General features: G+C 34.5%; 3 protein-coding genes across 8 annotated transcripts in view; 2 read left to right on the top strand and 1 right to left on the bottom strand.

The window, feature by feature from the left end:
• Positions 1-17537: 17537 nt before the first annotated feature.
• On the top strand, positions 17538-87807 carry LOC143231761 (3-hydroxy-3-methylglutaryl-coenzyme A reductase-like). 5 transcript variants are annotated; one of them, XR_013017166.1, is made up of 23 exons: positions 17538-17679; positions 51082-51268; positions 54017-54131; positions 58336-58423; positions 58673-58757; positions 60203-60308; positions 61323-61429; positions 63335-63454; positions 64651-64799; positions 64949-65142; positions 66746-66987; positions 67844-68038; positions 68909-69067; positions 69909-69994; positions 70762-70833; positions 71789-71894; positions 77470-77576; positions 78334-78397; positions 79609-79749; positions 80608-80766; positions 82750-82904; positions 83316-83444; positions 85684-87807. XR_013017166.1 is itself a non-coding variant. In XM_076466401.1 (22 exons), exons 2-22 carry the CDS (start codon positions 51104-51106, stop codon positions 83350-83352), a joined length of 2652 nt encoding a protein of 883 aa, XP_076322516.1. In that variant the 5' UTR covers positions 17538-17679; positions 51082-51103; the 3' UTR covers positions 83353-87807. The 5 variants fall into 5 exon arrangements, 2 of the variants coding, with proteins under 2 accessions (XP_076322516.1, XP_076322515.1); XR_013017165.1 differs by lacking the exon at positions 17538-17679 and adding an exon at positions 45875-46033; XR_013017164.1 differs by lacking the exon at positions 17538-17679 and adding an exon at positions 45875-46033 and having other exon boundaries at positions 83316-86877; positions 86911-87807.
• Positions 87808-106588: 18781 nt separating this feature from the next.
• LOC143231760 (uncharacterized) lies at positions 106589-111901 on the bottom strand. 2 transcript variants are annotated; one of them, XM_076466398.1, is made up of 4 exons: positions 111675-111901; positions 110507-110647; positions 109053-109145; positions 106589-108846 (listed from the first exon to the last, which is right to left on the bottom strand). In XM_076466398.1, the coding sequence occupies exons 1-4, from the start codon at positions 111730-111732 to the stop codon at positions 108596-108598; spliced, it is 543 nt and encodes a 180-aa protein (XP_076322513.1). In that variant the 5' UTR covers positions 111733-111901; the 3' UTR covers positions 106589-108595. The 2 variants fall into 2 exon arrangements, with proteins under 2 accessions (XP_076322513.1, XP_076322514.1); XM_076466399.1 differs by having other exon boundaries at positions 111826-111892.
• Positions 111902-116586: 4685 nt separating this feature from the next.
• LOC143231759 (uncharacterized) overlaps positions 116587-137097 on the top strand; it is a 20738-nt gene continuing 227 nt past the window's right edge. Inside the window, exons 1-3 of the mRNA XM_076466397.1 lie at positions 116587-116879; positions 128944-129036; positions 129610-137097. The exon at positions 129610-137097 is cut by the window's right edge and continues 227 nt beyond it. Of these exons, the coding sequence (XP_076322512.1) occupies positions 116768-116879; positions 128944-129036; positions 129610-134765 (5361 nt within the window). The 5' untranslated portion in view covers positions 116587-116767 and the 3' untranslated portion in view covers positions 134766-137097. The remainder of the gene's footprint in view (positions 116880-128943; positions 129037-129609) is intronic.

Below are 137097 nucleotides of genomic sequence, written 5' to 3'. Positions count from 1 at the left end.
TTTATAACGTTCTTTTCGGGCCTTAGTTTGAAAGAAAAGATATCTCAAAAAGTCTTACTCTGATCCCCTGTAGTTTCCTGGGCTTAAATGTACTCAAATCCCTTCTTATCTGTGCGCCTTGGGCTTATATTTGACGGTTATACATTAGAGACAACTTTCTCTTCATTATAGCCTCCGTAACCGTTTTTGTCGTCGACGTTTTATTAATAGGTTTGATTCGCAGTAGATGACTTCTGGTGTTTGAGCCCTCTTGACTTACTTCCTATGCAGCTTGTGCTTCATATATATTAACTCTGTGTGTGTGTGAGTGAGTGTTTGTTTTTCAATTTCGCGCAAAGCTACAGGAGGGCTTTCCGCGTTAGACGTCCGTAATTTAGGAGGGAAAGACTAGAGGGAAGGCAATTAGTCATCACCACTCACCGCCAACTCTTGGGCTACTCTTTTTACCAAAGAATAGTGGGATTGACAATCACATTGTAACGCCCCAACGGCTGAAAGGGCAAGCATGTTTGGTGGGACGGGGACTCAACTTGCGAATGAAGCGCCCCTAACCACCAGGCCATGCCGGTGTAACGATGAATGAATGTACAAGTTTGTTGTTTTTAATTTCCAAACTCTCTGCATTCCTATATCTTAGTGGTGAGTCCAAGGTTCGATTTACTGTGGTGGTGATGAACAGAGTGGAGATAACCTTTGTGTGGCTTTGCACAAAAACAAACATTTCTAGTTCTCGTTAACTGACGACTTCTACTTTCTGTAATATTTGGTTTTTATTCATAGCCTAAAGGCCTAGTTTTTATGTCAACGTTGTGAACGTGCGTACTAGTTTCTGTGCCTAACATTCATCGGTCTTTATCTGTCAACCCGCACTCTTGCTGTTCAAATGAAACTGAACTGTAAGTATCCACTGCCGTCGATTTGGAGAACTGTAGTATATACAAGAACTAAAAATCGGGGTAAAAATTATTCGAAAATATTAGAAACAGAAACCTCAGACTTTTTCTGAATTATGGGATCAAGACCTTATAACCAAAGCTTTATAGCAGTGGTTTAGAAAGGCTTTAAAATAAATTATTAAGAATAAAGGCTTCAGAACCAAGGTCATATTGTCAAAGCTTCAAAATCAGTGGTTTAGAACCAAGGCTTTAACCATTAAGTTCTTCACAGCCATTTGGGTAATTAACGTTTTATATTGACCGCAGCGATTAACCCTGGTAGGTGCAAAGAGGCTAATTCTGTATGTATGCATTTACTGTGACTTACACAATCTTAATAAACAGATGCAACTTTAATAATAACCCAGATTACTCATTGCAGTAATATTACGGTAGTGGCTGAGCTTATAGCTTAAAAAAAAACTTATTGTGATGAAAATAAGGTTTAATGATTTCAAACTGTTTCGCTGCAGCTGAATGAGCGAATCAAAGATTATATTAGGCCCTTACGTCATCTTTTATCCATCGAAGCTTCTCATTGGCTCAGCGGTAACTCTGAAGGCTTATAACGCTAAAATCCTTGTTTCTATACCAGTGGTGAGCGCAGCACAGACAGTCAATTTCTTCACCGAAATTCTGAGTTTGCTGAGGAAAAAAAATTAACAGAGAAACAGATAATAAGTTAATCCTTTGAATAATAATGGATAATTAATTGTACCTAAATTGTTATTGGTTATTAGTAGTTTTTATAAAACCTTGAGACTGAGTTCAAATGTAAAAGTTAATTAGTAATGTTCTATTTTTCTCAAGTGTCAATCCCACGCTGGTACAATGATAAGTCTACGGATTTACACCACTAAAATCAGGGGTTCGATTCCCTCGGTAGACTCAGCAGACAGGCCAATGTGGCTTTGCTATAAAAATCACACACTTAAGTACCATGACAGGTTTTCATTATTCGCCACATTAAATACAGTAACGAATAAAAGATGTTATTTAACAACGCTTGATTAGCTAAATGAAAATGTTACCGTTTCTAACCGAAACGTGATACCCAAATCAAGATTTATCGTGTTAAGTACAAAGTACAATATTCACCGAACTTAATTTCTCAATTTATGAAGAACATTGGGAGTTGCGTTCCGAACCCAAGTTACGTCAGGTGTTAAGTCTTAACTTTCTTATTAACCGAACCCAAGTTACGTCAGTCTTAACTTTCTTATTAACATTTTCACTGATTGTTGAGTATCTGAAACTTCCGAAATGCGCAGCGGTTCAATATTCTACAAGTTTTATTAAATTAAGAGCTTAACATGACGTTTGAAACGTGTAGCGCCTAGAGACAGAAAATTAAATTCGAATTGTCTTCAGTAACGATGTGGAATGGAAATCTAGTGGAAAATGACACTTTAAAATCGAGAAACCACGATAAGACCACTCAATATTTGGAAGCTAATGCTATTTCAATTAAAATAGCTACAACATAACATTGTGAATGTGAACTAAAGCGATGCTCGTATAAAGTAAATATACTACTGTAATGTCTGTAATGTAATGTATTGTAACGGTACAATTATCTTTAACAAGAGGTTCCCTTTGTATAAAGTTAATCCAAGCATAAGGAAAGCGAATTTATGTGGAATACTGTCTTGTTTTATCTTTTAAATAGACGTCGAAAATTAACTGAACATAATGTGGAATTAATTATTGTCTTTCACTTGGGTTTTGTGACTCTCACTCAATTAAAGGCACTCGTGGTTTTCAGTTTAAAAAATTGTTTCTTAAGAATCGTAATCCCTACTTACTTCTGTTGTTCGACAAATCAAATGAAAATGTTTCTTATTTTGAAAATAGTGAATATAAATATATATAATATGCTAGTGAAAGGTATCAAGGGTATTGTTGTTGCTCAGCGCAAGTATAAATGATGGATCTTGTCAACCGAAGGGAATAGAACCATGAATTTTAGCATTGTAAGTCTGTGACCCGTCACATATTCTTCCAGTTTAAGTCTTTGTAACAAAGTTGCTTCAGATGAGAACAAATATCTAATATAATGTTATTTAACATGCTCAATGAATATACCTTTATTAATACTAATGTTAATTAATATATATGTCGGTATTAGCATGTACAGTTATGTGTTTAATATGTATATGGTGAAACGTGTTTAAACAGCCCTTGTGTTTATTATTCAATCATGTAACGTTTTGTGTTTAATATGTGTATGGTAAAACGTGATCTCTGTTATTAGAACAAGTTAAATAAAAACAACGCCTAGTAATATTACAGAAATGCATTAATTAAGAAACAACCGTCAGAGGCGAAGACAAGCAAAGTTTAATTAAATGTGATTATATGAGAGTGTTATATAAACTACTAATACGTCTTTATAAAATTACCAATAAAATCATTAAAATGGAGAATACTGCAATCTTTATAAAGATATAGGAAGTTTAAGGTAATGAATCAATACTATTCTTTCTAAATACTTTAATATCTAATAAACTTATGACAGAAACTGACATCTGTGGGATTGTATTTTAAACATTGTATCGTTAATAATGTTAGTTAATTTGGTTTACAGGGTTATAACTTGTAACCAGAGTAAGTCGAATAAAAATGAAATTTTAAAGCTAATATGGACACTCGTGAAATACCGAATAGAAAGTTCATGTTGAAACTCGTGAAATATTAGAGAGAAAGATAATATGAACACTCGTGAAATATTAGATAGAAAGATCATATTGACACTCGTGAAATACTGGATAGAAAGTTTATGTTGAAACTCGTGATATACCGAGAAGGAAGATCATCCCTTAAATTCCATATTTTCGCGGCCTAATAAACCTGTTGTAATAATTCTACAATAAACCTCAATATTTTAAAGTTAAAATAGTTTCTTTTCTGGGTACAGTTTATCTAGAAATTCAAATTAATTCTGTTATAATTACATTTATTTTCGTTTTTGTCCTGAGTATAAACGATCAGATGATTGTCCACGAATAATATATATGATCTGCGATTAGAGGGTTGTCCACGAATAATATATATGATCTGTGATCAGAGGGTTGTCAACCCACGACAAAGAAAACCCTGGAAATACGACCAATGTTGTTCAACACAGAAAGTAATGTTCCTTTTAAAGTTGAATGAATCGTTATATCTGGTAGATCTGAAGATGGATACCCCAACGGTTTATAATAAGTGTAACATGGATATCAACTCCAACCTTGGCCCTAATGAAGATTAAACTTCATTAATATTGGTTACTGATTCCACAAGATAAAAAAAAACATATTTTCTCTTGTGTGAAGAATATTCCTGTATATCATTTATGCCGCTAAATAGTTTAGTTACGCAGTGTAAGACGATTTGCAGGCGCTTAGATACTTCAGTGCTTGGTTCGTTTGGTTTAAATTTCGCACACGTTTAATCAAAGGCTACCTGTACTAGCTGTCCCTAATTTTGCAAATAGTGGGGTTGATCGTAACATTATAGCGCTCCTACGGCTGAAAATGAGGCAATGTTCAGTAACGGGGAATCAAACTTGCGACTACTAGATTGCGAGGCGCGATCCCTAACCAACAGTCCCTTGTTTGAATTCATTACGTTTTACCTTCATGGGGGCCACCTTAAGGTTTAAGGAATAACTAAAACCTAACCGTTCATGTATATCAACATCAAGAAATAGAGATATTTATAATCATGCATATTTTTGAAGATTGCATTCTATAAGTTTGTCATATAGAGTTAAAGTTAAATAATCCTCTAAATATTTCAGAATAAGTTCAAATTTGCTTCAAATTCAACGTTAGGTAGCAGCACAAACAGCTTGACGTCACAGAACCCTGACAGAAATGTTCTTTTCAATTTCCAACAGATTCGTTTCCTGTTCAGACTAATTTCCAACAGACTGGTTTCCTGTTCAAATCAGTTTCCCGCTCAAATTAAATTTCGACAGACTAGTTTCCCGTTCAGACTAATTTCAAAACCAATTTCCTGTTCGGATTCATTTCCACCAACAGACTAGTTTACTGTTCAGACTAATTTCCTGTTCAACTCGGTTTCTTGCTCAGAATAATTTTCGACAGAGTAGTTTCCTGTTCAGATTAATTTCAAAGACTAATTTACTGTTCAGAATAATTTCCATAAGACTAGTTTACTGCTCAGACTATTTTCCAACAAACTAGTTTACTGTTCAGACTAATTTCCAACCGACTAGTTTACTGTTCAGACTAATTTCCAACAGACTATTTTTCTGTTGATTCTTCTTAATGTTCATTCACTGAGATCATTACTGACCTCAGATTGTCTACTGAGAAACTGTATCCTCCAATGAATATAACGCACACATACAGTGGCACAGCAATATGTCTTCAAACTTAAAACGTGACGTCTTCCCTAACTTCTATTTTCTATAATAAATCCTAGATAAAAGGTACAACTGTTTAGTTTAGAGACGTTATTCACATCCTTACTATTTCTTTAGACATTTTACAATATTTATAAACTTACATCGTACGAAACAAACAATTCGTTTTCTTCTCTGTAACAACCTCAGTTCCAACTAGTTCTGGGTCGGCTGCTATTTTTGTAACCCAAGACTGTTTTTACACCTGGGTAGCCGGTCCACACGACAGTAAAGTAGAACGGACATGTTTGGCGAAGGGATTCGAAACCGAACACTCTAACCAAATTATAAGAATAGCTTGATAATAGTAGATATTTGGACAATTACTCGCTCCCCACTTGTTCAGCGACAAGTCTGCAAACTTATGATGCTAAAATTCTGGCTTCGATTCCTGTCATGGGCAGAGTCCATAAAGTCCGGTGTGTAACTTTGTACTTAAAAACAAAGAAAGCAAAAGCAAGACAATAATGGCTTTTTCATATATATATAAACCAAACCTTTTACACTTTTCACTCATTTTCACAATAATGTTACAGTTCTTGTTTAGTTTGTTTATAGTCAACCGCTCGGTTTTTGACATAGTAATTGTTAAAGTTACTTCAAATCATATCAATATAATTTGTACATTTATCGATAATGTCTTCAGTACTAAAACATACTCTAAGAGGAACGGGTTTTAGAAAAATCAAAAGACAGGATAACAATGAAATTATAATTAGTTTTCATTGTTATTGTTAGATATCTCTGCATTGTTATTGTGGTTAAATATATCTACATTGTTATTGTGGTTATATATCCCTGCATTGTTATTGTGGTTAGATATATCTACATTGTTACTGTCGTTATATATCTCTACATTGTTATTGTGGTTAGATATATCTCCAATGTTACTGTTGTTAGATGTCTCTACATTGTTATTCCGGTTAAATATAGCTACATTGTTATTGTGGTTATATATCCCTGCATTGTTATTGTGGTTAGATATATCTACATTGTTACTGTCGTTATATATCCCTACATTGTTATTGTGGTTAGATATATCTACATTGTTACTGTCGTTATATATCTCTGCATTGTTATTGCGGTTAGATATATATACATTGTTACTGTCGTTAGATATCTCTACATTGTTATTGTGGTTAGATATATCTCCAGTGTTACTGTTGTTAGATGTCTCTACATTGTTATTCCGGTTAGATATATCTGCATTGTTACTGTCGTTATATATCTCTACATTGTTATTGCGGTTAGATATATATACATTGTTACTGTCGTTAGATATCTCTACATTGTTATTGTGGTTAGATATATCTCCAATGTTACTGTTGTTAGATGTTTCTACATTGTTATTCCGGTTAGATATATCTGCATTGTTACTGTCGTTATATATCTCTACATTGTTATTGTGGTTAGATATATCTCCAATGTTACTGTTGTTAGATGTCTCTACATTGTTATTCCGGTTAGATATATCTGCATTGTTACTGTCGTTATATATCTCTACATTGTTATTGTGGGTAGATATATCTACATTGTTATTGTCGTTAGATATTTTTACATTGTTATTGTGGTTAGATATATCTACATTGTTATTGTCGTTAGATATCCCTACATTGTTATTGTGGTTAGATATATCTACATTGTTACTGTCGTTATATATCTCTGCATTGTTATTGCGGTTAGATATATATACATTGTTACTGTCGTTAGATATCCCTACATTGTTATTGTGGTTAGATATATCTACATTGTTACTGTCGTTAGATATCGCTACATTGTTATTGTGGTTAGATATATCTACATTGTTACTGTCGTTATATATCTCTGCATTGTTATTGCGGTTAGATATATATACATTGTTACTGTCGTTAGATATCCCTACATTGTTATTGTGGTTAGATATATCTACATTGTTATTGTGGTTAGATGTATCTACATTGTTATTGTGGTTAGATATCTCTACATTGTTATTGTGGTTAGATATATATACATTCTTATTGTCGTTAGATATCTCTGCATTGTTATTGTGGTTAGATATATCTCCAATGTTACTGTTGTTAGATGTCTCTACATTGTTATTCCGGTTAGATATATCTGCATTGTTACTGTCGTTATATATCTTTACATTGTTATTGTGGTTAGATGTATCTACATTCTTATTGTCGTTAGATATCTTTACATTGTTATTGTGGTTAGATATATCTCCAATGTTACTGTTGTTAGATGTCTCTACATTGTTATTGTGGTTAGATATATCTGCATTGCTACTGTCATTAGATATCTCTACATAGAAGTCTCCCGGTGCTATAGCGGTAGGTCTAAGGATTTACAACACTATGATGAGAGGTTCGATTCCCCTCTATGGACCCAACAGATAGCCCGATATGGCTTTGGTAAAAGAAAAACGTACTATACGCAGGAATTTTTTTTTTTTCGAAATTTTAACTTGTCGTAGCAATGATGGAAAGTTGTCTTCTTTGTAAGTTAACTCGAAAGAGCAAAATTAGGGCCTTTAGAGAGAAATAAAATGTTGCGCTTGCAAAGTTTCAGGTTCTATAGGATTTTAATCCTGTAGTTCAAACTATGATTATCAGAACCGTTTCTCAGTTTCACGTAATAATTTTTAAAGTCGTCTTCCAGTTTTCTCTTAGTATTTTCATATTATTTTAATTTAATTCGAAACAGTAATACATGTCCATTACTAACATTATATTTGTGACACCTCTCCAAGTTATCTTAATTAGATTTAATTAGGGTTAGGCGTTTAGAGTTTCAGTCACTGATTTGTTTGGTGTGTCTGAAGAGCTCTGGATTGAGCAAAAGGCGCTGTCGATGTTGGACGTATAATGTGGTTGGAATACTATTATTATTATACATTCTTCTAAGTCTTGAAAATTCCTAAGGAACTATTAAGAATGCAGTGTTTAAAACTGTAATAGGCCTAACAAAATGTCTTATAATAAGTATAACAGAAGTTATTTATAAAAACAGAAATTAGTGATATCAAATATACAGGTATATGCAGAGAACATTAATTTATCTGTGAAAAAATATACGTCCATCAATAAAGGTCACAGTTTTTGTTATAACCAGCTATTAAAACATCTGTTTTCATAGTTTTAGTTCACTGCTAGTGTTTTGTTATCCGTCATAAACTCTAAGTTTTTTCTTTCTTTGCATCTTACGGAAATATTTTGATACGTAATGTTATTTTTAACGTGTTTCTAGCGTATGTTTAAAATTGCTCAAAATGTAACGTGCGGTTGGAATGATTGTTTAGTTTCCTGTAACACTTCGTACATTGGTAGTTAGTTGTTCTTCTTTCGAGACTGGAATATTAAATTCTGAAATGTTTTAAAAACCGAAATATAACATTTTAGGGTTTTTACATATAAATTATTCTACGAGCTATAATATTCAATCCGTCCCGATATATAAAAGGTCGAATAGTTTATCATAGTAAAAGCGTTTATAAACAAAATAGTATTTTTTAGAGTTTCTTATATTGTAAATATGTTTGTTTGGGAAACTTCAGAAGTGAGGCATTCGTTATTTGAACGTTCGTTGTAGAGTTCCTGTTAATCTATCACGTTATTTTCTCGAACCTCTTTCTTAAAAGTTTGTCTGCTTTGGAGAAAAACCACATCGAGATATCTGCTGTATCAACTGCGGGTAATCTAACACCGGATTTTAGACTGTCGCTTCGTAGACTTCCCAATGTTCCATTGGGATACCTTACTAGAGAGAGGAAAACCTTCGAAAATATCTTTACAAAAAATAAAAGGAAAAAAAACAACAGAAAACGGTCGAACCCAATCTTGAGGTTTGAAAATTGTCTCGGTTTATTGCACAATTTAGAATAATCAATAGTTGGTCTAATAGGTTTTATTGGAGCCCAGCCATGCGTGTTTGTCAGTTTATTAAAATTATTTTTCGGGACACTGCTTGACTCTGGCTATTGAAAGACCTTTAAGATCAGCAATTTTCTTGCCAAAGTTTCACCGAATTTAATAAATATAGTGTGTAGCCCCCATCACCCCCCCCCCAAGCACCTTATGAAAACTCAGCCCAACACTCGACTCTTTTCATCATGTGAACTACAAAGTCAATAGAGCATATTGTGACGTAGCGTCTTACGTCTGTACACCAAAAGAACAAAATAAAACAAAACACTCAAAACTCATTTGTATAAACGACACTTTTTCATTTATTTTTGGCATTTGTGACTTTCCCAGAATTCCGCAGCACGCCTTCGGAAAAGCTATAATTAAGATAACATTAACAGTCACTCGTTAATCGTTGTAATTACTCCGTAAGAAATTAATTTTTAGACCTGTGCTGTGGGTCAGAACTAAAACTAAAATTTTGGGGGACTATCCCCCCAATCTGACGAGCAAAGGTAAACTTGAATGTCATAACGATTTGAACTTCAAATTAAAATTGATTTGTGTCTGAAATCCAGTTAATACCCCGCCAGTGGCACAGCGGTATGTCTCTAGCTTATAAGGCTAAAAACTCGGTTTCGATATCCGTGGAAGGCAGAGTTCAGATAGCCCTTTGTATAAAAGGCAACACTTAACACCTGTCTTTAACATGTAGCACGAATAGCTCTGACACATAAACACATTTTGCTTGGGTTTTACAATCCACTACATTTATTAATATGTGTGAGGCATTCTACGACGAAACCATCTCATTAAAAAAATATCCTTGGAATAATTTTACACTTTATATCTTTTATAAGTAAACCACTGTCAAAACTTAAACCTTTTATTACATATATATTATTTATGTTTATACGTGACTGATTGTTCATACATTTGTCTTATATTGATTCAGTTCCTGATTGAAACACCAGGGCACTGTATGTGTGTATGTTCAGTTCAGCTGAAATAATATTATAGACTTCCTACACAAAAAGTGGAATAAAAGAAAGACGAAGACCTTAAAAAAATCATAATAATCATAGGGCGGCCAACATACCTAAAATACTTATCGCATTTTTAAACTTTCAGAATGTGTTACGTTTTATTGTTTTAAAACAACTTATAAATGGCCAGGTGGGGGTAAGGCGTTCGAATCCCGGTTGCACCAAGCATGCTCGCCCTTTAAGCCGTGGGGGCGTTATAATGTTACAGTAAATCCCACTATTCTTTGGTAAAAGAGTAACCCTAGAGTTGGGGGTGGGTAGTAATGACTATCTACCTTCCCTCTAGTCTTACACTGCTAAATTAGGGACAGATAGCCCTTGAGTAGCTTTGCGCAAAATTCAGAAACAAACAAACAACTTATAAACTGAAGTGACAAAGAATGGTTTCAAACTGAACACGGGTTTGAACGTACATGAATCGTCTTTAATATATAATGGCGATTTGCTCTAAAAGTAGATATGTAGTGTGTTAACGCATGGGAATTAGTCCTAAGACAGTTGTGAAAGTTATGTGTAGGTCTTCACTTACATTTATTCTTTTGACTGTTTCAGAATTTTTTCCAGCAAATACACTTAAAGATCATAAAGTGTCCTTAATTCTGAACTGATAGGCTAGAAGGAGGACAGCTAGTGAACAACACTCCGCCACTTCTTGGGCTACTCTTGTCCGACAGAATAGTGTAAGCTCACTGTCGCTTATGGCCCCAAGGTGTGAAAGGGAGTTTTCTCCGCGTACTCCAGCCCCACACCCACACAACTAAATTCTTTTGGACCCAAAGGCCCCATTTCCATCCCGAAAGGACTTTCGTCTCTCGGTGGTTTATTTTTCTAAAATAATAATGTTAACACAACTTGGAAAAAAAAAATTAATTTAAAATTTAAAAGGCCCCATTTCCATCCCGAAAGGACTTTCGTCTCTCGGTGGTTTATTTTTCTAAAATAATAATGTTAACACAACTTGGAAAAAAAATTAATTTTTAAATGTTAAAAGTAACATACACTGAATCTGGTTACTTTGGTCATAGTCTGTGTCTCTCCACATCGCTGAACTAGATCTACGACTGGAATTAAACCACGAAGATCTGTTTGTTTATTTCAAGATAAGCAAAGCTACGTCATCTGTGCTCTACCTCCCACGGCTATCTAAACCCGGTTTCTAGTAGACATAACTCTGTGCCACTGTGGGCACCAACTATGAGGACCAAGAAATCCTTCAGTGGCAAGATGCTCGTTCCTTTTGAACTTTCTCACAGCTTTCTGTAAATATAACTGTTCCTGAACACCCCTGTTGGTGAGAGTAGGCAATTATCACGTTGATGTCTCCTCCTTCAAACAAAGTTCTTGCCACGTTTACTTGTTTCTTTGTTTGTTTTTGCTTTTCAGACTCCTGAAGAATAATGGGCTATCCTGTGTTCTGCCTACCACTGGTATCGAAACCTGGTTTCTAGCGTTATAAATCTGAAGACATACTGCTGTAACACTGAAAGATCACTCCTGATAGCCCCCCGCTCGTACAGTGGTAAGTCTACGAAGTTGCAATGCTAAAATCAGGGGTTCGATTCCCCTCGGTGGGCTCAGCAGATAGCCCGACGTGGCTTTGCTATAAGAAAAGCACAAACACATACACACTCCTGATAATGACGTAAAACTATGAAGCGTGTCAAGCTTTCAGTAAGCCTTAAGAGTACAAAGAGGAATGGTACGTATCTGAGTCCTCAAGTTCAAAATAAAATGCCTGTAATACTCATGTTCTTCATGCTTTGGTCAACAGGGTTAATGCTGCAAAGTGTTTCTTAATATTAGCTGATGAAACAACAGATATTTCAGGCATTGAACAGTTTTCGCTGTGTGTTAGATATTTGCATGCCAATGACAACTCTGTTGCAATGAGAGAAAATTTTTTTGCAATTTATACCTGTTTATGATGTGACAGGCAGAAACTTGGCTGGTGTTATCATAACCAATCTGACAAAATATGATATTGACATGGCTTACCTGCGAGGACAAAGGTACGACGGTGCTGCCTCTATGAGTGGGAAATTCAATGGTGTCCAGAGACACATAACTGATAAATTTCCACTTGCACCCTATGTACACTGCAGTGCCTATTCCCTAAACTTGGCAATTTCTGATGCTTGTAAAGAAGTTTCTGTGCAAAATTGCATGGGAGTAATTTCTAGCATTGAAAACTTTCTCAATACACTTTTGGCTCTTTCGGTGGAGAATAAAGCACCTGAATCGAAAAAAAGTTTGGAAGGTCTCTGCCACACCCGGTGGGTTGAAATGCATAACTCAATCATTGTCTTTCTAGAATTAATCCATTCAGTTGCAGATGCCCTTAAGACCATATCAGGTTGGCAAGACAGAGATCCTGCCACGCAAGCCAATCAACTGTTGTGTTCTATAACACAGCCAGAATTCATCATCACTCTACTTACCATTGCTAAATTGTTTTCCTTTAGTTTACCTCTGTGCAACTTACTACAGCAACAGAACATTGATTTAGGTGCTGCGATGCATCACGCAGAAATAGTGAAAGATTTAATCTGTTTACTCAAAAATAATACTGTGAATGAATTTAACAACACTTTCTGTGAGGCTCAAACTCTGTAGTGAGCATCAAATTGACATCATAATGCCAAGGCAGGCTAAAAGACAGATGCACCGTGCTAACCCACAAACCACTAGCCATGAGGAGTACTTTCGTATTGTTGTAATTGTACCATTTGTTGATCACTTTCTTTCACAAATATGTGACCGTCTGTCCAGTCACAAAACTCTCCTTACAAACTTCATGTGTCTACTACCATCGGGTTCTACCACAGAACGGTCAGAACCTACAGCACAACAATGTGACCAAATTAAAGAGTTGGTCAATATATACAAGGCTGACATTGACAGCACTTCACTAGCTGCAGTATGTGAACTTAGGGTTTGGTACAAATCACTTGCAAACAACAGACCAAAAATGTCATATACAATGTGAAATGTAGAAATGTTCCCAGTCATTTCTAGACTATTGAAAGTATTCGTCACGCTGCCTGTGTCAAAGAGCTCAGTAGAACGTTCGTTTTCAACTCTCAGAAGACTCAAAACGTGTTTGAGAAATACCACCACTAAAGATCGATTGAATGGCCTGGCCTCATTATACATTCACCGTGATATTAAAGTTGAATCAAACTGTGTTGTAGATGTCCTGGCAAGAACGAATAGGCGTTTGAGCCTTTAATAGATATTCGATTATATTTCTCTAGTTCTGACAAAACTTGCTATATTAAAAATGTTCAATCAGAAATTTGCATTTGACCATTTGTTGTGTGTGAAATTATCTGCCATGCAATCACGGTTCTTTATGAAACTTCACAGGTGGCAGCTGAACTCGTCTAAAATTTTGGGTCCATGGGGGTACCCTTCCCTTGGCTACGCCCCTGGTGTAACTACTTTTAACTACAGGTTCCCATAATTGATTTGTTAAAAAGTATTTTGTGTACTTGGTTTGTTTTGAATTTCACGCAGGGCTGCACGAGGGCTATCTGTGCTAACTGCCCCTAATTTTAGAATGTAAGACGAGAGAGAATGCAGCTAGTCCTCACCACCAACTCCTGGGCTACTCGTTTACCAACGAATACTGAGATTGACCGTAACAATATAACGCCCCCACGGCTGAAAAGGCGAGCATCTTTGGTGTGATGGAGATTCGAACCTGCGATTCTCAGATTATGAGGCGAGTGCCTTAACCACTTGGCTATGCCGGACCTTATTTGAATTTCGCACAAAGCTACACGAGGGCTATCTGGGCAAACCGTCCCTAATTTTGCAATATAAGACTAGAGAAAAGACAGCTAGTCATCACCACCAACCGCCAACTCTTAGGCTAGTCTTTTACCAACGAATAATGGGATTAACCGTCACATATAACACCCCCACGGTTGAAAGTGCGAGAATGTTTGGTGTGACGGGGATTCGAACCCGCGACCCTCGGATTACGAGTCGAGTGCCTTTACCACCTGGCCATGCTTGGCCTATTTTGTGTATGTGTATTGGGTTTTGCTCGACATGAAATATACTTCAGAAAATAATAAAGTATTTTTCCTTTATAAGTTTATATAATATGTACTCAGGTAATACAGAAAAAAATAATAAGATGAACGTTTATTCTCTACAAGTAACTCTTATTTAGTATTTCATAACTTCAAATTTCTATGACTTGGAATAAAAATATTGTATTACATGCTGAAGCTCAGATTTGAGATTATGTAAAATGTTGAAAACAAATATTTTTATTTCTGCAAACGTTAAACTGATCGCACATTGTTGGTCTTTCAATAAACATTTTTTTATCTGCTTTATATAAACATATATCAACATTCTTTTCTAGCTAATCCGAAATAAATTTCCTCCGTAAAATGTAAGTACACTACAGCAGAAGAACCTTCAATTTTAACGTTAAGCAGTCCTTAGTGTGATTACTCACTTATGTATTACAAAGAAACTTTTTTAATTTTTTTTACTATGGCAGATTTGTAAAGAAATATACTGGTATTTTTTATGTAACAAGAAATTGTTGGGGTTTTAGTATCGCCATCTATCGATCAACTTGTACAAACTTTTTTTTTTTTTTTTTGAAGTGAATTCATCGTACATGTGAGCTTTTGATTTACAGGAACAGGACATTGTAATTCTTTCTCGAAAAAAGAAAGAAAGAAAAGCCTAAAGGGGTATGTTTGAAATATGACAATCACATGATTAATTAAATACTTAGGTGTAATTAGAGAATTATTTTTTTACGAATGCAACTATCCGTTTGACATATCGAAATAACAGTATTACTATAGAATTTAGATAGCTAAAGAAAATGTCAGAGTTGAAACACCAAGATACGAAACTAAAACTAATAGATATATTTTTGTCTGAAACACCTAACACTTGCCTCTGTTGTAGTTAGTAATTCCTGAATATCGTCACGTTGATTGTTTCTTCATCAGTCTCTGATGATGGTTTGTTTGTTTGTTATTAAACACAAACTACACAAAGGGTTATCTGTGTTCGGCGGTTTCAAGCGATGCAAGTCCGCAGATTTCCCGCTGTGCCATTGGAGACCTCTGGTGAGGGAAAATAAGTGAACCGAAGCAAAGAAACGAATCAGTCCTCAAACAGCTCTCTTTTTTTCTCTCACTAATACTTGGAATATGAAACACTTTATAATTTTTCAGATAATATGGTGATAACTATGCCATTACTCTGCAAAAGCTTTAAAATGTCAACGATTCAGTTAAAAAAAAAAGTATAAATTATACACTGGAAAATGAAAATAAAACATCATATATTTTGATGACAAACAGAGTCATACAAACTTGGACAACTTTGTGTGACAATGTAAAAGATTCGCCATGCCCATTATTTTCAAATTCACTGAACTATAGATAGTTAATCGAAATTCAATCTCGCTTGGTGAAGCCCAATTTTTGTGTGTCATGGTATATCTCTCACCGCAGTTTCTCTACGAATTTTAATTATTCTATAATATTGTTTCCTCTAACCTTGGCCTCTGGTTCATCACAGCTAGTCGGGGAGGGAGCCATTTACTTAATCAAGAGCACTATTATTGGTTCATCTAAATCCATGCACTAAAGCATCGTGAAGCGTCTAAACAACAACATCGCTAGAAACCGCGTTTCTAAAACTGTGGTGGGCAGAGTACAGATAGCCCATTGTGTAGCTTTGTGCTTACTTCCAAGCAACAATAAAAAGAACTGTATGTTTATGTTTTAGCTCTTTTTTAGATTTTGGATTCAGAAACTCTGACTACTTCTAAAGTTATAACTAAAATGAAAAAAAAGAAACTAAAGTAACCTATATACATACAGTTTGGTAACAAAAATCCAAAATAACACTTAAAATTAAATATATATATATGTGTGAATAGCATTTCATATTTGCCTGTTAGTTTATTTAATTAGATTCTAGGTTTGTGATTACCTAGAAGACATGTGACATAAACAGATAGGATATTTTTACATATTTAATAACCTGAACTGTTTTAGATGGTGTACTAGAAAAGAAGCCAGACATGTGGAAGTTAACCATATTAGCTTCACTGCTGTCCTGGTAATCAGTAGTATAACACTTTCTGTATTATATAGGAGCCCCCCAGTGGCTCAGCGGCATGTCTGCGGACTTACAACACTAAGAATTGGGTTTCGATACCCGTGGTGGGCAGAGCACAAATAGCCCTTTGTGTAGCTTTGTTCTTAATTCAAAACAACAACATTGTATCGGAAAGTTTGTTTGTTTCAGAATCTTAGGGCAAAGCTCAACAAAATCTTTTTATGTGTACCCATTTCTTATTATTAAATGATATTGCAGAGCTTACACCATCTACTTTTGGAGTACTCTTTTCATAGCAAATTGTAGAATTTTAAAACCGTCCTTATAGTTCATCCACTGCTCTAAAATACAGAGTGTATTTTAACCTAACGTATCAAAAACCATGAGTTCCTGAACTCACAGTCTGAACACACAAAATATAAGCCACGCCCGACCCAAATTAGAAGGGAGTGCTTCAGATATACTGACGAAGAGAAAAAATTAAAAGAAAAATATATTTGTAATATGCAGTAACTAACGGAGAAGAATTGTTTGTACTTGAATATATTTGTAATATGCAGTAACTAACGGAGAAGAATTGTTTGTACTTGAGCACAAATCCACACAAGGAACAACTTGTGCTCTGACCATCAAAGATATCGAAACGGAGAAATATGAAATAAAGTAAAGCATAAGATACAGGATAAAGGTTGAAATTATTACAGAAATTAGATAAAACTAAGAATTTAATTAATTACAAGATACGTAAAAATAATGTGTACGAGTATTTTAAAAATTCATAAACAATCTCACGAACTAAAATGTATGTGTGTTTTTCGTATAGCAAAGCCACAAAGGACTATCTGCTCGGCCCACCGAGAAGAATCGAACCCCTGATTTTAGCGTTGTAAATCCGGAGACACCGCTGTACTAGCGTGGTGCACGAACTAAACAGCTTACTACTTTGTAACCTTTTAGATATAAATAAGATAGGATAATAAGATAAGAATTTAACTCAACATTTCTATAGGCCAAGGTATGGATTTAATTCATCAAAATGGGCTTATCAATTTCTTTTTATAATGTTTTGAATTTTTCAAAAGCGTTTTGCTTATATTAATAAATTTTGAAAATTAAATATATTTATTTCATTATTACCTACTAGAGGACGCTGTAAATACTAAATTAAGTAGTAGTTTGTTCATGTAGGTTTAGTGTTAGTGTTTTCAGTTTTGTGAGGTATGTACCGGCTTTTAATCGATGGATATATATAAAAGGTCATCATGTTAGTTACCTCACTGCAAACAAATAAGGTAGGTCATTCATTATGATAATTTTTAATTTTGAGTTTGTTATTACACAACTAACCTTAATTAGAATGTCCTGTGTTGCGTATCACATTCCTCAAAGTATTTATCTTTGCTCGAATTTAGTCTGAGTTTTAAAAATTAAATTAGTAGCAGGTCACAGTTGGACTATGTGTAAAAGTTTAATGTTTAGTCGGGAAGAAATACAGGAAGTCAATTCGAATTCCGTAATCATCTGTGGTATGTAGTATAAATTGTAAGTACTATAGTCGAATTTAGTATAAAGTTATAATAATAATAAAGCTACAAGTACGACATCTGTAAAAGACTTGTTTCTATTGTTAGTTCCACTGAGTGACAAAAGTAATACAAACTAGTAGGTTACAGAATCATACCACTTAACCAGTTACCGAATCAATAGAGCATTTTACACTTTACAAACAAATTTAGGTATTACATCATCGTTAGCAAAACTTAAGTATGAAATATTTATTTTGATACTTTTTATTTTTTTCTGCAATATGTTTCTTTCCCCGTTCTTCTATTTGTTTTTTGTAGCAATAGGTGAACGTTGATTTTTCACCCTGTCACCTCACAAATTACAGTACAAAATCATTGGCAGTTTTTTAAGGTTTCATACTTCAGACTTGTGTAATTATGAAACAGGTGACTTCTGTGTGATCTACACTGATGTGATTCACATCTTGTTTGAAGTAATAAAATTCTGTAGAAAATGGAAACTTCTTCCTGGTATAAAAAGCATGTCTGTCTGAAGGTGCATTATGTCCTGGGAAAATATTTGATTTCACTCTGTAAATCACACACAAAAAAAACCAAAGAAGGTTTATCACGGGTATCATAGTAATAGCTGTAGTCTTACATTGCATACCTATATTATATTACATGACAGTTAACTGTAGAACCAAAATTTATCTGTTGCATTTGTATTACTCTCAAATAGTGTATTTTATATTAAAAAACAGTGAAGTAAGAAGAGCACGATGATGTTCTTGAATATTGGACAGTCCTCACAACTATTTACCAAGGAGTTTCCAACATACTGTAAAGAATATATACATGTATTTAAAACAAGTCTATCCAAAATTTGAGCTATGACTTCCTTTTATATGTTTTCATCATCTGTGGTCCAGAACTCTGCCAGACCACTCAGATGTTTCATCTTAACTGGCATTCAGAAAGTCAATAATGTTCTCAGAGTTTTTTCCTTCTCCACAACTATCAGTCTAAGCTAGTATACCTCTATATTTATTTGCCTTTTAATAAAAGAATTCAGTTTATTAGGTCATTAAGAAAACAATTTCATGAGCTTAATAAAGAAATAACATTACAGGGCAAAAGACCATTTGGCCCATTAATGTAAGTCAACAAAGAAACTATGAAACAACCAAAATGTAAATACATTCAAACTTCCAGCACACATGACATACTATTCCATAAGTTAATATATCTAACAATAGCCAGCTTTCTTAATGTAAATACATTCAAACTTCCAGCACACATGACATACTATTCCATAAGTTAATATATCTAACAATAGCCAGCTTTCTTAATGTAAATACATTCAAACTTCCAGCACACATGACATACTATCCCATAAGTTAATATATCTAACAATAGCCAGCTTTCTTAATGTAAATACATTCAAACTTCCAGCACACATGACATACTATTCCATAAGTTAATATATCTAACAATAGCCAGCTTTTTTAATGTAAATACATTCAAACTTCCAGCACACATGACATACTATTCCATAAGTTAATATATCTAACAATAGCCAGCTTTCTTAATGTAAATACATTCAAACTTCCAGCACACACGACATACTATCCCATAAGTTAATATATCTAACAATAGCCAGCTTTCTTAATGTAAATACATTCAAACTTCCAGCACACACGACATACTATCCCATAAGTTAATATATCTAACAATAGCCAGCTTTCTTAATGTAAATACATTCAAACTTCCAGCACACATGACATACTATTCCATAAGTTAATATATCTAACAATAGCCAGCTTTCTTAATGTAAATACATTCAAACTTCCAGCACACATGACATACTATTCCATAAGTTAATATATCTAACAATAGCCAGCTTTCTTAATGTAAATACATTCAAACTTCCAGCACACATGACATACTATTCCATAAGTTAATATATCTAACAATAGCCAGCTTTCTTAATGTAAATACATTCAAACTTCCAGCACACATGACATACTATTCCATAAGTTAATATATCTAACAATAGCCAGCTTTCTTCTGGGTTTCCATGACCTTATCTTTCTCCTTCGTACATCCATGGAACAGTCTGTTCAAAACTCTAATGATTTTAAGCAGTTCAAACATATTCATTCCAGTTTGTTTCCGACTGCTATTATGGATGAGAAGAACAATACAACTTGTAGTAAAGTGTTGGAATGCTCACTTCTTCTCCATAGAGAAGGATCGTGGGAAACTTATCTTCTTTTGTAAACTTTATTGTACACTGCAGCTGTGTAGCTTACTTTAATTATAACTTCAACTTGGATATCTTCTGAGGACATACACAGAGCATTAATTTTATTTGTCTACTAACAGTTATGCATGTGGAATTTCAGTTTACATTTCTGTTCATTTCATAGGTTGTGAAACAGATGCTAAAGGTATATTCATGCTGGTGATTTGTTAATGCTTTTGTTATTATTACGTACACTTAACAATACATGTAGATAGATGTCTTCCAATTCTAGTGGACACATGGCTATGAAATGTAGCTATTTTAATACTCAGCCATAAGCATACGAAAGTGATTTGATCCTCGGAGGGCATATTAATAAGATAAATACCATTTTGGTCCAGATCAAGCATGGCTCAGCAGTTAACATGCTAGATGGTGTAACTGAAGTCTTCATCACATTACAAAAAATATTATGTTCTGCAGTTCTGGGTGTCTGGTAAGAGTGACACTTTAGTTAGAATTAGCCCAAGAGCTAATGATTACCACTGACTGGATGACTAGTGCATATTGCCCTTTTGTAGTTTTGTGTGCAATTATACAAACAAACAAATCATTTTGGTCATTGATGGGATGTTTCTTTCAGTGCAACAGTATCCAAACTCTAAGTGTACAACAGTGAGTTGAATCACTTCAGATGTCATTCCAATAGCAGAAGTATCATTTTGGTCATTTATTGGAAGGTATTATTGAGCACTCGTCAGTTTATTGTAGGTAATAATGTTGAGTGTAACTGTGTTTAAATGTGATTATTTAAAACTCCAGTAGAGTGAATGCACCACCAAGTACATAAAAAATAAATGTATATAATTATTAATGTTGTGCAGAGTGTAGTATATTATGTTCTTGATCAATTCAATAGTAAATGAATCCAGTTACCTTAACATCTTCAAGGTTTCTGTAGACATTAGTTTTGTGTTGAGATGATTGAGTATCAGAGGTAGTTAATAAATTCCTTACGTTTAGTTTGTGTTATGCCTTAACCAATAGATGTGACAGATCAACTGTATTATCATTGACTTGATGTGGCGAAGGTTTACCATACTACACTGTATCAGTTCGAATTTGCATCAAGTATTTTTAGATCAGAAAACAAAACAGCATTACAAATTACAGATTATAATTTTAGGGGATCTTAATAGGTATAATCCCCTCTGCAGTGGTTCTGGTATTGATGTAAGGGGTTGTGCTATAGAGCATATGCTTCTGAATCACAACCTGTCTCTCCTCAATACTGACTCTTACACTTATTTTCATGCACTCGATCAGTCATTTATTGCTATAGATCTTTCTATCTGCTTCCCTTTGCTTTTGACTTGCTTTTCTTGAGAGGTTGACATCAATCCATGGGGTAGTGGTCATATTCCTATCATATTAAGAGAGAGTGGCCATGGTCAGTGCCACCTGACCAGTGTGCCCCAGTGGAAGTTGGACCAGGCCAACTGGCCCTCTTTCACCGCTCTCTTGGAACTTGATCCTGCCATCTTATGTCAATCATAGGTAGATGACTGTGTAGCAGCTGTAACTAACTGTATTGTCCAAGCAGCTGCTCAGTACATCCCAAAAACCTTAACATCTTTCCCACAGCATCCTCCACATTTGGAGGAATTCTGCTTGTTCTGTAACATGAAAAGCTCAGAAACATGCTTGTGATAAATTTTGTAGATATCCCATGCTAACAAACTGCATTGCATTTAGCAAGCCCGTGCACAGGCTTAGTGAATGTCAAAGCCAGAAAGAATCTTGGATTAAATTTATCTTCAGCATTTCTTCAACCACCAGTTCAAAAGTCATATGGGGCAAGATCCAGAAGGTGAGTGGATGGTATACTTCTTCCTCTATCTATCTTAATATTCAATGACCATGAAGTTGCTGATGCTCAGAACATTGCTAATACTTTTGGTGAATGTTTCTCTAATGTATCTAGCTCTTCAAACTCATCCTCTTCCATCTTAGCTATTAAAACACGAGTTGAGCATCTGCTTCTTTCCTTTTTGACTAATCATCCCTATGACTACAATCACCCTCTTACACTGGTGGAACTCAAACTTCCTCTTTATCGGTCTGGCAATACATCAGTTGGACCTAACGATATACGTTATGAGATGCTACACCACCTTTCTTCTTCTCTCTTACTATTCTCCTGGCTGTCTTTAACTGGATATGGCAGGAGAATGTCTTTCCTGATGCTTGGTGCCAAGTTATTGTACTCCCTATTCTTAAACTCGGGAAGGATCCAAAGATTCCTTTAAATTATCATCCCATTGTTTTGACGAGTTGTCTCTGTAAGACCTTAGAGAGGATGATTAATGCTCATCTTGTTTGGTTCCTTGAAACAAACAACCTTCTCTCACCCACTCAGTGTGGGTTCTGAAGACAAAGCTCTACGATAGACCACTTAATTTGCCTTGAAACATCAGTCAGAGAAGCCTTTTTTGAAGTGACAACATCTTGTTTCTACTTTATTTCCATTTAGAGAAAGCTTATGATACAATATGGAAATATGGCATCTTGTGAGACCTTCACTCATACAGATTGCATGGTAATTTGCCACTTTTTATTAAGCATTTTTTAATGAACTGCTGATTCCAAGTCTGTGTGGATTTAACACTTTCCAGTTTTTTTCCCACAGGAACTTGAAGTTCCTCGGGGCTGTGCTTTGAATGTCACACTTTTCATTATAAATATTAATGCCATCAGTGAACAGCTGCCCCCTACAGTTGCAAACGGTCTTTTCATTGATGACTTTCACATCTCATGTCAGTCATCAAATGTGAGGTTTATTGAGCAGCAGCTACAAACTGCAATCAACCATATACCTAAGTGGACCACAGCAAATGGTTTTCAACTTTCTCTCTCCAAAACTGTTTTTGTACATTTCTGCTGCCAACAGGGTATTCATCCAGATCCAGAACTTCGTATTGATGATGTTGTACTTCATGGCACTGTAAATTAAACTTTATTTCCCATATCAAGCAACTTTGTGTCAAATGCATAAGAACATCCTCCGTGTCCTCTCTTCCACCTCTTGGGGAGCAGATTGATACTTCATGCTTAAAATTTATTGTGCCCTTATCCAATCCAAACTTCACTATGGGTCTATTGTTTATGATTCTGCCAGAACCTCAGCATTGAAAATGCTGGATCCTATCCACCATCAGGGGCTTCAGCTTTGCACTGGGGCCTTTCGTACTTCTCTAGTCCAAAGTCCCTCTGTATATTCACCATTTGCAACTGTCTCACATGTATGGTTATTATCGTGCTATCGTTACAACCAAGAACGACAATGCCATTTTAAACATATTTTTAAGGTAGGTTCGCCCTTGACATTAGCCAATATCATAGGGTGATACTGGCCACCTCACTCATGTTTTTACATTTTTAAGAGCCATTGGTCTTTTTAACTTAATTTAAAGTTTTTATTGGACTATACACTGTTTTAGCATGATTTGTTTTACACATTGTAATTTTATTTTGACCTGAACCCAGGACTAGAAAGGCCAACTTCAGATGACTGACCACAAGTTTGAACTTAATGATTCAGTCTTCCTGGCAGGTCTTAATTTTACATATTTCTACCTTCATTTCCATATACCATATAGTGTACTACATCTTGTTTGGCACGGGTAGCCTAGTGGCTTTGTGCCAATAAACATGTAATACTTACCTACATTGTCCCATGTGTAGAATTAAAATTCATAGTCAAGATCAGTTATGGGTCTTCTGGTATGAACAAAAATTACCACGTCTTTGAGTATGATCTAAAATTACCATCAGCATGTAACTGTGGGAAGGTAGCTACCATATCTTATTCCTTGTAAAACACTACATATCAGAAGATGCACTCTGATGCTGTTTGTAACAATTTTCCTACAGAGTTTACTGTGCCCTTACCAAACATGGATTTCTTTTGGGAAAATAATAAAAAACACTAGATGTATTTCTGTGGTGTCTATAAAAGTGTTCTGTTTCAAGAGTAAATAAAACCAAAACTAAGAGTAACAATATTTTTATTTCTTGCTTTTAAACTTTGTGTGTCATGCTGTATTGCAGCCTACAAAGTGCATGATTATTCTCATGGTTCATAACACAAGCATGTTTTACTAATGTCACGGCAGTACGTATTGTAACATAAGCATCTTTTATGTGACATCATTTTAGCATCCGATGACTGGCAGACGACACACTGCTGTATAGGATTTAAAACATTTGACTCTCCCAAGTGGCCTTTGAATCCCTACAGGGAAAATAAACTTGATTTTGGTGTTACCCCACAAACTTTTAAAAAGAGTCGACACCTATCAGACAAACAAAATATCACTGTGTGTGGCAAGATGTAAATAGTGTTGTTATCTGTGTACACAGTATTGTTGTAATAAGTGTCTGTTAACAATGTATGTCTGTGTTATAAAAATGTACACAGTATTGTTGTAATAAAAAATGTACACAGTATTGTTGTAATAAGTGTCTGTTAACAAACTGTGTTATAAAAATGTATGTCTGTGTTATAAAAATGTACACAGTATTGTTGTAATAAGTGTCTGTTAACAATGTATGTCTGTGTTATAAAATGTACACAGTATTGTTGTAATAAGTGTCTGTTAACAATGTATGTCTGTGTGTCTGTTAACGATGTATGTCTGTGTTATAAAAATGTACACAGTATTGTTGTAATAAGTGTCTGTTAACAATGTATGTCTGTGTTATAAAAATGTACACAGTCTTGTTGTAATAAGTGTCTGTTAACAATGTATGTCTGTGTTATAAAAATGTACACAGTATTGTTGTAATAAGTGTCTGTTAACGATGTATGTCTGTGTTATAAAAATGTACACAGTATTGTTGTAATAAGTGTCTGTTAACAATGTATGTCTGTGTTATAAAAATGTACACAGTATTGTTGTAATAAGTGTCTGTTAACAATGTATGTCTGTGTTATAAAATGTACACAGTCTTGTTGTAATAAGTGTCATGTATGTCTGTGTTATAAAATGTACACAGTATTGTTGTAATAAGTGTCTGTTAACAATGTATGTCTGTGTTATAAAATGTACACAGTCTTGTTGTAATAAGTGTCTGTTAACAATGTATGTCTGTGTTATAAAATGTGTCTTGTTGTAATAAGTGTCTGTTATAAAATGTACACAGTATTGTTGTAATAAGTGTCTGTTAACGATGTATGTCTGTGTTATAAAAATGTACACAGTATTGTTGTAATAAGTGTCTGTTAAGTAAATAAAGCTTTCACTGTTGCTTAACCCTCAACAATGTACCAGATTTCTAGTATCCCATATACCACTTCACACATGTGTTTGTGTGGTATCCAGGTGTTACACACTACTCTTGCTTCCAGTAGTTTTGATAATCTGAAATAATATTTGTCATCAGAAATGAACTATTCTGATACATTATGCAGAGATGCTAACCATTACGATTTGAGCGTAATCATTACGATTGTGGTGTATACATTACGACTATACGCTCATACAGACAAATATTATGACTTGTTGCAACTCCCAAATTATTATATATTATATAGGCCTATACAATAAAGTGATAAATTGTTCCCTCAGGGCTTGAAAGGGGTGAAAAGAAAATTTCTAGTGAGTTACAAATAAATTTTGATAATAAATAAAATACATAGTCCAAAAGGCTACTTGCAATATTCATGTTTGTGCTTGAAATAATAAAAAATATTTGTATCTCCGACGTCTACCAGTAGTTTGAGTGTGGTGCTTCTCCATACTGGGTATGTGAGGGAATCCATAGGTACATCATCAGTGTTTGTCAGCCAATCAGCACTCGTGTAGGTGGGTATTTCTCATTCACCAGATTGTCTTGTTTCTGGCAAATCTAAAAGGATTAAAACTGTGAAAGGGCATTCTCTAAAATCATTACACTTAGTCATTTGAAATAGTTGGCATCTCTGCATTATGTAAAGTAAAAGGTGTTATAAATTGTATTTGAAAACATCTATTTATTAAAGGCTTGCATGACCTCTGGTTACACTGCACAACAATTTTTTTGAAAAGTTTTTGCTGATTGTGACAGGTACCTGGTGGGTATGTACAAACATAGTTTTGGTTTTGCTTCATCACGTAGGAACTCTGAGAAATAGACTGTTTACTGGCAATAACATATTTAATTGCGTTTATATTTCTAATACACTATTAAGTTCAACATAATTAAAAATGTTTTGCTCCTGATTTTCATTTGTATTCAATGTCCAGTGCATCACGTTGCAGTGTCCTACAGTAGTCAGCAAGCATTGACGGATTCCAGTTGCCCTGATGTTGTTTTTCCATTGTAGCAAAACTGAAGATTTCTATGAAACAGTACATGATGGGCAAATTTGGATGTAATTTTCGTGATCAGCAGCCAAAAATTTATAAGGAACATCTAACAGTGTTCAAGAAGCAAAAACTTTGTTGTGCAGTGTTATTGGCTAATTCATAGTTGCTGTACTTAGATGTTTTCAGATGTTGAAACCATATGCACGAGCTTAAATTTATATATATATATATGCAAAGTATAAGCACACGTTTAACATTCAGTTTTGCTGTTAACTGTTCTATTCAAATAATTTGTTTGAAACAAATTTATGTAAGAAGTTTTGAAAGTGATTTTGAAAAATACACTGAGAATTATTATTATTACACTTATACCAAAACAATAACAGCTGAAAACAAGTTACACTGAGCCAGTAACTTTAATTTTTTGTATTTAATATGTAGGAATGAAACAGATAGTTATAGATGGATTTTTTCATACACAGAATTACCACTAATTTTATAGTTCCCCTCAGTATGGATTCCTGTACATGGTGAGGGGACCTCTCAGAGAATGTTTTGTTCTTTGTTTACCTCCTCTGGGATCTAAATATCCATCCACGCTTTCCCTGCCTGGTGACCCGTGAAGGGGAGGAGAGGCTCCTGGTGGTTGAGGGGTCCAACCCTAACATGCCACTTTGGCCTTGAATTCCTGTAAATGGGCAGTTTTGGGGTGGTCCCCCTAGGGTCAGTCGACTGGTTCACTTAGGCTAGGGTCAACCAAGTACCAGTGTTGGATGGTCTCAACAGGTGTTGTGGACATTGTATCTGATGCTGGTGTTTGGGTATAGTGCTCAAGAAACCCTGACATTACTGCAGTGTTCTTGTTTGGCAATGTAGTGCATCCCCTCGTAGGGCTCCATGGTGGGTGGGGTCAGTGGGCACCAAAATATTCTTTCTTTATTATGGATCCCCCAAATAAAATGGTGAAAAACAGTTCTAGGTAGACGACCATGTCTTGAAGATACTGAGCAGCAAACTTCTATGTTTGTAACACCTGTACCCAAGGAGTTTCTGCAGTGAGGCATATCTCCACTCTCAAAGATGGAATGATGATGTAGACCAGTGTCCTAATTTTGACATTTACATCACCACATCCACCTGCCACCATCAAGGCAGGTGATCTTAATTGCAAGGTATGGCCATATATTCCAAACCCCTTCAAATATTTCCAATGTCAGCGGTTTAATCACTCGAAGATATCATGTCGTGTGGCAAGGACCATGATGCCTATGAGTATGAAACAGACCCTCATTGCATTGATTGCAACTGCTTTCATCCATCCTACTTTCATTCTTGTCCTAAATTGTTGAAAGAAAAAGAGGTGCAGTATTTGAAGATGATTCAAAACATTACTTACCCTGAGGCTCAAAAGTTACTGTCCACCACTTTATCTCGGACATATACTGCTGCACTTCGTTCCACTACTATAGTGGGAGTGCAGACAGATCTCTCTGTGCCTCGAAAAGAATCGTTCTCAAAACAAATGAAAATTCTTTTGACCTCCATTGTTAAAAAGGTTGATGAATCAACATCAACACCTATCTCTGTCCCTAACATTCATTCCAGCAAGCCCCAAGATCCACTTCCCATGGTTCTGGGTACAAACATTTACTCAAGTAGATCTTCTTATCTTGCCCAAAGATGCAAAACTGTCATTTGTTCACGTCCTCAGTCACTGGAATCCTCTTCCAATGATAGAGACCTGCCCAATCAACCCAGAGCATGATCCATGAAGGTTGACAGACCTCCCTTGAATAATGAAAATAAAGAAAAAGAGACATGGTTAAAAATAAAAGGACTCTCCACCCAATTTGCCTACACATAAATAAAAGTGGCCACTTTTATACAATGGAACTGTCGAGGTTTACTTTCTAATCTAGATTACATCAAAGCACTGATTGCTTTCTACCATCCTGTATGTCTTTCTTTACAGGAAACATTCCTGAAACCTGCCTATACAGTCACCTTTCGGCAGTTTTCTTTCTACAGAAATGAGAGGTTGTGTGATGGACGAGTGCATGGAGGGGTGGCACTGCTGGTTGAAGTCATCCGTGTTTTCTTGGGTTGTACCATGACTGTTTGTTCTCTCTACCTGTCTCATGAAGAGACATATGATCAATCAGACCTTGATGCTCTCATTGAACAGTTGCTGTCTCCCTTTTTAATCCTGGGGGACGTTAATGGACATAATCCCCTCTGGGAAGATAGTGATATTAAAGGGATGGGATCACTCTGTAGAGTGTATGCTCCCAAATCACAATCTTTCTCTTTTCAGTACTATTTCTTATACTTATTTTCATGCACCTAGTCAGTCCTTTACTGCTGTTGCTCAGTTTGCTTCCCTTCACTATTCTCCCACTTTTCATGGAGGGTTGACAATAACCCACGAGGCAGTGATCATTTTCTTATAATTTTGAGATAGACTGGCTGTGTTCGATGCCACCCAACCCACGTGCCCAGATGGGAGCTGGATCAAACCAGCTGGTCCTCTTTCACTGCTCTCGTAGAAATTGATCCTGCCGTCAATAGACGACTGTGTGGCAGCAGTGACTGACTGTATTATACAGGCAGCTGCTCAATGTTTTCCTGAAACATCGACATGTTTTCCACGTTATCTTCATCCATGGTAGAATCCTTCCTGGCATGGAAGGCTCAAAAGCAGGCCAGGGATACTTTTCGTAGACATCCCACACTCTCAAACCTCCTTGCTTTAAAGTAGGCTCATGCACATGCTTGGCAGGTAAGACATCAAAGCCAGAAGGAATCTTAGTTTAAGTTCACAATTAGCATCTCTTCTACCATCAGTTCCAAAGTCATTTGGGACAAGATTCAAAAGGTCAGTGGACAATATAATTCTGTCCACCTCTTGATCTTGCTCTCTGACAGCGAGGAAGTAGTTGATACCTAGAGCAATGCCGGTACTCTAGGTGAAAGCTTTTGCCAGGTATCTAGAACTTCTGTTTCATCCTCCACCTTCTTAGCTCCACCATGAACCACCTGATTCCACTTGAAAGATCAATCAATTGATTATTATACAACATGGAAGTATGGCATTTTGCAAGATCTCCACTTGTATGGGTTACATGGTCATTTGCTCATTTTTATTAAACATTTTTAATGGATAGGTGATTCCAAGTTTGTGTGGGTTTGACACTTTCCCATTTTGAGTGTTACACATTTCAGTATAAAAATTAATGTCATCACTAAACAACTCCTTCTTCCTGTTGCAAATGGGCTCTGTGTCTACGACTTTCACATCTCGTCAGTCCTTGAACACGAGGTATGTTGAAAGGCAGCTACAAACTTCCATCAATTATATACTGAAGTGGACCACAGCAAATGGTTTTAACTTCTCTCTCTCTAAATCTGTTTGCATGTACTTTTGCCACCAACAGAGTATTAATCCCAATCCTGAGCTCCATGTCGGTGAAGTTGTGTTACCTGTGGTCCATGAGAGGAAGTTCTTGGGGCTTATCTTTGACTGTAAGCTGACCTTTATGCCATACATCAAGCAGCTACAAGTCAAATATACAAGAGCACTGAACAAGCTCCATGACCTCTCATCCACCACTTTAAGGAGCAGATTGATGTTTTATGCTAAAGATGTATTGTGCTCCTATTTGATCAAACCTAGATGATGGGTCACTGGTCTATGGCTCTGCCAGGACCTCAGACTTGAAGATGCTGGACCCCATTATCATGAGGGGCTTTGGCTCTGCACTGGGGCTTTCTGTGCTTCCCTGGTCTGGAGGTTGTACACAGAGTCTCGTGAACCCCCCTTATTTGCAACTGTCTTTATTGTATGCTTCAAAACTTCAATCCTCACCACAGCATCCTACCTGGGGTTATGTTTTCCTTCCTTGGTAGGCCATGCTTTTTCAGAACAGTCTGTCATTGTTCCTTTTGGCCTTCAAATCCAGGCACAGTTGGATGAATTTGGTCTGTCCTTGGATAACATTGCTGTATCTACTTGTCAGCCCATCCCACTGTTGATTTTTACAGACCCCAAATGTGACCTATCTTTAAGTTATCTGAGAAAGACAGACACCCCTGATTGGAAATACTGTCTGTTATTTGCTGAACATCTTTCGAACCATCCTTCCATTCTTATTTATACAGATGGTTCAAAATCAGGTGACTGTGTGGACTCTACCATTGTTTGTTGTGGTTCGGTGGTTGCGCACAGAATCCTTTCCATAGTTCCTGTGTTCACTGCTGAACTACACACCATTTCTTTTGCCCTGAATCACATAGAAGCTGAACAGTACTCAAACTGCACTATTTATACTGACTCGTGTAGTTCTCTACTGGCCCTGGAATAGCTTCACATTAGTTCTTGCACTGCTCTCGTCAATATTAAAAACTGACTGGCCCATTTCTCTTTAACGACTACTTCTACCCAGTTCTTCTGGATACCAGGCCACGTTGGTATTTGAGGGAACAAGCTCACCAACGCCACAGCTAAATCTGTTTACGCTGGTGCTATCACTGCTGTGCCTTTTCCATACATGGACTATGGACCTCTATTCAAGGCTCGGCTCTGTGTCTGTTGACAGTCAACTTGGAGTGAGCAACATGAAAACAAGCTTTTCCAAATAAAACCCTCTATTGGACTTTGGCCGTCTTGCTTCTGAAAGGATCGGAAAGAGGAAGTTGTCCTAACTAGACTATGCATTGGTCACAGTTTTATAACTCATCGTTTTCTTTTATCTGGGACTGATGCACAAATGTGTTCTCTGTGTAACACTTAGGTTACAATAAGCCACATTTCACTGTCTTGCAATGGTTACAACTCTCAATTAAGGCACCATTTTAAACATGTTTTGTCCCAAGGTTTATCCATAACATTGGACAGTGACACTGTTCACCTTACAAATGTTTTTAGTTTTTTAAAGGCCATTGACTTAATGTCTATATCTTATGTCTATAAGATATATAGTGATATTTTTAAATGCTGTTAGGGTAAAAGGATTAACATTTTGAAGAATGGAATCTTGAATTATCAGTAGAAGCAAACACAAACATGGACAGCATATGTACAGGATATCTTCTGTGTCATAACCAAACAATAAACAAGTTACTGAAACTGATAAAATTTAAAGTTTACAGTCAAATCAACAGCTGTTGTCATGAAAAATATTTAAAAAACAAATGTCTGAATGAAATGGAAGTATAGCAACCTCATGCTTGTGAAAATTGAGTGTCATATTGAAAACTGACATCCACGTACATTGTAAGGAATTTGTGGAAAATATCTTCACAATGTAAGACATAAGATTAACATTGCTGTTCTTTCACATTATTCTGTTTCATAATTAATAAAATCTCTAGATTTCCTTGTAATATTCTTCATATTTATAAGAATAGCCCAGTGTTTGTGGACAGTTAATAAAGGTTTCCCTTCTATAAATATCCAAAATAAATGTCACACTTTCTAAAGATAATTTGTTCACTCTGGATCATTTCAAATGTTTTAATTCCATGATGCTCTTCGTGGTGTTCAGGTGTCGTACAAATATGTTCCATGTGTATGCAGCATGTGCATGAGATTTATGATACGGTAAATACGGAGAGAAAGAAAAACCTGAATAGCAATCAGAAAGCTTTACGAAACTGGTCTCTAAACATTATTAATAACACTTATTGAGCATTGGAATATTAAAAGGTTTGAGGACACTTCTTCATAAGATGTGACTACAAAATCAGAATACACAGACACCCTACTGTTAACTCAGACTAACATCCTTTTCTGTCATCCTGTACAAATTGTTTATTTAAACAATGATTCATGTAGCACATTGCTCAGTGGTGAGCCCAGTACATAGCTTTGTATTTATGAACAAACAATGCTATTGTTAAAATTCAAGGTACATAAGCTCATTAACAAGTTGTACAAATCTGTGTACCATGATGAACTTCAATGAAACCAATACTTCAGGAGACCACTTGTACATTAAGCAGAAAGCTACTTAATGTGCTATATACACTGCTGGCCAAAATCTTAAGGCCAGTGAACATAAAGCAAATATATGCATTTTGCATTGTTAGACTCAACCACTTATTTGAGTAGAGTTTCAAAAATTTAAAATAAGAAAAGGGAAAATAAAAATAAACTTTTTTGGCATTTAATAGGGAAAATGAGAACACTAATTAGCCTAAATTCTAGCTGGTCAAAAGTTTAAGACCATACTGAAATGAAGCATTAATCAGTAAACACGTAACGAAATTTAGTCATTTGTGTTCAAGCATTAACGTTGTCAACATCTCCAACTGACATCTCCTGTGTGACATTGGGTGAAAACATGGCAAAGGCTAAAAAGTTGACAGAGTTTGAACGTGGCAGAATTGTCGAGCTGCAAAAGCAAGGTCTCTCTCAATGTGCCATCGCTGGTGAGATTGGGCGTAGTAAAACTGTTGTTGCAAATTTCTTAAAAGACCCTGAGGGATACAGAACGAGAATTTCAAGTGGTCAGCTTATCAAAATGTCACCGGCGTTGAGCAGGAGGATTCGACGGATTGTCCAGCAAGACACCAGCCGATCGTCAAACCCGATTAAGGCCCTTGTGACGCAGAATGCAGCTCAAGAACATTAAGACGGCATCTACGAGAGAAAGGCTTTAAAAACTGTAAACGTCTTCAAAGGCCACGCCTCCTTCCACACAACGAAACAGCTTGGTTAAACTTTGTTGAGAAGCACCAACCATGGGATATAGAAAAGTGGAAGAAGGTTTTGTTCTCTGATGAGAAAAAATTTAACCTGGATGGTCCAGATGGCTTCCAATGTTACTGGCTCGATAAGGATATCCCATCGGAGACATTTTCTACACGACACAGTGGAGGAAGTTCCATCATGATTTGGGGTGCTTTCTCCTTCCATGGAACAATAGAGCTTCAGGTTATACAGGGGCGTCAAACAGTGGCTGGCTACATTGGCATGTTGAAGAGAACATCCTTGTTGACTGAAGGCCCTTGCTAATGTGGAAATGACTGTATCTATCAGCAGGACAATAATGCAATCCACAATGCTCGCAGGACAAAGGGCTTTTTCGTGGCGATTAACGTGATTCTTTTGGACCATCCAGCGTGTTCGTCTGAACTGAACCCCATTGAAAATGTTTGGGGTGGATGGCAAGGGAAGTCTATAGAAATGGATGTTCATTCCAAACAGTGCATGATCTTCGTGAAGCCATCTTCACCACTTGGAATAACATTTCAGCTAGCCTTCTTCAAACGCTTTTATCGACCCTGCCAAAGTGAATGTTCGAAGTTATTTGCAATGACAGCTATGCAACTCACTACTGAGACCTTTTGTTGGGCATTTTCTACCCTGTTTAGGACTTCTTTTTGGTATGGTCTTAAACTTTTGACCAGCTAGTATTTAGGCTAATTTTATAGTGTTCACATTTTCTCTATTAAATACTAATTTGTTTTTCCCCATTTCTTATTTTCATCTTTCGAAGCTCTACTCAAATAAGTCTAGCAACACAAAATACATATTTTTTCTTATGTTCATTGGCCTTAAGATTTTGGCCAGCAATGTATCTGTGCTGTGCTAACTGCAGCTACTAGCCTTCAGATTTACCAATGAGCCACTTGGAGGCAACTGAACACCAACAGGGTCAAGGAAGTATAATACTTTATAACATGACTGCAGTGGTATTTACACTTGGTGTAGAACAGGTAATTGGCACTAGTTTATTACATATTACATACTGTTTATGCTGTCAATTAACTAAATGCAAAGCATTTTTTTTTTTAATCTACCTTAATAAAACTTATTTTCTGGTGTAAATGTGTTGGTATTCTATTGCCATTGGTATAAAATGACAGCTAGTTACTGAAAGACTTGTAGTAGATTATATAGTACTTTGGTGACAAGAAACCCACTTGAAGTAAAAATGTATCTCAGGATGGCTAGTATGGGTAGTAACACTTTTAATAATAAAGCAGAAAACAACATTTCAACCTTCTTAGGTTATCTTTAGATCAACAAAGAGTTTGCAACTGACCGTTACCAGGGCACATGTCTTTATTACTTTTGTTTTCTAGTGTATGTGTTAGATACAACTTGTATTTAAAATATTGCTGACTTTGTATTACAAATATTCTGGTATTTTCATGTACTGTTCTGATGTTTTTCTATTGTTTCATTTTTATTTTCTGTCTTCATAAACATTAGTTTATAGCTTTACTATTGGTAAATTCCAGTTACTAGTTTGACATAGTCTAAACAGTAACAAGTAGTAAATTTGTCATAAATGTCGCACGTCTTGAAACGTACACTATCAGAGCTGCTTAATAGATAAAAGATGTGTTAAAGAGACTTAGGGAGAATACAGGCATGTTTGTATTGATATTATGCTTTTCAAAGCAAATTAACTCTACAACAGTAGAACTAGCCAATAGTGTTTCTGGGTTCCCTATGTAAGATTGTTTAATATACATAGTTTTATTACTGTTTTACTTTATTTTTTATTATAGACATTGGTTTACACTGTAAGCTCTATATATATATTAAGGACTAATCTAAATCTCCTAAGCTGACCAAATCGTTTGAAGTATTATTGGGATTAAGACCTAAAATATTATTAACAGTGAGGATATACAGCTGATGAAGCAGTGCATTCTAATCTTGATATGTGGAAGCACAATAAAAGTGTCTAATTAGCTATGCTGATTACCAGGTCTTCTGATGGAATAAAAATATTATCTACAAACTTACAGCACAAAATTCCAAGGTTCAATTTACTATAATGAACAGAGTAGATAACCCAATGCGTCTTTGCTGTAAAAAGCAAACAAACTGATTATAGAGCTGATTTGTACTTTTACTTTATGTAAGTAGCTTATTCTTATCGGAAGTTAAAATGAATTAATGGCTAAGTCCACTATTCATTCAAACAAGAATTACCAGTAATACTGTCAACTGACAGTGGACTGCAACTTTTCAAATAATATGATGACAAAATAAAATGCTTTGTAGAATTATATCTATAGATGTAGGGGGTAAGTTAGCAAATCAAATAGAAGGATGGCTGGATGCAAAGAAGCAGAGTTGTCACAAATGGATTTCAGTTAAACTGGATTAATATTGCACGTGGAGTACCTCGGACTCAGTCTTAAAACCTTTGTTGTTGGTTTTTTTTATTATTATTTACATTAGTGATAGATGAAAGAATGGTCAATAAATTACCTAAATTGGCAAATATTAACCTTAAACAGCAGCCATCATCACTGATGCTGCTACTACAACATTTTTGCTGTTTAAGGATTAAGGTCTTGGGTGTTGCTAGCTGTGAAGAGGACACTGCTAATTTACAAAAGGATTTAGATCATTTAGTGGGTTGACTGAATAAATGGCAGATGGATAGGTTTTAATTATAATAAATGTAAGATAATGTATGTGGGTTATCATAATTTAAATTACAAGTATAATTTGGATGGGAATAACCTGAACAGCAGTGTGAAGGAAAGTAATTTTAGTGTAATAGTCGATTAGTCTTTGAAACTGTCCAAACAGTGTACTGTTGTTAATGGTAGCACAAACAGGATTTTAGATTCTATATACAGAAGAGTATTGAATACAAGTCTAAAGAGGTTATAATTTATTTGTACAGGTCACTGATTAGACCACATTTGGAATATTGTGATCAGTCTTTGGACTCTTTAGGAAGGACATTAAATGAAAAGGGTTCAGAGAAAGGTTACTAAAATTAGTTTGCTGATTAGGGTGTTTAAGATTGTAAAGGGGATCAACTTTTTCATATTGAACAGTGAAAATAATAATAATAGGGTACACAAGAAAATTTTGGTAGGATAGGAGTGATCCTCAGCTTAGACAGTTTCATATTTGTAACAGGGTGGTTGACCTTTGGAATGGGTTGCCTTTGAATATTGTAGAGGCAGTAAATTTAAGTGAGTTCAAGAAAAAGTTTGATAAATGCATAAATGATAAGGCCGGTTTTTTTAATTATCTTAACTTATTTTAGAGGATGGAACATCCAAGATGGACGAGTATGTCCCTTGTTGTTCTAAACGTTTGTTTTAAGCTAAAACACTAAAAGTAGATTTTATGTTAATATTCGTTAATTTTTTGTTGTTTTTGCTTGTTTGTTTTTCATTATAAAGTTGTGTGATTAATAAACAGAATGTACATGTAGGCCACATTGTTCGTTTTAAAATAAAATTAGTCATTCTGCTTTAAGATTATTTATAATAATGGGGTTTTTTCCTTTGATAACCCTAACATTAGCCCTAACTGGACAATAATAACACAGTATAGAAGCAATGTCTCACCCAAATATTTTTATATTGTCTTTTTATTTATTTTTTATTACTTTTTGAAGACATCTTGAAGGTTTGTTTGCCTCAAGTGAGAATCTAATTACGTTAGTTTGGTAATTATAGCTTGTATTTTTCAAGAAGAGAAATTATACATTGTTGAAAAACAATCAGCACTTTTTCATACAGTTGACATCTCATTATAAAGAAATGGTTCTATTCCTATAAAACAAATCTCAAGCACATTTTTTCAGATTAATACAAGAGTCTAAAATATTTCAAGAAATTAGAAAACACAAAAGACGTATTCATATTGGAAAAAAAACAATTTCGTCTGAATACAATACAAAAAATGTGATATTCAATTAATGTAGAGAAAAACTTAGAGCAATTGCCCATAATTGAAACACTGTTCAAAACACTTCTTGAATATTTATAAAAATTAGAGAAATTTTGGTGGTTGACTTCATTTGATTACAACACTCAAGTCTTGTGGTTATAGTGTTTCACAAAGTATGCCTGTTGTGCTATATCATAGTAACGCTAAATTTTTTTACAAAGTACCACATTTTGCAAAATATATAGCAGTGTACATCAAAAATTTGTTTTAAAGCCAGAGTCAGTAAAGCTAATAACATGGCTGTTTGAAAGTGACAGCGTACCGTCTTAAAATAATACTAGTTACAACAAATAAAGCAAGAATTATATTTTAAATGCTATTTTAGTTTATATGACGTGAAGGATGGTTTACAGCCGCTGTGGGAAATGTAGTGTATTCTTTTTTTTTTTTAACTTCGTCACACTGACACCAATAGTAATATGAAGAAACATTTCATCTTTGCCCATTGTAAACGTTCCTTTCAAGCAAATAGATTTAATTTTATCTTTTGTTAGAAGTTTACCGAACAGTGAAAGGAGTTCCCTGGAAGTTATAGATCCGCAGAGAATACGATTACATGTGAATTCTAAGAATGTAGTTTATTTTGCAACAGGACGGCCTCACGTGGCCAGATGGGTAAGGCATTCGACTCGTGACCTAAGGGTCGCGGGTTCGAATCCCCATCACACCAAACATGCTCGCTCTTTCAGCCGTGGGGGCGTTATAATCCCACTATTCGTTAGTAAAAGAGGAGCCCAAAAGTTGGCGGTGGTTGGTGATGACTAGCTGCCTTCCCTCTAGTCTTACACTGCTAAATTAGGGACGGCTAGCGTAAATAGACCTCCAATAGCTTTGCGCGAAATTCAAAACAAACCAGCTTATCCAACAGCCCTGAAAAGCATATGTGATGAAGAGAGACCTAAACACCTCTCCCCGTTAAATCTTATTACATCAGATTATTAAGATAAAATTATTTAAAAATAATAGCAGTAATAATTAAATAGAACTAAAATAAAACAGACCACCTACGTTCTAGATTTATTTAAAAATCATAATAAAATAAAATATATGAAAGAACAACATAAATGGACATTGTCCTGAAAAGGACCAGACTAAAGTTATGATATTACTTCAGCCATTCAGTATTTACTCGAAATGTATTAATCAGGCCACTCCAACTAAGTTATGGAAGAAGGAAGAGGTCTAGTGTACCTTACCCTCCCGGGTATTGAAAATTAACACACCCAATTATCCACAAAGAAGAACCGAAGTAAATGACTTTATTACTGTGTGACACAGTAACGTTTTTATCGTAGCTTATAGCGGCTGTTATGATTGGTCGTTAACTTCTGCTAATGTTTAATAAACAAAACACAGTCTACCGTTAATATAGAAACCTAAGTAGCATCAGCAACATAGTATTCTGGTTTTTGAATAAATTTGGTATTAACTGGAATGTCATATTTTGTTACTAGTTTTTGCCAAATGTTGGTTATTTTTCTGCTGATGTCGGGAATATATGGTATACAGCAGTATATGGTTTCGTAATTTTTTGATTCGTGAGATATATTTACTTTTGTTTGTTGATTTTGCTTTTTGTCTAGGTGTGTGCGTATAATGTTTTCTACGGTTTGTGGAGGAAACTTATTGATGTTGAAGTATTGTTTTATTTTGTCTAATTCATCGTTAGTTTTATCTGGTGAGCATAGTTTTATGGCTGTGTTTATTTGGTTTCTTAGTATATATAGTTTTTGTTTTGTTTCATGTGCTGAGTCCCAAGGAATGTATAGTCCAGTGTGGGTCATTTTTCGGTGGATTTTTGAAAACATAGTATTCTATTTCATACAGTGGTGAAATAACTCGATCAACCTCGAACGTTTCAATTAAAACTTCTCCAAGCTTTGACACTGGAAGGAAATGTTCGTGTCTGTCACCGAACGCGTAACTCATTTTTATTTTATACATAAATATATATTCCATAAATGTATACGTTACTTGAAATGTTGTTTTTAACTTACAGAAGTTACTAGACTTGTCGTACAATTGTGTTTAAACCACATTTACACTGTATGAAAGAACGGTTTTGTTGTTTTTTACGGTGAAGTGTACCCTTCTGTAATACAACAGCGCAGATTAAGTTGTTCAATCAACAACCAGACGTTTTTAAAGAGTTTGAATATTTTTAAAGATTGGCCTTCGTGTCTACAAATGTTCCGGTAGTTCTCGCAGATCAAGTTGATCATGACGTGTTCTTCTGTTGCACAAAATTGCGTCAACCCTAAATTAAAAAGTCTTTGCTTCTTGCGTTTAAATTGATATATTTTTTATGTGTAATTAACTCCAATGTAAGAACTTTTTCTTCTGTTGACTATTATTAGCAGCTGGCCAGATACGAGACTCAAGGCCCTGCATGACCAAGTGATTAAGGCACTCCACTCGTGATCTGAGGGTCGCGAGTTCGAATCCTATCAAACCAAACATGCTCACCCTTTCAGCCGTAGGGGCATTATAAGTTACGGTCAAGTCCACTATTCATTCGTAAAAAAAAAAAAAAAGTAGCCTAAGAGTTGGTTATGGACTAGGTGCCTTCTCTTCTTTCACTGCTAAATTAGGGACAGCTAGCGCAGATAACCCTCGTGTAGCTTGGAGCGAAATTAAAAAAAAAAACAAATAAAAGACTCGAACAAGTATAACTTGTAGCTTCCCTGGACCAATGCATTTTCACTCTTCGCAATCACTACGTAATGAGACGCTTGTAAATTATAGTTATTTAAGAATTCGGTTTTCCAAGTAATTAAGATATATTTTTATTTAATAATCAAATAATCCATGTTTGAGTTGAGGTAATGCTGAGTTTATTGTACTGATCATGCTACCATTTACCAAGTTTTAATGGCAATGTTGTCTTTTAAAGGAAAATATCTTAAGGACCAGCTTTCAGTAATATGTTAATTGTCTACCTCCATAACAATGACCTTTATAGACAGATAGCTTCATTGATTGCGTTTATAAGCCGCACTCTCCAATCCTGAGAACTGAGCTCACCAAAACAAAAACAACAAAAACTCTGTTCTGTGCAGTTTGGATGATGTGTTATCCATATGAAACAAAATGTATATATTCTTTTGTTTAAAGGGCCCGAAAGTTTCGGTAAATATTCGTCATTCACATCCTTATATAAAGCTATTGTATCGTTAAAATTTACGACGAAACTCGCAAAGAAAACCAAATGTTTTTGGTTTTTTTAAGTTTCTGGATTTTGTGTTTTTATCAGCAGTTCTGTTTATGAGATACTTTGTTGTGATATATGAAGAAACTTAACTTAGGTTTGCTATAGCAGAAATAAGGAAGATTGACAACTGATAGATGTTTTGTTGACGAAATATTTACGTAGTGTTTATCAATAGAAAGTTACTTGCAAGTAAATCGTAACTGGAATTAAAGGATGAATCGTAAGATTTCGTGATCCGTGATGACGAGAAAACTCACTTGTAGAGAAGTATGTGTGTGAAAACGGCTGGTATGGGTAGAGAAAACACGAGTAGAGGAGCGAACAACGTTTCGACCTTCTTCGGTCATCGTCAGGTTTACAAAGAAAAAGGGTTACTTACCGATAGCTGACCACATGTGTAATTAAATGTCAGAATGTAGAGGGCGTGCTTAGATGTTGGATTATATTTATTAATATAGGTATAAAGATGTTTCTTTGTATTGGTTTATTTTAGGCTTGAGTTGTTGTATAAGTAAGGCTTCTTTAATTTTGCGTTTATGTTTTGTTTCTTTATTTAGTATTTGGGTGTTTTTATGGTTTTGTTTGTTTGTGAATTAAGCACAAAGCTACACAGTGGGTTATCTGTGCTCTGCTCACCACGGGTATCGAAATCAGGATTTTAGCGTTGTAAGTCCGCAGGCGTACCGCTGAGCCATTGGGGGGCTTTTGGTTATGTTGTGTTTATTTGATTTGCAGTGTTCGAAAACGTGTGAAGGTGACTTTTTGTGTTCTTTGAATCTGGTTTCCATTTTTCTACTTGTTTCTCCAATATAGAAGTCGTGGCAGTTATCACATTGTATTTTATAAATAATGTTGGTGTGGTGTTTGTCTGTAGTTTTTACATAGTATAGACCTTAGTTTTATGCCTGGTTTTGAATAAATTTGGTATTAACTAGAATGTCATATTTTGTTACTAGTTTTTGCCAAATGTCTGTTATTGTTCTGCTGATATCGGGAATATATGGTGTGCAGCCGTATAATGTTTCGTGATTTTTTTTAAAATCGTTGGTTATATTTACTTTTGTCAGTTGATTTTACTTTTTGTCTAGGTGTGTGCGTATAATGTTTTCTGCGGTTTGTGGAGGAAACTTATTGATGTTGATGAAGTATTGTTTTATTTTGTCTAATTTGTCATTAATTTTATCTGGTGAACATAGTTTTATGGCTGTGTTTATTTGGTTTCTTAATATGTTGAGTTTTTGTTTTGTTTCATGTGCTGAGTCCCAAGGAATGTATAGTCCAGTATGGGTGATTTTTCGGTGAATTTCTGTTTTGAACTGTGCATCGCTTTTTGTAATTTTGAGGTTAAGAAATAATATTTGATTGCTTTTTTCCTGTTCACATGTGAAGTTAATGTTGGGATGTATAGAGTTAATGTGATTGAAAAAATTAAGTGTGTGTTCTGTAGATGTGAATCCCGCAACCGTGTCATCTACATATCTGTACCAGTATAGTGGTGGATGTAATGCTGTGTTAATTGCTTGTGTTTCAACTTGTGTCATAAAAATATTGGCGAGAACTGGTGATACTGGGTTGCCCATGCTTAGGCCATTTGTTTGTATATAGTTGTGGTTGTTGAACATGAAGTTTGTCTTCATCGTGGTGAATTCTATGAGGGTTGCTAATTAGTTGCTGGGAGTGTCTATTGATGGGTTAGGGTCTCGGATATAGAGTTCTAAGGCTATTTTGAAGGCTTCAGCGGTTGGGACTTCTGTAAAGAAGGATATAACATCGAAACTGGCCATTAAGGCTTTATGATTAAGTTGATTTAGATTAGACTTGAAATTAAAAGAGTCTTTGATGAATGAGCTGGTTAATGTTACATATTTGGAGAATGCCCATGGTATGTATTTACCAAGATTGTAATTAAACGATTCATATGTGGACATTATTGGTCGTAATGGACAATCTGGTTTATGAGGTTTGGGGATCCTGTATATTTGTGGTGTGCGTGAGTCGGTCTTACGTAGGTAGGAATAAAGTGTTTTTCAATTTTGTGGCTGCTTTTTCATAGAAAACACTCAAATACTAAATAAAGAAACAAAACATAAATGCAAAATTAAAGAAGCCTTACTTACACAACAACTTAAACCCAAAATAAACCAATACAAAGGAACACCTTTATACCTATATTAATAAATATATCCAACATCTAAGCACGCCCTCTGCATTCCTACACTCAATTACACAACCCCGTTCAAACATGTGGTCAGCTATCGGTCAATTACCGTTTTCTTTCTTTGTGAACGTGACGATGGCCGAAGGTCGAAACGTTGTTCACTCCTCTACATGGAGCTTTCTCTATCCATACCAGCTGTTTTACATATTAGGTTGAGGAATAATTCGTGAGCGTTTTTAAATAATGTCATTCCAGCATTACATACAAGACTATACAATACTTCAATGCATGAACACATTACACCCAAAACATTTATTATGATACTTTATTTCATGTAATACCTAGGTATATAGTATGCATTGTTTTAAACGAAATTGCAAGAAATTAAATGCGAAAAGCAGATGGTGTCGAAAATGCTCAATTTTGTCCACTTGATAGTCCATTTAATGAGCTGAAAATGAAAGCAAAAACTAAAGACATATGAAAATCAAACACACCATCTATTAGAGCAAAAAAATTATCTACCAAATGACATGAAATATTTTCCGAAAGCGTTTCATTTATGAATATATTTTTTTAACTTGAAAAAAACGCTCACGAATTATTCCTCAACCCAATATATGATCCTAAGATTTGTCACTGATAATTAAAAAAATTTTGATTTCTGTATCTTGGAGTTGGAGCGTAAAACAGAAACAAAGCAGTTTGTGGCATACATGAAAGAATACTAGTTGTGAACACCAATACAGCCAAACTTTCCAGTACAACTACACTGAAACCTGAAGGCGAGTTGGCCAGTGTATTTGCATATAGAATAGCACGAATAGCCGTTTTATTCTCCAGATACTTGCTGTATACGATGGCTGAATGGAAAGTAGACTGGAAGCCTTATCGTGGTGGAAACTATGACCTAAAGACGTCGTTTGTAGACAGAGATCCTTCTTTATTATGTGGTATACTGCTGCCTGGAGCACATGAATGACTTGTCGCTGACCTTTGTGTTCATGGATTCTTACCTCGCATAAGATGCTGCACTTTGCTTCTCATTGGTTGGGTACATTTTATATCAGGTCTCTGATATTTGTGTGGTTACTATTCGACATACAATTTTCCGATGGGGTAGCGGCAAGTCTTGTCGCTAAAATTCAGGGTTCGATTCTATGCAATAGACACAGGTAGCTCAATGTGGCATTGGTCTAAATCCAACACACAAAACCCTGTCAAATGTAAGAAATTTCATTATTTATATTATCAGCCTGGGTCCTTTTTTTTGGGGGGGGGTATAGATGTAGGTAGGTAAGGGTGATTTCTACATGTCAGTCTGTTGGATCAGCACTGAAATTCTGTCTTCATACACAAAACAAAGGTCATATGATGCCTTTCTGTGATCACCTGTCATTAGATGACGCCCAACGAACTGTTGCTCGTCTGCGAACCACTAGGCTAAAACAATATAATGAGATTCATCGAAAACAACATGGATATTTCAATGGAACATGTCAGTGTGAACTGTAGTGACAAAACATTTCAGTGGTCTCGGTTCGTTGGTTGTTTTGGAGTTTTATGGCGCAAAGCAACTAGGCTATCAGCGCCCAGTGAACTCGGAGACTGCAGTTGCTATGACAGATGGTGATTAAAGTATCATCTACCCATTTAACTTACGTTTTTCATTTCAACTTAGGTTGTTCAATACTAAACCAAAGAAATATGAAATTTTAGATTATGTAAAAATCTTGTCGTTTTTATGATCTAACCTTGATCATAGCGATTAGGTTAATAAGAATTACGTCATAGCCTTTGATACAGCCGCATTGGATCGTTTTCTAATGTCGCTACATTGTTGTTTTAATCCAATCACCGATGAAAGTACATCCGTTTCAACAGTGAATAAAACAAATTTTAAATGTGGGTCAGCAGTAAGCGTACAGTAAGTTCGATTCTCTGCGTTGAACACTGTAGATAAAATGTTTATACTGTTGTATGCGTTATTTTGTTCTCGGTTGGGTTAACTTGTGACGTTCGTAGACCCTTGACAAAAGCTTAAGCCTAAACGTCCGAAACAGTAAACGTTTACTGTACTGGTTGTCGTATTCACGTGATAGCCCGTTATGTAGCTTTATGGATGGAATTTTCCACAATTTTAAGCACGCTCCTTACATTTGAAGGCTTTAAGTATGTTTTAATTAGTATAAATTAGTATAATTTCTTCTTTTAAAATCTTTTACACTAATTAGTTAAAAAGATGAGCGCGGCGTGGCCAGGTGGTTAAGGCACTCGACTCGTAATCCAAGGGTCGCAGGTTCGAATCCCCGTCACACCAAACATGCTCGCTCTTTCAGCCGTGGGGGCGTTATTATGTGACGGTCAATCCCCCTATTAGTTGGTAAAAGAGGTAGCCCAAGAGATGGCGGTGGGTGATGATGACTAGTTATCTTCCCTCTAGTCTCACACTACTAAATTAGGGACGGTTAGCGCGGACAGCCCTCGTGTAGCTTTAAAAAAAAAAAAAGAAGTAAGTTCTAGTAACCCTTTTTTGACTGATCGAGATATTTGTAACAAATGATCATGTGTGTATAGTTTTATTGTAACAAATGATCATGTGTGTATAGTTTTTTTTTCCAAATTGGTTAACATGAAAGTAAGGTATAAGTTGTAATACAGATAATAGTGTATTAGAAGTGGTGTAGGAAGTAAAGAAGATGAACCCCCTCACACCTCAATCTGTCCCAGTAAAAATTCATCAAAATTGGGAAAGTTACTCAGAAAAAGTTGGAGAATGCGTAAAATTTAATCCGGAACGGAAGAGCTTGGAGTGCTAATCTCGGGGCCCTGGATATAATGGGGCACATTCCCTCGCTTTGCTACATCAAATAAACCTCACCCCACCTTCAATATATCCTTTACACCTTTAATTAGTTTATCATCAATACTTCCATTGCAGAAACCTCGGTTATTGCGATTTAAACGGCGTGTTTAACTCAACTGTATTAAAAGTTGAACAAGAACATTAAATGCATGTTCCACGCGACAGTTTCGCTACCGATCGTCGATGTGATGTCGTTTTTTTCGACCATTCATCAGGTTGTATTATGCGTTAATCAATCAACCTTTGTGAGTTTCCTCTTATGCACTGTCTCAATTATTTGACACCCGTTTATCAGAGAGAATACGAGGAAATAATCGTGAATGGTGAACTCAAGGTGACGTAATTTCAAAGGCTTTTGATTGGTTAACATGTAAGCCAGTGGAAGACGACGCTTAGCGGTGTTTGTTTGTTTTTTTCTCTCGCTCATACCCTTTGGCAAAGTCGTGTCGTTTATTCAACGAAGTTATTTCAGCGCGACAGGGTGGTATTGGTGTTCCTTTCCCAATAAATTACAACGGGTACATGAAACTTATCCTCGGCCCATGTAACAATGAGCGACGAAAACACACGTAGAAAAACAAATTTGTGGTAAGTGCATTATAACCACACAACTTCAGTTTTTCTTACCGACTGTAGCAGGCGTGAGCTTAACTGTATTAAGACCAACCAGTTTTAGTTTTGCATGTTACTAGATGTTGTTGGTACCTACAACAAGACAACGCGACTGCTTGATTTTAACTGTGAGAAAACAAATCTTACGTTTAATCTTCTAAGAACTTGTAACTTTTTTTTAAGATTTTGGTTTGTATTTAAAATTGTGGGAGTGTTGGCATGGTTTAGTTCTTATCGAACGTATTTGAAATAAATACGAGTTCGACTTAGTCGTTTAATACTTTACTATATAGAGTAAGGTGTTTGCACTGTATAGTATATGTGTTTATCTCGTGTTTTACCCACAGTTTTCTAAAACAATAGTCATTGTAAAAATGTTTTATATTCTATGTCATAATATATGTGATGTTTAATTTATTGTCAAAACATTCTTGACGACCATATATTATTCTCTCTCCCAGACCCCCATAGTGCTAAAATCTGGGGATTTCATTGCCAGCGATTGACATAACGTAGATAGCTCATTGTGTGGTTTAGCTCTAATACTAACTATACAAGTTAACAATCTGCGTTCCCCAAAAGGTCAGCTGCAAGTTCCAGATTTTTATTACTTGGGTCATTGGCTCTATTCCCGTGGTTGACACAGTGCACATAACCTATTATGTAGCTTTGCACTAAACCACCAGACAAAATCCTCAGTAACCGCGGCAGGTGAAAATCTTTTAGGCAGAATCAGAGTGAATTAACTAAGATTTTTTGTTTAGTAGCTATATTTTTGTGCGTCAGAACAAGTGTGGGTCACTATTCGATTTTATTACTCAAGATCTCCACTAACCTTCACTGAAATGGAAATTTTTTTTATACAGGATTAGAAATAAAGTAACCTATGAAACCTTGGGCGTGGTCAAATAATTGAAATGGTTTGTTCTTTCTGAGTCCAAAATTAATTTGATCTCAAAGCGGTTAAGAGTTGGCCGAATTACGAGTCAATAGTTTGTACTTGGAAAAACTGAAACTTAGAATCGTTCTGTGAGCCGAGTTGCCGCAGCTAAAATCTACAGCTGGCTCTAACGTGCTTTTATTTGTTTCTGTAAACGTGTTGTTCCTGCTCTTCGTTCTATTTTCAGAAGAATATCATTTGTGAAGTTGAATATTTTGCATGTGTGTATATATATGCATACATTTATACTAGCAAAACTGTTTGAAACAAGTATCTAGTCTTTCTGTGATTAATATACGGGATTTACCGTTAACGTTTCACGTGTTTGAGATGCAATATTGATTCCACTTCGCATTTTAAATATAGGAACGTGTTATCTCTTATTTCCGCGTTATTTTGTTAATTTGGGTAAATCTGCTTTGCACTTTTCCAGTTACTTAGGTGTTTGCTTTTCGGGTCCTTGCTTCTCACTTCTTCCTGCTCGAACTGTATTCACAAAGTATGTTAGATTGAATTTATGTAAATAATTATAGTTATATAAATACGTAGCTTGAATGATGAAACGTGGTAAGTTGTTTGTGAAGTAAAATAGCACTGGGCCTAGTTTTCACACGCTACTGTGATCATTAAGCCTAACACGATACGTTTATTCCCCCTCCAAAAACAAACTTATTTTTAAAATAATTATAAATGATATTCCAGTTTTTGTTCATCTCAGAGATATTACTGATAAATTACCACAAAGCATTATCTATATAATTAGGATAGTAAACTGTGCGCGTGTTTGGGAAACTTCTGAAACTTAAACTATATGAAAATTAAATTAGGGGTAAGAAAGTGTGGATAACTGCATCATATGGATAACAAATGAGTGGACATAAATTATTAAGCGTTCCAAAGGGAAAGGTGTTTGGGAAATGGATCCGTCATCCTTCGGAGCCCCATCTGAGACATCGGTGTTTATATGTTAAAAGTTGTCCTCGGGATTTACAACGCTAAAATCAGTAGTTCGATTCCCCTCAGTGGACTCGACAGATAGCCCGATGCGGCTTTGCAGTCAGAAAACAAACAATGTTAAAAGTTTGTGTGTGAATTTGTTGATACACTTAGTGTCTGTACAGTCACCATGTTCAACTTTAATATTCACCCGCAATACCTACCCGGGTTTTGAAAGCACCTCCAGATCTGGTGTCTCTTATTAAATAAATGGATAGGCTTGTCACATGCTGAGGAAAATATTTTAATCTCGCAGTCATTGAGGTGCCCTGCATGGCTATCAGTTTCGTTCAGAACTTATAGGAATGTAATCTAACACCTAAGTACTCTCGGCATGTCATGTAATTGTTTTAATTACTTTAAATACACGTCACTGCCCTTACATTTTATAAACATTGCACATTCAAATATCAAAACCAATAAAGATTTCTACAAGGATCACCATATTTTCCCCTGGTGCTAATTGTTGTTGGGTTTGTTTGTTTTTATTACCGTCTGTTGAAGAGTAGTATCAAAATGTATGAAGACAATGAACTAACAGAGTAAAGCATTATCCGTGGTGCGCAGAGACTGGTGCGCAGCTATGTGTTGTACTGTTAAATATATATATATGACATATGTAAATTAATATTAAATAATGTGTGGTGCAGAACGAACCGTTTCCACCACCCTGGTGGTTAGGACACTGGATCCGGAATTTGCGGATCGTATGTTCGAATCCCGTAACCGAACGTGCTCGCTCTTTCAGCCATGATGCATTATAAGATCGTCATCTTACTAACCAGTCTCACTATTGGTTAGTAAAGGGTACCTCAAGAGTTGGCGATGGGTAATGTTGACTTGTCTACTTTTCCTTCTAGTCTGTTATTTCAAAATTAGTGGAAATAGCCATCCGAATGTTGCTGGAGTTCTCAAGAAACGGTTGCCACACAACGATACAATTTATTTAAACAAACACACAATTGTGAATTAAGAATCACGCGTCATTTGTGTTTTTGGAAAACAAAAAATACTTGGGTGTTTGTATCGCTACAACAATCACTCGTTTTATAGTTAACGAAAGTTTTGCGGGAGTGCAATTTGTGAAGTAAAATATTTGTGATAATTTGCGCCACCCTTTTAATAGTACGTACTACGATGTCCACAGGACGGTTTAATAAAAATCGTATCCTCCACGTTAAGACTACTGACCTTAAAGCGTTGTTAAGCATAAGAATTATCACTGCCCTTCAATTTGACCTTGAAAGGTTTTTGGAACAAACGCGTTCAAACTTTTTTTATTTTAACCCTGAAGCTAATGTCCTCCGGAATCGGGAAGTGTTACACATTACGTGATATTATCATTGTAAAACGGAAATACGATTTTTTGGATATTTTTAAACCGTATTCTTATATGTGCTAGTTAATATGTAGGTTTACACCATGAAAACTACGGGTATAAAATATTTTAGTTACGCTGTGCGACAATGCGAACTTTACTTAGAAACCGTGCATTTCATGGTCAAATATGTAATGCTCCTAGAAAGCACGGGCATCACACGAATTATCTCATGTTGTGGATGAAATAATTTATTAACAACGCAATATTAAGAGTGGGCAATGAACAATTTCTGTTGTTATTGTTCGTATTTGTACGTTGTTTATTCGATATTGTCTGGAACTATCACGAGGCCTTATTAGCAAACGAAGTAACTAATTTTAAGCCACTTGACGGAATGCATGTCTTTTTGGTTCCACGTATTACGTGTTACTTCAGTTCGTTGGCATCGTTCGTTCACCTCGACCTGTATTTACCCGAGGTAGGCCAGGTTTAGTACACCTGCTTTAAGCTGGGTTTTACATACTTCCGGTCTCGAAGCGGATCTTTTTTTTTATTATTATTAGGGTTAACCAATCTAAATCAACACAGTTCACACACCAACGTTTAGAAAATAGAGCAAATAGTTTAAGAAATATAATACACAAGTTATAATAACAGTTTGTATCTCTTTATTCCACACGGTATAAGTTTTTACCGAATTAGGGCTACATGGTTTAAAAGGCAGGTACATAAAACTTTGTTCTTACAGTTCCGAGATTTGTAATTACATGCAAGTAAAAATAAGAAATTGCTTTACTGATATATTTCAACATCAGTGAAAAGAAAGTGTGTAATAATCAAAAGTACTGTAATTTTTAACCTTCAGGGAACATAAACATTGAAAGTTCTCTTGAATGCAAGTTACGTTCACTGTCCATTCAGAAACATAGAAAATCTGCTGACGAATTCATACTTTAAATAAATATAAAGATAGAGGGAGAGTTTGATTAGTTCACCCAAGACATGGGTGTTTTTTGTAGGTGATTTAAGGTACTGACACCAACGTTTTTCCAGTCAACTTATTGGTTTTACACGACACTCTGAAGACCCATAAGTCATCCCTATAATGAATCAGGCTTGTTTCTATAGTCAACAAAAACTGTTAGAACATTCAGTACACAAGTTTGTGTTTGAAGTGTAAGATCTTGGAAATTCTCATATCAGATCATAATGGATCCTTTCATATAAACTGTGGTAGTAAGTGACCTTTAGTTTCTTCTTGGTAAATACTTTAGTAGTAAGGATTAAATGTCTAACAGGTTCTCTGTTATGCCATTCTGAAAAGGTTTCATAAAATTTTATATCCAGTGGCTTTTCTAAAATATTTCACATTTCAAGGTTTATTTAAACAGATATTACATGAGGAATGATCAACAGATCTAGTGTAAGGTTCTTGGAATGAGATAGAATATTGCATGGTTTAAAATTCACGATATTAGCCCCACTTAGAGGTTTCATCTTGAGACTCAAGTGTAAAATTATTCTACATTTATATGGTGAGTTTAAGGGTTGTTTTGTTTTTATCACGTGCTTCAAGAATAATTTCAACTTCTATGTTTGGTTTGTGAACAAATTGATTATTGGTTTAGTCCTTGACCAAAAATGTACTGATCCTGTTCACCATCTTCCATGACATTTTATTTAATAGTATCAAATAATGTAAACATTCTTCAAAATATTTGCTTGCAATGTTAGGCTTTACAATAGATTCTTCTGTGTTTTTTTCAGTTCTCAGCCTCAACCCCCGACTATGCTATCACAGGCTTTCTATAACCATGGACACTTCTGTGCCTCCCATCCGTGGGAGGTGATAGTCACCTTTCTCACCCTTACAGCATGTATGCTTTCTATGGGTCCTAAACTTGTTGACCCCAGCAGTACTTGTGGTTGGAACTACCAGTGTCACCACAATGAGGTAAGGAATGAATTTATAATACCAGTTGTTTATGCAACCTTACAGTTTCTTTTGAACAGATAAAAGGCACCATCTGTATGTTATTTATCTATGTTTTTAGATACAGTTTGTATTGTCTGACACGTTATGTACTTAAAAGTGTAGGATTTTTATGAGACTGCTCACTAAGTTACAGTGACTGAGCTAAAGCCATTTTTATACTTATCTCTGAGTTAATATGAAGAGTAATGCTGTAAGATTCATGGTTTCAAGGTCTGTTAGGTTGTAATTAACATGTGGAAATATTACATATGGATGATGAAATGGAATTGCTTCTAATGTCTGTAACACAAGATTAGTTGTGATCTAAATCTTATCCACAGGATTAATTTGGTCAAACTAGTAATATACAACTTATCCAATTATATTTTTATTACTGTATGAGAATGACTGTAATATTTTTGTTTTAATAAAGATATATTTATAGACACATTTAAATATAACCAATAATTAGTTTTTACATTTATAGACACGTTTAAATATAACCAATAATTAGTTTTTACATTTATAGACACGTTTAAATATAACCAATAATTAGTTTTACATTTATAGACACGTTTAAATATAACCAATAATTAGTTTTTACATTTATAGACACGTTTAAATATAACCAATAATTAGTTTTTACATTTATAGACACGTTTAAATATAACCAATAATTAGTTTTTACATTTATAGACACGTTTAAATATAACCAATAATTAGTTTTTCAGTTCTATGTTGTTTTTCATGTAAACAGAATGTAATAATATCAGAAGCATACATCAAAAATAGACCAGAGGTAATTATTGTCGGTAATAACAGGAGAATAAAAGATTAGTTTAATATTAAGATTATTGTTTATTTAACTTTTTTATTGGTTGTTTCACATTTTTCTACACTTAACTTTATGTACACAAGTGGTGGTTGAAATGTACACATGATGAAGTCTTACCGAATGCCATCCAACGTGGTATTATGTATCAGATTGGTGATAGCATTGTCTCTGTAGTGATGACTCGGATTGTTCATTGAAATGGTATTTTAAATTTCTCCTCAATAGGCTATCAGAATTATCCAAAAGTAAATAATTATGTAATGACTAAGTCACAAGTTCTGGGAATGTTTGTAAATATCAAAGAAATTTGAATTTCTTGTTCTGTTTCATTAAATAACTAAAATAATAGTGTCATCTAGTTTAACTGAGGTAACATAGTTTCAAATGGAATAACCATTTTTATAAGTATAAATAATAACTAGAAGTAATTTTAAAAAAAATTATGTAGTGTGAAGGGTGTTATCATAGCCCCTTGAAGTTAAGCTTTCCTACAGAATTTAAAAAACTTATGTATGGGGGTAAAACAAGAATTATTAGCTACTAATAAACAACTCGAACATTATTGTTAGAACTTGTTATAAATACAACTTTCCTGTGTCTATTGAAACACTGCATTAAAAACAATTATAAAGAGAAACAAGGTAAAATAGCTTAATACAGACAAGTGGTAAAATAGCTTAATACAGACAAGTGGTTTTTAAAACAAGAAGTAAATGTAGGTATGGGAAAGATCAGTCCTTCAAAAACAATACAGACAAGGTGGTAAAATAGCTTAATACAGACAAGGTGGTAAAATAGCTTAATACAGACAAGTGGTAAAATAGCTTAATACAGACAAGGTGGTAAAATAGCTTAATACAGACAAGGTGGTAAAATAGCTTAATACAGACAAGGTGGTAAAATAGCTTAATACAGACAAGGTGGTAAAATAAAAGATAGCTTAATACAGAAATAATTTAAGTTTAAAATAAAATTAGATTTAATTTTAATGATAAATTTTGCGTGCTTGGTTCTAGACTAAGTGATCCATCTTTGCATCATCACTTCAGGTTTGTGTGAACATTTGCTACACTTGAGGTTTGAGAGCCACCTTGTATCCCATCATTAAAATTGTTTTTGACAGACAGTAACTATTCTACCAGGATAAACATATTTTGGTTTGTATTACCCCTTCTCTTTTGAAATAACAAAATGAATTGAGTTTGATTGACACCCACACTAATTTTCACGTAGGTTAGACTCGCAGTAAATTTATCCTGTTAATATGCTACTAGTTAGACTCAATCACAGTTGATTTATCCTGTTAATATCCTACTACTTGTGCTTATGCTGTTATGTATGGATGATGCAAATTCCATTTGTTATTTTTTGAATTAATATTAGGCATCCGTACGTTTACATCCTTTTAAAAAAGTTTATTTGATCTTAGTTATCAACTGTTCATTTTATCCTACGTACATTCCTGATTGTGGCAATAGCTTGTGTTAAAGGGTAGTAAATACTGAATACACTATACAAGGATATTGATAAAATTGTAGACATACATTCTTAAGGATCTTCAGGTTCAGTTTGTAAATGGTATGATGGAAAAGTGTTTTTATCACTTACATCATCGTGTACTCTGACTTGTCTGAATCAGGCTTGTGTCATTAATTCACAGACGTATCTTCAGTGTAAGTAACTAGTAACATATCTGATTTATTGTGTACAACAGACTTTACATTTTGCTAAAAGCTTGGGACATTTCATACAGATATGCATAGTAAAGATAGGATTAAAGTCAAAATTCCTTCTTCAGTTCAGTTAATTGAGAGCAGAATGTAATTTTTTCGTCACCTTTAAATCGACACACACATCTTCTGTTGATGGAAATTGTTTTATTCATATTTCAGGGAGGAAACAAAGGAATGGATATTGTTGTCATGACAATAACCCGCTGTACAGCTGTACTGTATGTTTACCATCAGTTTCATAAACTGTATAAATTAGGCTCAAGATATCTCTTAGGTAATCTTATTTTTTGTATATAAAAACTGTTTTGAATTATAGATTTCCTAAGTTTTATTTTTAAAACGAGTTATTAATTTTTGTACATAAAAACTGTTTAGAATTATATATTTTCTAACAGTTTTATCTTTTAAAATGTAGGAGTCATTATTTTTTGTACATAAAAACTTTTGAATTATAGATTTTCTGAGTTTTGTCTTTAAAATGTCAGTTCTTTATTTTTTTGTACATAACTGTTTTAAATTAGGTTTTCTAACAGTTTTTGTCTGTAAAATATATTATTATATTTTGAGTATTTTTTATATTGTATGTTAGATAAATTTATTTTTCATTCCAATAATAAAAAGGTAAAATATATATACACACTGTAGAGATGGTTGATATGAATATTGAAAACCATGTCAACCATCTGTACTCTGTATGTATTTACTTCAAATGTGTTTCTCATTATTATGAAAGGAGATAATATTTAACATGTGTTTCAAACTCTTATTAGCAAAAAAGTATCCTATATTTAGTTTTACACAGAAGCTGCTTTAGAAAACTGTATTATAATAAAATTTATAATTAGTGCTGTAAGACTGTTTTACACTTACGCTATGTTTGAGCCAAAATACTGTTTGTTTCATATGTAGGTCTCTAACATGTGAAGTAATTTGGGTATTTTCATATACAACTTGGAAAATAAAAGTTCATTTTCTGTACTCATAGGTAACATTAAAGAGTAAATTGTATTTTTAACTACTTGTAAGTTTCTATATATATTTGTAATATCTGTTTCTCAGTAAAACCGTCTAAAATAGCAAGCAGTAACTGTCTTGTGAAATTTTAGAGAAAAACATTCTACTTACAAGTTTCTTCTAATAAAATATAACTTTCGTTGCTTTGTTATGCTATTCACTTAAAGATATAAATTACTTGTTGGTAGTGATACAGGGTTTCAAGGTGAGCTGATAAAAATATCTTAGGTTCATGTTATTCCTGGTTGTAACTACTTTTAGCACACACACATAAAGTTCAAAGTTTCCTTAGAGCACAGTCAGTGTGACTGGCACTGAGCACAAATATCACAAAAGAATATTATTTGTAGGTTCTAACATATGCTTTCAAGTAATGTTATTATCCTGGAGTATGAATTATATTTAAACCGTATCTAACTATAGTGCACTGCAGCCACGGATACTATGGATGATAAAAAAGAAACCTTTAATACATGGTGATATGTATAAGAAATATAGATAATTCATGTTAGTGTCTTTACATTGGGAATCTCCTTCAAATGTAATATGTAAGCAAAACAAACTGTGTATATTATAAAATATAAAACTATTACCTGTCCTTAGTGTAAACTGGTGTTTCATGAAAATATTTGATCTTAAGAAAGCATTATAATACATTTTCTGGATGATATTTGAACTAAACAAATGTTAATAATGGAAAACTTCAGTTAAAATAAATTCCATTCCATGTGATATAAGAGAAAGTAAAGTATTATATCTTAAAGTAATTTACCAGTTTGTTTTGTATAACTTTAAATACCATTTTTTTCTTATCCTGAAGGTTGGACCTGCAGAAACACTTGTATCTCAATCCTTGTTGTTGACACACATTTAAATAACTTTTTTTTCATTATAGTTTTAATATTGTTCAGTGTTTTGTTTTTATCATCCTGAAGGTTGGGTCTACAAAGCTATTCTAAGATCATGATTCTGTATCTTTACATACTCTCTTTCAGAAGACTGTTGAACACAAGTAACAGTTTCCAGGTAGTTATAACCCATAGGCACTAAAATATTTTATTAAGATACTTGATTTTATAAGTTACACTACACAACAAAGTTTTTGCTTCTTGAACACTGTTGGGTGTTCCTTATAGATTTTTGGCTGCTGATCACAAAAATCGCATCCAAATTTGACCATCACATACCGTTTCATTGACATATTCAGTTTTGTCATGTTTTTTCTTATGTTTGTGTCCAAAAATTTTTGTTTCTGTAAGAGACCTATGAATATTGTTTTGTGCAGTCTGGGCATGTCCAGGCATGAAATCAGGCCAGGTTGGAAGCTGTTCTGTGGAAGTATGCAGTCCAGGCATGCCTGGGCAGGCCGGAGCCAGCTTGACACTGTCTCAGCAGGCTATAAAAGTGGCTTGCATACACAGATGCTGCTCATTGGAATAATATAGACTTTATAGTGTGTGCGTATTGTTTCAGAATATAGCATTGTCTCAGTAACACTCTAACAAGTAAGTAAGATGTTATAGATAATTTACAGGACGATTGGTGTCGGTCAATATGTCTCGTCATTGTCATAACAGCCGCGATACATTTGTGGCGAGTATACGCTTGTTCATCAGAGACGCTTTATGACTGCTCTTGTGAAGAAAGCATATCATCTGTACTTCAGCTGTAAAATTGATGATCAAGACCAGGAATGGGCACCTCACATTTGTTGTGCGACATGTGCTGTCTGTCTGAGAGCTTGGCTCAGAGGCACTCGAAAGACGATGCTGTTTGCTATCCCGATGATGTGGTGAACAGAAAGACCATGTGATGGACTGTTACTTCTGTTTGACTAATGTGTCTGGTTTCTCTGCTTAAAACAAGAAGTCGATTGAATACCCTATTCTGCCTTCAGCAATGAAACTTGTGCCACATGATGACAGTCTTCCAATTCCGAAACCACCAGATGAATAGACCTTAGACAAACCAGATAAAGAAACTGCAATGCAGGAAACTGACATTGATCCAGATTTTGAACTGTGCTCCTTGGGCAATCCACATCTCATAGCACAATCAGAATTAAGCAATCTGGTCTGAGATTTGGGTCTGTCAAAACCAAAATCCAAATTACTTGGTTTGAGACTGCAGGAATGGTGTTTGCTGTCACCAGCTGTGAAAATTTGTGTTTTTCAAAGCTGCCAAGATGATATAACCAAATTCTTTGCACAAGTTGACAGTCTCTGTTTCTGTTTTGACATTGAAGGATTGTTCTCTGCTTTGGGTTGTGACCATGACCCACAGGAGTGGCGTCTCTTTATTGATTCATCAGTGTTAAGCCTCAGAGCTGTTCTGTTACAATACCTGTTGGCTATGCACCACACACAAAAGAGACCTATGAGAACATGGAAATGTTGTTGAAGCACATCCAGTACAGCAAGTACAACTGGAATATCTGTGGAGATCTGAAAGTCATTGCTCTGTTACTGGGACTGCAGCTCGACTATACAAAGTACTCTTGTACAGTCGTGCCAGAGAGTCACATTATTCTAAACAGAGCTGGCCACGCCATAAAATGTTTGTTCCAGGACAGAAATATGTGACACGTGAACCACTTGTTAGCCCGGCAAAGAATTTTTTGCCTCCTCTTCACATAAAATTGGGACATATGAAGAATTTTGTGAAAGCAATGAACAAAGAAGGCGAAGGTTTTTGTTATTTAAGACAGATGTTCCCAAGAATAACTGAGGCCAAGATCAAAGAGGGCATTTTTTTGGCCCTCAGATCAGACATGTTATGAGTGACAAGAGGTTCGAAGATCTGTTAATTGGGCCGGAAAAGATTGCCTGGAAAGCCTTCAAAGACTTTGTTGACAATTTTTTTGGCAATTACAGAGCTCCACAAAAATCACATCCAAATTTGCCCATCACGTACCATTTCATTGAAATCTTCAGTTTTGCTACAATGGAAAAACGATATCAGGGCAACTGGAATCCGTCAATGCTTGCTGACTACTGTTGGACGCTGTGACGTGATGCACTGAACATTGAATACAAACGAAAATCAGGAGCAAAACACTTTTAATTATGTTGAACTTAATAGTGTATTAGAAACATAAACGCAATTAAATACGTTACTGCCAGTAAACAGTTAACTGTCTATTTCTCAGAGTTCCTACGTGATGAAGCAAAACCAAAACTATATTTGTGCATACCCACCAGGTACCTGTCACAATCAGCAAAAACTTTTCAGGAAGCAAAACTCTTTAAAAAAAAATGTTGTGCAGTGTTATCATCTGAAGTGATTGTGTTTATGTATGAAGCAAGTTGGTAAAATATAGAAACAACACTCAAACTTGAAGCATCTTAGTAGCTTTAAAAAACAAACTTAGATATGATATAAACATTTCTCTATACATACATTTCATGTTATCATAACATCAGGGTTAATGTTTGTCTAGTTGATAACGTAATTTTTCTTTTTAGGTGTGGCTGCTCTTTTTACCATCTTTTCTAGTTTTGTCTTCAGTACCAGTGTGGTTAATTTTCTAGAAGGGAACTTTTCTGAACTGAAGTAGGTAACTCTAAAAAACATTTCTGTATGTTTCTTATATTTAAAAGGGCCTTAAAAATTTATATATGTTTAATGAGGTATTAGATTAACTTGGAAACAAAGTATAGAGAAGATAGATGAAGCAGATTTCAGTTTCTTAGTTATATTGAAACTTTTTGTTTGATATTAATTGTATTTTCTAAAGAATATATATAACAATGTGTACAGTTTTTATCATCAAATGTAAATTTGAAAATTTCTTTCTTTCAGTGAGGCACTGCCTTTCTTTCTTATCCTGATAGACCTTTCAAAAACTGGACTGTTAGCACAGTTTGCTCTCAGTTCTTCTACACAGGTTAGTGATGTATGGATAAAAATTCATTATTAATTTATAATGATGTGATAGGAATGTTGAATAAGTCTTACAGCAAATTACACAATCTTTACTGTTCTGTTGAAATGTAAAACTTAAAATACATAAGAAATCACATAAACTAATTTTTTAAATAATTCTCTAAATTTGTGTGTTCAGATTTTATATAAAGGAAGATCATAATAACATTTCAAATCTTTCTCCTGTGTCCACAAGTTGCTGCACAAAAGAAATTTTGTTTCTTAAAAGAACTTGGTAGTTTGATAAGGTGAAGGCAGACAAAATTTTACCATAAATGCTATTTATTTATACAGTATGAGAATTGGACGTTTGCAGTTTAAATGTCAAAAGGTCAATAAAGCATTGGAAATCAGTCAGCCTGGCATATGTCATCACATAAAATGTATTTATGTATGGCATATGTCATCACATAAAATGTATTTATGTATGGCATATGTCATCACATAAAATGTATTTATGTATGGCATATGTCATCACATAAATTGTATTTATGTATGGCATATGTCATCACATAAATTGTATTTATGTAAATAGATTACTCAACTGGTGAACTGTGGTATTTGTTCAGAAGCCTTTTTGGCAAGCAATGACTGCTGGGAGAGAGAACAGATCTCAAAAACAATTTTTATTATACTTTAAAATCTGGAATAGACAGTAAAATGAACATGAAGCAAAACAACACTGCAGTTTATTTTATCACAAACATTTCTCTTGGTTTCTAATCCTTCACCAGTGTTAGTTGTATCACTGTGTTTTTGGTTAAAACAGTTACTAATGAAGAGTATTTAACCATTTTAATTGACTTTTTAAGTAATTTGTTTACATGTTTAAAATATCTTGCCGTGTTCTGGATATAAAGATAATTTTACAACTGTTCAAATTTATTTGTTTGGTTTAAGTTTACAATACAGAAAGTACTCATGTATGTATTTCCTTCATTATTTAAGAAGACCAGAAATGACAACAAAACTTCTTTCTTACAGCACTGTAAATAGTTTCCAGCTCTTGTGATCTGTGGCTGAAGATTTTTTGCCTCACTAAACTTTAAAGGAGTCATTGAGTATTTCTATTGATAGGTTCATGAAACAGATAATGTCCAAATTGGTAACAAGCCGATGTTACATCTCATTTTTTCTAAATAATTTCGTGAGACCTACAGATGTTTTTTTGTGCATACCTCTGGTTTGGTTTATTGTGAAGTGCTCGCATCAGTTTGAACTTAGTTTTATTACCTACTTATTACCTATATCATGTTACAGTTTACAGCTGTGCTTGCATGCCACAGATACATAAATTGTATCTTCAAAGTATGCAGTATTAAAGGTAATATTGGAGTGAAATGTTTGCTGTTTAACCATAAACTTTTTAGTGAATTGTTTATTAAGCTAATGATTTATGTATTTCAGGAAGATGTGAGAGAAAACATTGCTAGAGGTATGAGGATACTTGGACCTAAAATTACCCTGGACACCATAGTTGAAACATTAGTTATTGGAGTTGGTACACTTTCTGGTGGGTGGTGTACTTTTTGGTGTTTTAAAGTATCAGTGTACTTAGTTATTCAGAGTTTTTATATCAATGCATAGAATAACATTTAATATTATAAAATTAACTGGTCTGGTCAACTTTTTAAATTCATTGCAATTGTAATTTGTTAAGAAAAAAATTAATTTTGTATAAATACAATTTAGTAACAAGCTTGTATGCATTTCACTATTAGTTGTGACAACTAATCAGTTAACTTTTACTATATGAGAAATGTGGTGCTTTCTTAAGTCAAAATACAATTCTAATTAAATTTTGTGGGCTACAGAAAAATATTTAATAGTGAAAATTTATGAACTGCATTATTTTTTTTTGACAAGTTTTTATTTTTTGAATAATTTAAAGTAGGCCAGAAAAAAGAGAAACAAACAGGTATTATGGTCTATCTTGATGTAAACTGTGTTTCAAACATTTCTGTAAATGTTTTTTTGTGTGACCAAGGTGTTAATTTGAAATGTTTTATGTTAAAAAAATTGTACATGTAGATGTATCCTACTGAATTTGAACCTATGACATTTCATGTGCACTTGTGAAATGTCAAACAGTTCTTCTAGTTTAGAAAATAATTTAGTCAAAATCAAATCACTGAAAGAATGTAACCATGACTAATAGTCAACATTTTAATACATTGTTATACTGTGCCTTGTTTTGATAAGTTGATAACTTATGGCATTAAAAACTTATGAATTACACAGCACAGATAACCTGTTATGAAGCTGTGTGCATTACAACAAAATAATGTACAAGGAAAAATTCACAAATTTTAAATATAATAAATACTATAACCAGATGTTTTCCGAGTAGTTTCTTTTGTTCATTAAATGTGTCTTTCTCTTTCATTTAAACAATTAATTCCATGGATCAAAAAATTTTTTAACTCTTCAGATAGCCCTAAAGCAAACAAATACAGTTTCTTAAAGATATATTTTGTGCTGGAATAAAAACAAATCTTATTTGGTCATGTCTTTCTTTTCCTTTCAGGCGTAAAGAGACTGGAAGAAATGTGTTGTTTTGCTTGCTTGTCAGCTGTTGTGAACTACATTGTCTTCATGACGTTCTTTCCAGCTTGTTTGTCTTTGGTTCTGGAGGTAGGTGCACTAACTTAGCAGGTATGCTGTCGTAATGTATAGTTTACTTCAATTTCTTGTTAAAATTTTAATGTTGGATGAATGGCTTACCTCCTCTGTGCATGTCACAACATTTTAACAGGGCTACTTTAAAATAGCCCAGCATGACCAGGTGGTTAAGGCACTCAGATCATTATCTTAGGGTTGTGGGTTCGAATCCCCATCACACCAAAGATACTCCCCCTTTCAGCCGTGAGGGTGTTATAATGTGATGGTCAATCCCACTGTTCATTAGTAAAAGAGTAGCCCAAGAGTTGGCTGTTGGTAATAATCACTACATCTTTCCTTTTAATCTTACACTGTTAAATTAGGGATGGTTAGCACAGGTAGCCCTTGTATAGGTTTGCACAAAATTCAAAAACAAACAATACTTTTAATAAGATGTACTATTATGTATGTTAGTGCAATTAGCATTAAAATGATTATAACTTGCAAGGCTATGTTCAGAACCACTTCACATAAATTGACTTATTTATAACTAAAGGAAAAGAGTGTATATTAAATTAAATACCACATGACACAAAAGTTAATTTATTGGTATCTCTTTAATATTTACTTTTAAGTTGAGAAATGTAATTGATTATACTAAAACTTGAATTATAATCTACAATTTGATTCCAGACTTATTCTCATAAATTCATAAAATAGTAGTTCAGTAAAATTTTGAATGCAAGTCAACAAATGTGATGACACAACCTTTGACCCATTGCAAAAGGGTTAAAGTATTTCATTCCATTTTGCACAAACTCATACAGCGTGTGTTGTATTCTTAACATGATTTTACACAGATCACCACTGAAATCACAGCTTCTGCTAAAAACTTTCATTAACAGACTTAATATTTTTATTTCTTGAGATCCTCGAAGTTCAATCTAGAAATTTTTGTGGGTCAACTTTGTGTGAATACTAGTATTGTTACTGAGCTAATTTTGTATACTTTCTTAATATAAAATAGCTGATACCTTAATACAACTACTAACATCTGTATTTTATTTTTATGTAAATTAAGAGAGTTGTTTTGTTTGTTTTTTTTAATTTTGCACAAAACTACATGAGTGCTAGGTGCACCAGCAATGTAAAGATAGAAGGAAGGAACCTAGTCATCACCACCAACTCTTGGACTCTTTTACCAATGAATAGTGGGATTGACCATGACATTACAATATCTCCACGGCTGAAATGGTGAACGTTTGTGACAGATATGCAAACCCACGATCCTCAGATTATGAGTCGAGCACTTTAACCACTTGGCCATTGTAGGTCATGAGAGAGTTGTTACAAACAAATTAATTTTACAATAATTTAATATTTTCACCAGTTCAAAAAATCCCCACATGTACCTAACTTGTTGTCTGACCATTGTTTGAACTGTTACCAAAACACAAAGAAAATTAATAACCCGTATCATTGTATACAAGTACTCGTGAACTAAATTTTAAAGTATTAAAAATTAGTTACAGATTTAATGAATATTACTGCACTCTAAATTTGTTTATTTACAATAAACATATTTCATTCAAATAAAATATTGATTTTAATTAAGATGGTCAGAGTTCAATAAATATTACTTTATATCTGGATGTGCTACACTGGACATTTGCTTAGAACTTTACTGTCAACTCTGTCAAGTGGTAAGTCAGCAGTAAGCTTGTGGTTGTACAACCCTAAATTCTGGGTTGTTCAATTTCCCCACGGCCTTATATTACTTCAATCTAAAACTCCACTCAGAATAAATTTTATCTAATAAAAATATGCACTTTGCTGTAACTTAAACATTTTATTTGTGAGCATGTTCTTGAAGTATATCCATATTTTATATACATAATAATGTTGAGTAAGTTGGTTACACTGTACTGATTATTCAAGCTTTCACGAGAACAAGAGGAAGGAAGACCTGTATGGCAACTGGGTCATCTAACTAAAGTGTTACAACAGGAAGAGGAACAGAAACCAAATCCAGTATTACAGAGAGTGAAAGTTATCATGGTCAGTTTGTAAACACTTTACTGTTGTAGGTGTTGCACAGACTGAAAGTATCACAGATTGTAGAAACTTTGTTGTAGGTGTTGCACAGACTGAAAGTATCACATATTGTAGAAACTTTGTTATAGGTGTTGCACAGACTAAAAGTATCACAGATTGTAGAAACTTTGTTGTAGGTGTTGCACAGACTAAAAGTATCACAGATTGTAGAAACTTTGTTGTAGGTGTTACAGAGACTAAAAGTATCACAGATTGTAGAAACTTTGTTGTAGGTGTTACACAGACTACAAGTATCACAGATTGCAGAAACTTTGTTGTAGGTGTTGCACAGACTAAAAGTATCACAGATTGTAGAAACTTTGTTGTAGGTGTTACAGAGACTAAAAGTATCACAGATTGTAGAAACTTTGTTGTAGGTGTTACACAGACTACAAGTATCACAGATTGCAGAAACTTTGTTGTAGGTGTTGCACAGATTGCAGAAACTTTGTTGTAAAAAAGTATCACAGATTGTAGAAACTCTGTTGTAGGTGTTACACAGACTAAAAGTATTGCAGATTGTAGAAACTTTGTTGTAGGTGTTACAGAGACTAAAAGTATTGCAGATTGTAGAAACTTTGTTGTAGGTGTTACAGAGACTAAAAGTATCACAGATTGTAGAAACTTTGTTGTAGGTGTTACAGAGACTAAAAGTATCACAGATTGTAGAAACTTTGTTGTAGGTGTTACAGAGACTGAAAGTATCACAGATTGTAGAAACTTTGTTGTAGGTGTTTCTGAGAGTAATAGTTATCAGTTAGATTATAAGAACTTTGTTTTATTTTTCAGTAAAGATGATATACAGTCAGTTTATTTCTGAGATTGTTGGTCATTTTGTCAGTTTTAATAAAATTAAGACTGGTAATTGAAACAGCACTTTACTTAAATTAGTTTTATATGTACACGTATTTCATACATTCATATAACAAAGTTTTTAAAATTAAAATTGGCTTATTTATTCCTGGTAAAAGTCTCAGAAGAAAAATGTATACACATATAAAGCATGTAAAAACTTCATAGGTGTACACAACACTGTAACTCCATCTGTTGATATAAAACATGTATTTTTAATATTTTTGAAGCATTACCTTATGTGTACGTTCCTAACCAATGTTAAAGGATGAAATTCTGGTAATTAACTAAACTTTTATCTTCTTCAGTCAGCTGGGCTAGTACTTGTCCATGTTCAAAGCCGCTGGCCAGTTGTTGAAAATGAATCTGTGTTTGATCACCATGAGGGCAGAACTGTTGGAACAGAAAGGATATATTCTTCTGACAGTAACTCTGAGTTTGATCCATTTCTGCAAAGGTAGTTTTTTACATCAAATCTGTGATTTGATTAAGTGATGTCAGTGTTGTAGATTTTTCGATGAAGTTTATCTCTCGTTACTTGCTGAAGTGTCTTCAACGACACTTTAGTGGAAACAGTTATCAGCAGTTTTTGTTTTGTGTTTCTAGATGGCTTGCTGTTAGTCCGGAGCAGCTGGTGATGCTGGTGTTGGCTTTTGCTTTGATAGTTAAATACATATTTTTTGAAAATCGAGAAGAGTTACGAGAACAGCTGGCAGCAGTGGCAGCATCATCAAGATTTAACGACAGTTTTAACGGCAATGCTGGTCACTGTGTTACAGATTGCAGTATGACCAAAGAAGGTAAACCTGATAATGTGTTAACTTCAGAATACACAAGAATATTTTGGTGTGAAATTCATGCACAATTTTTATAACATAAACTTTCATAACGGTACTAAATTAGATGACATGCAGTCATTACCATCTGTTTGTCTTTTGTCTAAAAGTGGCTGAGTGATTTACAATCATACACATACTGTTAAATCTATGGAAATATTGATTCCTGCAATGAAAGATGAATAGGATTTTGTGTGTGTGTGTTAGATGTTCAAAGTGACAGGAGTTCTGGACTGTAACAATAACCATGATACATAGTTATTTTTTCACTAAAGTCATAAAAGTAAAACTAACTTTTAAAGTGGAAGACGTAGTTTTTGCTACCCCAAGATGATGTGTAGTTTCACCCTTATCATATCAGCAGTAAAACTAACTTTTAAAGTGGAAGACGTAGTTTTTACTACCCCAAGATGATGTGTAGTTTCACCCTTATCATATCAGCAGTAAAACTTACCATTTGATTGCATTGTTTCTGTGTGATCTAAAGTTTCAGTTTTGAAATTCGTAAAAATTCAGTGTTAGGGTTATTAATGATATACAAGCTCTATATATGTAAATAAAAACCTCAGAACCCTGCTGAATATGTACTCTGAGACTGTTTTTAAAGTTCTTAATATATTATAGCTACAGTTATCATGCTAATATCCCACATACTTTCAAATTCTATACCCATGCTAGTTGTATAACCCTACATCAAAAACTGTAATGTGTTTTAACTCTTTTGAATACTATAATCACATTTATACCACTTGACATTTATGTATCTATTTGGTGCAACAAGTGAATTTATCTCATGGTGTCACAGAAAATTTTTCATACTGTGAAAATCAGGATACACGCATGTTTTTGAATTTCCTGCCTTAGTACCATGTGTGTGTACATGATCAAGCAAAAGTAAGATTAGATGATTTTGATACTGGAGAACTACTAAAAGAAAAAGTCAAATTCTAAATTTCGTTTTATAGTGGATAATTAACACTTTGAAAACTCACCAGAAGTGTAATTACACACAGAGTTAATGAATGACCACAGACTATTTTAGTGAGTCATTTTGGAGCTTCAGGGAAGACTTCACATAAAGACACTAAACAACAAAGAAGTAACTTGTTTGTTAGCAAGTGATTTTGTTATTTCATAAAAAACATTTTGATTTCTCAGTATTAAATGTGTTTTTGTATAACTGTCTTGAAAGTGAGCTTTCAAAATAACTTTTTTTTTATAATTACACGAGTGATGATGAAATCAAGCATGGTGCTTAGATCTTTCATTAGATGTTATACAAAATCTGGTCAGTGTATTTTGTTCTATTAAATATTCCCAGGTTCTGAAGTCACAGGAGTGCCTAGTTCTCTAGAGCATTTCTTAATACAGAAATGCACTGTTGTCATTAATGTACTTTTCATTCAACATATAAAACAGATCTATTTAATTTGAAATGTTCTGTCACAGTATTGTGTTACTAACAAGTAGCACTGCCAGACATTCTAAACAAATGTATCTTTCTTGATAAACAGTTTGATCAAATAATCATTCTTTAATGGCTGTCTTCTGTGGTCTGTTTTGTAAGGTTTCCAATCAAACGTCTTTCATTCCTCTTCTGTTGTTCCTGTCTCGTCACTGGCTGATCTGAAGAAGAGAATAAGTTTTGTAGTAGGAGAAGATGAAAATTGGGAGATGGGAAAAAAAGAATACACGGAGAAGGAGATACAAACAGAAGAATCATTGTTTTCAGGAGAAAGCAACATATCTTCTCTTCAAAATCAAGAACCACGTACCTTAGAAGAATGCACTCAACTTCTAAACTCAGAGGTAGTGGCTACAGTAACTTGATGTTATAATATTTAATATTTCTACAACTAATGAATGACAGGGTGAAAGTGATGTATGTATTTAAAGAAAAATTGAGAAACATGTAGCTAAATCTTTATCAAAGCTGGTGAAGACCTAGAAGTTATGACCTGTAAAAAAATATATAGACTTGACTTATCTTTTGTTACTTATCTGCAAGTTTAACTTTTCCATAAATAGTATTAAAAAAAACAAAAACATGCAACCCTAAAGCTCAGACCAGGGTAATATAAGAATATTTCAAAGCAACACACAAACAAAATTAGTAATATTTCCATTGGGAACCACAGATAATAAGATAACTCTTTGGTACTTTTGAAAATCACTAAATGTTCAGCCTGCAAGTGTAGCTGTTGTATAGTAACTGGAAGTACTGATCTAAGATATTTCTGATTTCAGCAGTTATTTCTATGCATTATAACTGCTTGCTGTTTCAGCAGTAGGCTGCTTTTAACAAGTTAGCTGCTTCCTTTAGGCTACTTGTAACAAGTTGTTTATCTAAATCATAACAGTGATAGGAATATCTCCTAAAGAAAATGAATTGTTTTTCAGATTTGGCCTTAGGACTATATAAATTCATATTTTGATAATATATCATGGTCAAGTATTTTTCTTTGATAGAAACATGTTCATATATGAACTTTAGCTGAGATCTTGTGTTATCTCAGACAGAATAATTGATGGGGGAACCATGAAGAACAGAGAAAACTATAAAGGTAGTCAATAAGGTCTTTGAGAAGCAGTGTTATAAATTATTTCATCGTGTTAGGAATGGATCATACATGTTAGTAATTTTACTGTTTTTATTTTATTCCAGGAAGGAGTTGGCCAGTTAACTGATGAAGAAGTGCTTATGCTAGTGGAAAACAAAGTGATAGCCACGTACAAGTTAGAAAGTGTTTTAAACAACCCAGAACGGGGTGTCCACATACGACGAAAATTTATTGCCAAATCGTCAAATTATTATGAGGCACTTGAAGGATTACCATACACCAACTACGACTACCATCTGGTACGGCAAGCTACCTTACACCAACTGTGACTGCCGTCTTGTACGACGGGCTACCTTATACCAACTGTGACTGCCGTCTTGTACGACGGGCTACCTTACACCAACTGTGACTTCCCTTTTGTACGACGGGCTACCTTACACCAACTGTGGCTGCCGTCTTATACGACAGGCTGCCTTACACCAACTGTGGCTGCCGTCTTATAGGACAGGCTGCCTTACACCAACTGTGGCTGCCGTCTTGTACGACGGGCTGCCTTACACCAACTGTGGCTGCCGTCTTGTACGACGGGCTGCCTTACACCAACTGTGGCTGCCGTCTTGTACGACGGGCTGCTTTACACCAACTGTGGCTGCCCTCTTGTACGACGGGCTGCCTTACACCAACTGTGACTGCCCTCTTGTACGACGGGCTGCCTTACACCAACTGTGACTGCCGTCTTGTACGACGAGCTACCTTACACCAACTGTGACTGCCGTCTTGTACAACGGGCTGCCTTACACCGACTGTGACTGCCTTCTTGTACGACGGGCTACTTATAAGTCAAGTGAAATATGGAAACTTTTAAAGGAGTTGTGTAGTTTATTTCTGCTGTACTTGGTTCTATATCCCTAGGTAAATTATGTCACTCCGTTAAACATTTTAAATAGTTTAAAGGAGTGACATATACTTATATTCCCTTATAAATAAATTTCTTACTATTAGATTTAATCCTGTTATAAGAATATAAATAAAAAATATTTGAGAACATACCTTGGGGCAGTTTGATTTCTTTATATTAACTCTATTCTTTGAACTGAATATGATTGTGTGAGTAGTGTGATAACTGCAGTGTCCTAATATGAAATTCCTTTGTCTTTTTTGGGAGGCAGGTTATGGGTGCATGCTGTGAGAATGTGATTGGCTATGTTCCGATACCAGTTGGCGTAGCAGGACCATTACTTCTAGACAACAAAACCTACTACGTTCCTATGGCTACAACAGAGGGTTGCTTGGTAGCAAGTACAAACAGAGGATGCAGAGCTCTTAGCGTAAATTACATTTTATTCTATATTGATATTACTAGGTTGGATGCTCTATGATGTGAACTAACCTAATAGATTTTTTTTTCTTGTTGTTTTTAGATTATTTTAGCAAATAATGAGCATAGAAACTGAATTGGTAAATTTTGTTTTTAGGGGATACAAGTATTTTACAAATGTTTTTATACAAATTAATATAACTTGTCTATAATAAAAACAAATGATTTAAATGCAATTAAAGTCAAGCTATTTGAATCCTAGCTTGGTTTTTGAAATGAGTACAGAATTAAGATATTAAATTTGGGTATTTAGATTTATTTTCATCAATAATTTTTACATCCCTTTCACTTATATCAGAAAGTTAAATATTAATGTGTTACGAATAATTAAAAGCTCCCTAGTGGTGAGAAAAAAGCTCTTGTAGAAAAGAAATACGTTTAGGATGTTGGAAATTGTAAAAAAATACCTGTTGTAGGTTACAAGTTTTACATTACTATACAAGTAGGCCTGAAGTAGAAAAATCAAGTAAGATTCTAAACATTAATTTTCTTATCATTTCCACATTATTTTAGAAATTCTACCCTGAATGTCTTGCATTTTGGTGGATAAATAAATTGTTATATTTTAATGTTTACAAATGTTTAAATTTGTAGGATTGTATTTTTATCCATGATAATATATTGCTCTTCTGAAATATGAAATATTTGTAAGTTGTTTTTTTTCAATAAATAAACTTTTATTTTGAAGCCTTTGAAAGATGAGAAATCCAGATTTTCATAATCAAATTTTTATAGGGATTAACAAGGCTTGAACAACATTTAATGTACACAACTGTGTTGTTTAACTTCAGTTGTCAGGTGGAGTGCATAGCAGTATTGTAGCAAGTGGAATGACCCGTGGTCCTGTCGTTCGTTTGCCATCTGCCCAAGAGGCTGGGTGAGTGTTGGACTGTTGCAATGTATTTTACCTTTTTCTTTTTATCTTTTCAATGCATAAAGGGGGTTTATCCAGAACGTTTGGATAAAGCTGTTATTATCAAATTAAGGTTGAGTTGGTTTTTTGTTGTTGTTGTTTTGTACATATGTGTTTTTTAAAGATTGCAGATTTTCCTCAAGAGCATGTACAAAATTTCATTCTCATCGTATAGGAACTCTCGAGTTGTGGAATATAAAATGTTCTGCAAGAAAACAACTATTTCATATTGTTTTTCACAGGTTCTGCTGAATAAATCTTATCGTGTTAGAAGTTCTTGCAATGACGTTGTAATGTTTCGAAAAAAGAAAAAATACTGTCCAAATATAATTTATTTACACTGATGCTAATCCAAGGAGCTTTAGAAATAGACTTAATTCAGGATGTGTTTAATAGATATTTATTACATGTTAATACATATTTGGTTTATTAGCACACTGAGTAGCCATAAGTGTACAGTTTTTGTACTTACAAGTGTATATATTAATATTTATAAATCATTAGACAGATGAAAGATAGTTGGTCTTATGAGAGTTTCAGTCTGAGCATAAACTTTCTGTTACAGAAAGTTATGGTACTAACTTCTAATAAGTATTGTAGAGTTAGCTAGATTTGTGTTCAGATGTGTAGAATGTTTAATAATTGAAGTTAGATACGTTTTATTATTTGTTTGAAATAATACCTGAAGGTTATAAAGCAGGTTTAATCGTAGCTGTATGTTTTGTCATCAGTGAAGTTGTGAGGTGGTTAAAGAAAGAAGAAAACTATCATATTCTGAAAACTGCTTTTGACTCTACTAGCCGGTAAGTTTATTATAAATACATATTACATGAAATAACCGTTCAGTACAGTACAGTTTAAAATTACAACAGCATTCTTGTACTTAGTTTTATATTTAACATTCTGAAATTTTGTGGCAAGATTTCTGCCAAGTTTAGTTAGCTTCAAGTTTTCTTCAAATCAACTTATTCATACTTTTAAGCAAAAATAAGTTTCTTGGAGAAGAAACTGTTAGTTATTCATTTTAATTTCAGGGTGGTGTTTTGTTTTTATATTGTCTTTTTCAAGCAATATTAAATTTAAAACAATTAGAATAACCTCTACCACACTAGCAGGAAAGAATTATTTTTAAAATACAGTATTAGTAGTTTGTGTGTAATTTAAAATCATAAAATATCTGAAAAGACTTAAGTAAAATATAAAATTAATAAATAATCAACGGGATATGTTAAATGAAGACGGAAGTATGACATTTTTATCTTTTTTGGCTGACTTTTAGTTAAACATTCTGGTCTAGTGTTAAAATTATTTTATAAGGATTAAAACTTATAAATTTTACTTAAAATATTTTAAGAACATTTGTATTTGTTACTTTTAAACTTCATCTTTCTTTCACACAGTTCAACAGATTTTGGATAACGATGCTATCAAAGTTCTAGTGTCATTCTAATTGATTAAACTTGAAGTTGTTTTTTGTATTATTATTTTTTTAAATAATTAGATAATTATAAATGCTCTGCATGGATGTTTATATCAAGAAATATTATGATTTCAATGATATTTTTATTGTTGTGCATGTTTTATTGACAGAAACACCGGAAGTATTTGTGTTTAATTTTAACTGTGTTATCACGATGTGAAGTCACAATTCTGTCTTAAAATCCATAACTAAACAGTTTTTGACATAACAGTTAGTTGTGAATCTCTCTTTAGTATAAATCGTTAAACACTACAGTTATAGATTGACTTGATTTTCAGATTTGCTAGGCTACAGAGGATTAGCACAAGGATTGCTGGTCGTTATCTGTTTATCAGATTTAAAGCAGCCACTGGTGATGCCATGGGGATGAATATGGTCTCCAAAGTGAGTACAAAACAACAACTAATGTGATTAAACATTCAGTCTTGGAGTGTAAAAGTACAATTTAGGTAATGTATTGAAAGTAATCATGCTAATAACTTAATAGAAATAAATTTACCATTATTCTGTAAATCTGCATTTTGAAGGACAGATGTGAGTAGCATTTTTATTACTAACAAAATAATTGTGGAGACCCTTGCAAAGCAATTATAGATCAAATAAACTTTTTTTCATCAGTAACAGTAATTAAGTTGTAATTGGAAAAACTTGCATAGATACACAATTTAAAGAACTGGTTTGTTAATAAAAAACAAAATGCCATTTTAAAAACCTAACTCTTTTGAAAAATTTAAATATAAGAATGAAAGAACAACTGCCTGTTGTGAAAATCCAGCATTAGAAACTTAAGTGTGTTAATAACTCCTGAAAAATCCAGAACTGTAGGCTGTACTTTATAAGAATTTCCATTCACTAATAAGTTTATATTTTGTTGTCTGCAGAAGATCTGTCTTTGTATATTTTGTTGTCTGCAGAAGATCTGTCTTTGTATATTTTGTTGTCTGCAGAAGATCTGTCTTTGTATATTTTGTTGTCTGCAGAAGATCTGTCTTTGTATATTTTGTTGTCTGCAGAAGATCTGTCTTTGTATATTGTGATGTCTGCAGAAGATCTGTCTTTGTATATTTTGTCTGCAGAAGATCTGTCTTTGTATATTGTGATGTCTGCAGAAGATCTGTCTTTGTATATTTTGTTGTCTGCAGAAGATCTGTATTTGTATATTGTGATGTCTGCAGAAGATCTGTCTTTGTATATTTTGATGTCTGCAGAAGATCTGTCTCTGTATATTTTGTTGTCTGCAGAAGATGTCTTTGTATATTTTGTTGTCTGCAGAAGATCTGTCTTTGTATATTTTGTTGTCTGCAGAAGATCTGTCTTTGTATATTGTGATGTCTGCAGAAGATCTGTCTTTGTATATTGTGATGTCTGCAGAAGATCTGTCTTTGTATATTGTGATGTCTGCAGAAGATCTGTCTTTGTATATTGTGATGTCTGCAGAAGATCTGTCTTTGTATATTGTGATGTCTGCAGAAGATCTGTCTTTGTATATTGTGATGTCTGCAGAAGATCTGTCTTTGTATATTGTGATGTCTGCAGAAGATCTGTCTTTGTATATTGTGTTGTCTGCAGAAGATCTGTCTTTGTATATTTTGATGTCTGCAGAAGATCTGTCTTTGTATATTGTGATGTCTGCAGAAGATCTGTCTTTGTATATTGTGATGTCTGCAGAAGATCTGTCTTTGTATATTTTGATGTCTGCAGAAGATCTGTCTTTGTATATTGTGATGTCTGCAGAAGATCTGTCTTTGTATATTTTGATGTCTGCAGAAGATCTGTCTTTGTATATTGTGATGTCTGCAGAAGATCTGTCTTTGTATATTGTGATGTCTGCAGAAGATCTGTCTTTGTATATTTTGATGTCTGCAGAAGATCTGTCTTTGTATATTTTGATGTCTGCAGAAGATCTGTCTTTGTATATTTTGATGTCTGCAGAAGATCTGTCTTTGTATATTGTGATGTCTGCAGAAGATCTGTCTTTGTATATTGTGATGTCTGCAGAAGATCTGTCTTTGTATATTGTGATGTCTGCAGAAGATCTGTCTTTGTATATTGTGATGTCTGCAGAAGATCTGTCTTTGTATATTGTGATGTCTGCAGAAGATCTGTCTTTGTATATTGTGATGTCTGCAGAAGATCTGTCTTTGTATATTGTGATGTCTGCAGAAGATCTGTCTTTGTATATTGTGATGTCTGCAGAAGATCTGTCTTTGTATATTGTGATGTCTGCAGAAGATCTGTCTTTGTATATTGTGATGTCTGCAGAAGATCTGTCTTTGTATATTGTGATGTCTGCAGAAGATCTGTCTTTGTATATTTTGATGTCTGCAGAAGATCTGTCTTTGTATATTGTGATGTCTGCAGAAGATCTGTCTTTGTATATTTTGATGTCTGCAGAAGATCTGTCTTTGTATATTGTGATGTCTGCAGAAGATCTGTCTTTGTATATTGTGATGTCTGCAGAAGATCTGTCTTTGTATATTGTGATGTCTGCAGAAGATCTGTCTTTGTATATTTTGATGTCTGCAGAAGATCTGTCTTTGTATATTGTGATGTCTGCAGAAGATCTGTCTTTGTATATTGTGATGTCTGCAGAAGATCTGTCTTTGTATATTGTGATGTCTGCAGAAGATCTGTCTTTGTATATTGTGATGTCTGCAGAAGATCTGTCTTTGTATATTGTGATGTCTGCAGAAGATCTGTCTTTGTATATTGTGATGTCTGCAGAAGATCTGTCTTTGTATATTGTGATGTCTGCAGAAGATCTGTCTTTGTATATTGTGATGTCTGCAGAAGATCTGTCTTTGTATATTGTGATGTCTGCAGAAGATCTGTCTTTGTATATTGTGATGTCTGCAGAAGATCTGTCTTTGTATATTGTGATGTCTGCAGAAGATCTGTCTTTGTATATTGTGATGTCTGCAGAAGATCTGTCTTTGTATATTGTGATGTCTGCAGAAGATCTGTCTTTGTATATTGTGATGTCTGCAGAAGATCTGTCTTTGTATATTGTGATGTCTGCAGAAGATCTGTCTTTGTATATTGTGATGTCTGCAGAAGATCTGTCTTTGTATATTGTGATGTCTGCAGAAGATCTGTCTTTGTATATTGTGATGTCTGCAGAAGATCTGTCTTTGTATATTGTGATGTCTGCAGAAGATCTGTCTTTGTATATTTTGTTGTCTGCAGAAGATCTGTCTTTGTATATTGTGATGTCTGCAGAAGATCTGTCTTTGTATATTGTGATGTCTGCAGAAGATCTGTCTTTGTATATTGTGATGTCTGCAGAAGATCTGTCTTTGTATATTGTGATGTCTGCAGAAGATCTGTCTTTGTATATTGTGATGTCTGCAGAAGATCTGTCTTTGTATATTGTGATGTCTGCAGAAGATCTGTCTTTGTATATTGTGATGTCTGCAGAAGATCTGTCTTTGTATATTGTGATGTCTGCAGAAGATCTGTCTTTGTATATTGTGATGTCTGCAGAAGATCTGTCTTTGTATATTTTGATGTCTGCAGAAGATCTGTCTTTGTATATTTTGTTGTCTGCAGAAGATCTGTCTTTGTATATTTTGATGTCTGCAGAAGATCTGTCTTTGTATATTGTGATGTCTGCAGAAGATCTGTCTTTGTATATTGTGATGTCTGCAGAAGATCTGTCTTTGTATATTGTGATGTCTGCAGAAGATCTGTCTTTGTATGATGTCTTGTGTATATGTCTGCAGAAGATCTGTCTTTGTATATTGTGATGTCTGCAGAAGATCTGTCTTTGTATATTGTGATGTCTGCAGAAGATCTGTCTTTGTATATTGTGATGTCTGCAGAAGATCTGTCTTTGATGTCTGCAGAAGATCTGTCTTTGTATATTTGATGTCTGCAGAAGATCTGTCTTTGTATATTTTGATGTCTGCAGAAGATCTGTCTTTGTATATTTTGATGTCTGCAGAAGATCTGTCTTTGTATATTGTGATGTCTGCAGAAGATCTGTCTTTGTATATTGTGATGTCTGCAGAAGATCTGTCTTTGTATATTGTGATGTCTGCAGAAGATCTGTCTTTGTATATTGTGATGTCTGCAGAAGATCTGTCTTTGTATATTGTGATGTCTGCAGAAGATCTGTCTTTGTATATTTTGATGTCTGCAGAAGATCTGTCTTTGTATATTTTGATGTCTGCAGAAGATCTGTCTTTGTATATTTTGATGTCTTGTCTTTGTATATGATGTCTGCAGAAGATCTGTCTTTGTATATTGTGATGTCTGCAGAAGATCTGTCTTTGTATATTGTGATGTCTGCAGAAGATCTGTCTTTGTATATTGTGATGTCTGCAGAAGATCTGTCTTTGTATATTGTGATGATCTGCAGAATTGTGATGTCTGCAGAAGATCTGTCTTTGTATATTGTGATGTCTGCAGAAGATCTGTCTTTGTATATTGTGATGTCTGCAGAAGATCTGTCTTTGTATATTGTGATGTCTGCAGAAGATCTGTCTTTGTATATTGTGATGTCTGCAGAAGATCTGTCTTTGTATATTGTGATGTCTGCAGAAGATCTGTCTTTGTATATTGTGATGTCTGCAGAAGATCTGTCTTTGTATATTGTGATGTCTGCAGAAGATCTGTCTTTGTATATTGTGATGTCTGCAGAAGATCTGTCTTTGTATATTGTGATGTCTGCAGAAGATCTGTCTTTGTATATTGTGATGTCTGCAGAAGATCTGTCTTTGTATATTGTGATGTCTGCAGAAGATCTGTCTTTGTATATTGTGATGTCTGCAGAAGATCTGTCTTTGTATATTGTGATGTCTGCAGAAGATCTGTCTTTGTATATTGTGATGTCTGCAGAAGATCTGTCTTTGTATATTGTGATGTCTGCAGAAGATCTGTCTTTGTATATTGTGATGTCTGCAGAAGATCTGTCTTTGTATATTGTGATGTCTGCAGAAGATCTGTCTTTGTATATTGTGATGTCTGCAGAAGATCTGTCTTTGTATATTGTGATGTCTGCAGAAGATCTGTCTTTGTATATTGTGATGTCTGCAGAAGATCTGTCTTTGTATATTGTGATGTCTGCAGAAGATCTGTCTTTGTATATTGTGATGTCTGCAGAAGATCTGTCTTTGTATATTGTGATGTCTGCAGAAGATCTGTCTTTGTATATTGTGATGTCTGCAGAAGATCTGTCTTTGTATATTGTGATGTCTGCAGAAGATCTGTCTTTGTATATTGTGATGTCTGCAGAAGATCTGTCTTTGTGATGTCTGCAGAAGATCAGAAGATCTGTCTTTGTATATGATGTCTGATGTCTGCAGAAGATCTGTCTTTGTATATTGTGATGTCTGCAGAAGATCTGTCTTTGTATATTGTGATGTCTGCAGAAGATCTGTCTTTGTATATTGTGATGTCTGCAGAAGATCTGTCTTTGTATATTGTGATGTCTGCAGAAGATCTGTCTTTGTATATTGTGATGTCTGCAGAAGATCTGTCTTTGTATATTGTGATGTCTGCAGAAGATCTGTCTTTGTATATTGTGATGTCTGCAGAAGATCTGTCTTTGTATATTGTGATGTCTGCAGAAGATCTGTCTTTGTATATTGTGATGTCTGCAGAAGATCTGTCTTTGTATATTGTGATGTCTGCAGAAGATCTGTCTTTGTATATTGTGATGTCTGCAGAAGATCTGTCTTTGTATATTGTGATGTCTGCAGAAGATCTGTCTTTGTATATTGTGATGTCTGCAGAAGATCTGTCTTTGTATATTGTGATGTCTGCAGAAGATCTGTCTTTGTATATTGTGATGTCTGCAGAAGATTTGTCTTTGTATATTGTGATGTCTGCAGAAGATCTGTCTTTGTATATTGTGATGTCTGCAGAAGATCTGTCTTTGTATATTGTGATGTCTGCAGAAGATCTGTCTTTGTATATTGTGATGTCTACAGAAGATCTGTCTTTGTATCTTCTACAGGGTACAGAAGTTTCTCTTTATAAACTTCAGAAGATTTTTCCGAACATTGAGGTTATTAGTCTTAGTGGCAACTATTGTACTGACAAGAAGCCTTCAGCTGTTAATTGGTAAGGCTTGTACTAACAGAGTAAAAATGACTGAGAGAATATAATATCTGTAGTTCTAAGATAAATTTCTGACTGAGCACACTGTACAAAAGTGTAGTTTTTTGTTGTTTTCTTTCACCATTTATGTTGTGAGAAAAGCTAAAACTAATGGAATGTATTTTGGGTTGTGTGTTTGTAAAATGTGTGTTGTAATAAAAATACTATGAATTTATGAATTACTTGATTAAAATAAATCATCTTCATTTGTATAACATGAAAACAAATAGTAGAAGATACTTTGAATAAAATAGTTTTATTGTGCATTTTGGATAAATGAAAACTGCTCATAACGTTTGTATGCTCGGAGAACTATATAATACATTGTGGAATTTCCAATTAAGATTACTTGTGTGACTAAAACTAACTTTTTCTTACAACCTAGAGAGATTTTTGAGTTTTAATATTTTCCGTTGCTACATATTTACATAACTAGGATTTCTTTTCTGGGTTTGAATAATTTAGTTACAATTATATATATGCAAAAACGGCTCGTTTGGGTTGAGAAAATATTTTACATAGAAGAGCGAACAACGTTTTGACCTTCTTCGGTCATCGTCAGGTTCACAAAGAAAGAAAGAGGTAACTGACCAGAAGCTGACCACGTGTTTGGAAGGGGTTGTGTAACTGAGTGTCGGAATGTAGAGGCCGTTTTTGCATATATATTTCTCTACAAGTGGGTTTTCTCGAGATCACTGATTAGTTACAATTATGTCTACAGGATTGAAGGAAGAGGAAAATCGGTTGTGTGTGAAGCTGAGATTCCAGCTAAGGTTGTGAAAAATGTGAGTGAAGGTTTGTTTTATCTTAAGCTATTTGATCTGTTACTTGTATGGCTCTTTTACCTTTGGAAGTTAAATCACTTTTGAAGCTACCCACAATTAGGGCTAATTTTGTGCACAGTTTCTGCTTCATCTCAGAAGTGTTATTGTGCTTACTACATCAGTGTTTTATATGATGGTATAGATAAGTGTCTGGTTGCTATGAGTGATGATCCAGTATTAGCCTTCAGCATGTTTTCCAAATTAACTGACTAATCTAACATGCAAATTGCATTCATATAGTTTTATAGAGGTTGAAGTTGCAAATACATGAAATATTTATTTTAATATAACCACTAGTCAATAGCAAATCTCCACATTAAATCTTTGTTCAACAACCATTATGAAATGTTTATCATTCAGTAGGTTCCACAGTACCCTGGCAACAGAAATTCATATTAAAAACATGTTACAAAAAGTGTGAAGCATCACAGTTGTTTATTATTTATTCTCATCTGCTGTAAAAACATGAACCTACACTAGACAGTCAAAAAGTGTTTCCTGTCTGTGACATTTATCCTCATCAGCTGCAAACATTACTCATTCTGAACAGCTAGCAAGAGTTTTCAAATTTACATATGAAATTCATAGGTTTCTATCTACTGTCACTGTAAATAATTTTAATACAACTATGAACCTTTTGAATATAATAATAATTATTCATTTGTAGCAGCTAGTAGAAAGTACCACTAACATTTTTCATACTCAAATAAAACTCACCATTATAAGTTATCAGTTTATTGATCACTGCAATAACCTATTTGAAAATTTGGTATGGTTCTTTAATGTTTCCTGCATGAACTTAATATGGTTCTGTTGGCTACATCATCAGAATTGTGTTAATATGGTTCTGTTGGCTACATCATCAGAATTGTGTTAATATGGTTCTGTTGGCTACATGATCAGAATTGTGTTAATATGGTTCTGTTGGCTACATGATCAGAATTGTGTTAATATGGTTCTGTTGGCTACATGATCAGAATTGTGTTACACTTTCATCTCATGCATCTAAGTACAATTTAATTGGAAATAGTAATTTCAAATGTTTGATTTTAAAGCCAGTACTATTAAAGCACTTGATTTATAGATTTCCGTGTGGTAAGATGGTCAGCGCCCTCTAGGAAGCACTGCATAGTTTGAGTAATAGTAGAATGTTTCTTGACTATCTTTCCTAGGTACTAAAGACGTCCGTTCAAACTTTGATCGATGTCAACATTAGTAAGAACCTGATTGGATCTGCCATTGCGGGAAGTATTGGTGGGTTCAATGCTCAAGCAGCTAATATTGTTACAGCTATTTTCATAGCTACAGGACAGGTATAGAAACACTGAAAATATTACATTTGTTTAAAATAAGGGTTCATTGTAACTTCTTTGAAATTTTCACTGAGTAGTTTGAAAAATTAAACTAAACATTTTGAAAACCAGTAAAACGTATTTTCAGAATAATCTTGTGAGGAAAAATGGTAGTGAAATTTGTGAAGTATTATATTTTATATGAACAAATTTGAAATTTTCCTGGTATTTTGCACTGGTACTTAATAATGCTTACTCAATTGCTAGGTTACAAATAGTGTAAATATAACATCTGAGAGTGATATACTGTCTTCACAACTGCTTTTTATAAATTTTTCTAAGGCTACAGACACTGATTTTGTTTTGTTTTGCACCATTTTGTATTTTTCAGAACCAGTAATTTATCAGTCCTTTGATACTTTTTAGATGTTTCTCTTGTGTGTTGTAAAATGATTTTTATTCCATTGTAATTTCCGTCTATTGCAAAAAAAGTTTTTTTACAACTTGGTTGATGACTTGTTATTCTGTGGTTTCACATGTTAGGTATAAATTTGATACTATAAGGAATTATTTTTTAAGGAAAATTCACCTATGTTCTATCTTTAATAGAATTTATAAATAGCATCAAAGTAACTGTCTAAATACAGTTGTAATTTATCTCAAAAATATCTTGTGGAAATCTCAAGATTTGTTATTCTACTTAAGTAACTACTTTGAAAATAAATTTTCATCACAAAAACCAAGTAATTTCTTAGACATAACTTCTTCCAAAGTCATAATAAATAGTTCTCAAGTTTATTTGCAATTATCTTTATGCTTGAATATCTAAAGGTTTAAATATATTAATTTAACTTGTTTTCATGATTCTGTAATAATTAGGACCCTGCTCAAAATGTTGAAAGTTCCAATTGTATAACATTAATGGAGCCATCTGGTGAGAATGGTGAAAACTTGCACATCAGTTGTACAATGCCCTCCATAGAAATAGGGACAATTGGAGGTGGTACTGTGCTGTCTCCTCAGGCTGCATGTTTAGATGTGAGTTGTACCTTGTTTTCGGTTAATTAATAAACTAGGCACAGTTCAGAAAAATAACTGTTATATTAAGTATCCTTATACAGTGGTTAAATATTATTTTTAAAGGATTTTGTAACCTTGCCACATTATTACAGTCAATGTCACCACATTTAATCATGTTCAGTCTAACAACTGTATGTTGTGAACATAGCCCTGCATCATAGTTTTCTTTACACAAGGTGTTACAGATTGTCATGTCCAAAGCAGGACACTCCTTCCTGGACCCTTACAATAATCCATCTAGCATGCTTGAAGTATGCAATGCACAAAGCGATCTCAGTAAATTAAGTTGTGTATGTCTTACTTGTTGATTTCCTTCAAATGAAGACCTTAATTGATTTTGTTGCATGTTGTTGCCCTGGGTCATGTGGGTAGCTTTTTCCACTGACCTTCGTATTGATGGATTCTTCCCAATTACAAAACACAGTAATTTGCTTACTTTGGTTGGAGTATGTCTTGAGTGGTCCTAATGTTCCAGGTTGATCCATATTCCTTTGTTTTCCAGTGCTGTTACGAATAAGGCATATATCCATCATCAAAGAATATAAATCAACTTCCTGACACATGGTTGCTATCTTAATGTATATTCAATTTATTTTCGTTATTTAATAACTTTCTCCATTTAGAATTGCATAGCTTACCCTGTTAGAGAAGTTTAAATTGTAACACAAGATTGAGTAGTAGAAACCAGCATCAATACATTCAAAGTTCTTTTCATCCTTTTGTCGTTTTTTGGAAGGAAAAGAGTAACTCGTGATATAGTAGCTTCACATTCTCTTAAGGGCACAGGACATCATGAATCTGTTTAGCTTAAAGTGACCTTCAGGGTTCATAACATTACACAACTTTTGCTCTGTTCCTTGAAAATGCAGGAAATCATCCAGTGATGATACAAAACCACTTCTTATTGGCTGCAACACAAAAACTGAGTTCATGAAGAAAACATTAAAGATGAATGGTATTCAAATACCATTAACGTTAACCTAACCTCGTGTATATATATAACAACATCTGAAGATAAAAAACAAGGTAGTTATATTATACCATACGAATCCTGTTATATAGATGAAACCACTATTGACACTAAAATTTCTAAACATAAGATATTAAATAAGGAAATACTAACAGTTGTTTTTCCTTGTAGTCGTCAAATCAAAAATTTATTCAAGATGAATAATACAAGAATGACTGTTGACGGTTTAATAAAACGAAACAGTAAAATTTGTGAATGTAATTAATGTCAGTTCTTAGTTGTCATCACTTTGTGTTTAGCTAGGGAATATTTTGTAAGACATTTTACCTCACAGTCTATGAGCTTTAAGTTTCTATTTTCTAAAGAACAGGAAGGAGTTAAAAGCCATATTTGATCATTCTGTATAAAGAAAGACTTAGGGTTAACATCCAATAAGGGCTAAGTTTAGACAGTTTTGTGGATTATTTGTGCACGTGTTGAAAGAAACTTTTAAACTGTGAAACTATCTGATGTATTTCTTAGTTTCCCTGAAAATATTACATTAATTCAACTTTCTTTTTTATGATGTTTGCTGACTTGGAAGCTCATTGATGTAACTTAGTATCAAACATTGTAAGATGTATCCTTTAAAATGTTCCTGTTGGAAGGTGCTGAAGCAGTGTAGCACACCACAGCCAATCAAATTACTTGTTTAATGAACAGATGTCTTTGTGGTATTTTAACAATTTTCTTAATTTGTACAATATTTTACAATAACTCCTGATATGTGTTATCTGACTGAATTAAGACATTCTTCTTGTGATTTAGTATACAGTAATTTTGAATAGAAAATAGTCAAATTCTGACTTTTCTGATTGAAGAATTTTAAATGTATGTGCAGACTATGTCATACTTGATTTTTAATATGTGGTCTCAAATATTCATCTCAACAGAAAAACAAACCTTGTTCCTAATGAAAATCATCTTTACAGCTTCTGGGAGTTCGGGGAGCATCAGTTGCCGATCCAGGTCAGAATGCAGCGACCTTAGCATCAGTAGTTTGTGGCACAGTGTTAGCAGGAGAATTGTCACTTTTGTCAGCACTGGCTGCTGGTCACTTGGTCCGCTCTCACATGAGACACAATAGGTGTGTTTTTTATTCTTTTTCCTGGCAATGTAGTCCAGAAACATTTTTGTTATCAATATCCAATAGGTATGATTGAAAGTGGAGGAATTTAAATATATTTACTTTATGAAATGAATATTTAACATAATGATGTTAGAAAACTGTAGAAAGTATGAAAAGGAATTGCTTCCAAATTGCATTTCTTAGTGGAATTTCAGAATCAAATATCACCGTTAGGTCGCTAAGCAATAGTTGTTAGCATAGTAGATAAAGATTATTGGATCTCACAAAATTGGATATAAATGAAATTACCACAGAGAACTTATTCCATGTTGAGGTTAAATATTTTATCAAATGCTAATCAGTATGACTTTCTTGTCACAGTATTAGGATCACGAAAGAATGCTTTAGGAATATTTTTTTTTATCACAGGTCCAAACTCAATATAAACTCAGCTCCTGACCCGTAGGTGAACTGTCTCCAGACACGAACTGAGTTTGGAATTCTACCTGGCTGTTAGAAACTGAATTTACTTTATTCTGAAACCAGGAACATGCAGATGTAAGTCACAACTAACTGTTGAGGATCCACATAGTATGAACCTGCTTTCCTTATGTCACTATGTTAAAATCTGAATGAGATAGCCTCAAGATATGGTTGTTTTTAAACGTTTGTTTGTGATCTAGTATTTACAGTAATTCAACACAATCATTTCAATAACATCTAACTAATGGAAATGGTATACAAACTGTACACCAGGGAATGAATTTATAACATAAGTGTATCTATTAAAAAATACGTCAGTCATTAGTATGTAGATTATATCAACCCTCTTCATGTACCAAATTAAAATAAACTAAATTTGAACAACAAATATTCCTAAACACTATTAAGTGTAGTTTTCTATACCTCGTAATTTGTTTTTTTAAATTTGAAACAACAGTCGTTGACCTCCAAATGCCCCGAGATATTAAATATAATTTTTGTACGTATAGTTTTGTTATCCCTTTCGGCACTGAATAACAATGTTTGGCGTGGTGTTGAACATATGTGTTTGATACTTCAACTAATTACGGTATCAGTACTAAAAGCGTGATATCTCGGTAATAACTCAACAAAAGTCCCTGAAATATTCAGTGATTGCATCCAATACTATATATGTTAAATTCAGTAAATTAGAATAACAGGAATAAAGGAAGGTCTCCTGCCACGCGGAGCCTTCAGGTTGACTATGGTCGCCAACCTCGCCAAAAGGGTTATAGCAAGTTATTTTATTAAAAATGTAATTAGTGAAATCCCTAGGATGTAATTTTCATTTAGAAATTTTAATGTGCATACATGATGAGCATACATTGTGTAATTTTATATTTGTTTTTTAACTGAATTTAAAAAGAAGACATTGTAAAGTTCACTGTAACTGTGAAATATTGTTCTTAATTTTTAGGAGTTTTACTGGAAGTATAGGTTTTAGCTACAACTTTTTCCACAAATCAAATTAGCCAACTTCCAGTCTGTTATTACGAGGTATTTTTTTATTTTTTGCTTAAATTACTTGGTAAACAATGTTTTGGTATAAAAATTGTGATATGTTAGAAACTGCAAAATAATTGGTATACTTGTGTTTGGTGCAGATAGCCCTCGTGTAGCTTTGTGCAAAATTCAAAACAAACCAAATACTTGAGTTTGGTGAAGTACGTGAGATTAAATAAATTATAATAAAACAAACAACGTCTTAGTATGTTTCCCATATATCCATTAACTAGGTGCAAGTTAGATGTTTGGTACTAACGAAGTTAATTTGTCTTCCTGCTATACAATTTACAGTCAGCAACAAAACCAGACATAAGTAAATTGTCTTCTGTAATAATGAACATTTCTTGGTTTGTTAAAACACGCGTGATTTAACACTGTTCGATATTGCATCAAAGTTTCACCATTTTATAATTCCGTCCACCCTGAAACACAAAAGTAACAGCTCTTCTCTGAAAATATAACACTTTGTACTTAAAGGTTACACCATGGTGAACTTTTTTTATTGGGGTTTCCAAGTGTCACTGGAAATGTCAATTTGTTCTTAATAATATAAAAATCTGGGTGATTAGCCACTTGAGCAAGTTAAGCTCTGTGTTTTGTTTAACTACCATCACTTAAGTACCTGAAGACATTTATTGCAGAATTAATTGAAAATTAAAATTGGTTAGATAAAGTGTTGTAAATAGATGTACAGTGTCTACTTTAAGGTTGAAACCATATTTTGATACATTTGAGGTCCCGTAACTTTGGGTCATCTTGATGTGTTTGCATAAAGTAAGGTTTAGTAATGTTTTTGGCTCAGTGTGAAAAATAAAATACAGTCGCAGATGGCAGTAGTTTACAATCTGTACATGATATAGAAGTCAAGAGACAGTAGGCAAATTATATTTGTGTATCAAACAGTCTTTGTGACAATTTAAAATATATCCACTGAAGAATATACACTGGTCTGTTTGTTTTTAAAAAACTTAAGTATATTATAACATTTTATTTGTAATAACTTCTGTTTAGAAAATATTCAATAATTGTTCTCTCCTAACATTGATGTATATTTCACAAGGAATCGGTAACCTTGCAAACTACCTCAGGTCCTGTGTAAAAAAACATTGTTTGGTGACTTGTATCCTTTATTTTGAGCAGCAAATTAAGTAATGTATAATGATTTAAAAGTTATATCCATTTAGAAAATGATTATTGTAAGGTTTTGTACGTAAGTATGTCAGTCCACCCTCATTATCTGTGACCAAGATTTTTGTTTCTTCCTTAGTTTTTCATCTCACATAGAACTCCTAGTTACAATTTCAGGACTCCCTTCCCAGGGTTTTACAACCTATAAACACGTTTTGATGGTCAGTTTCCAACATCTATAGATTACTGGGAAGTGTTCTCTCTTATCTTAGAGTGTGAATGAGGTATATATGTGTAGTTTTAACTTTCCTAGACTTCAGTGTACTCTGCTCCTTGTTGCTTCACTATGTATTTTTTTCATAAGACTTATTTCCTTTAACCCTTATGGCAGTCAACATTAAACTTAATCAGTTCTGTAGGGGTATTGATTCTTTTTAACAATATTATATAACATCTTGAGTGAGCTGCTCTAAACACTCGTGGAATTTCTACAAGCAGTACATCGTACAGGGCACATTCATCTGCCAAAAGCAGACCACACCCTGTACACCAAAGCTACAGTAAATTGGCTAAATGTGACATCACAGTTCCATGCAGAATGAAATCAGGAAGATCTTACTGTGAGATACCTTCAGACAACAGCTCCTGAGTTATGGGTTGTAAAGAACTAGATTTCTTGTGGAAATTGACAGTTTTTATAACATGCCCAATGTCAGGTTTTAACTTTAAACATGAAAAATCTCTCTCCAAAGTAGTTTCCATATCTGTGTTTTGTTTTTAGGGTGGACTAGAAATTGCATTAAGATCAGTTTGTTTCATAGATTACAAATATTTACCATCTGTTTAACTATGAATTTGTTTTTGCTTTTATATAATATGTTAATTATTTTTAAAAAACATTGTTGGAAGTAGGTATTACTTCTGTTCCTCAGAAATATGCTGTGAGAGAAAATCCCAGATTGGTAGTTACAGCAGTTTGTTAAAATCCCTTACTTGTATAACTAACAAAACTCTATCTTGAGCTGCTTAATAGTCAAAACTATTCTTCCTACTTGTAAAGATAATAGTTGTATGGTACTTTCCTGGGGGGTAGGGAATTTCTAAATATTTCTTGACTGTGACATACAGCTACCTGCTTTAGAAATTACATGTACATAACCAGTTTTGCCAGAACTGTGCAGTTTATTGTTATCCTGGTATAAGCATTTTTATTATTTAAATACCACAGTGTTATTCTGCTTTTCCTTTGTTGTTGCACATGGTTTACCAAAGCTTCAAGATATCAGTGTCTAACCTACAGGTTCATACTAAGGTATCAGTGTCTAACTTAAAGGTTCATACTAAGGTATCAGTGTCTAACTTAAAGGCCTGCTTATGACATTAGTGTCTAACCTACAGGCCTGCTTATGACATCAGTGTTCAAACAAGTGTGTTTATATACTGATTTAACTCATAATAGTATTTGATGTTTTGCAGTTGCTGTTACAAAAAGAATCCAGTGTCTTAATTGTGGTTGAAGTGAAATTCAAACACCTTTATTGTAACATGCTTTTGTAATGTGGATAAAGTAAATTTGGTTTTAACAGAACAGTTACTTTAAAGTGTAGCCCCTTATACAATAATTCTATGAATTAAAGCTGCTATACTTCAATCATGACCAATTACAGCTTGTAACTGGTGTCCAGTTATGAATAAGACAATTAGAAACTAGTTTATCGCACAAAGCAGGTATAGGTTATTTTGAAGTAACTGTGGTAATATTGTTTTGTGAAAACAATACATTGCATGGAAACTAAATTTTGTAGCCTAAGAAACAGCAAATTTATTAAACTTTGATTACTGTAAAAACATGGTGAATTACATTTGTGATGGTACTGAAAACAATATTGTCTATGTGAAGTTAAAAGTACTCAAGTAAGTTGTAAATTGTACTGTTTACTAAACTGTCTAAATTTGACTTTCTTACAATTAAACATGAAGTATACACATATATATTTGAATATAATTATAAAAGCTGTTAACTATATTTGGGATAATGCGTTGATTTTATTAAACAACTAATTTATCTTGCACATACAGGTAGGAAAGTTTAAATTGTGGTACAGACAAAACATGCAAATAGCATGTAGCTCAAATTGTGTCAAAATGAAAACATCTGTTTTGGATTTTTATAACTAGCAGTTCATTCATCAACATGGACTATTTGTTCTGTAGATGTGTAGAAATACCTATAGGTTCCTGTAATCAATAAAAACTGAATCAGTTGCTTATTGTTCTGAGTTTATTGAAGTTTTCAGATCAATTTCTATCATCAAGATACGATTACATGAGATTTAGCCTAATATCACAACATTGTACTGAAAGTTTGTATCTTTTTTCTTTCGTCTATCCTATTTGTTTGTTACACGAGTTTTAAATATAATTGTCAGGACAGCAGAAACGTGGGTTTTATTTTGTTTCAATTTTTCCTGCCTACAATTCATTACATATGGGTATTTCTTTTTATTAAAACTGCTGTAAATAACTTTGTAGTCATTAGGATTACCTTGTTCTCCATTACTTTAATCAGCTTCATGGGACAAAAACACTCAGTTCCAAGTTTTTGTTTTATCTATTAAAGTATTTCTTTGTATATCCCTGAACAAAGGCCTAGATATACAGTTTGTGTTTCTATGAATTTCCATATAAACTTGAACTCCTGTGCTGGAAATGAAAAGATGTTCCACATCTTAATTATTACACAAGACTGGTCAATTATAACCTACACGAACCTTAATATTTGTATCCACAGTTCAAGATAGTTACTATTGTAATAATTATACTAATTCAGTACCATCCAGTCAGTTTTATAGATGAATTATACATTGGGTTGACACATCAAATATTTTGTATCCAACTGATTTTATAAAGTACTTAAAACTAAAAGCATTTCTAGTCATATTTCTATATTGTTATCATGGATTCAGTGACATTGAAGACTTCTGTTAACCCATGGTGCAGTCCTTTTATCTTCAAAATTTACTGAGCTACACACAAGTGGTCTTGTTACTAAACATATGTTTTGCTTACGTGAAATATCAGGTTTTCAATACCAAATCCACTTTTAAAAAACAACAGACATAGTATTCTTTAATTTTGTTTTTACTTCAGAATACTTTAAATACAAGCTAACACTGACTTTATTGAAAAATTTCAGTATAAATAAGAAATGCATTCTGCTACAGCCTGTATTTATAACCTAACGCAGACGATTTTAGTTGTTTTTTGTAACAGTACTTTATTATGAAAGTGTATGATCACAAGTTAAAACTTTGAGAATATTGATAGATAAATGTTTATTATCCTGGGTAAGCAAAGTGTCTTGTGTCGAACCACTTTCTTCATATCCTGGGTAAGCAAAGTGTCTTGTGTCGAACCACTTTCTTCATATCCTGGGTAAGCAAAGTGTCTTGTGTGGAACCACTTTCTTCATATCTTGGGTAAGCAAAGTGTCTTGTATCGAACCACTTTCTTCATATCCTGGGTAAGCAAAGTGTCTTGTATCGAACCACTTTCTTCATATCCTGGGTAAGCAAAGTGTCTTGTGTCGAACCACTTCATATCCTGGGTAAGCAAAGTGTCTTGTATCGAACCACTTTCTTAATATCCTGGGTAAGCAAAGTGTCTTGTATCGAACCACTTTCTTCATATCCTGGGTAAGCAAAGTGTCTTGTGTGGAACCACTTTCTTCATATCCTGGGTAAGCAAAGTGTCGTGTATCGAACCACTTTCTTCATATCCTGGGTAAGCAAAGTGTCTTGTGTGGAACCACTTTCTTCATATCCTGGGTAAGCAAAGTGTCGTGTATCGAACCACTTTCTTCATATCCTGGGTAAGCAAAGTGTCTTGTGTCGAACCACTTTCTTCATATCCTGGGTAAGCAAAGTGTCTTGTGTCGAACCACTTTCTTCATATCCTATGTAAGCAAAGTGTCTTGTATCGAACCACTTTCTTCATATCCTGGGTAAGCAAAGTGTCTTGTATCGAACCACTTTCTTCATATCCTGGGTAAGCAAAGTGTCTTGTATCGAACCACTTTCTTCATATCCTGGGTAAGCAAAGTGTCTTGTGTCGAACCACTTCATATCCTGGGTAAGCAAAGTGTCTTGTATCGAACCACTTTCTTCATATCCTGGGTAAGCAAAGTGTCTTGTATCGAACCACTTTCTTCATATCCTGGGTAAGCAAAGTGTCTTGTGTCGAACCACTTCATATCCTGGGTAAGCAAAGTGTCTTGTATCGAACCACTTTCTTAATATCCTGGGTAAGCAAAGTGTCTTGTATCGAACCACTTTCTTCATATCCTGGGTAAGCAAAGTGTCTTGTATCGAACCACTTTCTTCATATCCTATGTAAGCAAAGTGTCTTGTGTCGAACCACTTCATATCCTGGGTAAGCAAAGTGTCTTGTGTCGAACCACTTTCTTCATATCCTGGGTAAGCAAAGTGTCTTGTGTCGAACCACTTTCTTCATATCCTGGGTAAGCAAAGTGTCTTGTATCGAACCACTTTCTTCATATCCTGGGTAAGCAAAGTGTCTTGTATCGAACCACTTTCTTCATATCCTGGGTAAGCAAAGTGTCTTGTGTCGAACCACTTCATATCCTGGGTAAGCAAAGTGTCTTGTATCGAACCACTTTCTTAATATCCTGGGTAAGCAAAGTGTCTTGTATCGAACCACTTTCTTCATATCCTGGGTAAGCAAAGTGTCTTGTATCGAACCACTTTCTTCATATCCTATGTAAGCAAAGTGTCTTGTGTCGAACCACTTCATATCCTGGGTAAGCAAAGTGTCTTGTGTCGAACCACTTTCTTCATATCCTGGGTAAGCAAAGTGTCTTGTGTCGAACCACTTTCTTCATATCCTGGGTAAGCAAAGTGTCTTGTGTCGAACCACTTTCTTCATATCCTGGGTAAGCAAAGTGTCTTGTATCGAACCACTTTCTTCATATCCTGGGTAAGCAAAGTGTCTTGTGTCGAACCACTTCATATCCTGGGTAAGCAAAGTGTCTTGTATCGAACCACTTTCTTAATATCCTGGGTAAGCAAAGTGTCTTGTGTCGAACCAGTTTCTTCATATCCTGGGTAAGCAAAGTGTCTTGTGTCGAACCACTTTCTTAATATCCTGGGTAAGCAAAGTGTCTTGTGTCGAACCAGTTTCTTCATATCCTGGGTAAGCAAAGTGTCTTGTATCGAACCACTTTCTTCATATCCTGGGTAAGCAAAGTGTCTTGTATCGAACCACTTACTTCATATCCTGGGTAAGCAAAGTGTCTTGTGTCGAACCACTTTCTTCATATCCTGGGTAAGCAAAGTGTCTTGTGTCGAACCACTTTCTTCATATCCTGGGTAAGCAAAGTGTCTTGTGTCGAACCACTTTCTTCATATCCTGGGTAAGCAAAGTGTCTTGTGTGGAACCACTTTCTTCATATCCTGGGTAAGCAAAGTGTCTTGTGTCGAACCACTTTCTTCATATCCTGGGTAAGCAAAGTGTCTTGTATCGAACCAGTTTCTTCATATCCTGGGTAAGCAAAGTGTCTTGTATCGAACCACTTTCTTCATATCCTGGGTAAGCAAAGTGTCTTGTGTCGAACCACTTTCTTAATATCCTGGGTAAGCAAAGTGTCTTGTGTCGAACCACTTTCTTCATATCCTGGGTAAGCAAAGTGTCTTGTATCGAACCAGTTTCTTCATATCCTGGGTAAGCAAAGTGTCTTGTATCGAACCACTTTCTTCATATCCTGTGTAAGCAAAGTGTCTTGTGTGGAACCACTTTCTTCATATCCTGGGTAAGCAAAGTGTCTTGTATCGAACCAGTTTCTTCATATCCTGGGTAAGCAAAGTGTCTTGTATCGAACCACTTTCTTCATATCCTGGGTAAGCAAAGTGTCTTGTATCGAACCACTTTCTTAATATCCTGGGTAAGCAAAGTGTCTTGTGTCGAACCACTTTCTTCATATCCTGGGTAAGCAAAGTGTCTTGTATCGAACCAGTTTCTTCATATCCTGGGTAAGCAAAGTGTCTTGTATCGAACCACTTTCTTCATATCCTGTGTAAGCAAAGTGTCTTGTGTGGAACCACTTTCTTCATATCCTGGGTAAGCAAAGTGTCTTGTATCGAACCAGTTTCTTCATATCCTGGGTAAGCAAAGTGTCTTGTATCGAACCACTTTCTTCATATCCTGGGTAAGCAAAGTGTCTTGTATCGAACCACTTTCTTAATATCCTGGGTAAGCAAAGTGTCTTGTATCGAACCACTTTCTTCATATCTTGGGTAAGCAAAGTGTCTTGTGTCGAACCACTTTCTTCATATCCTGGGTAAGCAAAGTGTCTTGTATCGAACCACTTTCTTAATATCCTGGGTAAGCAAAGTGTCTTGTATCGAACCAGTTTCTTCATATCCTGGGTAAGCAAAGTGTCTTGTGTCGAACCACTTTCTTCATATCCTGGGTAAGCAAAGTGTCTTGTGTGGAACCACTTTCTTCATATCCTGGGTAAGCAAAGTGTCTTGTATCGAACCACTTTCTTCATATCCTGGGTAAGCAAAGTGTCTTGTATCGAACCAGTTTCTTCATATCCTGGGTAAGCAAAGTGTCTTGTATCGAACCACTTTCTTCATATCCTGGGTAAGCAAAGTGTCTTGTATCGAACCACTTTCTTAATATCCTGGGTAAGCAAAGTGTCTTGTGTCGAACCACTTTCTTCATATCCTGGGTAAGCAAAGTGTCTTGTATCGAACCAGTTTCTTCATATCCTGGGTAAGCAAAGTGTCTTGTATCGAACCACTTTCTTCATATCCTGTGTAAGCAAAGTGTCTTGTGTGGAACCACTTTCTTCATATCCTGGGTAAGCAAAGTGTCTTGTATCGAACCAGTTTCTTCATATCCTGGGTAAGCAAAGTGTCTTGTATCGAACCACTTTCTTCATATCCTGGGTAAGCAAAGTGTCTTGTGTGGAACCACTTTCTTCATATCCTGGGTAAGCAAAGTGTCTTGTGTCGAACCACTTTCTTCATATCCTGGGTAAGCAAAGTGTCTTGTGTCGAACCACTTTCTTCATATCCTGGGTAAGCAAAGTGTCTTGTATCGAACCACTTTCTTCATATCCTGGGTAAGCAAAGTGTCTTGTGTGGAACCACTTTCTTCATATCCTGGGTAAGCAAAGTGTCTTGTGTCGAACCACTTTCTTCATATCCTGGGTAAGCAAAGTGTCTTGTATCGAACCACTTTCTTCATATCCTGGGTAAGCAAAGTGTCTTGTATCGAACCACTTTCTTCATATCCTGTGTAAGCAAAGTGTCTTGTGTGGAACCACTTTCTTCATATCCTGGGTAAGCAAAGTGTCTTGTATCGAACCACTTTCTTCATATCCTGGGTAAGCAAAGTGTCTTGTATTGAACCACTTTCTTCATATCCTGGGTAAGCAAAGTGTCTTGTATCGAACCACTTTCTTCATATCCTGTGTAAGCAAAGTGTCTTGTGTCGAACCACTTTCTTCATATCCTGTGTAAGCAAAGTGTCTTGTGTCGAACCACTTTCTTCATATCCTGGGTAAGCAAAGTGTCTTGTATCGAACCACTTTCTTCATATCCTGGGTAAGCAAAGTGTCTTGTATCGAACCACTTTCTTCATATCCTGGGTAAGCAAAGTGTCTTGTGTCGAACCACTTTCTTCATATCCTGGGTAAGCAAAGTGTCTTGTGTCGAACCACTTTCTTCATATCCTGGGTAAGCAAAGTGTCTTGTGTCAAACCACTTTCTTCATATCCTGTGTAAGCAAAGTGTCTTGTGTCGAACCACTTTCTTCATATCCTGGGTAAGCAAAGTGTCTTGTGTCGAACCACTTTCTTCATATCCTGGGTAAGCAAAGTGTCTTGTGTCAAACCACTTTCTTCATATCCTGGGTAAGCAAAGTGTCTTGTGTCGAACCACTTTCTTCATATCCTGGGTAAGCAAAGTGTCTTGTATCGAACCACTTTCTTCATATCCTGGGTAAGCAAAGTGTCTTGTATCGAACCACTTTCTTCATATCCTGTGTAAGCAAAGTGTCTTGTGTCGAACCACTTTCTTCATATCCTGGGTAAGCAAAGTGTCTTGTGTCGAACCACTTTCTTCATATCCTGGGTAAGCAAAGTGTCTTGTATCGAACCACTTTCTTCATATCCTGGGTAAGCAAAGTGTCTTGTGTGGAACCACTTTCTTCATATCCTGGGTAAGCAAAGTGTCTTGTGTCGAACCACTTTCTTCATATTCCAAATTAAGGCATTTCATTGAGTTTGTTTTTTTACAGTAACTAATAATAAATACGATGTTTTTATATGAATTATTACACAAATTCAATAATATTTACATAATACAATAATTTTGCTCCATTATGAAATTGTATAACAATCCCTGTAATATAACTTTGGAACTATTAAGTTATTTGTGATAAAAGCAATTAAACATACAAAAAATTAGTGTTGTTCTTACCTTCACATATTATCAATTTCTAATGAAGAAAACTGTGCGACTAGAACAGTATGTTTACTTGAAAACCTGCAACATTTAACAAGACTGGTGAATAACACTTTCTGGACACGTGCACATGACAGTTGAAATAATGTTTTAAGTTGACAAAAATAAATTAATTTTAAGTGTTTTATTCCTCACTTAAGCAGATGCAAAAGTAAACGTGAAACAATTATCAAGTTGTAAGTTATAATGTATCACACAAATTATATATATGGTAGAGATATACTGATTAGAAACTGGGTTAATTATTAATTAACAGGCATCAATTATTAACTGCTTTAACAGTCTCAGACTTATGTAATTGATGTTTTCTGGAAGTAGAACATTCCATTAATAAATTATTATTAAGTATGTATATTTTTAAGCATTCTGGTATGATCACACATTTCTGTGGTGAGCTGAGAAAATAAAATTTCATTTCTTTTAAGTATTAGAAAGTCACAACACTTGTTGAATGATCCACTGATGTAGAAAAAAATGTTCAAACTGTTTCAATAATCAAATTTCCTCTGCCCTAAATGACAAACTTTACTTCATGAAATCAATGAATAATTAAACGCTCGCCCATAACTACCGTGTACTGTAGTATGTTTACCATTGCTACTTAACCCATAACTACCGCGTGCTGTAGTATACGTTTACCACTGCTGCTTAACCCATAACTACCGTGTACTGTAGTATACGTTTACCACTGCTGCTTAACCCATAACTACCGTGTGCTGTAGTATGTTTACCATTGCTACTTAACCATTTGTTGAATTTATTAACATTATTAATTATTATAATAGGCAATGAAAAAGGAAAGTAAAAAACCTGAAACAGAAGAGCCATAGTTCTATTGATTAAAAACAATATTTAAAAAGCTCAATTTCCCACTTACTAACCGATGATTATTCAGCTCTGTGTAAATTAGGCAACAATCTATTAACTGTTGATTTAATGATATAAATAATAACATGGGAACAAAGTTAAGGAGATAAACTGACTGGAATCTAAACTTAAATATATTCAGTGCTACCAATCAGGTTGGTGTCCATAACCTGATGGACATTTGATACAAGATGTTTCTCCATTAAAATATAAAAGTTCAGTGCAGTGAATTATTATATGTACTTATTTAAACTAATAAAAATTGCACAAATATACAACCCTTGAATAAGTAGTAAGTTTCCCCATGTAACAACTCTTACCATAAGGTCATGTGAACTGTGTCAGTATGTATGAACTTACTAATGATAAGTTAATAATATAAAGTTTGATGTTGATTTTGTCTATGTAATATAGCCACAATAAATACACAAATATTTCACAACTGCATTTTAATATGATTTGAGAAATGTTGAGAAACAACTACTATGCAACATTAAGTGTATTTACTGCTAAAATTCACCATTTAAAGATATACAATGATAAATGATAGGGCAGCAGAAATAACTGAGGATTGAGACCAGTGACATGGCCTTGACCTAGACTCAACTTTTAAATAAATTATAAAACTTTGTGAATAAATAGAGAATTTTTGCTTTAGCAGGTAAAAATAGTTATTTGAATTTCCATCACTTTGATTGAAACCAATGCAATGTTATACAATAATGCATACTGCTACAATAACTCAAGCTAACATTAACTTTAAACTTCTCTTACTTTGACTTCTACAAACCATTGCTCACCAAGATTTGAAGCAATTTTAGTAATGGCTGATTAATCTTTAAAGCTGGTCTGATTTCAGAGGAACGAAGGTCTGCCATACAGCCCAGGTAGGATCTTTCATGAACTGGTAATTACATCTTACTGGCCTACATTAGAGTAACATTTATTGCAGGAGTTCATAGTTCTGAAAACAAAATACTGATATGTCCTTTTCAAGATTTATTTCACAAACAAGAGAACATAAAATGAGCTGGTTCTTAACCACTATAAAATGAGAGCATTAATACTCAAAGCTATATTTCTCCAGGTGTAACACTTTAGCTAAAACTGACTAACAGTAAAAAAGAAACAAATGCATCTCGTGGAGTGTTTTTTTGTTGGAAATAATTTAAGTTTAAAGATTATTACGACTAGCAATCAGCTAATTATAAAACTACCATGTTAGAAACATTTTTACACATTAAACAGGAGTTCACTCACACTGCTATTAACTTACAAAAAATAAAGTTAAAAGCAATTCTACAGCTAAAACTGTTCGAAAGTAGTTATAATGAAAACGTAACACGTTGGTGGTAAATAAACAGTAACGTCATGAAAAATATTAAGTGTTGAAAAGGTAAAAAGAACAAACCTGTTATGAATCTTCCTCTGCTGTTTGTAGGTATAGAACAAACCTGTTGTGAATCTTCCTCTGCTGTTTGTAGGTATAGAACAAACCTGTTGTGAATCTTCCTCTGCTGTTTGTAGGTATAGAACAAACCTGTTGTGAATCTTCCTCTGCTGTTTGTAGGTATAGAACAAATCTGTTGTGAATCTTCCTCTGCTGTTTGTAGGTATATCTACAAGGATAAAAACTACATTTCTAAATCTAAGAGATTAATGTCACCGTTTACTTTGTTGATAAGTAAAAATGTAAAAGATAATTTTTAGAAGCATATATACACCATGTTTAAACACCACAATATGGCATAATTTGCAAATTTTCAAAATCTTTGACACCAAAATAGAACACCTGGAATATCTCGGTTAAAGCATCCAAAAATACAAAGCTAGTTACATATATATTCTGATAAACTACCTCATTGTTAAAGTACAAGATACACTACTCAACTCTTGTTTGTAGTTAAAGTACAAGATACACTACTCAACTCTTGTTTGTAGTTAAAGTACAAGATACACTACTCAACTCTTGTTTGTAGTTAAAGTACAAGATACACTACTCAACTCTTGTTTGTAGTTAAAGTACAAGATACACTACTCAACTCTTATTTGTAGTTAAAGTACAAGATACACTACTCAACTCTTGTTTGTAGTTAAAGTACAAGATACACTACTCAACTCTTGTTTGTAGTTATTTCATGGCTATATTTAGGTATATTAAAGATAGTATTGATTTATGATAATTTCACATTGTGGATGCCACCTAATTAGCTGACTTTGTTTAATTTAGAATCAGCATGCTGGTTTGTCTGAACTGATCTGTTCCCTACAGTTTGTTTTTCATGCTGGTTTGTGTGAACTGATGTGTTCCCTACAGTTTGTTTTTCATGCTGGTTTGTCTGAACTGATCTGTTCCCTACAGTTTGTTTTTCATGCTGGTTTGTCTGAACTGATCTGTTCCCTACAGTTTGTTTTTCATGCTGGTTTGTCTGAACTGATGTGTTCCCTACAGTTTGTTTGTTGTTGGTTTGTCTGAACCAATGTGTTCCCTACAGTTTGTTTTTCATGCTGGTTTGTCTGAACTGATGTGTTCCCTACAGTTTGTTTGTTGTTGGTTTGTCTGAACTGATGTGTTCCCTACAGTTTGTTTGTTGTTGGTTTGTCTGAACTGATGTGTTCCCTACAGTTTGTTTGTTGTTGGTTTGTCTGAACTGATCTGTTCCCTACAGTTTGTTTGTTGTTGGTTTTTTTACCAGTAAGTTAATTATTCATTTAACTTCAGCTCACAGTAAAAAGATTTCATCCAACATTAACTCCTCTGCCACATTTAAAAGAATATATAAACAGAACAGAGAACCCACTTGAAATGGTGAACAAATTAACAAGACTTTATCACACTGTAGACACCTGTACCAACAGAACAGAGAACCCACTTGAAATGGTGAACAAATTAACAAGACTTCATCATACTGTAGACACCTATACCAACAGAACAGAGAACCCACTTGAAATGGTGAACAAATTAACAAGACTTCATCACACTGTAGACACCTATACCAACAGAACAGAGAACCCACTTGAAATGGTGAACAAATTAACAAGACTTCATCATACTGTAGACACCTGTACCAACAGAAGAGAGAACCCACTTGAAATGGTGAACAAATTAACAAGACTTCATCACACTGTAGACACCTGTACCAACAGAAGAGAGAACCCACTTGAAATGGTGAACAAATTAACAAGACTTTATCACACTGTAGACACCTATACCAACAGAACAGAGAACCCACTTGAAATGGTGAACAAATTAACAAGACTTTATCACACTGTTGACACCTATACCAACAGAACAGAGAACCCACTTGAAATGGTGAACAAATTAACAAGACTTTATCACACTGTAGACACCTATGCCAACAGAACAGAGAACCCACTTGAAATGGTGAACAAATTAACAAGAATTTATCACACTGTAGACACCTGTACCAACAGAACAGAGAACCCACTTGAAATGGTGAACAAATTAACAAGACTTTATCACACTGTAGACACCTGTACCAACAGAACAGAGAACCCACTTGAAATGGTGAACAAATTAACAAGACTTCATCATACTGTAGACACCTGTACCAACAGAAGAGAGAACCCACTTGAAATGGTGAACAAATTAACTAGACTTCATCATACTGTAGACACCTATACCAACAGAACAGAGAACCCACTTGAAATGGTGAACAAATTAACAAGACTTCATACTGTAGACACCTGTACCAACAGAACAGAGAACCCACTTGAAATGGTGAATAAATTAACTAGACTTCATCATACTGTAGACACCTATACCAACAGAGAACCCACTTGAAATGGTGAACAAATTAACTAGACTTCATCATACTGTAGACACCTATATCAACAGAACAGAGAACCCACTTGAAATGGTGAACAAATTAACAAGACTTCATCATACTGTAGACACCTATACCAACAGAACAGAGAACCCACTTGAAATGGTGAACAAATTAAGAAGACTTCATCACACTGTAGACACCTATACCAACAGAACAGAGAACCCACTTGAAATGGTGAACAAATTAACTAGACTTCATCATACTGTAGACACCTATATCAACAGAACAGAGAACCCACTTGAAATGGTGAACAAATTAACTAGACTTCATCATACTGTAGACACCTATATCAACAGAACAGAGAACCCACTTGAAATGGTGAACAAATTAACAAGACTTCATCATACTGTAGACACCTGTACCAACAGAACAGAGAACCCACTTGAAATGGTGAACAAATTAACAAGACTTCATCATACTGTAGACACCTATACCAACAGAACAGAGAACCCACTTGAAATGGTGAATAAATTAACTAGACTTCATCATACTGTAGACACCTATACCAACAGAGAACCCACTTGAAATGGTGAACAAATTAACTAGACTTCATCATACTGTAGACACCTATATCAACAGAACAGAGAACCCACTTGAAATGGTGAACAAATTAACAAGACTTCATCATACTGTAGACACCTATACCAACAGAACAGAGAACCCACTTGAAATGGTGAACAAATTAACAAGACTTTATCACACTGTAGACACCTATACCAACAGAACAGAGAACCCACTTGAAATGGTGAACAAATTAACTAGACTTCATCATACTGTAGACACCTATATCAACAGAACAGAGAACCCACTTGAAATGGTGAACAAATTAACTAGACTTCATCATACTGTAGACACCTATATCAACAGAACAGAGAACCCACTTGAAATGGTGAACAAATTAACAAGACTTCATCATACTGTAGACACCTGTACCAACAGAACAGAGAACCCACTTGAAATGGTGAACAAATTAACAAGACTTCATCATACTGTAGACACCTATACCAACAGAACAGAGAACCCACTTGAAATGGTGAACAAATTAACAAGACTTCATCATACTGTAGACACCTATACCAACAGAACAGAGAACCCACTTGAAATGGTGAACAAATTAACTAGACTTCATCATACTGTAGACACCTATACCAACAGAACAGAGAACCCACTTGAAATGGTGAACAAATTAACAAGACTTCATCACACTGTAGACACCTGTACCAATACATAAAGTTCACTCTTGTACATATGGCAACAATCTCTAGCACCGACTCTTTCCTTCTTCCTAAGACACTGTTGTGGTGGCATGTCGAAAACTAACTCATCAGACCGGTTCTTATTGGCTCTTCGTTCTTCCTTCAACAACACAAGTTGAGTGAGGATCCACCTGTACATTCAATCCATTTTCATGTACTTAAGGAAATTAGATTCACTGCATAAAACAGTATTCAAATACATTTGTCCATTAAAGATCGCACAGGTACATTACCACGATATGTTAGTAATAAAACATTGGATCACCCTTATTGCAACTTACACAATAACTGTTTGTGCGTGTTACTGTTATTAATTGGGCAAAGAACATAATATTTACATTGCATTTTACCAAAAAAGTTAGAACATGAATGTTTTATTTTGTATCAATGCAAATTATAATTCATACAAATGTATCTCAGTTATTAATGTACTTCTATAATTATGGCCAAGCGTGTTAAGGCCTGCGACTCGTAATCCGAGGGTCACAGGTTTGCATCCCCGTCACGCCAAACATGCTCAACCTTTCAGCCGTGGGCATTATAATGTGACGGTCAATCCCACTATTCGTTTGTAAAAAAGTAGCCCAACAGTTGACGGTGGGTGGTGATGACTAGCTGCCTTCCCTCTAGTCTTACACTGCTGAGGTAGGGACAGATAGCCCTCGAGTAGCTTTTTGCGAAATTCAAAAACAAACAATCTTCTGTAATCCATAATGACTTGGATAGTAATTCTGAATTAATGACTATAATATGTGTAAAAAAAGAAACATATGTTCTGAACAGATATTTATCTCAAAATATGCACGAGGAGGTTGATACTGGAAGTCATGGATGTAAGCACACATCCTGTGAAGAAGGTGTCCCCATCATCATCCTCTGTTGTGTCGACTGAACATTCTACACATGCCGCATAAGTAGAAGGAGCTACAAATTTTAAAATATGGATGACATAATATTTAGGGATAATGAAGAACCTATTCATTTATCTAGACTCTCCCATCACTAAACCCTCAAAGCCAGCTCTTATTGTTATCAAGTTATCTCTAATTCACATAAATTTACTGCCTCCACAACATACGAAGGTAACATGTTCCAAAGGCCAACTAATTTGTTAGAGAAATAAAACTGCTTTAGTTGAGGATAACTCCTGCCAAAATTTATATTTGTCCCCCAGTTCTCACTATTAATGTATATTTGTCCCCCAGTTCTACTGTCCTCACTATTAATGTATATTTGTCCCCCAGTTCTACTGTCCTCACTATTAATGTATATTTGTCCCCCAGTTCTCACTATTAATGTATATTTGTCCCCCAGTTCTCACTATTAATGTATATTTGTCCCCCAGTTCTCACTATTAATGTATATTTGTCCCCCAGTTCTCACTATTAATGTATATTTATGTCCCCCAGTTCTACTGTTCTTACTATTAATGTATATTTATGTCCCCCAGTTCTACTGTTCTTACTATTAATGTATATTTGTCCCCCAGTTCTCACTATTAATGTATATTTATGTCCCCCAGTTCTACTGTTCTTACTATTAATGTATATTTATGTCCCCCAGTTCTACTGTCCTCACTATTAATGTATATTTATGTCCCCCAGTTCTACTGTCCTCACTATTAATGTATATTTGTCCCCCAGTTCTACTGTCCTCACTATTAATGTATATTTATGTCCCCCAGTTCTACTGTTCTCACTATTAATGTATATTTATGTCCCCCAGTTCTACTGTCCTCACTATTAATGTATATTTATGTCCCCCAGTTCTACTGTTCTCACTATTAATGTATATTTATGTCCCCCAGTTCTACTGTTCTCACTATTAATGTATATTTGTCCCCCAGTTCTACTGTCCTCACTATTAATGTATATTTATGTCCCCCAGTTCTACTGTCCTCACTATTAATGTATATTTGTGTCCCCCAGTTCTACTGTTCTCACTATTAATGTATATTTGTCCCCCAGTTCTACTGTTCTCACTATTAATGTATATTTGTGTCCCCCAGTTCTACTGTTCTCACTATTAATGTATATTTGTCCCCAGTTCTACTGTTCTCACTATTAATGTATATTTGTCCCCAGTTCTACTGTTCTCACTATTAATGTATATTTGTCCCCAGTTCTACTGTTCTCACTATTAATGTATATTTGTCCCCCAGTTCTACTGTTCTCACTATTAATGTATATTTGTCCCCCAGTTCTACTGTTCTCACTATTAATGTATATTTGTCCCCAGTTCTACTGTTCTCACTATTAATGTATATTTGTCCCCCAGTTCTACTGTTCTTACTATTAATGTATATTTGTCCCCAGTTCTACTGTTCTCACTATTAATGTATATTTGTCCCCCAGTTCTACTGTTCTCACTATTAATGTATATTTATGTCCCCCAGTTCTACTGTCCTCACTATTAATGTATATTTGTGTCCCCCAGTTCTACTGTTCTCACTATTAATGTATATTTATGTCCCCAGTTCTACTGTTCTCACTATTAATGTATATTTGTCCCCCAGTTCTACTGTTCTCACTATTAATGTATATTTGTCCCCAGTTCTACTGTTCTCACTATTAATGTATATTTGTCCCCAGTTCTACTGTTCTCACTATTAATGTATATTTGTCCCCCAGTTCTACTGTTCTCACTATTAATGTATATTTGTCCCCAGTTCTACTGTTCTCACTATTAATGTATATTTGTCCCCCAGTTCTACTGTTCTCACTATTAATGTATATTTGTCCCCCAGTTCTACTGTTCTTACTATTAATGTATATTTGTCCCCCAGTTCTACTGTTCTCACTATTAATGTATATTTGTCCCCCAGTTCTACTGTTCTCACTATTAATGTATATTTATGTCCCCCAGTTCTACTGTTCTCACTATTAATGTATATTTGTCCCCCAGTTCTACTGTTCTCACTATTAATGTATATTTGTCCCCCAGTTCTACTGTTCTCACTATTAATGTATATTTGTCCCCCAGTTCTACTGTTCTCACTATTAATGTATATTTGTCCCCAGTTCTACTGTTCTTACTATTAATGTATATTTGTCCCCAGTTCTACTGTTCTCACTATTAATGTATATTTGTCCCCAGTTCTACTGTTCTCACTATTAATGTATATTTATGTCCCCCAGTTCTACTGTTCTCACTATTAATGTATATTTATGTCCCCAGTTCTACTGTTCTCACTATTAATGTATATTTATGTCCCCCAGTTCTACTGTTCTCACTATTAATGTATATTTGTCCCCCAGTTCTACTGTTCTCACTATTAATGTATATTTGTCCCCCAGTTCTCACTATTAATGTATATTTGTCCCCCAGTTCTCACTATTAATGTATATTTGTCCCCCAGTTCTACTGTTCTTACTATTAATGTATATTTATGTCCCCCAGTTCTTACTATTAATGTATATTTGTCCCCCAGTTCTACTGTTCTCACTATTAATGTATATTTGTCCCCAGTTCTACTGTTCTCACTATTAATGTATATTTGTCCCCAGTTCTACTGTTCTCACTATTAATGTATATTTGTCCCCCAGTTCTACTGTTCTCACTATTAATGTATATTTGTCCCCAGTTCTACTGTTCTCACTATTAATGTATATTTGTCCCCCAGTTCTACTGTTCTCACTATTAATGTATATTTGTCCCCCAGTTCTACTGTTCTCACTATTAATGTATATTTGTCCCCCAGTTCTACTGTTCTCACTATTAATGTATATTTGTCCCCCAGTTCTACTGTTCTCACTATTAATGTATATTTGTCCCCCCAGTTCTACTGTTCTTACTATTAATGTATATTTGTCCCCAGTTCTACTGTTCTCACTATTAATGTATATTTGTCCCCCAGTTCTACTGTTCTCACTATTAATGTATATTTATGTCCCCCAGTTCTACTGTTCTCACTATTAATGTATATTTGTCCCCCAGTTCTACTGTTCTCACTATTAATGTATATTTGTCCCCAGTTCTACTGTTCTCACTATTAATGTATATTTGTCCCCCAGTTCTACTGTTCTCACTATTAATGTATATTTGTCCCCCAGTTCTACTGTTCTTACTATTAATGTATATTTGTCCCCCAGTTCTACTGTTCTTACTATTAATGTATATTTGTCCCCCAGTTCTACTGTTCTCACTATTAATGTATATTTGTCCCCCAGTTCTACTGTTCTCACTATTAATGTATATTTATGTCCCCCAGTTCTACTGTTCTCACTATTAATGTATATTTATGTCCCCCAGTTCTACTGTTCTCACTATTAATGTATATTTATGTCCCCCAGTTCTACTGTTCTCACTATTAATGTATATTTATGTCCCCCAGTTCTACTGTTCTCACTATTAATGTATATTTGTCCCCCAGTTCTACTGTTCTCACTATTAATGTATATTTGTCCCCCCAGTTCTACTGTCCTCACTATTAATGTATATTTATGTCCCCCAGTTCTTACTATTAATGTATATTTGTCCCCCAGTTCTACTGTTCTCACTATTAATGTATATTTATGTCCCCCAGTTCTACTGTTCTCACTATTAATGTATATTTATGTCCCCAGTTCTACTGTTCTCACTATTAATGTATATTTATGTCCCCAGTTCTACTGTTCTCACTATTAATGTATATTTGTCCCCAGTTCTACTGTTCTCACTATTAATGTATATTTGTCCCCCAGTTCTCACTATTAATGTATATTTGTCCCCCAGTTCTCACTATTAATGTATATTTGTCCCCCAGTTCTACTGTTCTTACTATTAATGTATATTTATGTCCCCCAGTTCTACTGTTCTCACTATTAATGTATATTTGTCCCCCAGTTCTACTGTTCTTACTATTAATGTATATTTATGTCCCCCAGTTCTCACTATTAATGTATATTTATGTCCCCCAGTTCTACTGTTCTCACTATTAATGTATATTTGTCCCCCAGTTCTACTGTTCTCACTATTAATGTATATTTATATCCCCCAGTTCTACTGTTCTCACTATTAATGTATATTTGTCCCCCAGTTCTACTGTCCTCACTATGAATGTATATTTATGTCCCCCAGTTGTACTGTCCTCACTATTAATGTATATTTATGTCACCCAGTTCTACTGTCCTCACTATTAATGTATATTTATGTCCCCCAGTTCTACTGTCCTCACTATTAATGTATATTTATGTCCCTTAGTTCTACTATTCTCACTGTTAAATCTGAAAAAAACGGCACATAATTTTTCTTTTTTCAAGAGAAAATTTCATTGTTCTTAACCTCTCCTGACAACTGGTTGTTCCCAAATATCCACCCAATAACCTTTCTATGAATGCTTTCAACCAATGATCCTCAGTAGCAGTGACCAACACAATCACGAGTTATTTTAACCTATCACCCTTTCATTAACGCCAGTTTTCATAGTTTGTCTTCTGAATGCTCAGTGTAAAACAAGCATACAACATAAAAAAAGATCTCTTGTACTCAGCTAATTACGCACACAAAAATAAACTGATAAGTATTGGCTTTAATTAGATTTATCAGTTTTCCAATTCTTGAAGAAATGTTGGGTATTTTAATAAGACACCAAGTTTGGAGAACCACAGAGCAAGCCAACATAAAGTAATTATTACTATAAACACTTTCCAAATATATTTAATTAGAAATACACATTACGTACATTTAGTGACTAAAGAAACAACTCATTCCAATTTGCTTGAATTGTTTTGAGACACTACAAGTTATTTTTATTATGTAAAACTTGTATCATTGATCTGGAATAAGTTGGCACCGTTTTCTTGTTTTTGTATAACCTAGTGTGTCCATAAAACATGTTCCTTTCCAATCATCAGATAGTTTTACTTAACTACAATGAACCATTATTAATATTTTATTTACCAGGTGAACAATAAATTAGGATTTATTGTTTGACTTTTGTGGAATCCTGGTATAAAGATAGGATTAAATAACCACTTTACAAAACATTAATAAAATGGTAAATCTAATCACTCAAGCTTAGAAATGATTTCAAAAGGGTCTCCCAATATGCTTATCAGGGCTGGATTATTTATTAGGCACAGTGCCTAGGGTCTACAAAAAATTGAACACCTATGAAAATTATGGGTTTATGAAAATTTTCCTTAAAAGTTAATCTTTGGTTTAACTTGTACAACCGGATAGGGCTTACAAACAACGTGTCTAGCCCCTACAATTCTCTTAGCTTACAAACAACGTGCCTAGCCCCTACAATTGTCTTCATCTGGCACTACCAAAGTTTAGAAATATCAAAATATTTTGCACTCAATTTACTTAAAAATACTGAAAAATTAACAAATATTAGTGCTTGTTGTGTACATAATACAGTGCATTGTTAGATCATGTATGAAGTAAGGTAATTTTTAGCAAACTTAGCAGAATATTTTAAATTATACTGGATGATACAATGCAGTACATGTAATGTATTGTTAAACAAAACTAACAATTTGTTAAATACACAAAACTGTCATTCTTTCAATATAAATAAGTAAACAAGAGTCGTGCTCTAATAAACTTTATTTTCATGTAATAAACGCTTACAAGTTCTTACATTTAGTGTACAACCATCATACATCCAAAATACACTTATTACTTTCAAAATTAGCAAAAGCAGTTTTATAAACTTCAAAAGTGTGTTTAAAAAACAAAATTTTAAAGGTCAAGATAACTGAGCACGAGATTACACATCAATAAATGACATATGTGACCTTAAGATAACAGTAGAAAATATTACAATATATAATGCATTGTCCTTCATGTATTACTGTGACAGGGTTAAGTGTGACCTTAATGTCAAGCCATTCTTTTACAAGTCTGTTTACTTTTCCATTAAGAACAGAACATCAAAAAACAATAGTTATCAGAACAAGAAGGTTAAAACTTAGGTCAACTGAAATCTTTTTTTGCAAAATGTTAAACTTTATTATGTTAATCAGAAAGAGTACTACTGAAATGTCATAGCATACTACACTAAATAGAATCATGTATTACACACACAAAGAATGCTGAGCTTAAACTCACAATCAACTTTGTTGGGAGGTGTTATTACCCTGGGAAAGATATTCAAGTTGTGTGAGCAGGTGTGTTTTAACCTACGTAAAAAATCACACTACACCATACAGAGGTTAATAAAAGTGCACTGAAGAATATTCTATGGCACAGCAAATGATTCAAGTGAATACACTGAAAAATAATGTTAACACTGAGTTAACATCATTCACAATACTCAAAAGTGTGTGTGTGTGCAAAGCCACATCGGGCTATCTGTTGAGCCCACTGAGAAAAATCGAACCCCTGATTTGAGCATTGTAAATCCATAGACATTCCACTGTAGTAGCAGTGAACATACTCAAAAAAATTAGCATAAGAAATGTATTCAGTAATGAGGATATGTAAAAAGTTGTCAGAGGTAAACATGATGGATCTTAAAGCTGTTTGGATTGGTATTAATATATAGCAAATTTATTTATTTTGTAATTAAAACTAAATTAATACATGATAACATGGCTTAGAGAAGTAAAAAAAATTAATACTAAGAAGTTACTATACATATTTGAATATGTTAACCACTTAGTGTCCCAATTATTACAAACAACCCTAGTTTAAGCACACTAGTGTAATAATATTAAACAGGAGGATAAGTTTTGTTTTGTAAAATCTTAATATTAGGGTTAAATCTCTAGTAATCCTGACATGAACCTTTATTTTCCAGTAGCTCACTTGTTAAGGTGTTCTCAATATTTACTTGTGGTAAATATAACTTATATGAAATTCCCATTTCATAACTAATTAGTTCATTTGCAGATAAGTTGATTTGCACTTGCAAGCCAAAATTAATAAACTCTCTCAACATCATAGCGAGTTGAAAGCTTAGTAATTATTGTATTTTACGTACAAAAATACCAATAACTGTTTGGTATTCTTGTGAACTCCAGAACAAAAGTAGACTAATAAATCATAAAATGAGTTTGAAAAAATAATTGTTTAAAAAAAAAACTTAAAACATAACTTCACCAACTGACAACCATTTCTCTGTTTCTATGGAAACTTGTAATTAAAAAATGTCTTTACATGTTATGGTAACTAATACATATAATCTTATACATGAAGACAGGTGAAAATCATTTGCATTGTAACATAATGTTTACTGTGTGCTTAATTAAGGTAAGGAATTCAGAACTTATTATGGTATGTACCTTAAAAGAAATAATAGTTAACACTGTTTAGTGTACCACCCTTAACAATTAACCAATATATTTAGCATAAAGTAATATTTGTCGTAAGTAGATTCAATGCAAATATTAAGATTACCTCTTCCATTTATTTAGCAGAAGTTACTATGCAAGTGTTGAGGTTAATTGCAGTCAGAGGTCAGGGACTGCTCATGCTAATGTGAGTGAAGATCGTATAATATTGACTCCATTGAATAAACTAATAGATCACAGATAAACGCAAAGCAAAAAAACACACAAGTTAATATAACATAAAACTCATTTCAGTACAGTTTTTCAGAAAAGCCTGTTTCCTGTTCTTGACAATAACTGAAGATTCTTATTGTGTGATATATAATGAAGACCGTGACCCACAGAAAAACAGCCAAGCTCATATGATGCTACAGTAACATAGTGAAGTCTGGCCTCTAATTTGATACATCCGTAAGCCTTATTCCAGGAGATGGTTATATTGTAGAAGTGAACACACAGATCTGCAAACTCCTTTAGCATGGGAGCTCCGAAACACAGTGGTGGAGGGTTGTGGACTACAGAGAATTCAATAAGTTACTTTACAGCCAGAAGAACAAAGCACTTTGTGAAAATAAAATACTTAAATATTGCATAAAATATTAGTCCTTCACATTAAAAGCAGGAAAATAAAAAAACATGATTTTTTTTTATAAGTTCATTTATATTTCTTTAAATTTTTTCTTTTAAAAATTCAGAAATACCAAAATAGACTGAGCTCTACCTGAGATTGTCTCATTAAACACTGTGTAGTTATCAATTGTCACAGTGAAGGAAATGCCATATTCCTTTGGTAGGTAGGTAAGGTTCACACAACCTAAAGGGGAAAAATATTCAAACAGAATTTCAAGAAAAGGAAATGTTTTTTTCTCTCCATTGTTTATTTATTAAGACTATTTATTTATTTAGACTTTTTTTTTTTCCCATAAGGTATAATTAATTTTCGTCATGATGCTATTAAAACTCATTCTGGACTTGCTATACAATCATCAAATTATTGCAACAATAGAAATGAAAGTTTATATTAATTTAATATTACTAGGGGAGGTTCATTAAAACAAAAAAAAATTGTGCTGTCAGAGTTTAGACTTAGAACATAACACAGAAACAATAAAAACTATGCTGTCAATCAGAGTGTAAGCTTAGAACATAACAGGTAAAAATATTAATTTCTTAGGCTTAATTAGATACTACATCAATAGCCTTAACAATAAAGAGGCATTTGAAATACTTTTTTTGTTTTACAAATTGTGTTTAAAATATTGTTATGGAAATGCATGAGTGGATATTTATAATTTTTAACAATTGAAAATCTAAAGTGTGCATCTGGCAACACAGCACATTTCATAACCCAAAGCGTGCATCTGGCAACACCGCACATTTCATAACCTAAAGCGTACATCTAGCGACACAGCACATTTTATTATTATTCATTTTAAATAATTCTACAGAAAAGTTCCATAAAGTAACTTCAGTGAATAGATACAATATGTAATTTAACAAAATATAAATTATTATGAAATATACATTATGTGTTTCATCTGTTTTGTGATAATTTCATTTACATTTGAACACTGAGAGCCTATTTATCTTATATTACAAGATATATTTATATTTTTGTGTATTAAAGAGAAAACTATATTGTAAAACATGTATTATATTTTATATTTGAAAACAAAATTACAAATACCATCTCATGGTAATTAATGCACTTAGCCCAGGTAGAAATATGCACATTTCAATTTGGATGTTTTCATATCAGTAATTTGTAAAACTAAGGCACAAAATGCTTAATCAATATAATAATTCTACAAGATATCTCTATTGTTTAATAGCATTTCTTCAGTTAAAGTGTAGATAAGTTTTTCAGTTACATACTCGATGATATAAGCCACTAGTCCTTTAACCTTTAGACCAGAATTTGTCATGTCTATTATATTACCACAAGAGGCCTTAACTGAAACACTGTGGTATTATTCACTTACAATGGATGTTTGTTAACATGGTTATAAATGTAACTGTGGTGTATTATCTAAACCTATTGAACAATTGTATGCAGTTTTATTTACTGCCATTTAGTTGAAAGTTATTTTATACAAAATCATTTTGAGGTTTCTCAACAGTGTTAAAACTTCACCTGAAATTGTTTTCTTCATAACTATTACTCAACAAGCTAACCTGTATCATTCAGTCGAACTCTGGGAATGTCAAGATAGGCACAGCAACCACAGGAGTAGTTTTGACATTCACAGCCTGAATCAACCCACTTGGTAATGTTGTGAGACACTATATAGCGTTTATTTCTTTGAATCCCTGCATCTAGGGGAAGGGATATATACACACACAAATATATATATATATATATATATACACACACACACACACACAGAAAGAAGTCATCTTTAAATAATGGAGTGTAACAGCATGGATTACTTTCATTAATCAAATACACGAGTTATCAAAAATACAGTTTTATTACTCACGATCCTTTATGAAAGATCAAATTGTAACCTTAAAAGTAATTTCCATAAGTATTATAATGTAACTGGACAAGTTCTTTCTAGCAGTTTCTAAACTCTGAATTAAGCTACTTAATAGGTTTTTGTTTAATAATAAATAAACATTTTTAACGTTTTTTGGTGCTTCTTACAATTCCTCAGTAGAAAATAATGAGATATAAACTTTGTCATTTACAGTTCAGACACTTACACAAAAATAAATTTATTCCTAGACAATTTATAATGCAAAGCAATCCATTTCCATAGTCTCATAAACATACACTGTAACATACCAATAGTGAGCTTGTTTTTATTAGTTATGTGTAGATATCTGGTTCCTTTTTTTTTTTTTATTGTATCCCCTTCCCCTGACTTAATCTAATTTTTGATCATGCTATCACGAAGTCTGAACCTAACCAACAATTAGTCAAATGAAACAGCTGCTCACCAAATAACCACATGGACTAATTATAAAAAATGTAAGCATTGAAAATACATCATAATATTATGAACAAAAGTTAAGATATGTAATTGAACTGATCAATGTGCAAATTAAATAAGTACATACTGTCCACTTAGGTCATCTGGTACTGGTAAGGTCACTGCCTTACTATTCCAGTAACAATGTCATGCTATAAATGTATAGCCATGAGCTCAGCTGATGAGGCCAATGTCTTGCTATTTATCAATGACATGCTCTAACCATATTAGCCCTATGCAATAGGTTTAACTTACATTATTGTACTGGTAGTGTGTTTAATTATTAACGAATTTAGAAGCTTATGCAGTTTCATTCCAAATGAACTGAAAACCATTTAGCATTAGTTTATCAATTCAATATTACTTACATCCGTTTGAGAAATTCACTGTGATGAATAAACACAAGCAAAACAAAATTGTTCTCATTATATATTACTTTACGGTTCTAGCAAAAACAAATATTAATACTATTACAAGTATCTAATAACCCTATTAAATTCAACAACACTTTGATTATACTTATCGTAGTTTCATCAAAGGTCGATATACACAACATACATGTACTGATCAGCTGATGATTTATCTTGTTTCGCCCTCTATACTATGTTTTATGCACACTTGAATGGAAAATAATAATTAAAGGTGCCTTTAAAATATATTTATATATATAATTAAGGTATAAAATACAAAAAACGTAAATATTTAATTTATTTACGAGCACAAACTGTCTAGTAGAGAGATTTTCAAACGATTTTTTTCATGAACTACTGCATAATAAGCTCTTAAAATTATTATAATATCAATATTAGCCACAGACTTTACTTTTTACTATTTAACGTTGGGTATAACGTTCATTAGCTTTCCCCACCAGCTAGTCATCACCACCCACCGCCAACTCTTGGGCTACTCTTTTACCAATGAATAGGGGGCTTGATCGTAACGTTATAACGCCTCTATGGCTGAAAGGGCGAGGATGTTTGATGATGGGGATTTAAACCCGCGACCCTCAGATGACGAGTCAAACGCCTTAACTCACCTGACCATGCCGGGCCAAATTCTGAGAAACGAATTTTTAGTATCTTGTTTTACTACAAACTTCTAAAAATAAGCAATGGTTATATTGGTCAATGAAACAACTTTCTTATGATTCACGTAATATGAATTTAAATTGTTTGCTATGTCATGAAAGTTAATGAAATTATGTAAGTTGGACTATGAATTGTGTTTGATAAGTTATCATATGCAGAAAGAAAGAATATATGTATTCGACGTTATTAGAACTACAGAGTGCCCTGATAATTAATAAATTATCTCGAATAATTTAGCGTACTCTACGCAGACGGAATATAAAAAGTAAAATTTTGAGGTACATGTAGATCTGACGTACATACTTTTGGATACACTAATCTGATCACTTTAAGTGCTACTACCTTCCAAAATGTTATCAATATAAAACACTCGACAATACAACGTAATGATTACATAAAAAGTAGTTTTCTTTGTTACCATGTTAACAGTGAAAACAAAAGGCTAAATCAATTTAAACATAAAACTTCAAAACTTTGTCACATTACTTTGGTTACCTTTATTTCAATGTGATTTTTAATATATATATTTTTTAACCGCTAGCATGTTTATACAAAAATGTACAGCTGGTGAATTTTATGAAATCTGCGATAAGATGCAAAACGTTAGCCTAACAAAAACAGACGTCTGTAAAGAAAGCTGTTAATTGAGTGTGTGTGTTTTTCTTATAGCAAAACCATATCGTGCTATTTGGTGAGCCCACCGAATGGAATCGAACGCCTGATTTTAGCGTTGTAAATCCGTAGACTTACCGCTATACTTGCGGGAGGGGGTATTTGAAACCGCCGTTATTCTGTACAATTTGAGTAAATAGACGTAAGTTTGAAAATGTAAAATAATGTATTAAAGTAAAGATGACTCAGAATTTTTGAATAATTAATTCTTAAGTTTTCAGTCGTTCTGTGAAATGTTTTTGTATTATTTTCATCGGTTGTTTCTTTCTTTCATATAAAGCGAATAATGTAGTCTGGACCATTTACGTCAGACAGGTTGTAGGTAAAAGCTATATTCATAAGATGAATAATATAGTAAAGTAAAACATTGTAGTTGTTCTGCGACATGAGAAAACATTTCGACATTCTGTCTGAAACTACTGTAAGATTATCTGAATTCTAACATCTTCACGATTTGATTTTACATTGGCTGAATATGCCTTGATAATATTTCGTGAATTGAGTTAAAAGTTATTAATTACATGCTTTCACAAAGGTACATTTTCCATAATATTACGAATTTGTATACTAATGTGAAATAAAAGACGTAATTTTTAGATGAAAACCTTAAACCTTTTTTGTATTATTTATTTAACCTGAAATTTACAATAAATATAATAACATTTCTAGAATATATTAAATATGAAAAAAGTCAGGACAAAATTAAGAAAAATAAACTTTATCAAAAATTGTTCTTTATATTGGTGATTTAAATCAAATTTGTATTATTATACTTACATTCTAGAGATGATTTTGCGTTGTTAATTCAATAAACGTATGTAGGACTTAACTAAGTATCTTCGTCAAATAGTTTGTTTTGTTTATTTTTCAATTTCGCGCAAAGCTACACGGGGACTATCTGCTCTAACCGTCCCTAATTTAGTAGCGTAAGACTAGAGGGAAGGCAGCTAGTCATCACCACCCACCGCCAACTCTTGGGCTACTCTTTTACCCACGAATAGTGGGATTGACTGTACATTATATCTCCACCACGGCTGAAAGGGCGAGCATGTTTGGCGTGATGGTGATTTGAACCCGCGACCCTCAGGTTACAACGTTACATGTTACACAGAATTAGGGTTAATAATATCGTTAACAGTGATGGTGTTCAATCATTCCCTGGTGGTACAGCGGTAAGTTTGCGAACATTCAGTGGTAAAATTCGGGGTTCGATTTCCTGGAGTAGACACATTAGATAGCTAATTGTGAATTTACTGTAAAACAAGGTACTTATGTGATAAAACTGTATTCTATTCTGTATAAATAAGATCGTAAAGAGCTATATTTAATAAGCTAAACTCATTACTTTGTTGGTTTTTAGTTTCATTCTCAATAAATAACGCTCTGATCAGAAAGTAAAACTATTTACTATAACCAGCTGGATATAATTGGTCAATTTTATTTGTAACTATTTCACATTTTTAATGATCAAATGAAATCATGCGTGTGAAGCCTAGGTGAATAGTTAACTTATTCACTCCAGTTCAAAGAAAACACACACACACAAACTGTAAAATATATAATACATTCATACAGTGCTATACACTCGAAGTTCCACACCCGCTTTACTGATCTGTTGCAAAATGATTTATGACCAGGAAAGTATATTTGTATAAGCAAAATATTTCTTTGAGATTTTTGCACAAACCACTACAAGTGATATCTGCGTCAGCCGTCTTTAATTTTAAACGAAAAGACCAGAAAGAAGGCAGCAAATCCACAGCACCCACCTCCAACGTTTGAACTCTTCTAATAAAGTAGAAACTTTTAACCGTCACTCTTATAACGCACCAAGAGTGCGCAGTGAGATCTTAAGAAAACGGAACGCGAATGTTGGATCGTCGGACTACCAATCCGATAAAACGAGAAAAATTAGTTTTACGTTTGGGATACAAAAAATGGCCCGGCATGATTAGGTGGGTTAAGGCGTTCAACTCGTAATATGAGGGTCGCGGGTTCGAATCCCTGTCGCACCAAACATGCTTACCCTTTCAGCCATGGGGGCGTTATAATGTGACGGTCAATCCCACTATTCGTTGGTAAAAGAGTAGCCCAAGTGTTGGCGGTGGGTAGTGATGACTAGCTGCCTTCCCTCTAGTCTTACGCTACTAAATTAGGCACGGCTAGCGCAGATAGCCCTCGTGTAGCTTTGCGCGAAATTCAAAAACAAAGAAACATACCAAAAAGGGGCCCAACTATATGTTTCATAGTTAATTTTACACATGTTGTCTAATTGTAACAATGCTGCCTTTTTTGTTAACCAGACAGAATAATCTATTTTCTTTCTCATCTTATTTATGGGTTATATAAAGCAACCATTGAAATTGTATACATGTGTGTGTGTGTCTTTTCTTTTCACTGGAGGTAATATTGAAAAACGGAATCTGTGACATAAAGGCCTAACGCATTTTTTTATTGGTCTTACCATCTGCGTAAGACTGCAGTCTCGTCTCGTCTTTTCGAAGCTTATCAGCACAGTTTGGGTCAGTAAACCAACGAATTACGATTGGGCCTGTTATTCATGCTGTCAGAGAATTATGTAGCTTCAACAAGCTTTACTACAAAATTATATTTTAAAAAAACTATAATCAAACCGCTTCCGAAAGGTGGACGCTAGTAAACTGGGAATGCCTTTGAAGCAGAAAGGCCCACCCACCTTTCAAAATCGTTCGGGTTATAGCGGTTTTTTTTATTAAGCCTCTTATAACGATGAAGCATATACAGTATTTATAGGGTTTTGAGTACGTTTTACTTCACTATATATCGTAATGTTGTGTATCTGTAGTTATTGGCTAATACTTACATTTCATTCAATAATCAAAATTAATTTGTAGTTTAATCACCATTTTAAACAAACATAAACGTGGATTTTGCACCTAATACACATGTATAGTGTATGTTCGGCCTCAACACTTCCCCAGTATTATTACCTCTAAAAAACATACAAGGTGTTCAGTTCTAAACAACTTTTGTTTAGTTAGATTTTGACTAAAATATCAGACTGTGACCAATAGAATTGATTATCCTTTGATGATGTATTCAAATAGGACGAGAGATAAAGTAAAAATCTAACTTGTAAAATATACTGTTTACTAACTTTAGAAAAATAAAGCTTATAACAAAAACAGGAGGGGTGGTATTGAAAATCAGAATTGTCGTATCTGCACTTGGATGACTTTCATGCAACAATAGGTTCGAGTACGTTCGATTGACACGTGTACTTATAAAGCAAGGATGTGTACCCGTGATAGAAACCAATATGACACGGTTAGGGAAGAAACTTTAACAAAATAAAAGTAAAAAAAAAACAACAGAAACACTTGAATTTCGTTCTTGTTTATAAACAGAATTAGAACACATTTCACAGACAAGCCGCGATAGACGTTACGCGTAGCAAATAGCGTCGTATGACAATGTGATTTAGCACAATACTGGAAGATTGCTGAGTACTTCCGACGTAGCAGTGACAGGGTTACTGAGAGCGCTTCACCTGCTCGAGAATAGAATATGACGGTTACTATAGCAACCAACTCAGGAAAAGAACGAGCGACAATGAACAGTCTTGTAGTCACGTGACAGGCCACTGCAGCAGTCGGCTTTTATCAACACGTCCATGTCTCATTCGAACGGTGGGTGAGTCCAGATCTCGGACCGTGTTAACTATGGAACCGAATATGGTAGATAATTCATTTCCAGGCGGTCATTTGCTGATAATTCTCAGTAATCCACACAACGACGATCACAAAGAATGTATACTGAAAAAGGTGTCAAAAGGTGAGTGAAGATTTCACAACGTGTCTCATAATTTTGGACCCTAAAGCCTCCACCCCCAACCCTATTCACCCTTCGAATCTATTGCATATACTGTCTCAGCTACCCGAGTAAGTACCGTTATGTGCTTTTACGTATTATAAAGATTACGTAAACGTTTATTCTGTAGTCAGACTTCGAAACATTTATTAAGTACATATTGAAGGCAAGTACCTCTTCATACAATCTTGAAATAGGTTAATTATCTTAGTGTAGATAATTTGGTAATGTGTGTGTGTACGGATGGGTGAAGCACATGGACATAAGAGTAGTTTACCGGTCCTGCTTGAAAAATTATGTATATTTATATGCACATATTTTAACTGTCGTTTGGTTATGCCACTGTAGGTGGCGTAGCAGTACACTTCTGGTGACTCTAAACCGAATATTGCCAAAACAAAACACTAATTTTAAAATACGTGCATGTGAACATGTATGATTTTCAAACAGAACCAGTCAACCATTCTTAAATTCATGTGCTTTCCCCATATACACACACGCCGTCAACATACAGAGTTGTTTTACTACAAATTGAAACTATAAATTTGTAGTTGGTAAAATAAAACAAACGAATCCTCAGTTTTTCCATTTGGTGGATAGAAACGAAAACATCCCTTTTCTGACATTCGATAAACAATTATTTAATTTTATTCTCGTAGGAAGTGCTCGTTTTCACCTGAAAGTCAGTATCCAAATAACAAATCACATTTTACTCACGATCCGAATTAATGTGGTTTTTTGTTGTTTTTTTTTGCTAATAAGAGTGACTTTTATGACCGGAATAAAGTCACTATATTATTCCTTATTTAAAAAAACGTTTGTTTCTTTTTATTCTGAAACCTAAAGACCAAATATTTGTTACTTTATGTTTAAAAATTTTGTCGAGTATCTACCGGTGGATTCGCAGTTAGCTTGAGGAACGTTAATGATAAAATTCGGAGCTCTATCCCTGCAGTTAACAAAGCGCATATAGCCCATCATGCAGTTGTATGCTTAAATAAGGAAACATTAATATCTAATAACAACAAAATCACTTTACATAGTGGCATTAAAGCAGTCTAGTATTTATCACCACACTGTTTCTGTAAACTATCCAAATTTGTTTTTGTTTCTTTTCCTAGTTTTGATCTGTTACCCTTCAGTGGCACAGTGGTATGTCTGCGAACTTACAACGCTAGAATCCAGGTTTCTATACCCGTGGTGGGCAGAGCACAGGTAGCCTATGCTGCTGCTTTGTGCTTAATTTCAAAGAAATAAGACATTTTCACTGACGTGTATAAATTAACACCTTTTCTAGTGCCAGGTCCATTTTTAGATACACGATAAATAACGAAAATACTTTTTGTTTTTACTGTATCATTAGCTGAAACTGGAAATGGATAAATGTGGGGAAGTTAAAGCGGAAGTATGGTTTCTTTGTGATGATACAGAATTTCAAATTTATACGAAAGTGCTTTAGAGAGAGACACGTGCCAATGGCAACAGTATCTAGGTTGTTCTATAATTTAAGATGGTGAACATACAACAACTGTGAATATGTTTTTTATCAGTAGTATCAGATTACCAAATGTAAGAAACTGAGAGTGAAAGTGTAATAATCTGTCAACGACATTACTACCTCGGTACAATAATTTATAAGACGAAACACAAATTATGTAAAATATTAACTATCAATAGAAGAGCGCTAGGCTAGGACTTTGTAACTAAGTACCAACATCAGCATCCGAAAAATAAAATAGCATCATTTTTTCTATCAGGATCATAAAATAACATGGAATCAGGAAAGGAAAAACAAACAAACTGACTTTTAACACAATAACAATATTAGATATTCTAAAAGAAACGACATTAAAACAAATAGAAGAGCAAGCCAGTACTTGAAATAACAAAATATCTTGCAGCTGCGGTTCATAAATCTAAGTATTGTGAGATCACGAGATTACATCTCAGATGATTAACTACTTATCATTTGTTTTACGTCATTATCGAGAACTTAGTATTCAAACACCACCAGTAGGAGGCCCGGCATGGCCAGGTGGGTTAAGGCGTTCGACTCGTAATCTTAGAGTCGCGGGTTCGAATCCTCGTCACACCAAACATGTTCGCCCTTTTAGCCATGGGGGCGTTATAAAGTTACGGTCAATCTCACTATTCGTTGGTAAAAGAGTAGCCCAAGAGTTGGCAGTGGGTGGTGATGACTTACACTGCTAAAATAGGGACGGCTGCGTAGATAGCCCTCGTGTAGCTTTGCGCGAAGTTCAAAAACAATCATATATAGTGTTTAATTTATTAAAAGTCTATGAAACGAAACATTAAAGAGGGCAATGTTTGAGTGAAGTCTTAAGTCACGTATTCGGATTATTGCTGTCATAAAACAGAGAAACTATTAAAGTGCTTTTACTATCCACAGAGGAAGATACCATGTTATATACGTGGCTCATACTGTGATAGCCATACATGGACAAAATAATGTGTTTCTGGTCAGTATTTTAGTGTATCTATCTAAACATTAGAAGAAGACCATTGAAATCACTTTTACATATGAAATAAGAACATAGCAGGCTTACCAACTAATGTGCTTTAACACGTTTCACCAGTAGTGTCTCCCATTTTCGCTTCCCCACCCCTGGTGGCTAATATTTAAATGTGAGTTCTTCTTGTTTGTGTTATCGTAAATATCTGTGTATATTTCCAAAAGACACTTGAGCTCAGTGTTCTTCCAGTACTTATTTATCAATGATACTGTTAGTCCGACTGTTGTTGTTTCATCTTATACTCTGAAATAATTGTCGTTTATCAGTGTCGTGTCACCAAGAGTGACGAAAGAACATAACCACGACGAAAAGTGACACAAACAAACGTATATTAACACTCGGCACTCATCTTTTAGGCTTCAAGTGATAGATATAACAGGTTCATATTGACCACCATAAGAAATATACAGTGTTATATGACCAATCAAATTATAATAGGGGACAAAATGTTTTGATTTTTGGAACTTTTTACGTACTAGGTATTTCCCTGCCCTGTGGTACAATACATCCAATAATAGTCACTGTTCTGTATATTATATACAGAACATTGTTTAAAAAGAATGCATATTTACTCACACGTTCACATACAGTTACTAATTAACACAACAATACATATTCGGGTATTCGAACCCGCGACCCTCGGATTGCATGTCGAGCCCCCTAATCACAACAGAAGGACAGATGAGGTAATAAACAGAAAAATAGCCAGCTATGTTGATAAATGAATAGATAGTGAATCAGACAGATAAATTACACGTTTCACTTAAATTAAATGACAGAGGTATATTAAAGAATAGAATATTCTAGTAAATGTCTGTGTGACATGTTATTAGTTTCGTTTCGTTACACAATAAATTGAAATGATAATAATAGCTCAATAACTAATTTATTGTGAGACTTATTTTTATGACCCGCTAAGAAAAATAACGTAGCAAAACATTGTATATTTGCTGTTAGGCACAGAGCTACTCTGCCCCACGTGAATGTCATAACCCGAATAAACTCTCGCACTAGTCCACCGGTGAGACAGCGGTGAGTCCACGAACTTTATCTGTCTGTGATATTTATTAGAGTTTAGGTCTTGTGGACCTAGCAGAGTCGCGTGTGTTTGATCTTTTCTTCCATTCTATGGATTTAGAATACTAAAAACTCGGAATTCGACTTCTTGCTGTGGACACATCAGACAACAGAGTAATTCAGGCAGCTGATGGCTTTAGGTAGAAAGTTGTGTTGATTAGTGACTGTACGTGAGAATAGAACACAACTTATAATGTGCTATCAATCTCACTATACGTTGGTAAAAGAGTTGGCGATGGGTGGTGATGACTAGCTAACTTCCTTGTAGACTTTCACTGCTTAATTATGGATGGCAAGTGCAGAGAGCCTTGGTTTAGCTTTGCACGAAATTCACAAACATTACCGGTCGAATGGTACAACCGCAGGCGTTATGAAAATGACTAATTATGCGGGTGTTAGGTATTTAAAACAACATGTCTGATCACGGGGTTTGTTTAAACTTAATTTACAATCACTGATTTTTAATTTATATTTAAAAATCAAAATATCGCCAAACATATTTATCTTTTCACTGATTATACTGATCAACTGATTTCTTCCTAATATATTAATTAGAATTAGGAACAACCGCCATAAACATCCTTGAGTAGCTCTGCTCGAAATTCATCAAACAAGTAAAAAAACGTATTGCTTCGTACTGAATATTTTTAAGTAAATGTCGCCATTTACCATCACTTGGAATACGTCTGGAGGGGGTCAGCTGTTTAAACCACTCAAACCACTGTTCAGTAGTGTGGTGTCTGTCTGTCAGTCAGCCAGTAGACCTTAAAATGGCGTTACAAAGGGATGCTTTAACAGAACACTTTTGGGGACCCTGCGGAAGGACACTTAGTGATACTTATTAACCGAAACCGAAACCGAAACCAGTCGGCTGGAACAACAACAACAAGTTTAGAGTTTGAAGACGTTTCGAAAATAACAGGTCATATCGTCATTGTTGCGTTTTGGCAAACATAATAAAAGAGTGAACATTGTAGAATAAATTTCTAAAGTCACTATATTTTTAACGTTGTCCTAGAATAGTAGACATTCGTATTTCTTTCACCACCAAATCGACATAGTGCGAAATTATGCTGCTAGAAACCGGGTTTCAATATCTATGGTGGACAGAGCACAGATAGCGTTTTGTGTATAATAACAAAACAAACTGTTGTCTAATGTTTCGCGCCTGCTACTTTAATATACATTAAATATAATAATACGTGTGAAATGCAACTGTTGTAAACCGGGTTGTTTGCAACCTTATTTTCTTTACTCAAGTTACAAAATTTCGACTATGAAAACGGATTTATTCCATCTGCCTGCGAGGAATTCTTGAAAATATATTATTTATTTATATTTAAATATACCATGGCACTGTGACTGACGTCATGTTATGGCGCCAAGCACAGCTGTCACGGCGCGTGAGATACGCATCCACGTGTCTAGCTCGTGTATGTTTCGTCATTCGTACTTCTTTATTCTCTCTTTTCGCAATCGTCCAATGGAAAAAAGCCAAATAAATTTGTCCATTCTTAGAAAAAAAAAAAAAAAAAAGATTATACAATTCGCTGACTTCACAATGAAACCAAAGATGTTATGTCTTTCAAGACAGTTCAGTCTTTTGTGTTTTTCTTTTCTGTTCAGCGGTTTTACTTTATTGAGATTATAATTGCGTTTATGTATCTGATTGAAAGATATAGTATACTGCGGGACCTAGGAGCTAGCTTGCCTGGACTGTGGCTCTGTGGGTTAATGGTTCGCGTCTCGTTACCCTAAAACGTCTTCAGAGCTGTGGATTCGCCACAAGATTGACAAATCAGTAAGATATCTTAACGTACGCTGTATTATGTAGATATGTATTTACAATACCTGATCAAACTGCTCTTGCAACAAGTGCTGATAGTGTTACAAGAGTGTAAAAGTGGATATTATTACGTGATATGCTATAGTTATATACAAGGTTCAAATGATATAACTTTAGCGATGTTTCTCTATCGTAACATATAAAAGTTATTATTGTCAAATGGTTTCGTTGTTTCTTTCTCATGTAACGAAACGCTAAAATATACTTTTGAAATTGGGTTTGGTTTGAATTTCGCGCAAAGCTACTCGAGAGCTATCTGCGCTAGCCGCCCCTAAAGACTAGAGACAGTGATCACCATCCACCGCCAACTCTTGGGCTACTATTTTACCAACAAATAGGGGATTGATCGTCACATAATAACGCCCCACGGTTGAAAGGGCGAGCATGTTTGGTGTGACGGGGATTTGAACTCGCGACTCTCGGATTACAAGTCGAGTGCTTTTAACCACCTGGCCATGCCGGACTCTGAAACATGGAGCGTTGAATGTTTGAGTAAAATGAATAAGAACTAACGTTCCAATATTTTTGCTTAGATAATTGTCCTTTCAGCTCTGTAGATGTAATTCAACGTTTATCACTGTGTTTCCTAGGCTTTCTGGTCTTCTCTTAAATTTCGAAAGACATGTTTTACAGTTAATAGGTGTTTATACAGCTTTGAGTTAATTTCATTTCAGTTACAATTTTTTATTTATATATTTTATCAAAAATACGAAGAGAAATAAATTTATTAGGTCTTCGTCTTGCAGTAATCAAAAGTCCAGTGCTTCGCACAGCCTTATGTAACGTTAGCATCGTAATTAACTTAGCAACAAGACTGGAATATATGAAAATTCATCAGAACAGGAAATGACAACAATACTTCTGTAAGCAGTTACCATGGATACCAAGGGTAGATCGATCTGTAACTTTCGTCTGCGTACGAGGAAGTGGAAAAATGAAGAGAGTGTTTTCTTATTGCAAATCCACATGGGGGTATCTGCTGAGCACACCGAGGGGAACCGAACCCCTGATTTTAGCGTTGTAAATCCGTAGACTTACCGCTGTAGTAGCGAGGGACTTGTAAAAGGGATAATTTTATATTCTTAACCCTAAAGAAATAATACTGCTTGAATATTGACAATCAAACAGAATGATATTCAGAGCTAATAATTTCGTTTCAAATGTGTAGAGGGAACATTTGAGATGAGACAGCGATAGGCCTGTAGACTTACAATGCAAAATATTCGGGGCTCAATTTCCCGCGATGAACGTAACAGATAACCCAAAACGGTGTTGCTTCAAATAAAACAACCAATCAAATACTTAAGGGTTACTCGTGGAAAACAAAATAAATTCGATTGTTGATTCAATGATTCATACATACAAGCTTCAGTTGAAAGTGTTATATAATTAAAGTGTTTTTGAGAAGAAGGCAGGACAAAACCTGTTAGTGTCAGTTTTAAATGAGAGTAAATACCGTGAAAAATAACATGTTGTCTGTACTGTGCTCTTATGCCATATATATATCTTTGGCTGTTGCAGCAAGTGAAAATTCTGTTTATTAATTTATCCTTTACTATAACTCACACGAATATTATATTTGAGACCTGGATTTGCACAGTATAGCAATATAAAGAACTATTATTTTGTTTTATAAGTAACTATTTTAATATGCCAATAAAACGACCATACCACCATAGGTAAAACAAAAAGCTAGAAGCACATATCTGTACTTGTCTTTAGAAGAAAACAAAACCTGTTTCTCTTTTCGCCGTGTCTTAATTTACTCGGATTGCCCTAACCAACCAGAAGGTAACAAGGAGTCCATTGTTCTTTCACAGAAAAGATAAGGGAATATACTAGTTTTGTAAACACTTAATTACTAGCAAGTTTGTTTCCTTTCCAAATAATCAAATTGTTTCTGTATAAATTCGGCAAACGGCGAAATCGTTAAGTCGGCCTTGTTTTATAGAATTACGAAACTAGGTCTTCAGTCTTCTAAGCTCGTGGAAGGTCCTTTCAGCTTCGGTAGAAGAGGCAGGGACAACTAATAATAGTGGATCTCAGGTAGCATTCCCTAAAACTGTTTACGACTTCAGTGATAGTATTACATGTGTATCGTGGCTAACTGCACAAATGACGTGGCTAAATGTCAATTAGGTTGTCGTGCTCAGCTCTGTAGTATTTGTAACACATTTACTGGTACTCATTTATTTTAGTATCTGTGTTTGTGAATCTCAGCTTAACGCATGCAACGTATATTGTTGAATGTATATTGCACAAGTCCTGCCTGTTCTCTAAATTTGTGGAAACTTCTTGAGCGTAAGAACCAACATTGTACGACGTGTTTGTGTGTGTAAAATACTAGTGTTTGCCAGCATTGTTGGCAATTGGACTTTCTAGAACCTCGTGTAAAAGTTTATAAATCGACGCTCCAAGAAACAGTGATAGAATACTGTTGGTCGCTAAAGTCAGTATACTATAAATCCCTGAAGCTATAATTGTGATTAACGCATAGTAATCGGAAAACTACAAAATTTGACCACGATCGTTTATAGATTTTGAACGTTACAAACTGATTAACTTCAGACTTAGTATCTCTACGAGTACATTAGATATTGTCATCGATGAAAGCTTACGTGTGCTTCAAGCTAGCTATCCGTTAAGATGTATCTGTGTATCAACAAAGAATTAATCAGCTTTCCGTGAACATCAATAAAAGATTCAGTTCCAGATCAGGTAGAAAAGTCAGTATTGTCTGTAAAACTATTGTATATAAATAATTATTGGTTATACCTATTTGTAATAACCGTTATTATGAGTTGGATTATTATTTGTATATTAAAGTATATTTGTGTTAAGACAGAAAATTGTGTGTAACAATTTCCGGCTATTTGAAATCGTAATACGTAAAGTACGTAACATCGTCTGAGATAAATTATAACAGGTAACTTACTCCAGATAAAAAGTTGGTGCATGCGCAACAAACTCGCCTGTACAGTTTGTTTGTTTGTTTTTGAATTTCGTGCAAAGCTACACGAGGGCTATCTGTCCCTAATTTAACAGTGTAAGACAAGAAGGAAGGCAGCTAGTCATCACCACCCACCGCCAACTCTTGGGCTACTCTTTTTACCAACGAATAGTGGGATTGACCGTAACTTTATAACGCCATCACGGCTGAAAGGGTAAGTATGTTTAGTGTGACGGGGATTCGAGCTCACAATTCTCAGATTACGAGTAGTGCGCCGTAACCACCTGGTCATGGCGAGTCCGCATGACGTGTCATGGCAACATGGTATTTGTTTGTGCTGCACTTTGAAGCACCGTAACCACCTGTTCATGGCGGGCCCGCATGACGTGTCACTGCTACATGGTGTTTGTTTGTGCTGCACTTTGACATTATTTTCTTCTTTTGAATATTACTTATTTGTTGCTATAGCAACAAAAGGTCGTGTAAATAAACACATTTTATTATATCTGTGGTTAAGTTGATCTAATTAAGTTTTTCTTCCCGATATGTACAAAAAGAAAAAAACTTATTTGATAGAAACAAAAAGTGATTACTATTTCCGAAATCTGCGTAGCTCAGCTATCGAAACAGAAACGAAGTTCACGAAGTTCAAATTCGCGACCCTGTATAGTATATAGTTACAGATTACAAGAAGTTAAATGTATCAATACGTGGTTAAATATAGTTTTTTGTTTTACAAACAATGTTAAAAACAGCAAAAAAAGAAAACGTGGGACATCATGCGTTATTTTGTTTTGTTTTTAAAGTAAAGCAGTGAAAGTTAAATATTAATATAATTGTTTTTTTTTTAATTTAAACTTATAATCACACCCATAAATATCGGACGATTAACGAACCTTTTAACATTCTAGGTAATTGTGTTTAAAACACAATAAAACTTTCTTTCTAAATATCTAACCAAATTGCGCACATGAGAAAACTACCCAATTACATTACGGGATGGCCAGGTGGTTGAGGCACTCGACTCGTAATCTGAGAGTCGCGGGTTCGAATCCCCGTCACACCAAACATGCTCGCCCTTTGAATCATGGGCTGTGTTATAATGCAACGTTCAATCCCACTATTCGTTGGTAAAAGAGTACCCCAAGAGTTGGTGGTGGGTGGTGATGACTAGCTGCCCTCCCTCTAGTCTTACACTGCTAATTAGGGACGGCTAGCGCAGATAGCTCTCGTGTAGCTTTGCTCGTAATTAAAAACAACAACAATAAAACACGTCATGCGACCTGCTAACCGTTTATATACTAGCGGTATGTTTATCTTGGGGTTTAGAGCTATTGATAAGACTCACGTCGCGATTGATGTAGAGAAATCTATAGCCAGTGGTTGTCAACGAAATGTGATCCGATTTTAATAAAAATTGTTGATTTATGTAAAACTACATATGACGTTTCGTGAAACATTTATATGTGATAGAGAACAATAAATATGATGTTTGGATTCAGCGTAAAGGAATTAGTGTAGAACATGTAAACATTATAATCATCACAGGCCTGTTTAATTAACCACAGTTTCAAGAGTGAATCTCCTTCAGATTTAAACAAAAGGAAAGGAAGAATCCTGAGAAAACATTTTCACGGAACGTGACCTCTTGAGAAAACACTTTCACGGAACGTGACCTCCTGAGAAAACACTTTCACGGAACGTGACCTCTTGAGAAAACTTTCACAGAACGTGATCTAATTAAAGCCTGCATTTATGATGAGATGATAAAACCTAAAGTTACTTTTCTCACAAGTATACTGACATAACGTGTTTTTTGATTCGTTTAGGCCTATAAATGAGGTTGGTTATGTAGTGAAAATATTCCACAGGGCAAACAGTAACTTCATGGATGTCTCTGACTTTCAAAAGGTTTTGGGTGTTTTCTTCAGAAATTTGCTCGAAACTACCAAAGAGCTATCTGCGCTAGCCGTCTCCAACTTATTAGCAGTAGACCAGAGGGAAGGCAGCTTGTCAACATCACTGACCGCCAACTCTCGTATTCATCATTTATCATCGAATAGTGGGATTGACCATTACAATACAGCACCCTCATGGCTGATAGGACGAGCGGTTTCGAACCAGTGACCTGCGGATTATGAGTTGTGCGCCGTAACCACCGGCCCATTGCTGGTCTCGCTTTAAAAACGGTATTATAAGAAACATAGGTGTTGCTGGACGATAACACGTGAGACTCGTTACCCAATTCTATTTGACGGCGTTTCAAATTCCAAGTCGGTGTTTAGAAAATTCGGAATAGAAAACCATAATCAACATCATATTGAAACGACAAAATTTCCACGCTTATGGGCTCGAACCCAGATTTTTTTAAGCATCTAGCGATCCTTCTTCGAAGGTGTGTTACCCTTGCATAAAGTACCGTTATCGAAGACTGTTTCGTTAAATAATCGCCGGTTAAAAAACCTATAAATTTTACACGCATTGGCAGTATAAGTGGAAAACATCTTCTGCTATAAACGATGGTCACCAACCATTAGTAACAGGCCAAGATTAACAAGTGTAATAGATCAAACTGTGCACCAGTTGATCAACTTTGTCGTCAGTGATGGCTAGGATTCGCTATTCTATAAGGGTATTACTACTGTCATATATTAATCATCAGTAAGTCCAGAAACTAAACTAATACACACGATAACCAACAACCAATCGGAAAACTACTTACCTCAATCATGTGATAACCAACAACCAATCGGAAAACTACTTACTTCAATCATGTGATAACCAACAACCAATCGGAAAACTACTTACCTCAATCATGTGATAACCAACAACCAATCGGAAAACTACTTACCTCAATTATGTGATAACCAACAACCAATCTAAAAACTACTTACCTCTATCACATGATAACCGGAACTAATCCCTTACTTAAGTCACGTAGCAGCCAACAGTCACTTTACGAAATGCTTGTTTCATCATATAATGTTATCTCATCACCTAACTAGTTGCCAACAATCGGTTCAAAAATCGTTTAACTTATCGTTAGTCAACAACCAACCTACCAACTGCTATCTCAGTATCTATAACAGCCAATTACCGATCTAAAAATTCCTTACATCATCATTTATCAGCCAATGACCAATCCCAAAACTACTTACCTCATTTTATAGCAGCCAATAAGTGATCTAGAAATAAAAACGTTTGAAATTGGTGTAATAAAACTATTTCTACTTTTTATATAAACAATTCATATCAATCTTTTTTAGAGCACGATTAATAGATTTTTATGACTATTAGTTTGTTTTAGTATAAAGTTAAACAGTTAGCTGACTACCACGAGGAGTCAACTTCCAAATTTTAGTATTTTAAGCTTAGCACATAAAAAACAGAAAAAATATGAATCGGTTAAACAAATGTTTTAATCGCTTCTGCCGTAAACGAATGTGCTATAAAATATCTTTATAATAACTGTTTTTCCTCCTGGTAGCTCGGAAGTAGAGCTTATAATACTAAAAATAGGGGTTCGATTCCTGCGTTGGACACAGCACAGGTAGCCCGTTGTGTAGTCCTATGTTTACAGGGAATAAAGTAATATTTTTATTTGTTTTATTTGCCTTATAGGGCTACTTTCCTGGGATGTAAGCAAAACGGGCTGTAATTTAATTGGGCTAAAAGACGCCTTCAGTGAAGAACTCCGTGCAGTCGGTGCAGAAGGTAAAATATGTTTACGTGTCTTACCGCAATTAGTGACGATACCTTCGTCGACTTAAAGAAGGAATTAGTTTCACGTCATCACAGGTGTTTTGTTTCATTAAGTCTTGTTGTTTTTGTAACACAGACCTGCGAATGTAAACGTCATTAAAAGTTGTTTTTTAATAACAAATTTTGTAAATAAATACTTATTTTTTGTATCACGTAAGGTTTTTTACAAACCGGGAAGGAAACACTCGTACTAATTACCACAATGAAGATTATTTTTATGTTTGTTACTAAAAATAGAAACAAACTGATTTTATTTTTGTGAAATTAAATCTTTTAATTTCAAAGCTACACGTGTTTCTTCTTTTATGTGTTGCGTTCTGACGTTTTGTAAAAAATCTATAGGCGATAGAGAAAAATGGATGCCATTTCCGAATTAGGAGTATAGGAGTTATTGTGCAATATGTAAAAATTCCAAAACAATAAAACCATCGCAGGCCTGTGTAATAAATCATTTTGAAAACACAAGTTTTATTTTGTTCATCATCCGTTTTAATTTTAAAACTTAATATTCAGTTTCTATTTCAGATTTTTTAATCCAGTATTCAAAAGAAACGCTGGCAGTGGAAGTACTCTTGAACCCAAAAGTTATGGTCTTAAAACAGTCTTTGAAAAACATGCTTTCGTCTTTAACTACATATAAACACATCATTCATGCTGGTTACTCTTCCACTGGATCTGGCTCTTGGATCCTACAAGATGGCGTTTTTACTTTTAAATTATTCATTGAAATCCTTAGCGATCCAGGTGTTCATGACACCATTTCTAAGATTCCCCAATATTCCGTGCATGTCCATTGTACAGCTGAGGGAGATTGGTGTGAAAGAAATGTTATTGAAAACTTGACCTGTGTTTCATTTAACCCCCCTCATATAACCTCTTTCCTTCCTGGTCACCAAGAATTTCTAGATTACCTGAAAACTCGTTTAACAAGTCAGCCTCTAGAGGAAATAATGAAACCATCTCCAGTCGTAGGGAATATTCGCTTCTGTCGACCATCATTGTACGTTTTCCCTGGAGGTGACGGAGACTGTTCTTTGTTTGGAATTAGTGGTTTTAATATGTTGATTAACGGAGGCTTTGAGAGGAAGCCATGCTTCTGGGACTTTGTTCGACACATTGACAGGCTAGATGCCATGATTATTACAACGGTTAGCGAGAATAATCTAAATGGAATTTCGTCTTTGATTAAGAGAAAGCAAAAAGAACACGTTTTCCCACACGTTGGTTATGTGTTTTGTAACATAATGGACTCAACAGGTTCCTCTGGTGAAGAAGTCACAAAAGATAAAGATGAACTTCTAGTCAGTCTCCTTGCAGAAGGTTATGAGTTTTTAAACGACCTTTGGCAGCTGAACCTGAAGCCACATCTCTGTTTCCGAGAGAATGATACCGATCCACTGACCCTGTATCATAAGATGGGTCATGGCACATTGGATATGTATGTTCTGAATCCATCCAAGAACAGCAGAGAAGTGAAGGATTTCTTCCAGTACTGGAGTTCAAAGAAGGACAGCATTTCAGAGGCGAAAGGCGTTTTGAGGCTTTACAACGAAGTTCCATTGCCTTTGTTAGATTTGGTATCGATATCTGTACTTCTTGTCTGGCGGCCTGCAAAACCTAAAGATCTCTTTACCAGAATCTTAGTTACAGGAAATACGCCACAAACTAAGATTTTTGAAGGATTAAAGACAATAAAAGATCTTGATGTGTTACAACAGTTCGACTGTTCTCAATCTGTACTCCAGACAAGACTTGCAGATGTATCTGAATTAACTGAAAATAGTAAAGAGACAGTTGCTAAAGCCTTTCCAAAGCTTAACAACTCTTCGTCACAGAAGAAAGTCATTTATAAAAGTGGGATGGTACCTGCTCAAGAGGATAAAGTAAATAAACATACGTCAGAGAGAAAAACACCTGACTCTGTTAAAGTGTCAACAAAGAAAAGTATCGATTCCGAAAAAATAGGCACAAAGCTTAGAGAAAAAACATTAGAACCGAATAAAGACATTTTGCCAAAATGTGGAACATCTACCAATAAAGGAAAAGCGTCACAGTTTTCGAACGTTAAAAATACAGTAAAACCCACAACTAAATTTGGTAAAAAAACTAAAGGGGCTAAAGATGTTAGTAACAAGAAAATTGCGGAGAAAGAAATTGTTGACAAAAATGGAAAGATTGAAACAAAGACCAAAAGACCTGAGACCACAACAAAACTATCGCGTGTTTCAAAAGTTCCCATTGAAAAAACACCTATGTCTTTCACCAAACCCTCGGAAAAGTCACATACTTTGAAAGTTATAAAACAAACGCAGCATACTGATATGAATGTCAAAAAGCAAGTAGATGACAATCTGACGTCTGCCAGAAGAGATGAAAATTCCAGAACATTAGAGAACAGAGTGGATATAAGTTTGGATAATAGAGCGAATAAAAAAGATACTGACGCTACACTTGATAAGATTACAAATTTCCAACATCAGTCAGTTAGCACTGTTGTTAACACAGATGCTGTTAACTATTCTGAATCAGCGCTGTTTCAACCAAGTGATGAACTGGTTGAACAGTACGAGGACTCTTTAGACAGTGTGTCTGGAAATGATAAACCATTAAGAGAACTGGACGAAGAAACGAACATACAACTAGAGAAATCGACAACAGGGGCTAATCTCACTGAAACGACTCGTTGTGGCGAAACATTATTTAGGATATCAGACAGAAACTTCGAATGTAATGAAGAGATCCATATTGGAATATCTTACGACAAGGAAATTGATAAACAAGGAAAACGTCAGTCAGTGATTGGCTTGAGTAGTTCTGAAACGTCTCCCCTCTACAGACAAGGAAGGGATTTTATACAACCAGAAGCTTTCCAGGAAGAACTTAATGAAAACGTTCAAGAAAGAGCAGATTATAGGAAACAAATTGAATTAGTTCACGAGGCTGAAAATAGTTATCAACTCATCACTGATAATACTTTTAAAATATCTGATGAAACACTACAGGTTAATTCCATGGGTGACAAAGTCTTTACTTCTATCTCAGCTGCATACCCTTTTCTTAGGGACGGAAGCCCGTTAAGTGAAGAACAAAAGTCAACCTTTCCAATAAGAGATTTTAATTTTCACAGTGAAAAAAATAAGACACGTTCGAACCAACTAAGTAGTTACGACGTTGACTTGAACATAGATAACACTAAACTTTCAGAAAATGAGGATTCTCAAGTTGAGTTTGATCAAAGAAATACAGAAGATGAAATGGAAGACTCGTTAGAGATGTTAGTAGAGAAAAAACCAAAAGTGGTTAAACAAGAAGACATGTTCCCAGGTGAGAAAAACATGGAGCTGCCAAAAGATAACACACACGTTCCATGTAATCAGTTGGGAGTTCAGTCAGAAACACATACTTCAGAAAGGGAATACTCGGCTACAGAAACCTTGGATGCTGTGAGTGATGACATTCTACCAGAAGATGGTACTCCTGGTGGGGAAACTGAAAAATCATTTGACCAGTCGTTTTGGGAATGTTTTACTGATAGTAGCCGTGAAAACCACTTGGAGGTTAAGGAAGCTGTAGATACTACTTCCACTGAAAACAAAATGGTAGCCACTCGCGTATTAAAGGAAGATGAAGCGTATTTGACAAGCGTTAGTTTAAATAGAGATGGCAGAAGAATCCAAGATAAAGAGTATGAACTGTGTGATGAAGATGATGGAGAGATGATTCGATATCCAACCCCCCCAGGTATTCAAGGTTTTTATGAACACATAGGATATACTTCTCGTCTGAAAGAAGATCACATTGGTACAGATTCTTATGTTTTGCAGTATGACATTAGGACACATCCTTTTCAAATTTGTGAGGACCTCACAGTACAACCATTGTATGAAGAACCTGAAGAAGAAGACGACAATTCTGAAAGATTAACAAGTCCTCTTGTAGAAGAGCCAGTTTATGGAAGTGCAATGAGAGCAGACTATCCAGAAATGGTCAATATTTCAGAAAGTTCAACGCCCTCTGAACCACATTCTCCTCTAGACTCCAAATATAAAGAGTCAGGAGAAAAACAAAACGAATATCCAGTCAATCATTCTTTCTTCCTGGATGATATAGGAGAATCTCTGAACGATTCATCTATCACAGAATTAGAACAGAAAGAAACCGAAGAAACAGTTAAGTACTTAATCGATTCTCTACAACAACAAAGTATTGATCAGACTTGTGAAAATACAAATGTAACATATTTATGTTCCCAAACTTCTTCCAGTGAAAATAACTTTGTTAATAAAACAAAAGACACTATTACATGGGATATAATGGAACAGACCAGCAAGAGGGATGAACCTAATTATAAAGGAAGAGACTTTGTGCTTGAACAAAATAAGCATGCTTCATTATCGTGCCCTAAAGAATATTGTGAAGATAGATACAACCAAAAAGATACAGTTCAAATTGCTCATATCGACTCTATGCAGAATTATTCAAATAACGTTTGTGAGAAGCCTGCATCTGGTGTCAGATATGGTGCACTTGAAACATTTCCCGATAATCTCGTGGAAGAAGATAAAAAGCTACCTAACTTTGCAGAGGATAGCAGTCAGGCTTGCGACAGATTTGGTGATCCAAACACAAGTCAGAGTTTAAGTGAAATGTCATGTGATGTAAGAAGTAGAGAAATGGTGGATTTAGGTTCTTTATCTGGTTTGTATCCATTAAATAAAGAACAAACAAGTGTTGTTAGTTATGGATTAGGAACTATTCCTAGTTACCAATCGTCTTCATCATCGACAAGGATTCAAAACCAAATTAATTATGGTGAACTTCAACCATCTCACGATGTGGCAGTTAAAGAACCCATAAATTTCACGAGACATGATTATTCCTCATCTTTTACTGAACATGACAGCAATTTTTATGATGAAGGACAAGCATCTACAAACAAACACCCCATTAGTAAGTATTTCTCAGAGGAGGAAGTTGGTAACGTAAAGGATGGAGTTTCACCAATTCTAAGCCAATCTGACCTTAGTGATGCTCAGAGTTCCAAGTCTTTGCAATTGGACGAGAAGAATGATGACTTTAGTTTGGACAAGTGGGATAAACCCATGGGTTTGCCAACACCACCAGATTATCAAAACATTGCTAAGCGCGGTAAAGTCCCACCTAAGACAGTTTCTAACGAGCCATCAAAAACACCTGTTTCGAACTACGCCGTTAAGAAAGAATTGCCAAACGGAAAGAACATTCCAAGAGACTTTGTAAAAGTTGCATCTTCCAAAACAAAGAAGACCAGTTCGGCAGGAAGATCTGGAGACTTAGCTTCCAGTGAACTTTCACATCCTGTTTATGTTGATTTAGCCTATGTTCCAAATCATGGAGACCCAAATTACTGTGATGAGGAATTTTTCAGAAAAATACGAGCGCGATATTACGTGTTTAGTGGTATCAATCCAGCGAAAGAAGGTTTCAACGCTCTTTTAGAAGCCAAGAAATATTGGGAAGATACAGAGGTCGAAGTAACCATTGTTCCAACTTACGAAACCGATGTCTTGGGCTATTGGATAGCTCTAAATGAAGAAATGTTAGCGGCCAATAAAATTGGAGTTGCTCCATCGGCTAACAGATGCACTATAAATCTTCAAGATCATGACGCTAGCTGCGCCGCCTACAGAATAGATTTCTAAATGCAAAAAAAAAAAAAAAACAACAACTTTGTTTTCTGTTTTCGAGAGAGTTGTTTGTAGAATATTGGATTGTTTTTTGAAATTTAAATATGAAAGCTACTGGACGAGTGTAAGATAACAGTAGGGACCATTGAGAAAATTGTAAAGTTGACCTGATGGCCCAACTGTTTTCTCCAATTGGCGAAGTAAGAGCTGATGAAAAGGAGATATACGTTTCAAATAAGTTACCTGGTTACAGTTTGTAATGTAACATTTTTTAATAATGTTTTTCATTTTGTAAGATGTAGAGAAAGGATAAAAACAAATGATCAGGTAATCTAATTTTCTGATTGATATTTTAATGTGTGGTGGAAAAAAGTTTTCTTTGAATTTCTTACTCAAACTTACGTTTCCAAAAACGTACGCTTTTGTGAAAGACATTTTGGTAAGTTATAAATGGTTAACTATAAGGTAAAAATGTATTCTAAAGACAGCTGGTATTAAAACTGTAATTACAATAATGTACATTACGTTTCGACTGTCGTAGGCTATTTTCAAGTTAACTCTGTTAACCTGCAGATGGCCTAAGAAGTTCGTAATGTTGTTTTGTAATTTGTGTTAATAGTTTTAATACCCATACCAGCCGTATTTAGAATACGTCTTTATTTCAAGTGGGTTTCATCATGAGAAGTAACATGGTTCGACAGAAGAACCAACAAAAATAATTCAATGTTTTATTTAAACTATTATCCGGAAGTAAGAATGTTCAACTATAGAACTAAAACATTTATATATGTATTAACCAACAAAGGAAGGTTCGTTACCTATACTTTACGAAGTGTAGTAGAGGTTTGAAGAAGCTGTTTCAATTATCTTGAAATGTTTCAGATAAACATACATTTAAATCAATAATTATTAATAAATTAATGTTTAATTATACTTGATTTTAATTCTCACGAAGGCTTCATAACAGATGTTTTTTTCTGGAATTTCTTATCACACAAAATTCGCCAGAACTTTGTTAGATTATCGATGTGGTTTGGTTATTGTGTTTTTTCTCTCCATAGGTATTGAAATCTGTTTTTTTAGCGTTTTAAGTTTATAGGCTTATCACTACTGGTGTATATAATTGTGAACAATGTGATAAAAATTTTGAGTTTATAGTAAGACTTAAGTGAAGGTTGTAATTAGGTAACAATTTAAATGGTAAAAACAATTACATGGCCGTAAGAAAAATGGTTTGTGCTGTGACCTTTCTTAATGTTTCGTTTGTTTAAGCTACACAACGCTTAAGCGTTGTAGGTCGGCAAACTTACTGAACATATGCAACTTTAGAACTGGTCCGTCTATCCATACAAGCCTAACGTTTATGGTAAATAACAATAAATAAATTAGGAGATACATTCCACGAGCTTACAATTATATGACTTCCTCCTGAAGTTGGCATGGTATTTACGAAGTGCAAAGCTATACAGTCTGTGCTCTGTCTACCACGGGTATCGAAACCCGATTTTTAGCGTCATGATTTACTGAGGTTAATGCTACCGGTAGGACAGCAGTAAGTTCACGGACTTATAAAACCATAACCTGGGGTTCGATTTTCCGCGGTGGACACAGCAGATAGTCCAATTTGGCTTTGCTCTAAAACAGCCAAACAATCGAAAAAGAAAACTTTAACATACACATAAACTAATCAGAGGTTAACATATGCAAACGAGTGTAGTGAATTTTGCTTTTATGGTATCGTTACCAGTTAACTTCTCGGTACGTGTTTACAATGGTTTAATCAATTTGTATTTTGTTTAATTATTCAATCTTTTATCATGGCTAGTGCCTTGTTTACTAAGGACACTGTTCTATTGATTGCATTCAGTTAACAATTTTTATCATCTCTACTCTGAACTTTTAAAATTAACGCATCTTTATCACATAAGGCTACGTCACAAAATAATTTTTACGAATTTTTATAGTTTCTCTTGTAACACAAACATACTATAGGTTTATTTCCTCAATTCTGAACAGAGAATCATATCTTTTTACGGCATTTTACGAAGTTGTTTTAAAATAGTGAAAATAAATACGATTTTAATTTAAATATATTAAGAACTAAGTAAAACATACGCTAAGTTAATACTATATATCTCTATCGTAGGCCAAAACTAAAAATACAAGAATGCTAGTTTTAGAACTCGTGTCCGTAATGAAGATTTGTATTATTTGATAAATTTTACCCTTCATAAAGATCACAGAGTGTATCATATATATATATATATATATATATAAATCTCTCTCGTCTATTCTTTGTAAAATTTTAAGTTTCTCACAAAATTTTACGGACTTGTAAGTTTGGACT

The sequence above is a fragment of the Tachypleus tridentatus genome, chromosome 11 (genome assembly GCF_004210375.1).
Source record: "Tachypleus tridentatus isolate NWPU-2018 chromosome 11, ASM421037v1, whole genome shotgun sequence".
Lineage (NCBI taxonomy): Eukaryota > Metazoa > Arthropoda > Merostomata > Xiphosura > Limulidae > Tachypleus > Tachypleus tridentatus.
Note: the sequence above shows the minus strand (reverse complement) of the source record. Positions and strands in the feature narration are given on the sequence as shown.

What these genes read in the sequence shown, in the direction of transcription:
- LOC143231761 (XM_076466400.1), top strand. Translation starts at nt 45,996, where the DNA reads ATGAGCGACGAAAACACACGTAGAAAAACAAATTTGTG. An exon ending in CCATCTGCCCAAGAGGCTGG is followed by an intron (nt 69,995 to 70,761) that starts GTGAGTGTTGGA and finishes TTTTGTCATCAG; the next exon opens with TGAAGTTGTGAGGTGGTTAA. An exon ending in TCTCACATGAGACACAATAG is followed by an intron (nt 82,905 to 83,315) that starts GTGTGTTTTTTA and finishes TTTTTATCACAG; the next exon opens with GTCCAAACTCAATATAAACT.
- LOC143231760 (XM_076466398.1), bottom strand. Translation starts at nt 111,732, where the DNA reads ATGAGAACAATTTTGTTTTGCTTGTGTTTATTCATCACAGTGAATTTC. An exon ending in AGTTCGACTGAATGATACAG is followed by an intron (nt 109,146 to 110,506) that starts GTTAGCTTGTTG and finishes TTTCCCCTTTAG; the next exon opens with GTTGTGTGAACCTTACCTAC. An exon ending in GTTTAATGAGACAATCTCAG is followed by an intron (nt 108,847 to 109,052) that starts GTAGAGCTCAGT and finishes AATTCTCTGTAG; the next exon opens with TCCACAACCCTCCACCACTG.